Source organism: Argopecten irradians, chromosome 14 (genome assembly GCF_041381155.1).
Source record: "Argopecten irradians isolate NY chromosome 14, Ai_NY, whole genome shotgun sequence".
Taxonomy (NCBI): Eukaryota; Metazoa; Mollusca; class Bivalvia; order Pectinida; family Pectinidae; genus Argopecten; species Argopecten irradians.
In genome coordinates, this window is record NC_091147.1 from 22,171,782 (window position 1) to 22,315,960 (window position 144,179).

Consider the following 144,179-nt stretch of genomic DNA (forward strand, 5'->3'; position numbering starts at 1 on the left):
AGGAAATTAAGGATGTTTCAGTCTGGACGCAAGAATTTTGTCATTTTCATTATGTATCTATATTTGGATCATGTTGACATATGAAAAATGTGTTAGATATTGTACTTTTATTGTGTGTAGGTTTGTTTTAAACAAGAACATAAAGATATGAGACATATCGTGGCTATTTTGACAATAAGTGTTTTTTACACTTTGTATAAAGTAAAATATTCAACATTTTTACTTCATCGAATTCTTCATTGCGATGACATTGTTAGCAATATCAAGTGTGAAATCATAACTCCTTGATATTTGATTTTTACATTTACGTGTGGTTTAAGTATTTTGAGCTTTTAACATACACGCTTCAAAATAACAATTATTAATGAAAAGGTACGCAAAAACGTTTTACTATTGTAGTTTAAGTTCTTGGAATAAATTGGACAAATTTCCATAGTCGGGTGCCGGCAGGGCTTGCCCCTCATCAACATAATTCATCATTTCATACATGTATTATAACATACAGTTGTTGGCTGGGGTTGAGGGCAACAGATGATTTGTTGAACCCGAAGACAAACTGTTGCCCGAAGCCGAAGGCCGAGTACAACAGTTTGTGTGAGTATCCAACAAATCATCTGTTGCCCGAAAACTCAGTCGATAACTGTTTTGAATGTGGAATTTTGGTCTCTGACGGCATATATGTTTGTAGTTAACATTGTGACGTCACTCCGGTCCAACAGCACATTTTAACAGTCGATTTTAACATTTCTTTGGACCGCTCGACGGAACAGTTCATTTATTGCTATTTTTGTCAATAGATTATACATATAAACTATTTTTAGGGGTATAGCAACATTCATTATTGCATTAACCATTACATTCATTATTGCATTAATAATTATATTCATTATTACCTTTATCATTACATTTATTATTATATATATCAACACATTCAATATTTCATTAATTATTATATTCATTATTACATTAATCATTTCATTCTTCTAGATCATTTCTAAATTCAAATTCAATTATCATTTAGTATCTAATAAAACCTTCATATTTTTTCCATCAGTTCTGTATTACTAAATATTGATAATTGAATTCATCATTCATTAAAATTACTATTCATTATTAAACATTCATCAGTTCATCATTGATGACATTGATCATTAATTTCATCATTTCCGAATGCAAAGATAAGTCATCCTTTAGTATCTCATTAAAAAATTCCATCATTTGTACATTGATATAACCTCTAATGCTTAAAGAAGCCATAATAAGAATTGCCACTCACCGCTATGGAGATACATACATGTGAAGATGAAATAATCCACCTGCTTCGACTGATATTTTTCTCTATGCAGATTAATAAGTTTTATTTTTTATGCTTTATTTTTTATCTATTTTTTTAAACAATAATGGTGACTTTAAAATGTAAATATACGTAATGTTGTGATATTTTTGACATGCATTGGTGTGTAAAGCGCACCATTATAAATATGCTTAATTATGACGTCATATGTAGTATTGACGTCATGATTTATATATGACGTCGCATGATTGTCTCGGTACACGGAAACGTCACATCCGAGCTGGTGTAACGTTGAAAATGGACACCCGTTGAAAATTGACCTCGGGTCATTTTTCAACGTTGAAAAATGACCCCGAAAACCGTTGAAAACTGAACTTTAAGCGCACTTTTTACACCGACCCGTTGAAATATATGAACTCGTTTTTAAACAACAACACAACATGACACCACAACACCATGAAACCCCACAGCATCACACAGCACATCAACACACCAACAACACAACAACACTACACAACACAACACCACACAACAACACATCACACAACACAACACCACACAACAACATATCACACAACACGACAAAACAAAAAGAAATAACACATCACACAACATAACATCACACAACACAACAACGCATCGCAATAAACACAACATCACACAACACACAACACAAGACAACATTACACAACAACACGACACAACATCAAAACAAAACATCACACAACACAACCATACCACAACACACAACCACGCAACAACAATACAACAACATCCAACAACAACACTCAACAACACTACACAAACCAACATCACACAACACAACATAAAACAACACAACATCACACAACACATCATCACACCACACAACATAACACAAGAACACATCACACAAACACGCAACAACAACACAACACCACCTAACAACAACAACACAACACCACAACAACACAACATAACAACAAAACATCACACAACAACACATAACACAGCACACAACACAACCACAAAACACAACCATGCAAAAACAATACAACACCACCAAAACAACACAACACAATCATACACAACAACACAACACACGACAACATCACACAACAAAACATCACACAACAACACAGCATCACACAATAATACAACAACACCACACAACAAACAACACACAACACAAAAACACACAACCATAAAACAACACAACACAACCATACGCAGAACACAACACAACTAAATCCATACGCAGATATATAATACATATATTCTTGTATTGCAGGGAATAAATATATATTAACAATTACTGAACACCTGACAAACGTAAAATCGTCGAAAATATAATCATAAAAAGTCATTAAGAAACAAATTAATAATATCACATAATTATAAATTCGTAGAACACCACATAGTACAAACTTTTCAAAAGACCATCCGTTGACAGTTTGCCAAGGTCATTTTTCAACGGTCATTTTTCAACAGACCTGCGTTGAGAATTGACCCTAGACACTGTCAATTTTCAACGGCATGTTCAATTTTCAACGGCATTCGGGGTCCGTTTTCAACGTTGAAAACTGACCCGAGGTCAATTTTCAACGGAGGTCCATTTTCAACGTTACACCGGCTTTCTACTGTTTTATATAAAAACGAAATTTGACCAAAAATACTTGTATTATTAATATTAGAAGTTACATGCTAAATATTTAGATACATTTTGTATGTCACTCGTCTAAGGCTCGTGGCATATCAAATTATTCAACTCGTTTAATGAATTCCACATCACATAGTCACTCATGTAAGATCCTCTATTTAAGAAACTCGTCGAAATGTTTGCTCGGTAAAAAAAAAGTTAAAAATCCTAGATTCATTTCATAAAATGTCAAATGAACACTCATGTAAGATCCTACATCGATTTTTTATGATCCCCTTTAATTTCAGATAGAGACGGGGGATTGTTACCATGGTAAATGTTTGGAGAATGAAGTTTGCGTCCAAATGAAGAATGGAAGAGGTGTATGTGTCTTACAAGGTTTGTGGTAGTTCCATGGTCATCTAAAAACAGCACAAACATCCAACTAGGACATGTCGTAGAGCAGTTATGTTAAACTGAATAGAACCTTTGTGCCACGATATTTACGATATTGCAAAAAGCAAAGGTACTTTTATTGCGTTCCGAAATATACCGAAAGATTTATCAACGGCCGGTCCGGCTGTCAAATGTCAAAAAATATCGACAGCCAAAGTGAACCAATCTCCGGGTAAATGGAATGTAGGTCACACTTAATATCTAAACTATTGCAACGTATGTAGCCTAATTTGTTACGGGGTTTATTTCTAATATTAATACAATATTTAATTTCTCATGTTGCTGACCTTTAATTGTAACTGAAAATGTGTACGAAATATGAAAAAACTATGAAATTCAGTATCTCATTTTTTAGAGATTTTAAACTTGTATCCTTCGTTGTATTTGTTTTTAATCCTGCTTTTTTGACAAACGAGAATTTAAATTGCACAGCATTTCACCAAGATAATTTGAAATGTGATATTTTGATATATTTTCTCATATCTTTTGTGTTGAATTTCATCGCATGAAACTATGTATTTTCAAAATGAAATGTTTTTATCAAAGAATTGTAACAAGTTATTCTAATCTACCAATTAGGGATATTATTTTATAACGTTTTGTATTGCAGATTCATGTCCAACACCAGAGTGGGTACCATTTAACCACCCACAAATGTTACCTGTTTCCGAATAAAACAATGTCTGCGGATGAGAACCTGGTAATCAATAGACAAACACATTTACATCACCATGAAATATTTAATGTAAATCATCATTTTATCGCGGCGGCGTACTCCACTTCGTGATTTCTGTTTAAAATTAGGTCCGCGGAGATAAGTTAAGGATAAGAGATCGAAACAGTAAAACAGCCGAATAATTTTGACGAACATCTGGATAGACTAACAAATTACAATAATAATTAGTGTACCTTTTTTTCTATTTTCAGAACTTTTGTACAATGATCCGGATCGATGACGAGGCAGTCTATGATTTTCTCCTCGAACAAATGAGCAAAAGAGGTACTTGTATGCTTTATACATTCTGAACTAGTAAAACGTAGCATAAATCATTAAAAAAACCACTTTCAGTTTCATTTTTCATTTACATCTATATCATCTTACGTTTTGTTTTGTTTTGAAACATATCTCCTCAACATCAACAAATTCCATTTTAACGCTACGTTTTAAAATAAAGAAAAACAATGTATGTTGACTTCTAATTTTTAAACACTAAGTCTACTGTAAAATTTATTTGCAGCGTGAACATCTCTTATTTTGCTTAGAATAAAATTCTGCAAATAAATCCATGTAAGATCAACGACGTTAACGATAGTATCTCCTGAGAATCGAAAATGATTGAAAGCTGAATATAGCGTAAATAGCCACAATCATGTGAAAGTATCATGATTACCAAAGGGCAACTAACTCTGTTACATTAACACTTAGCAAAATATGACATTGCACTGTTGTTTTACATTCCTTATGAAAAGTGAAACAAACATATTGCCCATTCACCAGTATTGACAACTACATGTATATCAACTGATTCAGTTGAATTCCAAATCGTATAGATACAGTGTATACGATTTTCAAGTACAATATGTATACTATATATATATATATCCATACTCGAGCCAGTGTCACATAAGTTTAGCAAATGCAAAAAAATAAACAGCAAAGGGTTATTAAAAATATTTTTCAGACAAAATAATGAAGCTAATGCGATAAATATGCTACTGTTAGAGCGATTTAAATAGTTGAAGACAAACGTTGCTTTACTGCACTGGCGCAGTCCTGGGTTCGGAATACAAGATGTCAAACCACAATGTGTAATGGTGGACCACGAGAGATTTTGAACAGTTCACACACTGTGAACACAGTGGGCATTGCTGGCCATATCAAAGTGATGCCAACTACTCTACATTCATTATAACTTATTTTTGTTCTATATGCATGTACATTTCAATGTACTCATAGACTGAATTTATAGCCGAGTTTAAATTTACCACAGGGTATGATGGACTGTTAATCGGTGCAAACTGCCGGGCCGAGGCAGATGTTTGGGTCTGGGGAAACGGAGATGTTGTGACAAATGCTATGTGGAGACCTGGTGAACCAAATATGCGTTCAGAGAGGTGTGCTAGTATAGTGCCCTTGTGGAAAGATGTATTTTGCTCATCCTATTCTTCTTATCCAGGATGTGAAGTCCCATTTTTGGGGTGATCACGAAACAATGTTTTAGTGATGCAATGCAGTCTTTGCATATAACACAGTTTCCTCCCGTGCAAGTAGCTAGGCACTGTATCCATAATGACGTCATATTTTATAGTAAAACTCTCGGGTTTTTTTTCACTGCGTTCAGCAAGTGTATATAACAGTAATATGCCAATAAAGAATATTTCTTAATGATGCTCCACCGCTGACGAATAATATTTTTCTCTATCAAAATCAGGAACAGACGAATAAATGATTTTCTTCAGTCACAAAATTACTTACTTCACACTTTTACCATCACTGAAAAGTTTGAGCTTCCTATTTTACTTCAAGACAAAAAAACCATAAAAATAACTAATTATAGATGTCTATCTCGAAACAAAACATGTAACTATGCCCTATATGGATTTAAGTATTAATTGTGCATGTAACAAAAGCAAAAAAAATGTATATGTATTTTGTGTTAATTATACAAATGTAAACACGATTACGCATCAGTTATTGTTCAAATGATGGGTATTGTTTATACTCTGTCGGCGGTGGAGAATTGTTAACAATTTGTATTGTTAACAGAAAGATCAGATGCCCTACAGGACCTATATGTAAATATTTCATGAATTCCAACAACCGACAAACACAAAGGATAATGTGGTTTTGTGAAATTACAATTTAAATGCTTCTACTGTCCTGACGCTGGAATTTTAAATACAACCCCTATTGAACAATCGGACTTCTTCATGTCTCCCTTGACATTACATAACGTTTGGCCTTGCGTTGGAAGGTTCGCGCCTATGATGAAGGAATTTAATCTGTCATACATGTTGTAACACAACACAACATATGCATTAAAAGTGGCGGTTTTTGCTATTGCTAAACTTCCAGCATGAAGAGAGTTAGACAAATGGTTTTGCAAGTATTACATAGAATGATCGGTATGGGCGTGCTGTATGGCGTATTTGACAATATTTGGTAGTACTTGATCTTATTAATAACACTAAAAAGGACAAGTGTTTCCACCATTACACGGAGACACAGCATACCACTATCACCCGAACCACTAGCGATATCTACGCACAGCACATCGCAAAGGACCACTATACAATAATAGAGTCATGTCGACAGCCATTTTCCCTCCGTTATTCAAGCGATGAAAAGTGCAATCGGAATGGTTGGCTTTATTTACGTCTCCAATAAGATTGCATTTCACATAGAATATTTTCAATCAGATCGTGTCCAGCTAAAGAAATCTCATTAATGTTAACGTGTCGTGTATGTGTGTGGAAAAAAGTAGACTAGTTCACTTTGACGTCTTCGTTTCATAAAAATGTAATCTTTTACAATAAAGAACGTCGCTATATTGACGGGTCGTCAGCTGTCAATCAAAACCGCTGTCAATTACATGATTTAGCAATTTATAGGGCATATTGAATCAACTAACCGTCAATTTGGCATTCGAAGCATGCTTTATTGTATAATCACCAATTACTGATTTGGTATTTCAATGTTTTGTATAATCAACCAACCAACCGCTTGGTCATTATTTATGATTTGTTCATTAAACAATCATTAAACATTGACTTCGTATTCAACATTTTGTTGTATAATCAACCAACCGTGAATTTATATGTTTAATGTTTTGTTGTATATTCAGCAAATCATTGATTATGTATTTTGCTGTATAATCAACCAACCGTTAAATTACATGTTTAATACTTTGATGTAATATTCATCCAACCATCAATTATGTATTTTGTTGTATAATCAACCAACCGTTAAATCAAGTGTTTAATGTTTAGTTGTAAAATCAAGTAACCGTTAAATCACGTGTTTAACATTTTGCTGTATAATCAACCGACCGTGAATTTCCATGTTTAATATTTTGTTGTATAATCAACCAACCATTAATTATGGATTTTGTTGCATGATCAAGTAACCGATAAATCACATGCCTAATGTTTTGTAGTACATTGTATAATCAACCAACCGTACGCGTTACTTATATGTTTTGTTGTATTATCAACCAACAGTTAAATCAAATGCTTAATGTTTTGTTGCATAATGAATCAACCGTTAATTATGTGTTTTGTTGTGCAATCAACCAACCGTAGTTTTCATACTCACGTATCAAAAAGATCTTTTAATATTTAATTCACCACCAAAAATTACCAATATTTTGAGGATGACAATACTTAAAATGCATACATTAAGTTTTAATTTTACAAGTACAAATACGAGCTGAAAATGATTTTGGCATTACTGTCATGAAAACAGAATATTTGTATCCAAAATGCAGTGAAATAAGTACATACGATCAGACTATGAAGTCAAGTTGTGGTCTACAATTTCATTTCACATCTCTACAGTATTATTAGTATTGTAAAGTGATATCTGCAGTTTTTCTGCTGTGTTGTTTTCATCTATACGCACATAAGGCATAAAAATAAGATTTTTACAGTGAATAATTTCTTCGCTGTAACTAATGTTTATCACACCGGATAGTTTTCAAAAGATTACTGAAGAAAAATATAACATGTCCAAATTTTCGTCCAGTTTCGGCACATATAACTCCGGAAGGATAAAAATTACGTTGATCGGAATCACGAGAGCGTTTGACCGTTTGGTAATATAATGAGATTACTTTAAAGCATCATATCTACGGTGATTTGTTTACTCATCATTCCCATATTCCCATTGACTATGGCCCCGAACGCTGTATTCATTTTGTCAGTATCTAGATCTGAGTGTTGAAGATTGTGGTGTTTCTTATATTTCCAAGTACGTGCAAAAAGGGCTGCAATCTTATAATAAATCAACCATATGAAACACAAATTTAAAAGTAGATACACTACAGGGTGCTCCTACAAAGAGGGAATTTCCAAAGAACAAGAACAATGGCCACCAAAAATCTTACTTATCGGTATGTAGGCCTTAATGTTGAAGATTGCGGTTTTCTTATATTTTGAGGTATGTGTTGCCTTAGAAGTGTTTCGTACTTCGTGCCCTTTGACCTTGTGATTAACCAACCATTACTTATATATTTAATATTTCGTTGTATAATCATCCATCAATTTATTAAATGTTCAATATTGTGTGGTATAGTCAACCAACCAATAATTATATGTTATTGCTTTGTTGTAATATGACTGAAAGTAAGGTCGTAAAGGGCGTAGTCAAATGTTTAGTAGCCTTTAGTATGCAACGTGAAAAAGTGATTTTTGGATACAATGCAGGCGATTTTTTTATTCATATATTCACTCTCAATCCTTTAACCCAGCACCATTTGAGAAGAAAGAAAGTGCATTTCTGTGACAGATATTCCGTTTTAGTGTATTACTTGAACATCATCCAAGAAAGAAAGTGCATTTCTGTGACAGATATTCCGTTTTAGTGTATTACTTGAACATCATCCAATAATATATTTTGTAACAAAAGGTTTAAAAAATGAAAAAAATGCTTACACTTGAAATGAATTTACACCAACATGCAATCGATGGCAACGCCAATTGTTTAATCAAGAGGAATGTTATAAATAAATCAAAATAAATGAAATTAAACTTTACTTTATATCTCCTCCAAGTCACTTCAAAGATTGAAAATTAGAGCGGTATAATTGAGCTTCTGCTGGGATAAGATTCGAATCACAAGAGCGTTTGAATCGCTTGGTAATATAATGGCTAATGCAAAACATCATATCCATCGTGAAGGAATCCAATATGGCCCCCTAAACTTTATTTTTCACGATCAATGTGTAGGCCTTAGTATAGAAGATGGGGTCTTCTCACATTTTAAAGCATGTGTTACCTTCAAAGTGCACGAAAGGCTGCGCCCATGTAATCAACAAACCATTGTATATGTTTAACCGTTGTTTAATCACCCGTTCATTTATTTTATATTCAATATCAAGCAACCACCAATTATGTGTTTAATACTTTGTTGTAATATGACCGAAGGCAAGGCGTTAAAGGATGTTTTTTTCTGATATTTTGAGGTATGTGTAACCTTAGAAGTGTTTCGTACATCGTTTGGGCACGAAAGGCTGCGCTCTTGTAACGAAACAACCTTCAAATACGTGTTTAATGCTTTGTTGTATGATCATCTAACCATTAATTATATGTTTCAGGAGAATTTTGTTTTAACTCACTTTTGGAGGTTTATTGTACAGTAGGACAAGTCGTGTTCTAAGGCTTGAGTAGTGATTTTTTGTCGTTATCCGCATTTTCCTAAAACATTGTAGATTTGTGACATGTGCGTGAAAATATCCCAAAATCGAGCAGGTTTTGAGACACTTTCTAAGTCGTCTTAGTGTCATATAAAAGTGTAATAACTTTAAATAAAGACCGCCGCTATTTTGACGGATCACCAGCTGTCAACTACATGATGTAGCTATTTATAGGACATATTGAATCAACCATCCGTTTTTGGTATTCGCAGCATGGTCTATTGTATAATCAACTCACCAATTACTTCTTTGGTATTTCATATTTTGTATAATCAACCAACCAACCGCTTGGTCATTATTCATGATTTGATCAAAAAACAATCATTAAACATTGACTTCGTATCCAACATTTTGTTGTATAATCAACCAATCGTGAATTCATATGTTTAATACTTTGTTGTATATTCAGCCAACCATCAATTATGTATTTTGTTGTATAATCAACCAACCGTTAAATGACGTGTTTAATGTTTAGTCGTACAATCAACCAACCATGTTTAATATTTTGTTGTATAATCAACAAACCATTAATTATGGATTTTGTTGCGTAATCAACAAACCGTTAAATCACGTGTTTAATATTTTGTTGCATGATCAAGCAACCGATAAATCACATGCTTAATGTTTTGTTTTACATTATATAATCAACCAACCGTTACTGATATGTTTTGTTGTATTGTCAACCAACCGTTAAATCACATGCTTAATGTTTTGTTGCATAATGAACCATCCGTTAATTATGTGTTTTGTTGTGTAATCAACCAACCGTAGTTTTCATACTCACGTATCAAAAAGATCTTTTAATATTTAATTCACCACCAAAATTTACCAATATTTTGAGGATGACAATACTTAAAATGCATAAGTTTTAATTTTACAAGTACAAATACGAGCTGAAAATGATTTTTGGCAGTACTGTCATGAAAACAGAATTTTTGTATCCAAAATGCAGTGAAATAAGTACATACGATCAGACTATGAAGTCAAGTTGTGATTTACAATTTCATTTCACATTTCTACAGTATTATTAGTATTGTAATGTGATTTCTGCAGTGTTTTCTGTTGTGTTTTTTATTTATACGCACATAAGGCATAAAAAATAATTATTTCTGTACCCTAACTAACCTCTAGAAGGCATCATACACGTTTTTGTCCAATTGAGTGATTTTCACAATTTATTTCATCACACCTGATGGTTTTCAATACATCACTGAAGAAAAAATAACATTTTCGTCCAGTTTCGGCACATACAAATGTATAACTATAAATCACGAGTTTAATATTTCGTTGCATATGACTAGCAAGATCAATAAATAAGTAAGTCAAGTTAAAGAACTCAAATTACTATGTCTCTTCCACATCACTCCAACGATTGCAAATTAGAGCGATAACATTGAGCGCCGGCAGGATAAAGATTACGTACATCGGAATCTCAAGAGTGTTTGACCATTTGGTAATATAATGAGATTACTTTCAAGCATCAGATCCATTGTGATTTTGTACTCATCATTCTCATATGAATACAATATGGGCTCCGAACCCTTTATTTGTCAGTATGTATATCTGAATATTGTAGACTGTTTTTTTATATTATCATGTAAGTATTACTTTTGAAGTGTTTCACACTTAATGCCCTTCGGGCACGAAGGGCTTCAACCTTATAATCAACCATATGAATCAAAAAATGGCCACCGAAAACTTTATTTCTCGGTATGTAGGCCTTAATGTTGAATATTGTGGGGTGGTTTTTTTCTTATATATTGAGGTATGTGTTACCTTAGAAGTGTTTTGTACTTAGTGTCCTTCGACCTTGTAATGAACCAACATTTAATTAATTTAATATTTAATATTTTAACATTTAATATTTCGTTGTATAATCATCCATCCATTTTTATATGTTCAATATCGTGTGGTATACTGACTGGCGACCAATTATCGTGATGTACCCATTATCGTGATTTTGAATGGCGCGATATGCAAAATGCGATTTTTCTAAATTCCTTTTATTTGTATGTGTGTATAGAAAGATGATATACCAAAATAATCAACAATATTTTCAAGGCTTAGAAGAAAATTCGAATATTTAGATTGAAAACGGCGAATTTCAGTAAATCTTACCTCACAAGAATGACATAATTCAGGGGTGAAACATAATATCGGCTTTATTCTAAGATAAATAGTACCTATTCGCATATAGTCTGCTTCCTATGATGTCAGACAACAGCGTTCCAAAAGTGAAAGTCGGAAGGGAAATAATTGAATCTTAGTAACTTCACACAAAAGAACGCTGGTTGGAGTCTGGCTTTTGACCAGACGACAAAATACAAGGTAGACCACTATGTTGATTTTGTTTATTTTAATGTTTAAAGAATCAATAATCACCGAAAATCATTTAAATATCTTTATTATTTATTCATAATGCTAAGCTTTCATGAAGACAATCTAAAATTATTCGTTATTTTTACCAGAAATAGATCGTGAAATAGCGGGCGTCATTTCCCCGTAATGTCATAATCGACCATAATCTAACAATATGACTGGTGGCTAACAAGACACGTTTTCTCTCTTTTGCATGAACATTTTCACATCAAATATTTTTTTAGAAATTTTCAATATTTTTTTTTAAGTCACAATGATGTGTACAGTAACTTGACGTGATCACGATATGCTACGGCCTTTTTCAAACGACTGTTTTTATTATAAAATTGATTAAAAATCAACGGATCCGTTCATAAAACTGAACTGTTGTGAGGTATAGATTATTTAGATATATAGAAATCTTACATTAAATACGTTTAGAAAAAAAATATGAGACAAATCTTCACGATAATGGGTCACTAGCCACTAGGTTTTTTTTTATTCATGGATTCACACTGTATCTTTCGTCCGAGCATCATGTGGGAAGAACGAATTTGTATTTCTGTAACAGATATTCCGTTTTTAGTTTTTTACTGAAACACCACCCAAGAATATATTTTTGTAACAAAAGGTTGAAGTTGCAAAAACAAAAAATGCTGACACTTGAAATGAATTTAAAACAATCTCTAATCGATGTTTTATCAAGAGGAGTGTAATAAATAAATCAAAGCAAATCAGATTAAATTATTACTACATGTCTTTTCCAAGTAACTTGGACTTTTGGAAATTAGAGCGAAATCATCTAGCTTCTGCTGGGTAAAGATTCGAATCACAAGAGTGTTTGAACCGCTTGGTAATATAATGAGCTATATGCAGAGAATCATATCCATCCAAAACTTTACTGGTCATGATCACTGTGTACTTGAAGAAGGGGGATTTTCTATATGTGTCCCATATAATCAGCCAACCACTTTTGTATGTTTAATATTTCGTTGTATAATCACCCATTCATTTATTATATATTCAATATTAATATATAGTGTTAGTGTTTTTTCGGACTGAAGAAGGCCCTATAGTGGCTGAATATATATTCCATAGAAATGATTTTGATTTTACTTTGAATTTATTTTGGCCTTTTATTTCGGATTATTAATATACTAGCTTTATACCGTTTTTCCTCATTATGATTCAATATTAAGCAACCAACAATTATGTGTTTAATACTTTGTTGTACAGTCAACCACTTTTATATGTTTAATATTTCGTTGTATAATCAACCATTCATTTATTATATATTCAATATTAAGCAACCAACAATTATGTGTTTAATACTTTGTTGTAATATGACCGACGGCATTAAAGGGCGCAGTCCGATAAATCGGTTAGTCAAGTAAACGAACTCAAATTACTCTGTCTCTTCCAAATCAATCACTTGAACGTTTTTAATTTAAAGCGATAAAGTTGAGCTTTGGCGGAATAAAGATTATGTTCATCGAAATCACATATAATGGAATTATTTCAAAGCATCATATATCCATGGTGATTTTTTACCCATCATTCCCAAATGAATCCAAAATGGCCACCGAAAACTTTACTTGTAAACATGTACACCTGAATGTTGAAGATTGTTTTCTTCTTATTTTTTGAGATATGTGTTTCCTTAGAAGATCTTCGTACATGTACTTTGTTCGGGCACGAAGGACTGCGCCCACGTAATGAAACAACCCTGAATTATGTGTTTAATGTTTTGATGTATACTCATCCAGCCATTAATTATATATTTAAAAGTTTACAACCTTTCCAAAACGGCATTTAAAAAATGGTTATACAAAACGTGATCGACAGTTCTGTAGAATCACAAAAGTTATTAATTTACATTTTAATTATCACAAAAAAAATATTTTGATATTTTTTCTCACAAAAAAACAAGCATTTAAAGTGTACACGGAATGGTTTGGTATATAAGGCTAAATAAATGTGTCATTGTATAAAATTTAGAATGGAGAAAGTACGAGTTTCATAGCGAATACGGTATTAGAGATAATGCGACTTTTCTCTAGAACACACCTGAAGCCCCAAGCCATTGACCCCGATTCGGGACCCCTGACCTGTGACGTCACGAGGACAACGGGACCTACTCTATTCGCATAAGATAGAGTGGCGATTTTCTGTGTCTGCCATCTAATATAAACAATCTGTTTGTAAATATCGATTTTTACAGACACAAGTACCTGTGTACATGTCCGATACCTATTTAATATTATCCTCAATCACAGATATGAGTTTGGAATACGCTTGAAAATAGGGATTTATACCATGCTTATATTGATGTACCTGTTGTAGATAAATGAACATTTCTGCGCGATTTCTGCACAATATTATACAACATAATGTGTATAATAATCCACGTACGTTGTAAATCTACGGTATTTGGAACCACATATACATGAATATTATGTAAAGGATTCTTGACTATGTTATCCAAAACCCGACTCGGGTCGTTGTACTGGTCAAACCCGCTTTACAAATTTCTGACTTTTTTCATATAACCTACCCATACAAATTAAGTTATGATTCTAAAAAGATTTTTTTGCATATATGTAAATGCATCTACTAATTGCGGTTATATCTGAAATCGATCCATTTTTTTTTTTGACGAAATACATTCAGCTTTCATATAATACAATATATCCGACGACTTGTTGATATTTCGCTCAAGTACATTTATTAGTGTCTTTAATTGAAAAAAATAAATCATGCACGTGTCAGACGAAAAAAAAGACTGAAGATGTCAATGTCTAATCCAAGTTGTAGATATCAAGTACAGAACAAAATCAGAACTGTACTTCCGAATATTTGCTTCTTTAGTAGAGCCTATCCTATTGTATGGGTCAGAGGTATGGGGATTCGAAAATTTGAAAATAATTGAACAGATTCATCTTAAGTTTTGCAAAAGAATCCTGAAAGTGAGGTCTACTACTCCAAATTTTATGATTTATGGTGAGCTAGGTCGTGTGCCATTAGAAATAAATGTTAAATTAAGATTAGTAGGTTTTTGGAATAGATTGCTTAGTAATGATAACAAACTAAGTAGCATTTTATTACAATTGGCCTTACATTTGCAAAATGGTGCTAATTTTTCTTTTAAATGGATAAAATGTAAAAAAGTATTTTTAACGAAACTGGATTTTCTTTTATATTCGATAATAAAATACTGATGCCTGATAATTTCTACAAAGATGTTTTGAAACAACGTCTGATTGATCAGTTTTATACAAAGATGGTTTTCCGACTGTGCTAACTCATCTCGTGGACAATTATATTCTGTATTTAAAACAGAATTTTGTATGGAAAAATATTTATTACATTTGTCAGAACATGCCAGAATACAAATAACAAAACTGCGTACTTCGAATATTAAATTTCCTATAGAAACGGGTAGATGGTATAATATCCCAAAAGTGAATCGTTTATGTAATTTATGCGCCGAAAGCATTGGTGATGAATTTCATTATTTGTTTATATGCAACAATATTACTTTATCGACTCTAAGAAATAAATATATACCTCGCTATTATTACACAAACCCAAATATGGATAAGTTTACAGGTTTTTTATCAATATGCAACCAACAAGTTCTGACAGGTTTATCTATTTTCCTAACCAAAATGTCCCCTCTTTTGTAATTAATTCCTGTGCGGTTGTTTATCTGTTTGTTCTGATTGAAATATTAAGTTATTTATATGTACACATTTATACATATAATATGGATTTACACGGTGCGTGTGCGAGCGCGTGACTAAATTGTATTACTACATGCTCATATACATGTGTGAGAATATTCGGTTTTTGATCGTATGAATTGTGTGTGTGTGGCAGGTTATATATGTACACACGTAAATGTATGAGGATAATATGGTTGAACGTATACATTGTATGTATGTGTGTGGCTGGTGTTATTATACACATATGTATGTATATATAACTGTTAATTACCAAATTTATCTGTCCATTCTGTCAATTATATTTGTATGCCTCCTCATGTTACACATATATTATGTGTCTGAGTGTTAAAAATAAAATCTTGAAAAATCTTGAAAAAAAAATCTTGAATAGCCAATGTCGTGCTGCGTTTATCTCTTTATAGGCTATAGGAGATTTCAGAAAAGATGGCGTGACGTCACAGAAAGTTTACATCCGGGTCCTCAAAGGTACAAACACAGTATGGCGACTAATAAAAACAATAACAGATACGTACATCCCTGCTACACAATCGATACGTTGACAAAAGTATACACTTTCATACTTGCAAATTCTGATTTTAGAATGTTTTCTGATTGTTTCAGAGGTTGACAGACATTTATATTTTTATATCTACAATTGTTTATTGCTAAATATATCTGTAGATTTAGTGTTGAAGCCAGCTTGCGAAGCGGTGCCGGGCCGTCACAAGTACCCGTTTTTTGTTCACACGTAGAAATCCATGTAGTGAAAAAAGTTATGAATGGATAACTGATTTCAATGTATTTTGTTTCTGTTTATACATGAAAAAGCTGTTCACAATACTATTTAATATAAATATAACGAATGTGAACCACCTGGCCAGACCACGGCCGCTCGTGCATGGCTTCGCTGGTAGATCACCTCGGGCCACAGCCCATAGTTGGGAAATTAATAATATTAATACGTAATTACCAACACATATCTCAATAAGTACTTGTAAAATATATATATTTCGTTATTTTCCATGTATATCTTGTTTTAAAGGAATGGTATAAGCCACTGTGTTACACGTAAATGCAGATCTACATGTACAGTATGGCTGCCGATATCTCGAAAAAATAAAATGGTGAAATCGTTCAATTTCATGCTGTAGAGAGTTTTTTTTTTTAATTTTTGGTCACTTTTATTCCATGGGCTGCTATGTGAAGTCCCACATTGAAGTGATGTTACTTTTAAATAATTTGAATACATGTTAGATAGACTACAATATAGCTAGATCGTAGTACTGTAAATGCCGACCAGGACACATTGCGCACGGCTTCGAGAATCCTAAATTACTCGGAAGTTTTGTTTTAAAATATTATAAAAAGTAACTATAAACTGACTCATTTGTATGTCATTAACTAAATTCCAAAATTTCTGACGAAAAAGTTATCCAAAATACGTAATTTTGTGACTCTGAAAAATGACGAAATTCGGGATCTCGGCAGTACTGTACGTAATGGCTGCCGTGCGCTTGGGGTAAATTTTAGTTTGGTCATAATCACACATCGAAAGGTGTTTACCAAGTAAGACTTAGACAACAGTAATCGCTTATTAAAATGTCAGTATGATATTTCGGGAAACTTGGAATTAAATTTATAATTTCAAGCTGATATTTTTAATATTCTGTCAATGTTTATACGTAGGTCTAATGGCGACCTTGTTTTTTTCTCGTGGCGGTCGAAAATGGAGTATAAACAGAGTAAAATATATGAATGCCAGATGTTTATATTTATATAATATTGTTAAATATTATTATTTACACTTTTAAAAATTAAAATAACGCAATGGTTCTCGGATTGCCGTACTATTTATTACAATAAAATGTAAACAAACATCTCAAGCGGCTGTGTTCCCACATGTTTATGTGTACAGATATACGGAGTTGTACCTTTGAGCGCCCGGATGTACCTTTGTGTGACGTCATCGCCATCTTTTCTGAAATCTCCTATAACCAGATTACGTAAGAAAGGTGTTTAGTGACCTGTCACGCTTCGTTGATTAGCTCACGTCAGGTGTCAAAAGCAAGATACAGGTAAGTTACAAGTTATAACAAGTGTATAAATCTCTAGATGTATACATAATTGTATATTTCAGAATGACCAATGTACACATTTGTCTCGTATATATATTTCTAGTTATATGTATATGTATTCTTATAACAGAAACTACCAAATTATTTACAAATGGCATGTCGAGAAAGAACAATGCAAATATGATGCACAATGTCAGAATTTTTATATTTCTGGTAGTTGCTAGATTTTGGATATCCAATTCTTTGTTAATTTTGGTCAATATCGATCATTATATAATACTAATAATGATAATCTACGTGACCAATAAATGTACTGTTGAATATTGTTAAAATAACACATGTTCTCATACATAAACTTGTACATGTAGCTATAAAGGAAGATAGACTCGTTACAGCTATAAATGAATTATGTATTTTAAATTCAATTTCTCAAGTGGTTTATTTTTTTTAATTTACTCCCCCTCCCAATTTATGTCTATGATATTTACGTGTATTGAACTATGAAATACAGTTAACACCTTTTCTTTTCGTTACGCTGATTCTTGAAATCCATAGGCCAAGTGATTTTATATTCATACAGAAACATATTCAAATGGATAATTATATGACCATCATTTTTCGAATTCGTCTCTTTTTATATGACATTATGAAAATTGAATATTTCCCAGGTTTGATAATTTAGTAAGCTGTTAAAACAGAGATAAGATCTCTACTTAAAAGTTTTTACACAAGGTACACCTTGCAACATAAATAACTTATAATTTCCGCTAATCTACTTATGTATTACGCATGATTTCAGTTGCAATATTTCCTATTTTATATATAATTAAATCTTCACCATAACTGTATACTGTATATATATCTGTAAAATTCTCGTAACCCCATTTTAGGAATACATATGTCCACCTTTGTGCTATAACCCCACTACCAAACACCTCACTGCCGTTGTCCTCGTGACGTCACATCCGGTTCCCCAAATCGGCGTGAGCGGCCGATTCCCTGATTAGTAGTTGATATACAGGTAAAAATCGAGCACTTCGAAGGGCGGTATCTCGGTACTGAAGCGGCTGATTTTGATGCGGTTTTCAACATTCTTGTCAGGAGATCAAACAGAATAACATATCTAAATATAATTTTTCAATCCGTGTACACTTTAATACACGATATCCATCTTAAGGCAGCCAAGACTGGGGCTTTGGGGTTAGCCGTCAAAATTATAAACAAATCTCTCCACACTGGAGAGCTCTTATTCACCACACCAGTTACGTACATCACATTCAACCCCTATTAGACATTAATCACAGAAACAAAAACGCCATTAGATAATAATGTTATTTTTTTTCAAAGATTTTTTTTTCGGAAAGGTAGTGGACCTTTAGCATTGTGTTGTTTAACCAACACACCGATCATTTCTTTTGTATCTAGTGCAATTTTAATAACCATTAAATGTTGTGTTGTATTTAATGTTTTGGTTTGTTTTATTTTCTAACATACAAACTGAAGCACAGAAGGTGGGAAATGAAAAGATACTTCAGGAAATACAATGTAGTATTAAATCGAATTTCTTTGACAATGCGGAGGTGTTCCGTAGTTTTGTACGAATAATGTCAGCATTTCAATGCATGAAAAATAAAAAGGGTGGCGGCGTCATCATAACGTTTCTCTTTTATGATGTCTTGTGGCGCTTAATTTATAGGCCGCACCTTTACTCACAGAAAATACAAGTTAAAAGTGTTAAATAACCTTAAAATAACTTTTAATAAATATTCGGCCATCCAAAGATGAGGATGTGCCATTTTCCGCCAATCCCTTGTTGTGTCATTTTCTCTGAGTAAACAGAGCTTGCTGTCATTTAATTATGTAGAGATGTGAGGGTTGAACACGCAGAGAAGTGAAAAAATAAAAAGTCTAGCAATAGTCAACTTTTTTCACAAGCGCAGATACTGGATTTAAATTTCCCGGCTTTATTTATCACAATGCGTTTTCATTGGCTAATCGACATCACATGATCGATGACCCCTTTTTCCGAGTGTAAACCCCATAGGGGCCAGATCAAATTTATAGCTGACCGCCATCTTTAATTCCTCCAGCTGTTCCAGAAAACTTCTACACATAGATCACAGAAAACATTTTCAACCCTCCCACCTCAACCCATATACTGTAATTTCATGCAACTGATTTCCTTAGATGTGGATTATGCAAACTGTTGATATTTAATTTTGTTTGCCATATAATGTAAACTTTTGATGTCTATATATATAAACTTTGGATGTCTATATGTGTGTGTTTTAATATTGATAAGATGCTAATTTACACTATTTTCATGTGTATATTGATGTACGTTCGTCATATGGACATCTTATTTGTATGCTTGTTAGCTTGTTCATAGGTGGGCGCTTAATTTATAGGCCGCACCTTTACTCACAGAAAATACAAGTTAAAAGTGTTAAATAACCTTAAAATAACTTTTAATAAATATTCGGCCATCCAAAGATGAGGATGTGCCATTTTCCGCCAATCCCTTGTTGTGTCATTTTCTCTGAGTAAACAGAGCTTGCTGTCATTTAATTATGTAGAGATGTGAGGGTTGAACACGCAGAGAAGTGAAAAAATATCCATTATTAGTATGAAGTTTTCCTTACATGTTTGCAGAGCGACAACTCTGGAATGACAGCTTCCAGTATTTTAAAAAAATGTTTTGAATATTTAGATTCATAATTATGAATATTCTGGAAACATTGTGTTTTCTCATATTTATCTGTTTGCAACTCTAAAATGAAATCAACGGGAGACTGTCAAAAGTGCCTTTACGTTTCTGGAACAAAATATTGAATTGATTAATAACATTTATAAAGTAAGTATAAATGTACGATTCTCTGCATAAATCAATGTTAACTAATAAGATTCATTTCGCTGTTTTGTCGTCTGGCGCAGTACTAGTGATAGTCAACTACGTATACTGAGCGATATCTTAGACGACATCGGGAAACATATGACGACAAGCATATTTCTTTGATTGCATAGTGTTGCTTAATAAATACAGAAAGGAAATACTAGTAGCTAAATTAAAAACCACAATTCAATCACAGTATTTCACAAAAATATAAAGAGTTTACAACATCAAATGTAAATGGTAGTTTAATCAAATTGTCATTTTTGTAGTGAACGAATGAAAGAATATTGCTCATAAATCCTCATAGAAATTACGATTGTCCACATGACATTCTTAAAGCCCCAGCCAATCAGTATTATATCCACACACTACAGTTTGTAAATCCATGTAAATTTTATAGTTCGGATTAGTCCTTGTTGGAGTATAGATATGTTAGTTTTCTAACTTCAAGAGTACTTGAGAAAATATTTAATTCTAAGAAACAAAACCAACTAAGTACGGAAAAAAAACGTGTTAACAGTATCAAGGTCAAGTCAGTACATTACTTTCATTTGTACATGAGAGTTATTTCTCTTACCACATATCTAAAACTATATATAGTGTCAATGAGCATTTAGATTTTTTAGGAGTGATACAAAATGTTATTTTTCTGACTTAGCTTTTTCAGCTATGCGCATTGTTTTTTTTACATGTATTTTTAGTTTAATATCTGTACTACCGGGATAAATTTGTTTTAACTCACTTTTGGAGGTTTATTGTACGGTAGGACAAGTTATGTTCTAAGGCTTGAGTAGTGATTTTTGGTAATTTTCCGGATTTTCCTATAACATAAGTCGGTTTGTGATACAGTACAGGCCAGGTGGACGGGCCTCTTTCCACTCTATCCAGTACGTCGCTGAAAAATCCCGAAAACGAGCAGGTTTTGGGACACTTTCTAAATCGACTGCGGCTTCAGCATAAATAGTTATTTTTAATCGAACATTTTTTTTGCAAAATTTTAAAAATATGTACTATATAATTTCCATTTTTCGTTGGTATAACAAATAATGGATGTTTACAGTATAAATGTGGCCTGAGGCCAATGTACGTTTAGTTCCTCTCGATAAAATCGAAAGTACGTGTAACTATATAGTTCCCATCTCCATTTGTGTGTCCGTCCGTCCGCCGTCTGTTTCCCTTAAAATGTCAGCGCTATAATGTCTTCATTTCTTTGTTGCTTATTACCAAACTTCACATATTTATAGATTATCAACATATTTCATTTCTGATTCAGAAATGAAATATGTTGATAATCTATAAATATACAGTAGCTATGAAAAATTTAGAAATCGGAAGAAAAAAATGAAGACGATGTTTTGCAGAAATCGGAATATTTGGATATTAAAGCGGTAGGCGGAATATCAGTCTCAAAAGCGGTAGACCTCCGCCAGAATCGGTAGAGTTAACATGTCTGAATCATTTCAACAAATTTTATTGACAAAGCTGTTTCAAGTCAAATGGATTAAATAACAGACAAAGCCTATATAAATTCTCTCCAATGGTTGCAAAAGTGATAGTTTAAACTTACATCAATTATAGATGTTATATTTAAGTTTTGAAATGAAAATTTTACAACAATGAAAGGGAGATAACTGTTTTGCATACTCCATTCACACATCACACATAATATAAATACAGTTATTATTTTATTACAAGAACATGTTATAGTTTGTTTTGCTTAATATCTCAATATTTCGATCTTTTATAATATCAAAAATAAATTCTTTCTACCATATGTTGAAACGTTTCACGGTATTGTGATAAAAGTATCTCAATCAAAAATATTTATTCGGTTAGCAACACGCAACACAATGTTTGTAATGATCAATAATCGGTGTGTATATACGTCAATACTTTAATAAAGGATTTCTTAAATTGTTACGTAAAATTTCATTTTACAGTCACAAACTTTGTTATTCACAGTGTATCAAAGATACAGACTACAGGAAAATATTATCTTATTAAAGCTTATTCGTTGCTGAACTTCTCGACAAAAAATCCGAAACTTTTATTTCTGTGTGGATTTTGTTTCATAATTACACGAAGATACCTGCTATTAGAGCATAAATTAGAGTATTTGAAACATCGAATTTCACTCTTTTAGTTATTTACATTCGAGCCAAAGTTATTGTACGATTAACTTCACTCAAAAGTAATTATAGAAAATCGTTGATCGACTTTTTGTATGACCGTCGATGTAAGTGATAGCACATCAGTTATAGTACAGCTATAAGCCACGTACTATTATGACGTCACATGGTTTAGAGCTAGAAAATATGCATAATCGGGCGGTCAGAATTTTGGACCCCGATATCGACGGCTTACAGGTTATTCCGGTCGCGCGCGGCACGGAGAGGTTTCTACACGTGCTAATAAAGGCATTTCCAGCATAAACTGAAATTATCCTTGAATTAGTAAATCCTCTATTGATGCGGAATTAAACACATTCACGGAATTTCTGTATATATCCAAGTTCATCATGTAACACTTATCTACAGCATTAACTCCAATTTCCGTTTTCTGAAACTTTGTTGTTTTTGCACACCGCTTTTTATTTTAAATTTCCAAATCATCTACACTGTAGTTTTACACTTATTTTGGTGGCGTTTCAACAATATTTCAGAATTTCGCCTAAATCCCATTGGCTTGTTGAATGAAATTGCGCATGGTATAAATAAATCCAAAATTATCCCTAGAGAAGTCGAAATTTTAAATCCTCTGAATTCAATGAAAGTTCTGGGGGCAACGACTGTTTTGAACTGGCCTGAAAATCACTGTTATATGCGATCATTTAAACAAGACGCTTTCAAACAAACGCCTAAATTGCAAGTCTAGTTTCATATGTCATTTCATTACCACATCAGAAATTGGAAAGAAATGTCCTTTTAGCAATAAAAGTCACTAAAGTCACCTTATTATATTGCTTAAATTGAGAAAGTAATATCCTTCCATCACTGTTGGCAGACATGGTGAAAATGAATTTACAGATAGTTGTCCAACCCAAAAGTATGCTTCATGCATTCTGTTCATGAATGCTATTCATCACATATAACACAGGCAAAGGAATTCTATGTTGCTATTGTCTATATCGGATTTGTCTTGGTTGAATGCACATTTGAAGAGTTGTTTTTCCAAGTTTTTCAAGTTTCAAGTTTCTTTATTAGTTCTCTTTGACAAATACATGTACATTGTATAGAGAAACATAATACATAAATATCAATTACAAAAATTTGACAAGTAGAAAATATGTACATATAAGGAAGGACAAATCATAAATTCTTTTGGAAAATAACCTTGATAAATTTACATAAATTTCTTAATGTTTTAATATTAACAGAATTCATAAGTAGTGCGAATTTTAGAATATTTGGTTGCGTATAGTAGTACTTGTTAATATAGAACCTTCTTTCCAGCGTAAAAAATGGACATTTTAGTAAATAATGAAATTCATCACCAATATCGTTTGTATCACAAAAAGGACAAATTCTGTTTTGATATTCTATATTATTCCACCTACCAGTTTCAACAATAAATTTATGGTTTCTTGTTCTTAATTTACACATTAATAATCTTTCGTTATCATTCAATAATTCAAGATATTTTTCAAAATTACACTCTTTTTTATATATTCTATAGCATACTGACATTGAAGAATGAAAAACGTCATGATTCCATTTCTGTAAAAATTGGTCATATAATATTTGTTTCACTTGCACTTTTATCCATTGTGGATTCAAGTTATTTTGATGCAAGTTCCATATATTTTTTGTATAAAAATTATATATACCACACTCATTTAAAATGTTTTGTATAAAAATTAAGTATGGAACTGCTCTGTTTTCGTTTGTAAATACATGGTATAGCATATGATTCAGTATAACATGCATTTTACTTTCTTTAGATATCATCATAGTCGACCAGTATTTAAAGATGCTCCACCGCAGACAAATGGTATTTTTGCACTATCAAAAACAGGAGCAGACGATTTAGTATTTTTCTTCAGTTACAAAAATTACTTACTTTACACCATTACCACCATTGAAAAGCTTGCGCTTCTAATTTTATTTCAAGTTAAAAATATGAAAAATAATTAATTGCATCCCGAAAAAATTCTGTGGCACTATATCCTATATGGAATGAATTACTTATTGCGCATGCGTCAAAGGCAAAATAAAAAATATATCATTTTCTGTGTCCGCATCATTTTCTGTGTTAATTAGACATACATATACACGATTGAACATCAATTATTGTTTAAATAATTAATAACATTTATGCTCTGTTGGCGGTGGAGCATCTTTAATCATCTTTATTTTTATATCAATTATAAGTGGTCTTGTACCCAATTCTCCATAAACCATGTAGTTTGGTGTACTTTTCCTCAAACCAAGAAGTAGTTTACAAAATTTTAAATAAAATTGTTCAATAGATTGCATATTTGAAAAACCCCATATCTCACAACCATATAACATATGATGCTTTTTTAATATTCTGATTAATAGCGTCTTTAAACGAGACTGTTCTTGAAAAAACAGTACCTAAATACGTGAAATTATTCACACATTTAATACCATCATTTTCGAATTTAAAGACATATCTATTTACAAATCTTCCTTTAGAAAATACCATACACTTTGTTTTGTCACTATTTACTCTTAATTTCCATCGATTACAAAATTCACTAAAAATATCAAGCTGGTTTTGTAAATCAGTTGGGTTATCAGAGAACAAAATTGTGTCATCTGCGTATAACAAAATAAAAAGCTTTATATATATATATATAAGAAGTTCCGTTTCAAACTTATTGCTGAGACATTCAATTCCTTTAATATTGTTTGAGGATAAAAAGTTTTCTACGTCATTGAGATATTGACTAAAGAGAAAAGGCGATAGATTTTCACCTTGTCTCAAACCAATATCACAAGGAAAAAAATCAAATTTTGAACATTTATGTTAATTTTAGACTTAATTCCATGATACATATTATATATAATATTGTACATTTTACCATTTACATTATTAATTAATAACTTATTCCACAAACCTGTTCTCCAAACTTTATCAAAGGCTTTCTCGAAGTCAATAAATACACAGTAGAGTTTTTTTCTTTAAAGGGACAATTCACTCAGGCTAATTCTTTTACATAACCAACAAGCGAAATATGGCATAAATGTATTGTTCTACATTTCTTATGAAACATATAACATAAAATATTGACAAATTCCACGTCATTGTTTAGTATTTTAATCTATACCGTTGTAATTATAAATCGTTGATCAATACGATTCAGCAGGTAAAATATGTTCGCTGTATCTATACCCGAGCCAACGTCACGCACGTTTAACAAATGAACTGCATAACCACTGAGGAGGTGATAAAATGATTTTTTTAGACGAACCAATTCACCTAATAAGGTAAACACACTATTGTCAGAGCGATTTGAGCAGTTCTAGACAAAAGTAGCATTACTCTACGAGCAAGGGACAGGGTTCGGCATACAAGAAGTTCGACCACAATGTGTAATGGCGGACAGCGAGCGAGTTTGAACACTCCACACGCATTTCACCACCATGGGCTTTTCTGGCATATTACAGTAAAACCAACTGATCTAATTTCCATAATAACTGGGTTTTTTCCCGATATATGTACAAATTTTAATGTTCTTTTAGCCTGAATTGTCCCTTTAACATCTTTGTAAGGGAGATTAATGAGTAAAAAACAAAATTGTTATCTAGTGTTGAATAGTTCTTACGGAACCCAGCTTGGTTTTCAGATATGATATTGTATTTTTCGGAGTACTTTTGGAGTCTTTCATTTGATATACATGTGAACAGTTTTCCAAGACAACTAACTATCGTAATGGGTCTATAGTTTTTTTTGGATTATCAACTGAACCTTTATTTTTATAAATTGGTATTATAGTACCCTCTAACCGCTTTTTCGGCATCTTTCCGCTATTAAAAATGAAATTAAACAGTTTAACATAGAGATTTATCATTTTTGGAGCAGAGTGCTTGACATACTCATTTGTTATTTTATCATCCGCGCATGTTTTATTAGATTTAAGGAGCTAAATGGCTCTTTCAACTTCCTCCCTTTTTATGACATTGTTTATTTCTTGGTTATGCTGAAAAGGAGGTAATTCCAACAAACTCTGTTCATTTCCATCATCATTATTTGTAGCAGCATTACAGTCTTTAAAATAATTAAAAATATTTTCAAGTGAAATATGTGTTTTGAATTTTTGCTTAATACATTTATTTAGTTTCCAATAATCCTTAGGATTACTACTTTTCATGTTTTTTAACTTAGACCTCATGTTGCGTCTTTATGAATATATACATTTATTCATAGTTTTTCTGTATGTTTTTTCAGAGGTTTTATATTTTTTTTTTTAGAAAATAGTCATTCCTATGTCGTCTATATTGGTTTTTATGACGACGATAGTTCTTTTTAGCCATTCTACACTCTCTGTTGAACCAGGGTTTAGAGTTTTCTTTATGATCACAATTGTTATTATAATTTATTTTCTTTGTACCCAGTATAGATTTTGCAGCATTTAAAAGTACATTATTACATTCCATTACTAAACTATTTACATCTAAATTATAACCATCTTCATCTCCATCAATACTATGTATAATCTCATCAATATGCATGTTATCAATACTATCTAAGAACTCTTTAGCTTTCAGATTATCCCAATTATTAATGCACTTAGACTCATTCGGGATATCAACATTTATCTAGTTATCAGTCTGTTCAGTACCGTGGATAGTAATTAAGAGCAAGTGGACAATGAACATCCGAATATAGAGAGCAAAAATCTAATACTTCAAAATCATCAAGGTATTCAAATAGACCTGACGAGTATATAACATAGTCAACAACACTGGAGTTTTTGCATGTAAATTTTCCAATATCTTTATCCTTGCCAACTCTCCCGTTACATATAAACAGATCATTAAATTTACATAATTCAATTAGAAGATTTCCAAAATTATTTTTGCGGTCATCTTTGCTACTTCGATATTTAGTAACATTATTCCTGTCAAAAATATTGTTAATATTTGCTTGAAGGATTTCATTTGCCAAGTCATCCCTTTCGTCTATTTCACTATTATCAATGAAGTCTAGACAATTAGCTGTTCTAGAGTTAAAGTCTCCAACAAGACACGTGTATATTCATTTTCAATTTCTGAGTATGGGTCTCCAACACAATAATTTGAGCCCTCTGGTGGGATATAAACAACACCAATAATGATCAACCCATTTTCGTAACCACACGCAGCTTCATCAACTGACATATTTACTGTCACTGGTTACGGGATTTATCATATTTTCAAACTCTTTTTTATATGCTAATACTATGCCCCCTGATTTAATTTTCTTATATTTAAAGCGATTTTTCATAATGTTACAAAAACCAGGTATATCAAGAAAATCTACATCATCGGTTTTCGTTTAAGTAAAGCATAAAACATCAAACTTATGAACAAATTCCACAAATTCAGGATATTGAATCCTTCTCAAAATTCCACTTACATTTAAGACCAAAATTTTAATATTTTTACAATTTACAACTGTATTGAGTTCGTGGATATCACTTCTAAGACCTTGAACATTAGGGGTAGTTCGTAATCGTGTTTGCCCTCTCGCGCGTCCCTAGCGTCGTTCGTCTCCGGTTTTATCGCTACCAGTGCGCCTGCGCTTGGTTTGAGGCGGCCTTGATAGTTGGGGAGCCAAAGCCCCTTTTTTTCAGATTTATGGACACCAAAAGCTGGCAAAGGTTGGTGTTGTTTTTTGGTTACAATGGACCTTCCCAGATAATTTTAGGTTGGCCAACCTTCTGGGAAATCCACACAGATTTTTTTATGGGGTCATTTATAGCAGCGCCCATATAAAAATTTGGCGATTTCCCAATGATGGGGTAGGGGAAGGGGAACTCCAATAAGTTGGACAATAAGAGAGATAATGGTTTGGTTTAGGTATTATTCTAACATGAATATATAATAGAACATTTTAGATAAAAAGAATGTTCATGTACACTTTTTGCTGAAGGTCACATGAAGGTCAAAGTCAAATTTTCAATTCGAAAAAGAGGAAAATTCTTAATTTGTCTTCATTTGTATTTCTCAGAAACTTTGATATTCTTTTTTGATCCTCCAAATTGTTATTTTTAGTTACTATGAAAACAATTCCTTACATGTTGGATCAAGCTACCATTTCTAGAATCTTACTTTTAAAAAAACTAGGGGTCATATTCGACGAAACCAATAAAATTGCATTGTTAGCAGTTAATGGGGTAGGGGTACAAATACATATTCTTTTGTTTTTTTATTGAATGATTCATCACCTAAAGTTGTATAATATCATAACATGTATATATCATCTGATGTTTTTTAATAACATAAAAAGCAATAGGGCAATTAATTCAAGGTTAAATGGAGGTCAAATTTTCCTCAAAAAGGTATTATTTCTCAACGTTTTGTGTATTTTCATATAATGTATAAAACTTTTTTATATATATATATATATATGTTATTAGTTGACATTTACCTGTTATTTATACATCCATTAAGGTATTTTAATCTTTTTTTAAACCAAAATCATAGACTATATGCAGCCTTAAGTATTCCAAGTATGAAAAGATGGAAGCTGATGATTTAGTAACAAACATAAAATCTAGACTTTCTAATATTTGTTCTTTATAACCTCACAACAGTCACATCAGTAGAATTTATGTTTTATTGATTGAATGGAAATCTTAGAGATCGCAGTTATGCACAAAAAAGTTCAAAAAAAATCAAATTGGTAAGTATTGACCACCGGAACAAAGCAACAGGGTAGAAATTTCACCCGGCACTGACTGTCAACAAGTTACATGAAAAGCATGGATAGGTAAGTAATTACATAGGAAAAATGTAAGAAAATGACCATACCATACTTAAGATTTACCCATGCATAGGTTATGTTTTTATGACTATAAAAAAATATCCTAATTTAATATATCGGAAGTTTGCAATGTCATGCAATATAGGCCATTGCCAAGTACAAAAATGTAAAGGTCATTGGGATTGAACTTCTAATCATCAGATACAAATAGTTGAATTCATATTGTCTGTACTCTATTATGTATTTGGAAAAACCACTACAACTTCCTTATTAACATGGACATCAATATTACGAATAATTTTTAAATTTTCCCTCCTAGAAACTATTTGTGATAGTCCGGTGAACAGGGTATTTGATACCCACAAAATGATGTTCCGTTTTTTTCTTCTCGATTTCTTTGTTTCTTTTAAAGATGCTTACCCGCTGAAAAAGTCTAAACGATACTCACTATTTTAACAATAATTGGTGTTTAATCATGTAGATATATTTCTAATTAACACAAAAACAATTAAAAGATCTCTTTATTTTGCTTTTGATGCATTCGCAACCAGTACATCATTCTATGACACAGGCCTAGTGCCACGGAATTTTTTCGGGATGCAAATAATTATTTTCAATACAAATATTTTTTTATAATGAAGTAAAATGAAAATCTCAAACTTTTCAATGGTAGTAATGGTGTAAAGTAACTTTTGTAACCGAAGAAAAATACTAATTCGTCTGTTCCTGTTTTTGATAGAGAAAATTTACCATTCGATAGTGGTGGAGCATCTTTAAATTGAATTATTCGTAGTAATCAGTAAATAGCAAGAGTAATTTCTTAAAAAGTGTTTAATACTGTGAGTAAAGTCAACTTTGTCCAACTAATCAATTGTTTTGTTTTGTAGAAATTCCACGCCAAAATGCAAACAGAAGAGGTCTGCAGACTTTGAGCTGAAAAATGAAAATAACAGTGCTAAAAACAAACGACGAAAATCTGACACAGACTTCACTAAATGCATAATATGCCAGCTAAATCATGGAAAGCTGTATAACGTCACCGAAGCAGCATTGCCAAATTTTCAGGTAGCGTCAAAGGCCCGTCAAGATGATGTATGGGAGAGATTATCGGACAAAATTATGTCAACTACATTCCTCAAAGATAGACAGCCATTGTGGCATCCATATTGCAGAAACACATATCTACTCAAAAAATCATATGAGCTGGTCCAACAGAAGAGACTTTTGAATTCCATAGAAAATGAAATCGAAATACCTTTATCTCCCAGTACACCGATCCGAAGATCAACATCAGATTCATATAACAGTAAAACACAATGCATTGTGTGCTGTAAAGTATATGATAAAGACGGCCAATAGAGTAAATCCATGATAGAAACTACCAATCGTCAACATTCATTCATAAAAAAAGCCCAAGAACTCAATGACAACGACATGCTTTTAAGGATCCAGGGGTATGACAGCAATCCTATTGACATGGTAGCAAACGACATTTGCTATCATAGGTCATGTATGAAGAAATATGGCTAGGCGTCCCTCTATTTCAGAATCATTAACTGATGGACACAACAGTTTTCAAACACTAGTAAAGCAAATTGATGATGCACTTGAAAATAAATCTGGTTTCTATTTAACCACCTTAAGGGACATGTATCGGAATTTGTTGAAGGAAAATGGCGTTGAAAATTCAGATACATATAGATCATCAATTTTGAAGAAAAAACTTGAACTTCACTACGGTGATAAAGTGGTTTTCTTTTCTCAGTTAGGGCGTAAATCAGACTTCATGTGTTCGGCAGATGTATCTGTACGCGATGTTCTAGCCAAATTGAAATCTGTTCATCAAAATGACGAGGACATTTTTGAAATGGAAGAAAAAACAGTGTTAACTGCGGCACAAATTTTGCGGGAACGCGCAAAGGCATGTAAATCTGAACTGTCACAAACACTAGATGACATATTAGACATCTCTACAGAGGCAGCAAGAAAAATTGTTCCACAAACAATTATGAACTTTTCATGTCAACTGCTGTCTGACACACAACTGAAACTAAATGGTGCTGAAGTGGACTGCAGTATTGTTACCCAGGATAAAGCTCTAATTCTCTCACAGCAACTTCTCTACAGTACCTGTGGACTGAAAACGCCATTGAGTGTGGGGTTAGCTTTTGACATTTACAATACCACTCGCAGCAAAACTCAAATTACATTAATGAACAGGCTTAATCAAAGTGTAGGCTATGATACATTCCATCGACAGTTGACATCTGTATACAATAATGTCATGACAAAGGTACAGGAGAAGGGGTATTACATTCCACCAAACATGCAATACGGTGTATTCACACAATTCGCCTTCGACAACATTGATTGGCAGGAAAAAAACACAGGATGGTTCGACTTTCCATGCGACTAGTGCTATCATGATACAGCCTCCTGTTGGGCAAGGCCAACCATTCACAACAGCTGAGGTGGTAGGTGCTACATCATCTGGAAGCAATAATGAGGCTACTGATATACCTGTTCAGTCACCTGATAAGGGGGAAATCTTGTCAAGGGATAGGACAATTTCAGAAGTTCCATCAGTAGATGTTTCAAGATGTCGCCTTACCCCTTCGGCAAGAAAGGTTTCACGGTCATTGAGTGTGATTCCAACAGTAGCTTCAGTGACTAGCGATATGAAAAGCAGCAAAAGAGCCGAACAACTTCTTCTTGTATGGGAATTAGCACGGATGACGCCAACACGACTGTTAGATGCTGATCCCGAAGAAATGAGCGCTATTCCTGGATTCAATTCATTTTGTGCGAACTTATCGAAAAGTGTTAACGCAAATCTAATCGGCTACCTTCCGCTCATTCCCTACTCGCCCACGGACCCTGGCATCGTGAAGACAACGATGGAGGAAATTGTCAAGCTTTCGAAAGCGATCGGCATGAGTCATGCCACTCATGCGATTATCACCTGTGATCAAGCAACCTACGAGATCGCATATGCAATCAGAAACCAATTCCAGAACCAGTTTCACTCCGTTATTCTACAGCTCGGTGGATTTCATCTTTGTCACAATTACATGAAGTCAATTACCAAAGTTCTCAGAGGAAGTGGGGCAGAAGATATCCTTGTGGCAGCCAATATTGTCCTTCCTGGAACAGCAAACAAAATCTTCAGTGACAAGTGTGATTACTATCAAACGTTGAGGGTCCTTGTGCTACTCTTTGAAGTGATGGTGTCCCTGAAATGGGATGCCTTCGAAGACTGGTGTTCACGGGAGGTCAAAGATACAGACTGTTTACAGGACATAAACAATATCCTTGGAAAGGTGAATGATATGGGTTGTAACTCTACATCTAGCAATGAGGAAGATATAGCGAAACTTCTCCAAGATATAGAACCAGCCCTGAACTCTGTCCATCTGCTGTTAGAAGAATTCAGAGCTTCAAAATCAGAATTCCCAGGGCGTGTTCTCGTTTTCGCGCTCTTTACTCACGGGTTCAATCTCTTACAAGTGCCACCTTCTTCCCAGCCTTTCGCGCCTTCTTTGCTTCTGGATATAGATCTTTACGCATCTCCTCTATTTCGTTCGGAAACTGCTCATTCACCCAAAACGATGTACCTGCAAGCTTTCTCGTTGACATTTTCACTTCGGTTAGATCCTTGAAGAAAACAAATTTGACAATTATACATTTGTAGGTCTCGGGGTTGGCCCTGTGCTTCTGTCTCTTTTTCCTATCATGTGGACATTAGCCATTTGAATGTCGTCCGCGTCTTCCATTTCTAGTTCATCTCTAATAAAAGTTTTTACAACCTTCTCCGAGTCCTCGCCGTGTCCGTTCGCGTCCCAAGGGCTTTCTACTATTCCTGAGAAAATCAGGTTGTATTTCATGCTACGGCACTGAACTTCTATGGCTTTCTCTTTCATTTCTTCAGGCCTTTCCCGGAGATCGTCTAATTCTTCTGCATTGACCATTTCCGCTTGTTCGATGTTATTTTCCCATAGTGACCTTCATTTTACTTACGTTACGGCCTATGTAGAACGAATATACGTACCCGGCCTACTATACCCTTCGGCCGGGTACGAATTGGTCCCTATGTGTCGTAGTGGAGCACTGCCTCCGAAAATCACTCGGGCCCAGTTTTCTATACTTTTTTGTAGGTTTCCAATCATTTTAAGCGTATACGTGCATTTACATATTATTTTTGTCTAAAACAAACATAACTACCATTCTTAATATATACCGTACCGCTCACAAGACGTCAAATTCACAACTTGTGGACTTGACGTATAAATTCCCTTCAGAAAGACCTTCATATTATTATGTAAAAAAAGAATGATCGATCAGAATTTGATATTTTATATAGTTCAGTTTTATTCCCTAGTAGGTAAGTGATTTAAAATAAGTACGATAAAATGCAAAGAAACGTTTTATAATGGTTTTTTTAATCATTACTTTGCTCCATTAGCATTAATAGGCATCAATTGTAGCTCTAAAGACGACACCATTTTTTGTCTAAAAGTCTTTTGAGCTACAATATTGCAGCTACGGCCTATGGTGTCGTTCGCCGCCTAAACTCTGTCCATTTTGTTACTGTTGCCCTGAAGATCTGACTCAATTTCACGAACAGTTCTTTTAATTAATTGTAGTTCTTGTTCTGTGTTGTCCATTCTACTAGTCAAATTGCTAAGTTTTTTTTTATTTATTTTGTCCAATGTGCTTGTATTTTTCTCAATTATCGTCAGCCTTTTGATAACTTCACCCATCATATCTATCATTCGTTGTGTTTGTGTTTCGGGATTATCATCGTTATATCATCCCTACATTCGGATAGAATTTCTGATGTTGACTTTTTCCCGGCCATATTTACTGGAGGTACTGCTCTATATATGTGCGTGAACAGGTGAGTATATAGGTGAGTGCTATGTGCTCGTCAAACACAGATAAGTCCACTATGGCTATAAATAAATAGCACGGGTCCTATACTGTAACTAGTGAACGTATCAATTCTTAATTTAGAAATAAAGGTGTACTTTATTAACACAAAGACTTGCTATGTTTTAAGTTAGAGATAAGCCGAAAACTGTACAATATGTGGGAGAGAGAACAGATCTCGGCTTTGACGGGCCTCGATACAGTTCTCTCTCCCACATATTGTACAGTTTTCGACTTATCTCCATAACATATTTTCATGCTTTCTAAAATCATATCAGTCATTATTAGTCATATCAAACCATGATATGATGTTTAAATTTTGTATTGAATACACAAGTCAAGAGAAAATGTCTGTAAACCGGGGATCCCTCTAGATCTGCCGTTGACAAAGAAGGAGATTCCAATTTCTGGATACATTGTATATGTTTCTGATTCAAATGTAAACGAGTGGGTCGGTGTGGTTTCTTTTTCTTCTAGACTCATAGGTTTGAGTGCATTTATATATGTGTTTTTTTTATATATATCTAGATAAAAACAGGCCGTGTATATTATTATGGGAGGTTGTGTCTTGCCAGCTCGGCCCAGCTGGGTGACCGGGAATTGTCCATGCAAGGCTCCTGAGCTAGATATGTTGGTAATGAGTTCCACTTGATGATGGCGCGAGGGGAGAATGAATATTTGCAAGGATTTATAAGTTTTTTTATACGTCCTTGATATTTGTAAAGGTTTTTGTTAGAAGGTATCTTATTTCATCTGTGATCGCCCCTTGTTCTCCTGTCGCCTGATGTTATATGTTTGTACATGTACATAGTACAAGTGTTTAGAGCTGTAAAAATTTCCACATCGGGGACCCGGGTTCGAATCCTGGTCGGGGCACTCGACAGGAATGTGTATTTCCCTGTTCTTCTATATCAGTAATGCTAATATACGCTGTACATGTCTAAACTGTTTCAAGTTACAAACCGTTTTCTTTTGTCTTGATCTTGTCGCAATCCGATCGATAAACAGAAATTTATGAACAGGATATGACATGGTAATATAGAATAGTATGCAAATTACATTCAAAATTTAGGATTGACACAGGAACAAAGTATAACTTTGTTTGATATATATTAGTCATTTCCACTTTGCCTCTCACATCTCGAACAGGTGCGCGCTGCACGAGAACATAACGAGATTTGGAATCCATCTTGGAAGTTTGTGGTTGTAATGTCAGTGTTTTAACGTATTTACTGATGGCATCTTATTAGGACTTGGATCCAGACAATAACTTGGGGTGTAAGTATATTTATTCTAGACGATATTTACTTCCGAGAATCATCGATAAATCTATATTCGCTGTCAAACGAGCTGTTGAGGTTGAGAATACATGTCTGTGAATTAGACAGATCATATTCACCGGTACGTTTTTGATCATCAAAATAAACAAAACGATGCTTGTTTATTTAGGTGGACATGTGTCGTCGTGGGATTGTTTTATATTTTCTCTTCGGCTTGTTAATATTATTTAGTAATATTGTGTTCGCGCAATCATGTGTGACTAATTGTACATACAGTATATAAGAACAATAAATGATTCGTGCATCTTTTGTTCATGTGGTGACATCATTGGTGCACTTGTCTCTGTCTCGAAAAAAAAGCTAAAAATGACAAGTTAGACAAACATCGATCACTAGTGAACCAAACTGGTTATTGTAAAAAAAAAGATTGAAGACTCTGTAAAAGGCCTATTAGTCATATTTATACAAATCCAATCACTAACTTTATACTATATATACATGATCTTTATCGTTATCATTGTAAATGAATGTTGATATAGGCATATATATATATATATATATATATGTATAATTTACTGCCTTGGCTTGTCAGAATCAATTAACTGTTTGGTCCATTTATATATATATATATATAGGGTTCCCCTATACCATATTACCCATAATTAAGTTAAATTAACGCCTCACCTTATAAGCGCCCTTCGATCCCCTACTCGGGAAATGGAGTTAAAGTTGTATAAATGCCCCTACATCCTGTGGATTTGATGATGTTTGCCAACATGTGATCATTGTGATGCCTCTAACATAAGCATTGTATTCTATTAGCTTGCAAGTGTTTTACATGTGATTCGTGACATAATAATGTGTCTCAAAGGTTAAAGGCCCACTACATTTCTGGAGCAAAATTTAAAGGTTTCTTAAAACATTAATAACAAAAGAAAATATATATCGATGGCTTAAGATGAGGTTACAACACCAAACATATGCAAGATTTCCTGACTAATGTACGATAACAGTGGAGATTCATTTCGCTGTTTTGTCGTCTGGCGCAGTGATAGTCAACTACCGAGCGGCCTTTAGGACGACGGCGGGAAACATAAAACGACCCGCGTTATGAAAATTAACATTTTATTTATTCTAATTAAACAGTTCTGAAGGTGATGATAAGTGTGCTAGTAAACGTATAGTTTATAAATCCTCCGACTCTACAAAATTATTGATCTCGTTTTACATTCCTATTTCAAAAAGTAAAAGCCGTTTCGGAAAGGCAGTGGCCCTTTAAAAAGCATAATTTGCATGTTTACTATAACAGATTAATGTGTCATGATCGAGTACAGAAAGATTTCAAATATTGCTGACAGTTTTTCGTCCACAAGTAACAAACGCCCCCTATGTTACAATTTTTAAGCGCTCTGGGTACTAATTATGATAATTGTGGTTTGGACAATTGTATTCGAGGCTTGTACTAATTAATCATGGGAACTATGGAAAAAAGATTATAAGGTTTGGATATTGATACCTGATACCAATACAGGATCGTTACTTGTTAGCTCGCCTATTCAAAGAATAGGGGGAGCTAATGTTGTCACCCCGGCGTCGGCGTCAGCGTCCCATTTCACGTTGAAAGTTTTTGAGCAAGTTTCTGTTTTGTCTATTGTTTAAGCTTAAGTCATCATAAATGTTTATGATTTTATTTTCCTAATGTGTATGGATGCTGAACGTGATAATACAACCAATTTGGGGCCCTTTAGGGGGTTTTTGAGTCTGTTAATTTGTCATATTTCTATGTTTAAATAGTAAATACTTGAAAATCAACTTCTTCTGAATAGGCGAGCTTTGCTGTTCTCCAACAGCTCTTGTTCTAAAATATACTGGTATATATCTGCTTTAAAAAGTATGACTCAATACTCTTATCGGTATTTGAAAAAGATATATAAACGCATGGTTTAGTCAGGAAATTCAACATGTAAAAGAGACTAAATGAAATTTGTAAGAACATGATATTTAAGTCTTGGGATTCTGTTTTAAAATGAAAAGTCTGCACAATAACATGTGCATGAACAATGTTATATCAAATGAAATCTGTATGTACTCATGTTAGACAAACAGTAGATTTCTTCAAAAGTATCAGTATCGGTATCGTTAAAACATCAGTATCGTTTTGTTGATACTGGTATAGTAAAATCAGAAGAATCGTGCATGTGCCGCTCATCGAGTAACCCAGTTTCATGTCTGTGCTTCATGAAGCATGCATATACCATGCATTTCAGAAGAGTTTTAAACAACACAATATGTACAATAATACTTAGTTTTACTTGCATGCATAATTAATTATATACAGATCAACACAAGTAACACAAACGGATTTAGAGTTGGCATTATGTATTATTGATGAATCAGTTTTAAAAGATTTTAACATTGATGATCGGATGTAATCGTTATCTGTTATTAGTCAGTGTCGACCATTACCAACCAATTTTCTGTTATTAATCGTTTAGTCTATTGTTACATAATATTTTTTAGATATGTTAGTTAGGTCTTTTTTTTTTTAACAAAATATATTAATCTTGACAATTTATTAATATTATCATTCATAAAGTATCAACTTTGGATGGAATTGGAGCAATGTAAACCTTCATACTCTTGCACAAGTTTATTGATAAATTTCTTGCTTTCAGTTGCTTATCATTTTGTATGTATATATATATAGTGTCTAACTGCATGATGAGTCCTGAATACATTACACTATTATATATATATCTATAGCATCAGCGTATCTAACACTACTATAATGTAACTTTAAAAGTATGAAACATACTCAATCAGAAAAATACTATTAACAGATAAATTTTCTGATAAAAACAAAATGTATATAGCTAAATAAGAGTAACAATGGCATATAGTTGTAAACTCCAGTATATCTCTAATTATATTAAAATAAATTAATTATACGAAAATGAAAAATATATAGACCATCAATCGGTTTTTCCGTTTTTGAAAATGATATTAAATGTTGATGTCATAATCAATCATTGGAAATCAATTACATTTACGGTTAGATATTGATTATGGTTCACATAATACAGAACTAGCACAGGGACTTGACAAACGCAATACAATAGTAAACTTGGGTTACATATATATATTTAAAAAATGTTCTATTCTATTCAGCCAGATAAATGACAGTTGCTGATCTTCGAAATTTAACATTTAAGCTATATCTTGCTCAATTTATGGGGGTGCTAGAGGAGTCCTGCAGGACCCATACTTTTCTTGTGGGATTCAATTATTAATTATCATTATAATGATGGAACTTAGTAAACAAATACTATATAAATTAATGCATAATATATACTCACCCAAATTTAAGTTGGGCAAGACAAGTCTATATACCATGCTGTAATACTTGATTATATAGATGTTTTATGAAGATATGAATACAGCCAATTTAGATGCAACATGCATGTGTATGCCAGAGATTTACAAAGATAGGGGGATTTCCATCTATGTAATGTTTCTACTAAAAAAAATAATGTACTCAAACTTAATACCCAAATCCCATCATCTTCTTTAAAAACCCTGAATTTCTCCCATAATATAATGCAAGAGAATTATTTGTAAATATAAGGAGTAGTGTATGTAGGTGTGGATATGAGATTTGGCAGTCTATAGTATATTTAGACACAGGGAGCTGGCAGATCACTGATAACACATCAATACTCTGAGTCATGCCTTCAGCTTAGGCCAGTCCTGCATGACCTTCAACACTAGCTGCTCTCTCTTGTTGTGTCTGCAGCAGACAGTAGCTAGGCCATCAGTCAGAAAACTTGTCTGCAGATCTTTCTGGATTCAATTTGCATTCCTCCAACTTTCTTACAAGCAGGCTAAATGTGCATGCATATATATAGGATATATACAAGTGTAGCTCTATCCATTTTCGTATGCACCATATGCATATGTATGATATAAGAGTGATGGTAACCTTAATTTAACTATAGTTGTCTAAATTACTGAATTAAAATTAAGGTTGAGGGTCATAGCATAGTCATATATATTTCATTTACCTATTATAAGGTTTTATTACCACATACAATGTACCCGGGTATATTATATATATAATGTTTTGTATTTCTTTTATTAATAATATTATTAATATTTGTATGAATTTAACATCTTGTGATTTTGAATTATTGAATTAGTGCTACAGAATATATAAACTCTCAATTATTTGCCATTAAATTTGTATTTCCTTAGGCTATAAATTTACTAAGATCAGAATTAAATACACTGCAATTTTTCCCATCAAGTAGCGATATAGCTAAAAGATACCTTTGTGGTAGGCAGAGTTATCTCCTCATGGCATCAAGTATATATTAATGGTTGATGATATTTAGATGTAGGTATTTGTCATTATTTGTTTTTGAGGCTAAATGTCTTGTGCACATCCACCCCCATCGACCCAGATCGACCCCCATCCCCACCCTTCAGCTGGCTCTGCAAAAAAGTTATGGAATGGGGTCAATGGATTAAGGTCTAGCTAGCTAGCTGGTTGTCCATTTGTCTGCATGTTAGTCTTTAAGTGTCTGTCCTTCGGTCTGTAGACACTCCTTAACTACTGAAACTTGGTGGTAATAATCTTGATACAGTGAAGATGTGTGTAATTTATATTGGAACTGCGTTTGAGGGTATACGTATCTTGTATGACAGTTTTAGTTTGTGATTAGGCCCCTCAGTAATGTTGTAAGAGAGTTTTCATGGTTTAAGTTGATCTTAGATAATGAAATATTACATGAAATACCAGCCTTGTAACATTAGTTTACTTTTCTTCTATTACATTTAGACTTGTAACATAACTTTTCTTCTTTTATGCATACAATTGATAAACATACTATATATTAATTTCACCACTCTTATTCAACTCATGGAGTGTTGCTATTGTAAAGTAATAAAAGCCTTAGATCTAAAGATAACAACTCTTAATTCAGAGTTTTAGGTTTGCGTGTGCGGGTTTTCAACAAGACAAATTAATAGTTTTATGTATATACAAACTTATTCTTTTACAGAAAAGTAGTGTTTGAGGCACAATGTCTGACTCGTTTGACGAGATGGAGAAGCCCCCTGCCCCACCGGTCAGACACACAAGTACAAGGTGAGTATAGTAAATAGAAAAAAGTATCTAAGACACATACTGGTTTATGATAATCTATCACCTGTATATAAATATACTAAAACATTCTCGATATATAGCACATAGAAAGTTAACTGATGCAATGCTTGAACAATATTGAGGTTTAATAAATTGCAGAGTACAGAGCTAAATTTAGATAGATCAGTTATGTATATAGAACACAGGAGACTTCCAGTTTGTATATATATATGTGGACAAACTTTTTTATCAGAATTCATAAAGACCATCTAGAACTGACACAGAAGCATTAATATAAGCTAAACGAGCATTTAAATTCTTTGTTAGTTAAAAATCTTTACTTTTACTTTTGGATGTTTTTTTTACACACAATCTATATCTATATATACATATGTATACATATAATATGTATGGATATATAAAACCTATAATCACAGCAGGACTTGTATGTGCTTGACCAGCAGGACTTGTACATATGTGCGTGAATTTATCAAGAGTATTCATGAAGTTACTCAAATATGTATTGAAAGTAATCCAAGTCACAAGCACACATACATATATATATATGTAACAGTCTGCATCTGTTTGTGGTGGTAGCAAGGTACATATCACTAATACAATATATCTTACTACCAGATGTCAAGTGGCATAGGGTAGGAGAGAGGGGGGCATTTTATTTCATCACATCATAAACCTGTGCCAGATGTTTCTGTTATCAAATGGGTGATGAAAATACCAAATTACAGGGTGATTTCATGTACAACACACACTGTGTACTTCCTACTGCACTACGTACCAGCTCTAGAACCAGGGGAGATAAGAACACAGATTCTGTGGTATAGATGACTGACTTTTATATCTATTCCACTTTCCTACATCTATGTTCAGCTATTTATATATGGACCTAACGTTTTGTGATAACATCAAATCGAATAAAAAAAAAAAGAAAGACTTTTCTAAATTTAATAGAAGATATGTTCGGGTCATTTTCTTTTAATAACATTGGGTAACACTTGTGATAGTTTCCTTTGTGTTGTAATTATATATATGGCAGCAGAAAGAGGAAAACAGAATGTACATAACATGTTTTAAAATCTTATTCCATCATGTCTGAATTAAGGAGCAAACACTTTATAGCTGTAGCAGTTTATCAAGGCTGTAGCTGAGTTAGAGTTGCTGTTGATTATAAGACTATAAGTACATTGTTTTTGCACAATTCGAATGTAATGACTACACATATATGTGAAGTGTCTTCATTTTTGATTATTATATACAATTGCACTTATTGGGTTGAATACGGTAACTAATTAAATTTAGATTGAACAATTATCATACATGGATATTGTTTATTATATACATGTATTGGTCTAGATCTATTTGATGAAGGTTATACATGTATATAAACTTCTGCAGTAACAAACAAAAAGCTATGAGTTTATCATGTGTAAAAGTTAGGTGAACAGCTATTTATGTTGCACTGCTTTTCAGACAGGGTTCGTTGGGGAGTGTCTTATCTTTCATCATTTAAAACATTTGTGGAATTCAATGCCCCACTGCTCCTCTGTAGCAGGTCAACAGTAGTACTATATACACAGACTTATGTTATATTACGTCTGTGAAAATGTACCGGAATCAAAACAAGGCTGTGTGATGTCAATAGAAATGTTTTAATCACATGTGTGTATACACTTAAAGATTTTGTACCACACCAGTTTGTTCTGTCTATGCTTGTATTAACTATGATGTTTTATGATCATTACCATAAATGATATTTTAGATAATTAGTAGAAAATTTTGTGATATTTTTTTCTTTCTCTCTTTATAAGACTATAATTTGTATGTATAAGGCCAGTTTTGTCCATAGAGAAGGTACAGTAGTAAAACCCATATGAAGAATACAGCATGGAAATACAGTTAGTCATATGGTTATAATCCTCAAGTTTGTATATCATTTCACTTAATCATAAAACTAATAATGGTTGGTGATACTGTGTATATATAAAGCCTGTACACATGTGTACGTACGTGTGTGGGTAATAAATGTGCAGGTACATGTGTGGGTATTAAATGTGTAGGTACATGTGTGGGTATATTAATTATGTGTATGTACATGTGTGGGTATTAAATGTGAACGTACATGTGTGGGTATTAAATGTGAACGTACATGTGTGGGTATTACATGTGTACGTACATGTGTGGGTATTACAGGTGTACGTACATGTGTTGGTATTACATGTGTACGTACAATAAAAAAATGTACATGTGTGGGTATTACATGTGTAGGTACATGTGTGGGTACATATTAAATGTATGTAAGTACATGATACATAGAATGAATTGCTGTGTGTTCAATGTACAATAATTTTGGTCCCATTTCCTGAAGTATCAGTATGTGTACCATGTTACAGTATTATATATATACACATGTAATATAAGGTTACTGCATTATGATTTGACTCAGTATATCTAGAGCTAAAAATAGAGAGCAGAGGTCAGCTTCATTTAGGTGCATGTGTAAAAAAAAGCCATTATTTCAGGTTCATAAATCAATACATGTATTGTGATATAACAAGCTTTGTAGTACATAAATGAACCACATTGATATTTTTGTCCAATGAAAACAATATTGACACAGTAAATACTGTATATAAATACACTGCAATTCATGTTTTAGGCTAAATGATTGCATCAAATTTTAGAAAGTTCCTTACTGATTTCTCTCTTTTCATCCCAAAGCAGCCTTCAGACTACTTGTTGCTATATGTAACTTAATTAATAAGAGTCTTTGGTGGTCTATAGCTGTATCAAATTTCTCTTGTTGAAGTTCTTCAATTATTTTTGTTATTTCTATTTCAGAGATGCTCATAACATGGAACACAAACCGCTTCCCAAAGAGCCCGACAGTAAGGAGGAGAGAAAAAAAGTCAAAACACCAAAGAGTAAGCAAGAGAGAATCTATTCCGTCTACTCTATGCATAATATATTTTAAGAGTTATCTGCTCTTGCATGTAGGTATTGGTTGTGATGTACATATGTTTGTGATCACAACATAATTGTTTTCAGAGAAAACAATGGGAGTTTTGCCACAAATTAAAGATGTCACAATCAAGTGAATCAATACCTACCCACAGTGAAATATAACTTGTCAATACCTACAATACCCACAAGGGAGATAACTCTGTAATGTGCAAAGACAGAATAGATCTGTATTCTTCCACAACTATTGAAAGGTCTGTTTGTTTGATTTTGTGATTAAAACCTTACATGTTTGTGTTATGTTTCTCCCATACTTAAAATAAAAAAAGATGATGGCATGGAGTTTTACTTGTTTAGAAATATATTCATTATTGCCATCATCCAAGGAAGGTCATTATGTGACAAAATAATTTCATTAACATTTATTATGAGCCACATGTGATAATGACATCATGTTTTTGTCTACACATGCTATCTTTGGTAGTGTCCTTCTATAATCCAGTTGATTTATCAATGTAAAATAAATGAAGTTTATTATTAATCCAGTTGACAATTATTAACAGATGCATGCATTTGTCTTAGAAATTGAGAATAAATGGGAGAAATGCATGCAGCAAATTAAAGCAATTCCAAACATTCAATAGATCTAGATAGTAGTTCAGCCATTAATGAAATACTTTGTAGAGGTTTTGAATAAGCATTTGAAAAGTAAAATGCTACTAGCGCATACTATATTTAATTTTATAATGTCCCTGTGCATTATATATCTATATACTTAGTATTTGTAAGACATATTTACCTTTTATCAAACGGCCAGGGTTGTGTCTGTACTTTGTCACACATCTTGTCGAATGGCTGCACAGGAAGTCAAACTTTGTGAACGTTAATTGTACACCTACTATAGAAATACTTGTGTGTGATTCATGTGACTTCCTGTCGAGGGATTATGGGTAGTAGGGTTGAAGGGGATGAGGAAAGAGTGATACAAAACTTAATCGGAGAAAAGGATGATGGACAGATTTTGTCACTGTCGCATCGGTGGAAGGCTCGTTCCTGAAACATGTTGAACATAAGTCTCAGTGTTTTGAGCTTTAAGTTTGGATATGGCAGAAACTATTCATTGGAGGAGAGGATCACATTGATTTGAGGAAACCTGTCTGTGTATAATTCTATATTGTATGAAAGATAGATATCATATCTACAAATCTGTTCTCAGGATTAAATTGTACATAGTTCTCGGATTGCTGTTTGAGGATTTGTGACATACTTTGAAAAGTTGTTAGAAGAGTTTTCACCTGTCCCAAGTATTGAGACACTAGGTCAAACTGGAGTGTATCTAATAGCTTATGATATAAGTGACAGTATCACACCCTTCAACTCAACTCACTCAATTGGAATCCGCCTGATAATGTCGTCATGGAAGCGATCCAGTGGTGGCTCTGGTCAAGGGTCAAGGTCGAGTGGCTCAAGTCAAGGGTCAAGGTCGAGTGGCTCAGGTCAGGGGTCATGGCAGTCTGCCCTGAGCAGTACGTTACGTCGAATGAGTGGTGGACATAAGGGTTGGTACCATAGTTGGTTTTAACACTCGAGTAAATAGAAATTGACCTCTGAATCCATACATGAAAGATAATTAGTGTTTCAGCAAAACAAATTTATTTACCTAAATGTGTGTATTGTTTACAGGTAGCAAGGTAGCCAAACTGAAAGATATGGAGAAGCCAGTTATATCGCCCCCATCTAATTTTGAACATACAGTGCATGTGGGCTTTGATGCACACACAGGAGAGTTCACAGTAAGTAGTTTGTCTTTTTGTGGCTTACCAGTACTCCTTCTGAGGAGTAGAAATTCAATGTGACATTGTTGATTGGCATTGGAATTTTTCCCAGCTAAGAGATTAAATGTCGCTATGTCACATTTGGTTTAGTTGTGTCCTGCATTTATGTCTGGAGCAGTGACATATATACCATAAAAAAATTCATATTTCATACGCCAAATAACAACCTTGAAAATGTATTTACCTGTAAAGTGTCCATATGAATATATTGGGTTAAATTCGGTAAATATAAGCTATTGATATAAATAAGACATTTTTTTGCTTACAGGGGATGCCAGAGTCTTGGGCAAAACTGCTGTCAAATTCAAATATATCAATCACAGAGCAAAAGAAAAATCCACAGGCTGTGCTAGATGTCCTCAACTACTACGAAACCTCAACAAAGACAGAGGAGTCGCGCCACAAGTACATGACTAACGTCAAACCACCGAGTAAGTTAAAATCCTAATGTTAGAAGATTGTAGTTTCATTGTACAGATAATTTATGATGACCTAGCTACTTGCAGATTTCCAATATTCAGGATACAGAGGATCTTACATGAGTGGCTATGTAATATGAAATTTTTCAAACAAGTTCAATAATTTGATATGCCCCGAGCCACGATTGTGCACGAGTGGCATATCAAATTATTTAACGATTTTGATAAATTTTACATCACATAGTCATGAGTGTAAGATTCTTTTTATAACGTATCTTTTGTTAATAGAAATATAAATGATTAGTTTTGTTCTATGTAAAACAGCAGAAATCCGGCTCAGATATGACATCAAAACTACATGTGACATCATAATAGTGTTATTACACATGTGTCTTACAATATTTTTGACATGGTTGTATGACATAGCTAGACTGGCCTGCATTTATGTGATAAATAAAAATACAAAATATTTTTGTTCTCTTCTTAAGAGTACCAGTTTGAAATATCTTTTTTCATCACTTGTAAAATTTGAGTACAGAAGACCCATGCTAATCTGGACAATGATAGTCCAGAAAGCTCACAATCTTAACGTAATTATTAGGGATTTTATTATGATTAGCTCACTGGAATCAAGCAGTCCTAAAAGTTCTTGAGTGGATAGTTTGTACTTGTGATTTAAGAGTTCAGATTATCTACAGTGTACTGTTATTGCTACTGTCATATGTCACTTCATTGTAATCAGGGATTATCATTCTACATAATTTAACTGTACACACATGCATGTTAGACAAGTCATCTCCACCTGTCTCTCATGCCTTACAAAAATATGACTTTCAATATCCCGGAAATGACGCAAAAATTATAAAAAGAAAAAAAAATCATTACTCTTTCATATAATAGAGCTCCCCAATGAGGAAACAATACTATGACGGTTGATCCTAAGATTCTAACCTTGGCAGTCTTCAAATATTTGCCTGGGAAATAATATGTACCATTGTTTTGAAATAAGAAAAAATAGTTTGAAAAAAAGCCATATCAAATAGATGAAATAATGGCTTCTAATTCATATATGCCTCTCTTATGCCTTATATCCCCTGCCCTCCATAAAATATTATTTATATCCATTCTTTACTCATAGCAATTTCACAAACACATTCATCCCTGATCAAATTAACATTTACATCAAGGACAGAAAAAAATGAAAAGTCTTCCTTGCTTTTATATAATTACCCACTAGAGAAACAAAACAATCTGTTCATGTGTTGATTTCTTCTATAAAACAATGAGGTACCATCGATACAACACAACCATCTACCTCCTCAGTAATGTTCTGCATTTAGAAGAACATATTTGTTCTTTGTACGTGTATCTCACCGAAATATTACATCTAGAGGTGAGTCATAGCTAGTTTATAGCCGGACATTATGTAAACAATCTTGACACACAGTGTACAAGTGTATAATGTTATGTGGTTATGGTATGAAGATTACACATCAATAAAAAATCTGTTTACTTTCACCTATTAAAATTGTCCTAAATGATATAGGACATTTCATTCACTCTTAATTTCAAAATACAATGAAGTTGAATTTCAATATCCTGAAGTTGACAGGTTCACGATCATGATCAAATATGATGTTATCAAATGACCAAAGTGTTCCCAGTCAAAAGGCAGTGCAGTTTAGGGCTGATGACCCATGGAATATATCAAAATTAATAATGTACTTAAATAAAAATCAAAAACCATCTTAGAATTAAAAGTGTTTATGATAATAAGGTTCAATTATATAGATATTTTATAACATTTTTGTTATGATATTCTACAATTTTCATGTCACTTTTTCAGGTGCAGATTCTATGCATAATGCCCTGTCAGAGAAGCTCAACATTGTAGTGTCTATGGTAAAGAATTTAGTCTCCTCTTCCTTATACTGTAATTATCATGAGATATGGCTAAAGAAGTAATGTTAATATAGAGGTGTATTAACCGATGTAATTACATAATAAAAAAGCGAATTATATAAAAGTCTTATTGAATAATTCTTTCATTACTTTGATTTACCAATACATGTAATTAATATAGCTGTATAGTTACTTGAATATTATTTCCACCTTTCACAGAAAAATGATGGACAAATTTACAAGCAGTAACTTTACTGTAATAAAATTTTCTATGGAAATTGAATCAAAAAATAATAACTGTGTGTAAATGAAGACATGTGCACATATTACAATGGTACTTTTCATACATTTCTTATGGACAATTATTATTTTGATGAAACAATAGAAGAGTTTAATTAATTTTAAAGCAAAAAAAAAACAACCTCTGCTAAAAATCTTTTTATCTTTATCGATAAACTGAGCTTTGTTTGTTTCAGCAGCCTCCTTCCAAACCAGAGAATTCATCGCCACCCACGCCTGACGACGTCGAAGAAGAGGACAATGAGGCGCCCCCACCGCCGATCGCCACAAGACCGGACAAAACCAAATCTATAGTAAGTAGTACCTAGTATAAAAATCTGACAAGAAGCTGTTCAAATCGATTTTGCTCATCTGGTCAACCAGTTTATCCTGCATGATACTCATGCAATCTCCAGTTTGAGTAAGACTGCGGTACCCAGGTGGTTAAGATGTCCCGAAATATTTCCATAAAACTTCCACCTAAGGATAGCTAGTTCAAATCCTATGTGAGGCAGTTGCCAGGTACTGACTGCTAGTCCATGGTTATTGGCCTGGTTGTCCTCCACCTTCTTATTCTATAGCTGGCATGTCCTGACATGAACCTAGATATTAACAAGACGTTAAACTAATCAAACTAAAGCAAATTAAGTGAGGTGAAGAATAAAATGTGTAGCATTACAATGACAAGGGAAATCATCAATACAACATACATGCACCTGTAAACATAGCTAATGTATATGTTGATGACATCATTAAACCCTGGTTTATTATACTCAAGATACAAATATTATCCAGATTTTACTGTGTTTGTTCTGTGTTTCATTGTAACTACATTTCTTCACAGTACACCAAACCTATAGAGGCAGATGAGAAACCAAACGGTGCAATATCTACAAAGAATGAGAAGCCAAAGAAGAAGAAAATGTCCGACGAGGAGATCTTAGAAAAATTACGAACAATTGTAACTATAGGAGATCCAAATAGGAAATATACAAAGATGGAAAAAATAGGTCAAGGGTAAGTCTGTCTACCTTAAAATAGGTCAAGGCCAAGTGATAATAGGTTAAGGTCGAGTTTTAATAGGTCACGAGTAAGTTTGTGTTCCTTAAAAGAAGGCCAAGGGTAAGTTTGTTAACTCAAAATTCTGATTGATTTTACATTGACAATATTTACAGAAAATTACTATCTCTCTGATTTAAAAAAAACCAAAGAGAAGTGTGCATAGTGCTTGTTTAGAAGGCTACATTAATCAAACTTTTTGTATGCCTTTTTCAATTATTTAAAACACAAAAAAAAGTATATGTATAGTGTAGACTATTCTCAACATTAGAGAAAGGAAGGGTAAAATTGTATTCACAGCAATATGGGACAACAGCAATATGGGAAAATACAGGATAATTAGTAAGAACAGATAACTATTTAATAATTCTCTTTTTTTTTTCTTTTTAATAATTCAATAAATCTTGTTGCTCTTTTAAAACTATAAATGATCGGGTTTTTTTCACAGAGCTTCTGGAACAGTATATATAGCAGTGGAGGTGGCCACAGGCCGGGAAATCGCCATCAAAACCATGAATCTCTCCCAACAGCCCAAAAAAGAGCTTATTATCAATGAAATTCTAGTCATGAGGGAAAACCAAAACCCAAATATTGTAAATTATTTGGACAGCTACTTAGTAGGGGAGGAACTTTGGGTGAGTTTTGATGACTTTTATTTTTATAGCTTGTTCCTTGATATTACAGTGGGAACATTAGGGACCACCTCTGTATAAGACCACTACAGTAAAATCTGCCTTAGAGACCACCTCGACCACCTTCTTAATAAGACCACTTTCTCAAGGGACCAAGAAAAAATGTCTTTATAGCCAAATGGTCTTTAAACACGGGCAAATTATGTTAAAATTGACAATTTTAAAGACATTTTTTCTTGGTCCCTTGTACTGTCTTTATGGACAAGCTTGACTGGACTCCAATTTACTTTTTACTCACAAGCACTTTCGATTGTAAATGTGTTTTATGATACATCTATTAATGACAATTACATTTTTCAATACCCGCTATTTTGTAAAATATTCATACAATTATACAAATAATACAGTATTAGTAAGAACTTTTTAATTATAGATTAAGGGTGATTTGTTTTGACAGGTTGTTATGGAGTATTTAGCTGGTGGTTCCTTAACTGATGTCGTCACGGAAACCTGTATGGATGAGGGACAGATTGCTGCCGTGGCAAGGGAGGTGAGACTAACCTGTATAATACAGTCCGGTGAACATCTCATATCAGCAACACAAAGTAATAGATGGTTACAGTAAAATTGTATATTGATCAGAAACATAGCATCTTGACCTTAAAATGTATTTGTACCATAATATCACAGAAGTCAAGAGCATTACAATACAATAGAATAAATATTTGTTTACTGTATTACATCAAATATTTACTGATATTTTCTGCTGTGGTTTATAGATTTCAAACTATTTTTGTAGATAAAAATGTTCATGGTTGGTCTTTAAAACAATGATAACAATAATATACAAAATATAGTTTGTTGTATTTATATTGGTACTTCCATAGCAACCCCACAAAGAAAAGGAACATTTCTACACACAGAACGTTTCATGTGATGGAGTATAGTTAGTTATCAGAAAATGATATAAATAATGAAGTGGAAGTAATATGTTTTGTACTTATGTTGTCAGTGTCTGCAAGCCTTGGAATTCCTTCATGAAAACCATGTGATCCACAGAGACATAAAAAGTGATAACATTCTTCTAGGCATGGACGGAAGTGTGAAATTAAGTAAGTTATCTCCCCTTTGTGTACATCCTTCAAGGCATGGGCGGAAGTGTGAAATTAAGTAAGTTATCTCCCCTTTCTAGATCTGTTCAAAAAATTTACCTTCCATTTATTTATATGGGGATGCTTGTTCCTTTCTCCAAATACCTTAAAATGATCAAAGGCATTTTTTTGCCTTCCCCTCAATTCCCTCCCTTGGCTAAACTTTCTGCTGCTAATGAGGTAAGTTGAATGATCTGCTGGCATTGAATTTGGCTAAGAAAAGCAATACAATTCAAATCGTTTTCTGGTACTTTTGATTATTTGGTGAATTTAAAAAAACTTGCATGTTGACTTTTACATGAATCTGGAAACCTTTAACTTGTTAAACTCAATAAGAGTTATTTCCCTTTATATGGAATATGTCAATTTGTAGTTTGATTATCCCCCTTGTGTCTATAGTTAGTCATTTAAGTGCATTATTTTGCATAGAATTTTTCAAAAAGAAAATTCCAAAAGTAATCTATTTAAAATGAAGTGTGTTTGGGGGCATTTAGGAAAATAATCAAGCATTGATGTTACTATATTTATCCCCCGCTTTCTCCGAAAACGGGGGATATTAATTTAGGTTTGTCCATCTGTCTGTCTGCCTGCCTGCAGCTGTAACACTTCATTTCCGTGCAATAAGTGTAACAAATGTTAACTGATATTCTTCAAACTTGGTGACAAGTTTAAATGATCGCGACCGTCGATGGACCTTTTTTAGGGGAGTTATGGCCATTTGAATTACTAAAAACATCATTTTCTGCCATTTCTGTGCAATAAGTGTAACAAATGTAAAACCGATTTTCTTCAAACTTAGAAACAGGGTGAAACGCCTTAAGGACTCGGCCAAATTTGATCGGGACTTTCAATGGACCTTATTTAGCGGAGTTATGGCCCTTTCCTTAAATGAAAACAAGTCAGTTTTTGCCACTTCCGTACAATAACTGTAATGAATATTTACTCAATTTTCTTCAAACATGGTAACAAGGTTGAAATCCTTAAGTGCCTGGCCAGGTTCGATCAACTCTTTCAGCGGATGTTATTTATCAGAGTTAAGGCTCTTTAATTTACTACTAATGTCATTTTTCTGCAGTTTCTGTGTAATAACTAACAAATGTTAAAACTAATATTGTTAAAACTTGTGACAAAGTTAAATGCCTAACCTCAATAACGTTTACCTACAATATTTCCTGAAAGCAGGGGATTTTAAATTCCACAAATTGGCTTGTTTTAACTTCATAGGGGTCGGAAAGAAATTTTGTTTGCAAACTGTGTGAATTCGCGTAGTGGGATCTCATAAAAGTTTGCAAACAAAATTTATTTCATAACCTGATGAAGTTAAAAACTAGTTACAACAATGCTGAGGATCAATTTATCGGACTTCTTGATTACAAAAAATATGTTTAAATATACAATTTTATGGATTATTTTTTTTCTAAATCAATACGCAAAGTCGACGTCTCTATTGTGACGTCATGATTGCGTAAGATTTTCACGCCATTCACGGATTTTATCTCTATAGTATATGAAGCAAAAAGAATCTGCCAATCAGAGAGCTGGATTTAGTATGAAAATAAAGAAAAATTAATGATTTGGATGAAAAACTTTAAATTACCTCACGGTTTACAAGTACATGTATTACAACATTGTCTCATGTTTACTTTTGCAGCTGATTTTGGTTTCTGTGCCCAGCTGTCGGCTGAACAAAGTAACAGGATTACTATGGTGGGCACACCCTACTGGATGGCTCCAGAGGTGGTAACTAGGTAAGGTCACATGGATAGAGATTACAAAGAGCTGAATTATAGATGCATTATAAATCATGTAATATTTCAGGAATCTTTATGTTATAAGATACCAAGACAGTTTTTATTACAGGAAATTTAAATGGGCAGAAAACTACACTAGGCATAAAGATAGAATTTTAGGGTACTATTTAGTGTAAAAAGTAAGATTTAAAGGGTTTTAATCAATTTGCTATCATAAGATGCAATGGTAAAGACTATTTTCCAACACATTTCCTTAAAATGTGTGCAAAATTGGGGAAAAAAACTTTCACTTTTCAATGTGGCAAAATTGATTAAATATGGTAAGAATACTCTTTTACTTAAATATGATTACATGCAGAAATCTATACAATGTGTAGTTGTGCAACATTTGATTTGATATCATGGTATCTCCAAAGTTTGATAATGTATCTACAAATTACTAACTTGTTACATTTTTGCCTTTCCACAGAAAACAATATGGTCCTAAAGTTGACATATGGAGTTTGGGGATTATGGCAATAGAGATGATAGAAGGAGAGCCTCCCTATCTCAACGAGAATCCTCTAAGGGTAGGTAGCTGTAGAGCTATTCTGGAAATATATCTACCCAGCCATGGGGCTCAGTATATAACATACAGAATCCTCTAAGGGTAGGTAGCTATAGAGCTATTCTGGTAATATATCTACCCAGCCATGGGGCTCAGTATATAACATACAGAATCCTCTAAGGGTAGGTAGCTATAGAGCTATTCTGGTAATATATCTACCCAGCCATGGGGCTCAGTATATAACATACAGAATCCTGTAAGGTTAGGTAACTATAGAGCTATTCTGGTAATATATCTACCCAGCCATGGGGCTCAGTATATAACATACAGAATCCTCTAAAGGTAGGTAGCTATAGAGCTATTCTGGTAATATGGTAATATATCTACCCAGCCATGGGGCTCAGTATATAACATACAGAATCCTCTAAGGGTAGGTAGCTATAGAGCTATTCTGGTAATATATCTACCCAGCCATGGGGCTCAGTATATAACATACAGAATCCTCTAAGGGTAGGTAGCTATAGAGCTATTCTGGTAATATATCTACCCAGCCATGGGGCTCAGTATATAACATACAGAATCCTCTAAGGGTAGGTAGCTATAGAGCTATTCTGGTAATATGTCTACCCAGCCATGGGGCTCAGTATATAACATACAGAATCCTCTAAGGGTAGGTAGCTATAGAGCTATTCTGGTAATATGTCTACCCAGCCATGGGGCTCAGTATATAACATACAGAATCCTCTAAGGGGAGGTAGCTATAGAGCTATTCTGGTAATATGGTAATATATCTACCCAGCTATGGGGCTCAGTATATAACATACAGAATCCTCTAAGGGGAGGTAGCTATAGAGCTATTCTGGTAATATGGTAATATATCTACCCAGCTATGGGGCTCAGTATATAGCATACAGAATCCTGTAAGGGTAGGTAGCTAAAGGGCTATTCTGGGAATATGGTAATATATCTACCCAGCCATGGGGCTCAGTATATAACATACAGAATCCTCTAAGGGGAGGTAGCTATAGAGCTATTCTGGTAATATGGTAATATATCTACCCAGCCATGGGGCTCAGTATATAACATACAGAATCCTCTAAGGGGAGGTAGCTATAGAGCTATTCTGGTAATATGGTAATATATCTACCCAGCCATGGGGCTCAGTATATAACATACAGAATCCTCTAAGGGGAGGTAGCTATAGAGCTATTCTGGTAATATGGTAATATATCTACCCAGCCATGGGGCTCAGTATATAACATACAGAATCCTCTAAGGGGAGGTAGCTATAGAGCTATTCTGGTAATATGGTAATATATCTACCCAGCCATGGGGCTCAGTATATAACATACAGAATCCTCTAAGGGTAGGTAGCTATAGAGCTATTCTACTTCTATTACAGCTACTTCCAGTAATATATCTCAAAACCCAGCTTATTTTGGGGAACATATCATGATCTCTTATATTTCATGGCCAGAATCCTCTAAGGGGCGAGGAAGCTACAAAGCTAGTTGTAATGCGTATTTGCCAGAAACATACTCAATCCTGTTCCAGTCCTTATCAATTTTTTTTAAGTAAGGGCTGCATTTCTCAAGGTAGCTATAGAGCTATTCTTAGGTTGATATTATAACAGCTTCCTTGTTCAGACCAGTCATTGTTAAAAAATCTAATCAGCGTATTTTCTCAGAAAGTAAAATCTCTGCAACTAAACTAAGGAGCCTTGAAGAAAGGTATGTACGTGGTAGCAACATAAAAGTAGCTATTTCTTAAATTAAGATTGGACAAGTTAGGTAATCTTTATAAAGTAAGATAACCCAGCATAATGGATTAAAGCTCAGTAATAATAACATACAGAATCCTCTAATGGGAGGTAAGCTATTAGAGGCTATTCTGGTCAAATATGTGGTAATCCTAGCCATGAATCAGGCTGCCACGGCGGCTCAGAAAGGACACTAGCTAAGTAGTGTAATAACACTAGGTCAATTGTAAAATGTGTCCATTCTAAGGGAACAAGGTCAATGTAACGTAGAGTAATTCAGGAAGGGATCACTAAGTGTCCATGTAAGTAATGTTATTTCAGAAAGGCCACTAGGACAATGTAAATAGTGTAAATCAGAAGGGACACTAGGCCAATGTAAGTATTGAACATCAGAAAGGTCACTAGGGAGTCAATGTAAGTAAAGTGTCATCAGAAAGGGCACTAGGGCCAATGTAAGTAAGTGTAATTCAGAAGGGGGACACTAGGTCAATGTAGAGTAATGTAATTCAGAAAGGCCACTAGGTCAATGTAAGTAGGTATTGAAAGGACCTAGGTCAATGTAAGGACTCACCTAGGTCAATGTAAGTATTGTATACCTCAGAAAGGACAAATATCTACCCAGCTAGGGACAAGGCTGTAAGTAATGTACCCTCAGAAAGGACACTAGGTCAATGTAAGTATTAGAGTAACTGAGAAAAGGACATCTAGGTCAGTGTAAGTATAGTACCTCAGGAAAGGACACTAGGTCAATGTAAGTATTGTACCTCAGAAAGGACACTAGGTCAAATGTAAGTATTGTACCTCAGAAAGGACACCTAGGTCAATGTTAAGTAGTGTAACTCAGAAAGGACACTAGGTCAATGTAAGTAATGTAACTCAGAAAGGATACTACGGTCAATGTAAGGTAGTGTAACTCAGAAAAGGACACGGTAGGTCAATGTAAGTAGTGTAAATCAGAAAGGACACTAGGCCAATGTAAGTAGTGTAACTCAGAAAGGACACTAGGTCAATGTAAGTATTGTACCTCAGGAACTAGGACACTAGGTCAATTGTAAGTATTGTACCTCAGAAAGGAAACACTAGGGTCAATTAAGTAGTGTAAGGCCTCATGAATTTCAGATACTAGGACAAGGTCAATGTAATGTAACTCAGAACAGGAACAACTATGTCAAGTGTAAGTAGATGTAACTCAGAAAAGTTTGACACTAGGGTCAATGTAACGTATTGTAACTCAGAAAGGACACAGAGGAAAGGGTCAATGTAAGTAGTGTAAACAGAGAAAGGACACTAGGCCAATGTAAGTAGTGTAATTCAGAAAGGACACTAGGTCAATGTAAGTAATGTACATTCAGAAAACGAAAGGACACTAGGTCAATGTAAGTAGTGTAATTCAGAAAGGACACTAGGTCAATGTGGGACACAAGTAGTGTAATGTACCTCAGAAAAAGGACACTAGTCAATGTATATAGTGTAACTCAGAAAGGACAACACTAGGCAATGTAAGAATTTGTAAGTAGTGTCAATGTAAGTAGTGTAATTCAGAAAGGACATAAGGACATAAAGAAGGTCAATGTAAGTATGAAGTACCTCAGAAGTTCCAATGTAAGGACAGATAGGACACAGTCAATGTAAGTACAGTCAGAAAGGGCCACTAGTAATGTAGGACACTAGGTCAATGTAAGTAGTGTAACTATGAAAAGGACACTAGACCTCAGAAAGGATACTAGGTCGCAATAGTAAAGTAATGTAACTCAGAAAGGACACTAGGTCAATGTAAGTAGTGTAACTCAGAAAAGGACACTAGGCCAATGTAAGTAGTGTAACTCAGAAAGACACGTAGGTCAAACGTATTGTACCTAGTGACACTTGGTTCAATGTAAGTAGTGTAACTACTAGGTCTCAGAAAGGACACTAGGTCAATGTAAGTAGTGTAATTCAGAAAGGACACTAGGTCAATGTAAGTAGTGTACCTCAGAAGAAAGGACACTAGGCCAATGTAAGTAGTGTAATTTCAGACAGGTACACTAGGTCAATGTAAGTAAGTGTAACTCAGAAAGGACACTAGGCCAATGTAAGTAGTGTAACTCAGAAAGGACACTAGGTCAATGTAGAATTATGTAACTCAGAGAAAGGACAGGTCCCATAGGTCAATGTAAGTAGTGTAATTCAGAAAAGGACAGTTAGTGAAATTCATAAAGTGTCAAGCACAAAGGACACTAGGTCAATGTAAGTAATGTACCTCAGAAAGGACACTTGGTCAATGTACGTCTTAGTACCTCAGAAAGGACAATTTAGGTCAATGTAAGTAGTGTAACTCAGAAAGCAGAAAGGACACTAGGCCAATGTAAGTAAAGTACCTCAGAAAGGACACTAGGTCAATGTAAGTAGTGTAACTCAGAAAAGGACACTAGTCAATATAAGTATGTACCTCAGAAAGGAACACTAGGTTCAATGTAAGTAGTGTAACTCCAGAAAGGACACTAGGTCAATTGTACAGCTTGTGTAATGAGAAAGGACACTAGGTCAATGTAGTAGTGTAATCAGAAGGACACTCAGGAATGGTAAGTAGTGTAACTGAGAAAGGACACTAGGTCAATGTAAGTTAACGTGTAACTCAGAAAGGACACTAGGTCAATGTAAGTAGTGTAGACTCAGAAAAGGACACTAGGTCAATGTAAGTATATGTAACACAGAAAGATTGTCACACTAGGTCAATGTAAGTAGTGTAACTCAGAAAGAAAGGACCACTAGGTCAATGTAAGTGTTTGTAACTCAGAAAGGACACAAGGTCAATGTAAGCTAATGTAACTTTTAAGTATAACCAGAGAGGATGTCAGTACATAGCTCTAAAGATAATACTGATTCATCAAACAAAATTATTTTTGATTCTGTTTTCGAACATATCATCAACTCCCAAAAGGATACTAGATAATGTAATTTCTTCACACCCTAATGCCTGTCCCTTCTGCATTGCTCGGTAACTTAAGAATGTAACCAGGGGCAGTTGTAATGAAATATCTTGTCAGTTCTAAAACAAATCCTGTATTCATGGACACTAGGTCAATGTAAGTAGTGTAACTCAGGAAGGACACTAGGTCAATGTAAGTAGTGTAACTCAGAAAGGACACTAGGTCAATGTAAGTAGTGTAACTCAGAAAGGACACTAGGTCAATGTAAGTAGTGTAAGGAATATACCTCAGAAGGGTAGGTCAATGTAAGTAGTGTGTAACTCAGAAAGGACACTAGGTCAATGTAAGTAAGTGTTAGACATTACAAAACACATGTTAAGCCATTATCAATTTACTATAATCTTGTATTCAAATTTTACAGCATCCTTTTCTGCGTCTTGCAAAACCATTGGAAATCACTTCATGATTCATTGCATTAACTCAGGAAGGTCACTAGGTCAATATAAGTAGTGTAATTCAGAAAGGACACTAGGTCAATGTAAGTAGTGTAATTCAGAAAGGACACTAGGTCAATGTAAGTAATGTAACTAAGAAAGGACACTAGGCCAATGTAAGTAATGTAATTCAGAAAGGATACTAGGTCAATGTAAGTAGTGTAATTCAGAAAGGACACTAGGTCAATGTAAGTAATGTACCTCAGAAAGGACACTAGGTCAATGTAAGTAGTGTACCTCAGAAAGGACACTAGGTCAATGTAAGTAGGACTCAGAAAGGACACTAGGTCAATGTAAGTAGTGTAACTCAGAAAGGACACTAGGTCAATGTAAGTAATGTACCTCAGAAAGGACGCTAGGTCAATGTAAGTGATGGACCTCAGAAAGGATACTAGGCCAATGTAAGTAGTGTAACTGAGAAAGGACACTAGGTCAAATGTAAGTAATGTACCTCAGAAAGGACACTAGGTCAGTGTAAGTAATGTACCTCAGAAAGGACACTAGGCCAATGTATTGTAGTGTAACTCAGAAAGGACACTAGGCCAATGTATGTTGTACAGTGTAGTTCAAAAAGGATATAGGTCAATGTCAATGTATGTACAATGTAATTCAGAAAGGATATTAGGCCAATATTGTATTTTAGTGTGAATTGTCGAAAAATTGTGAAAATTAATCACGGGAAATAGTTTGAATTAAAAATCATAAAATTAAATTACCTTGAATTTTTTTTAGGACATAATAGCACCTGCAAAATAAGTTTGGTTTTAATACATTATATACACTGATAGATTCAGAACTTTTTAATATGCCTATATCTTGATCTTCAGTTCCTGGGAAATAGAGAAGAATTATCATGTAATTTTAAAATCGAGATATTTTATTCCCAACAGATAGCTGCTGACCAATGGTTTCTGACAGCAATTCTGTGATGATATAGAGTTCTCTATGGAGGATAAAGAACAATGATTGACCACCCATGTAGTTAGCTTCATCTATTGGTCATCACGTTGTCGTAGAGTGTGTAACCGAGGCCGGTCTTCCAAACGTTCTACTCATCAATGTACATGCCCTGGATCAGCATCCTCAGTTGTCAGTGGACAATACCTACATGCTGGTTGTCTAGGGACAGCAACTGAATGTGTTCCATTGTGTTTTAAAGACTTTATGGAAGATTGTGCACTTTCATCATGGAGATCGTTATTTCATTGAACTTTTGAAATTACCTATGTACAGAGAACCAATTCATTATTGCATTTTCAGAACATGGTAGATTCATTATGGATCAGATCCACATAGAAAATACTAACATTGATTATAACTGCCAATTAACTTGGACTGCTGAAATGAATTGTGAGGAAAGCTAAAATTCATTGAACCATCAAGGACTTCTTCAGTGAATTATGAATTTGATGGAAAGTCTCTTTCATTGCAATGTTAACACTCAAAAAGAAACTATCCATTAAATTTCAAACCTAGGGAAAGACTGTTTCTTTGAAGCACAAATCCTCTGGAACTAGGAATTCTTCATTGAATTATGATGCAGCAAATGGTGTTTATTGAAGTGACAACCATTTGAAGAAGATTGATTATGTGATCTGTGAGATCTCACCCAATGACCATTTGCAATTGGTACAGGGTTGAGTCTGTAGAGTATACAAGTAAGCATTTGGTTGTCCAGTATCTTTGCAGATGTAGTATGGTCCAAAAAGAGATGCCCAATTCATGAAAGTATAAAACATATTTCAACCGATTTATGTTTTGATTTAGTTCTATCGTCATTGGTGTGGAAACATTGTCTGCTTCTGTTCGTATAGCCTCTTAATATATCTGTCGCTGAATGGAAGCATTTTGTTTTTATTTTATAAATAAATGATGAATAGTGCTTTAACATACATGGTGTCAAAGGTTAAATTGAATAATTGCAAGTAGTTATATCACCCATCCCTGTTGACACATTTAGACTCTTCTAATTCAAGGTCTAGAACAGTTCATTTTGAAATTTCAAGGGTGAATTAATTAAAATATAACAATTATCTGCTGAGCAGAGTAATATTGTTAAATGTTTCTTATACACTATGTATATTGCTGTACCACAATATTCATTATATATATGTAATTAGTAGATTGTATTCAGTTCTCTACAATGCAATGCATAATAATTCAGAAAGAAAATGAATGTATATGATATTGTACTATGAGTTATAATGTGAAGTTAGGTGATTTAATATTGTATTACTAGTATGACGAAATCCTTGATATGCAATTGTGTAAGTTACAAGTTGTTACTATGGTAACCTAAAACTGCACTTCCGCCTAGAAAATCTCTTTTACTGAATATGTAAGATTTAAATAAGATAATAACTATAAGGACACCAGGTGTTTCATATATCAGATATTTATTATCATATTTGAAATAGAAATAAAAATGTTTCTAATACAGTCCCAACCTGCTATAAAATTAAGGACGGTTTTATATAAAGGTCAACCCCTGTTGGTGCAATTTACTATATAATTGACCTGTATAAAGGACACATGTAAAGGATATTTTTGCTGTGTCTCTTTTTTTGTCTTTTATAAACAGGTTTGAATTATTAGATACAATTCGGATGTAACAATATTTCAAATACACTTGAATTTAATGAAAACTTCTTTCAGTAGCATTGCATTTAGTTCATATTTATCTCATTTTATCAAAAATGCTGATGTATTTATAATCACAGGATCTATGATAAAACTTCATGTTATGAGAAGATATTTCAAAATGAAAGATCATCATATGAATAATATTTCTTAAAAAATGTTTCAGTTCTTTAAAGTGCATTTCCAAATATTTCTGCAAAAAATATAGAGAAAATCATGGTGGAATGCTGTGACTGGTACATTGTTTCCAATAGCAGATCTGATTGTAGCAGCTTAACCAGAATTCATCAGCTAAAATATGTTTGTGCCTTTGTTTTGCTATCTTTAGTATTTTACATGAAATGGTCCATCTCTTACAAGTTTGCTCAACATATGATTTCCAATTGATAGTAGAACCTCTGCTATTGCCTGTGAACATTTTTATTTCTATTATATGCATTAGAATCAAAATAATTAACAATCAATGTTAGTACCATTGTGTTATGGTGACGAGAACTAGCGATCTGATTGTATATCAGGACTAGATATACGTTTGATCTACATATACTTACAAGCATGCAATCTGTGCTAAACAAATAATTATTCAAACTTTCATTATAGAATCTGACTGTTACTTAGTGATATAAAATGACCAATGATGTAACATTCAGAGTTTCCTAACATATTTTGACTTAACAATCTATTAAGGGAAGCTTAAGAAAATGTCAGTCCATTTGCATTGAAGAATGAAAATCTGTACTTTAATGGATTATTTCAGGGAGCAAGGTTCCATATATACATAAGTCCTGATAGACAATGTAGATAGATGTATTTAAAAACAATTATGAAAGTTAACATTTAGTATATACCTGTAACCATGGTATGTGGCTGATCTACTAGGTACTGAACTACTGATCAAGGGCCTTGAATTGTTGGTAGGTAAACTGAACCACTCTAGGATGGTGATGTTGTGTTCTTGTAATATTTACAGAAATACAGGCCAGTCAAGGTCATATTTGGGTCAAAAAAATAAAAGTTCTTGTATCGGTATTATTTCCCAGTTACAAATTAGTGCTGCTACCCAAAACGTTTATGGTATATAAATCTGGTTTGTTATAACTAGTGTTTTTAACCCAAAAGGTTTACCCATCAGTTTTTTTCTGACAAGCTCGTTTATTTGATGTGCCCTCACATTATACAAATTAAGATGTTTTAATTAGTAATGAGCATGCATGATTTATTTTCAACTTTTTTGGAAATATATTGCTGTGCATGAATGTTAAGGACTGAAATGATATAAATGCAACCAGGAAACACATTTTTTTTTTACAAATTTCTCTAATTACAGTCATGTGATAGCATATAATGTACATATTAATTTGATAAATAATACAAGTCATGAAATATAATGCGTACATGTACATCTGGATTTTTTTAAAATCATGTTTTCACATAAACACTGTCACGTTCCTGATGCTTCCAAAGGCTTAAAAGATGATCCATGAATCTAAATCCTGCGAATATGTTCCAAACAAAATCGCAAGATTTACACCCGTAAAATTTAAAGACCATACAATAGACAACCCAGCTATGTGTTCTAACGTGTTCCTCGTTTGAATCGTGAGTGTTGTGAATAGTTATTGGTGCTTTATATACTTGCTGTTTCTGAACAAATTGTCATTCAACTTTTCAAGATTTATGCTTCAGGTTCCATTAATTTCGTTTTTTCGATGAAATTCCAGATTATGGTCACTTCCATTAGTACTAAGTATTGATATGCCTGAACCATTTCTAAAGCTTGCTTGAACTTTCAGGTCATAAGTTATTCAAGTAATTGTTTTGGTAATTTTTGCATGATCTCTCCATTTCAATCTCAAAATCAATTAACCATGTCACTTATCAAAACATTTAAGCTTGCATTTGACTATGGAATTCGAAGTATAAAATTGATTTGGCTTTGATGCAATGAAATGCAAGTGTTCATAATAACAATGTTTTATTGATAAATTTTTTAACTTTATTAATTTTGTAAGTGTCTCTTTAAATTAATGAAAAGGTATTCAAATGAGAGATCCACCATGTAAAGAAGCTGAGGAATTCTTTCATTTAGATTTCTGTTTAATACCCGTCATACCAGGGTCGGCCTTTATCGGATAAAATTTGAATATATAGACAATCGCTTCTTCCAATAAAGTATGATCCTTTCATTATGATTAAGAAGCATATTATCTACATTGCAATAGACCTTTATTGAATTAATTTGTCTTTTCCGCTGCAGTATACTTATCATACAGTACAAATTATCTCGGTGAGTTTTAAATATTGTTGTTTGTACTGTATTTGCTTTCTAACATATAAATGTCCTTGCTTCAGTCAGCCAGTCCTAATGTTTCTTCATCTCCATATAAGGGTTAGTGTATCTTGACAGAATGAACTCGCCAGCCTGTAGTCTTATCATTCATACTCAACTGTCACTCCAAATCGTCCTGATCGGCACACTGATCATTGATTAGTATAATTCTGTCATGACCATATTCATCATTTAAGAATCTGTTTTATCATATCTTATATTATGCATCTTACATCTTTGTTTGATGATATGACCTATGTTAGATTGAGAGTAAGGCATCAGTCATTTTGCTTCATATGTACTAGTCATTTTGTAGCCAAATATTGGACTCTATATATAGAGTTGATTTACCGTAGCTGTACAATTGTAGCTTATGTTTTTATAAAGTCGATGTACTTATAAACGACATATGGTTCATAGGTGATATGGACGATAAAAAGGAATAAAAAATGATAATTTACTTCATATTTTACTTTTGTTGTTCTTTACAGGTGGTCACAATCATGATTTATTTTTGGTTGCACAAACTCATTTAGGATTTTCACTTTTCTTGCCCTGTATCGATTTTTCTCTTATCACAGAATCTTCATTTTCTTAAAGGTATTCAGTTAAAGTTATCCACGTTGCATTTTTGAACTAATAAAAAACAGTAAGTCGTTATGTGAGCATTTCAGATTTTGACAAATTTACAAACAAAGGAGTTGTTGATTTCTCAGAAATTTACAGTGATCTTTCTCAAACTCCATATTGAAGCTTACATGTATGCTTACAGAAAGCTTACGTGTGCAGCAATATTGCTGCAATATAACAGCTATATTGCAGCTCACTGATCTGTGTGTAGCAAGTTACTGCAGCAATCGTGCAGGTTAATCCGGCTAGCCGCACCTTTCTGGTATTAAAGATGTAGCAATATATCTTGGTTAAACTATATGGCTGCAATATTGCAGTTTTTCTTTCAAAGCCATTGTGCAAGAATAGTGACGCAAATTATACTAAAATCATCCTCCTGAGATACCATAAGGGATGTTGCAATATTTGCGGATACATTGCTGCAGTTTAAGAAAGAATTATGGCTACTAACTTCCGTTGGATTTATAAGGTATCATTCAAGTTACAAGTAGATGTAGTGAGACAGCTATATATAGTATCATTGGTCACAAATAATCGTGTATACCGGAACACAAATTTGTCATTTGATAATGTCCCACATACTCGTGTATACCGGAACACAAATCTGTCATTTAATAGTGTCAAGGTAATTCATGATTAATAAAAGCCAATTTTATCTTCAAATAAATCCAATAGGTCATTGCATAGTAATTCCATACTTGTAACAAGAATCGAAATGGCATTACATTAATACTTTTCCACTTTCTCGTTATAAGTATAGACCAGGATGAGTGACGGCTATTGTGCTACAACTATGTACGGCTTTGGTTCGGAAAATGTGTGCTACTCTGATAATTTGAGTACGAAATTTACTGTATGTATTGTAGCAATATAGCTGCAACTTGGTACAGCTTTGATGAGGCAAGTGTATGTGGCTATGGTGCGGCAAAATCATTTGTATATATTGCAGTATTGCTGCTATAAATAGCTATAGATTTCGTATGCAAATGAGTTTGCTGCACTACAGTAAATGAGATCATATCTTATCTAGGTCAACTGGAAAAATCTAAAGTTGCCAATCTTCTGTCTATACTATGTTCGTTGATCACTAGGTACCATGTGAGCGATATCGATTTGGATCATTGGATCCTTGTCTATAATGTATTTATATATTTACTTTAGTATATTTGGTACTAGACCGATGTGACATTAATAGCTGCAGGATACGCACTTCACTTCTATCACCACTAGCAATTAAGTTGTAACTGGCTAAACTATCTTCCATCGAATGGAATTGAAGGCTAGCAATGTTTTTTTTATTGATTCCATATTTTTTGAAAAATGTTACTTGCCGATTTAAGTCCACATGTACTTGCCATTTTCATGCACCTGTTCATTATCTTCTCAAAACCCCTTTATCTGACCATAACTGTTGGAATGAATGCACTATATTGACAAATGCACAATTAATTGCCATCAGAAGATATGGATGGCTGCATGTAGCCAAGACATGGTTCGCTTGCTAGCCATGCATATGCGAGTTAAATAAGAACACATACAAGTGAAAAGTGAACAGAATGATTTACACACTTTAATAAAAAACAGAATACTTTGATATTATAATAACATAGTGTATTTCCTAAATTATGTTACACTTTTAAAATGTTTGAACTTTTAACGAACAAATCAATGAGGAATACAAATGCATGAAATATAAAGTTTTCATTCATGAAAATAAAAGGGTTGTTATGGTGTTGCTAAAACATTGTGACATCAATAAAAAACATCAATTTTCAAATATTTCAGTAAGAAATGTTTTTAAACAGTCTTCTGGCCGATAGACAATTCAGTCCCTATTTCTGGATTATATTAATAGTCACTAATACATCTTTTATGATGAAGTTGCTTAAACATAGAAAATACTTAAATGTGTTTAATGATGTATTAGCCACACATATAAATATAACATTTTCTAATATGTTAGTGTCTAAAATGGCAATTCTTTCTATTATACACACAGAATCTTGACACCGAACAGGCACACCAATTCACATAGAGGTATCTAACTGTGTCGAGTCATAGTAACGCTTTACTTCGGTGTTTGAGTTAGTATTTAGCGATATATCTCCCTCGTTGTAGTTTTCATATTCTGTATTAATTTGCCCTGAAAGGTTGGGTACACTTCTGCTCTGATTGGAAACACTTTGACGTCTTTTATGTACGATGTGGATTCCAAGACCTACACATGTTGCAGTGATCAGAAGAACGGAAAGAGCAACAATTATTCCGATGTAGATATAATGTGGGGTTTCTACTTCCTTTTGTACAGAATGTTGGCCTATTGTAACATTTTGTACCACTGGCTGAGTTCTTGTTCGATCCAGAACCAAGCATTTTGTGATATTACTAATCCAGGTTTTATCAGACAGTGTTACACACACAATATCCCCTACTTCATCAGCATAGTCCAAAAGTGTTGAGTTATCGCCTTTTACTGATGAAAATTTGGCTACTCTCCGACATTCCCTAAAAACGTCAACATCCGCATTGGATTGCGGTGTGGTGTGCACCGGAGCTAACGAAAGGTCCCATGTGATGTTTTGATCTTCGCTTTTCACTACTAATCCTGTCCCACAAGCTTGAATGTTCTCTTTTGAAGAATATACGCTTGTATTTGTAACACAAAGTGGGTCAACGAGACAAGTAGTCATGTTGCCCTCGAGCGCAGACGGATACTTACACTGGATTTGGTCTGTAGTGATTGTGTAGTTCCTCAACCACGCAACAGAACAGGAACAGAGCAAAGGGTTGCCATGGAAATGGAACACAGACAAAGACGGCCACAAGGACGAACTGCCATCTGGGATAGTCAAGATGTTGTTTCCAACAAGATTTAATGTTTGCAATCGCGATAGACTTTTTATACTGTCAGGGAATGTTGTTAGACGATTAAAACTCAAATCTAGTTCTTTTAAATTAGGAAGTCCAATAAAAGCGCTTCGCGAAATAGTTGAGATTTTGTTACTACCCATGTTATTGTAAAGGAGGGTAGATGAGTTTGCAATTGGTTGTGGTATCTCGGTGAAACGGTTATGACTGACATTTAATATTTCAACTTTGTCAATCACACACGTTTCATTTCTTGGTAGGGCTAGGAAGAAATTCTTGGAAAAATCAAGATAAAGAATTATTTCCCCGAGGCAGTTACTATCTGAGAGAATAGCACAACTGGGGAATTCTGACATACGGTTCTGGGTTACGTTTACCACTACCAACGCCTGCTCTGTAAAATCAGTTACTGGGCAATTATATAGATGTGAAATCTCGGTTATTCTATTTCTGCTAAAATCAAAGACAAATTTTACTGATGGCTTACCATAATACCATAAGACGCCCTTGTTTAAGGAACCATGCAAATTCAATACATCTGTTAGCAATTCTATTTCATTGTCGAATGAAAGAAGAGAAAATGTGAATGTCAATAAATATAGATATTTTCGATTATCATCTACCATTATTCGTAATGGCGTGACATGTTTTAACGCATTATTGCTAATGTCGACAAAACTATGCATATGGCTCTCGTAAAAACAATGCATATAGTGATTGGAATAACATTCTTCGAAAAGAGATAATTCAATGGGAGGCAGTCGATGTAGATTATTAAAGGACATATTCAAATACAACAGATTTCGGCGATTGCTTAAAAGAGTCTGGACACTTGAAAAGTTCAGGTTGTTCTCAGCCAAGTCTAGATTTATCAGTTTCGTCATTTCGTACCAAATGAAAAATTCATCCACAAAATTGATGTTGTTTCCCTTCAGAGACAAAAAAAAATGCGCTTGATAACTACTACTAAAATTAAATGAACATTTAGGTAAGGTCAATATTTTATTCCTGTCCAGATTTAAATATGCATTTAAATTACCTGAAAAGGTTGGCAGATGACACAGGAATTCAGAAGGAACACAATTGTCTGCCAGATCCAAAGTGTCTCTGATATCAAAGAGTTCATTGTCTGGGATGGAAGATTGATAACACATAAAGGTCGTGTTTCTCAAGATGTTATTATACGAAAAGAATGTTTTTTTTTGTAAAATTTAAGTTGATCAATTCCATTACACTTTCTGTAGAAAACGGATTATGAGATCCGTTAAAAAAAATACAGTCTGGTATGATTTGAGGTACTTTTTCGAACAAATTGAAAGAGATGTCAATTAACTTAAAAAAGCTATACCTACTAGGAAAGAGGAATATTGACTGTAATTTATTGTGATGAACAGAAAACGTACAGTGCGAGCAAGGATCCATGGTCAGATATACACTGGTCAGAAGATTAAATGACAAATCAAGATAAAAGTTATGCCATAAATGAGTTCCTAAAGCAAGTAAAAGTTCATTAACCTTTGTTATCCGATTATGCTGAAAATACAGGCCCTGAAATGACTGTTGGTAACTGAATACTGTCTCTATCTCAGTAACCATGTTGTATGATATATCAAATGTGTGAAGGCTTGCTATACTGGATATTACATTATCATCGATGCGGTCTATTTGGTTGTGCGACAAGTTGAGATTTTGTACGCGTTGTAAATTCTCTAAAGCCAACCAAATAGTACTGGTCAGTTGGTTCTGTGATAGGTCGATGACCAGAAGATGTCTACCTGATGTTATAAATGACCTCGGATGGATATAAACAAGTTTATTTTCACTGGCGTCAAGAATTTGCAACGTTGAAAACTGTTGGAGTTCATTCTTGTTGATACTACTTAGATTATTACCGGTAATATTGAAAGTTTTCAGCAGATTCTCGTTGTGGACATCTGTGGACACGGCATGGTTTACTACACTTATTTGGTTGTACGATACATCCAAAGTTTCTAAGAAATTTGGTAAACTGTGTTCGGGAATACAGTTGATAAAGTTTTTACTTAAAGTCAGTTCCTTCAGGCGGTACAGAGTATTGACTGAGCATGCAGGGAAATGAGTCAGCATGTTGTCATCCAGGTTAAGAATCGTCAATTCCTCCCTGATGTTGGTAAATACATCACAGGACAGATGTTGCAGTCCTATGTTCTGCAGTTGTAACCGTTCCATGAAAGGTATTCCAGATAACAAGCTTTTGTGCAAATGTCTCATCACCCACTTGCCATAGAATGCCAGTGATTTAAAAGTCTGGTTGTACTCTGGAAAACTAGGCATGGTATTGGTTTGGTCCTGGTAACATGCGAGCATATCACCTAAGTGAATGTATGTACCATAGGATGTGAGGTTTGTGTATGGCTCAATCACGCATGTCGTCTCTACTGCTGGCATTGTCCATATACAGAGAATCACAGTGAAAAGAATTGTATATTCCATGTTTATAATATCCAACACACAATCAAGACAGCGCGATCATATGTTAAACTATTGCTACATGGTTCAGTGTGGTATTTTGTTCCAATTAAAGATCACAGTAGTGAAATGCTCCATCCATAACGTTGTTTTGTGAAATCAAAAGACCCTGAAACAGCACAATTAAAACACATCAGATAAATAATAAAGGACCAATTTGATATATGACAACACATATTTCTTTGTTATTAACGTCTTATTAACAGCCTGGGTCATGTAAGGACGGCCTCCTGTATGCTGTTTGTTGCGGGTATGAAGTATACAAGAAGACATGACACAAATATACCCATATTTCACTTTTTGAATTACACATTATGTGGTGAAATGATAGGGGCAATCTAATCGTTGTGTCATGAAATCGTCCAACAGGTGATTCAACCAGTATGATTACTTTCCTTTATATATGTTTTATACAGATATTATATAAAGATCACAGTGTAAAGCAGATTTATAAATATATAATCAAAATAAATATTGTTCATACTTACTCTTTAAAACGTCAATTATCATAGATCCGTAGTATAATTTTCAGTATGTCTGTATCCTCTGTTTAAAGTTACTTGGTATAATGCTGTTAAAGCCGGCAAGATATTGAGTGATTTTTATCTATATAGCAACCTGACGTCAGTGTATTGTTTAACTATAATAATGTGCACTGGAATGCAAGCCAGAAATATCACTGTCTTAATGACTTCATTGTCGTGTAAACAATACCTGCCTGTTTATGAAGACCATGGATTTGCCATACACCATGATATTACCGATGGTTATCTGTCCATAATTAAGTAATATTTAAGGAAACCACAGGCGGGTACCTACATTGTCAAACGAATAATTAGTATCGACATATTTTGGCATTTGCATAAAGTGAGTCATCTTTGGTCAAAGTCACAGGGTTCATATATATATAATTTCTTAAGAAATTTAACTTATTATAACATCTTCAATTAATTCATTATCACGCCGGAATGAAGGACTGCTAATAAAGTTCAAAGGGCGACATTGACCTTCAGTTCAATTCACAAGGATTTACTTTATTCAAAGTAATTTAAAGTCACACGGATTGACTTTGTTCAAGGTTAGGAACATCTTACCAACATGATATTTTGATACACGACTTCTTCCTAAGATCGTAGAGGTGTGGTTATAATATATCACACAATAAGTATGATAGTTGTAAACACAGGTCAAGAGTTAATGTTCCAGTTAAAGGACAATTAAAACTGGAAATTCAGTCTGTTTAATATGGACACATTTACTGACAGCAGAAAGGAACATTATATTGTTTCTTCCAATGTACACCATTCTGTTACCATCGGATCAAGTACTCATTTCTCTGCCTGTTATGTATGTGTATTTTGGGAGACTGTGGTAAACATTTCCAGTAAATCTGTGAGAGCAGGAATATATCTTCAGGTCAATTGGACCTGACCTAAAAAATTCTTGTTCTGTTTTTCAACCGTAGTGAATGTATGTACCATTGTGTGCAATGTGTGTGTATGGCTCAATCACGCATGTCGTCTCTACTGCTGGCATTGTCCATATACAGAGAATCACAGTGAAAAGATTTGTATATTCCATGTTTATGATATCCAACACACAATGAAATTCTCCATCTATAACGTTGTTATGTTAAATCAAAAGACAACACAATTAAAACACATCAGATAGATAAAAAAGGGTAAATATATATTATAGGAGAACACATATTTCTTTGTTTGATTAAGTAACATCCTATTAACAGCCTGGGTCATGTAAGGACGGCCTCGTGTATGCGGTGTGTTACGGGTATGAAGTATACAAGAAGACACAACACAAGTATAACCATATTTCACTTTTAGAATAACACAAATTACAAAATTCTTGTTCTGTTTTTCAACACAGAATTTGTATCAGAATTCCAATGTCCTTATTGCATATTGGAACTAATCGAAAAACAGGAAAACATTAAATCTATCATATGGGCATTTCAGATTTTGACAAAAAAGTTGGTAATCTCTTTGTCTCAGTAATTTCCAGTGATCATTCTCACACTCCATAATTACGCATACGCGTATAATTCTCTATATCCCTAATTGGGATGAAGGACTACTGTTGCTTGTTTGTTCACGAAAGGGAACTTGACCATTATTTAAATTTATCTAGGTCAACTAGAAAAATCTTAACTTGACAAACTTCTGCCTATGGTATGTTTGATGATCACCAGGTGGCAGGTGAGCGATATCAATTCGGATCAAATACTTGGTATATTTGATACTAGACTGATGTGGCATTAATAGCTGCAGGGTGCGAACTGTACTTCTGTCACCACTAGCAATTATGTTGTGATTGGCTAAAATATCTTCCAACGAATGGAATTGTAGGCAAGCAATGTTTGGGTTTTTTTTATTTCATATTTTTTGATAGATAGTACTTGCCTTAAAAAGTTCACATATACAGGGTGTCCCAAAAACATGTCCCAACTTTGACAGGTAATAACTTTTGCAATACTAAACTTTTTATGAAAAATCAAAATGATTTGGAAAGCAGGAGAAACCAAATTTAACTTAATTGGGTAGAAATGTAAATGTAACATCATTTCGTGTTGTGACGTCATAATAGAAATGATGACATCATCGATGATGTCACATTTTGGTGACTTTCTAGCACCATGAAGATTCAGGCTGAAGATATTGAACTCTACAATGCGGTTGTAAAACCCCCTACTTTTAATTAGTAAATGAAATGTTATGAAAATGTCATCCAGGTATGCAGTCCATCTCCAGGAGGTAGATTTATAGAATTGTGAGGTGGTGAGGAATTTCAGTGACAGAATTCATCATGTTGCGCCCATTTGTTAAATGAAAGTTATTGATTTTCTAAAAAAAAATCAATATAAGTATTAACAAAAAGATATTTGTCCGGGTTGTTATATATCGTTGTACAGAGCAGAATACTACCTTCTCAATGGTATATGGATCAAATTCCTCCGTCGGTCAAATCAGTTTTTATAAAGCGTCAAACTAAGAACATGTTTTTTGGGACACCCTGTACTTACCATTTGTATGCACCTGTTCATTATCTTCTCAAAACCCCTTTAGCTGGTCATGTTTTTCCTGACTGTAGCAATAAATGGCACTATATTGACAAATGCACAATTAATTGCCATCAGAAGAAAACGACATGGTTCGCTTGCTTGGCATGCATGTGTGAGTAAATAATAACAGATTCCAGTGAATACTGAATACAATGAACAGTTCACGATTTACACACTTTAATTAAAAAAACCCATAATATTTAGATATTATCAATAATACAGTGTATCTCCTAAATCATGTTACACTTCTTAATTATAAAATGTATGAATATTTAACGAACACAGCCATTAGGAATGCAAAGACATGAAATATTAAGTTTTCTTTTATGAAAAAGAGAGGGTTTTGTGGTGATGCTAAAACGCCAAGGAATTTTCAATAACAATTATCTGGATTATATTAATATCCACTATTAAATTACATCTTTCAAGTTGAAGTTGCTTAAACATAGAAAATACTTGTTTTAAATGATGCTTTAGCCACACATATATAGATAAGATTTTCAGATATATTGGTATCTTGAATAGAACTTCTATCTAAGCTTGTCACTAATCATACACACCCAGTCAAATAGAGGTATCTAACTGTGTAGACTCATAGTAACGCTTTACTTCAGTGTTAGAGTAAGTAGTTAGCGATATATCTCCCTCGTTGTAGTTTTCATATTCTGTATTAATTTGCCCTGAAAGGTTGGGTACACTTCTGCTCTGATTGGAAACACTTTGACGTCTTTTATGTACGATGTGGATTCCAAGACCTACACATGTTGCAGTGATCAGAAGAACGGAAAGAGCAACAATTATTCCGATGTAGATATAATGTGGAGTTTCTACTTCCTCTTGTACAGAAGATTGACCTGTTGTAACATTTTGCACCACTGGACGAGTTCTTGTTCGATCTACAACCAAGCATCTTGTGATGTTACTAATCCAGGTTTTATCAGACAATGTTACACACACAACATCCCCTACTTCATCAGCATAGTCCAAAAGTGTTGAGTTACCGCCTTTTACTGATGAAAATTTGGCTACTTTCCGACAGTCCCTAAAAACGTCAACCTCCGCATTGGATTGCGGTGTGGTGTGCACCGGAGCTAACGAAAGGTCCCATGTGATGCTTTGATCTTCGCTTTTCACTACTAATCCTGTCCCACAAGCTTGAATGTTCTCTTTTGAAGAATATACGCTTGTATTTGTAACACAAAGTGGGTCAACGAGACAAGTAGTCATGTTGCCCTCGAGCGCAGACGGATACTTACACTGGATTTGGTCTGTAGTGATTGTGTAGTTCCTCAACCACGCAACAGAGCAGGAACAGAGCAAAGGGTTGCCATGGAAATGGAACACAGACAAAGACGGCCACAAGGACGAACTGCCATCTGGGATAGTCAAGATGTTGTTTCCAACAAGATTTAATGTTTGCAATCGCGATAGACTTTTTATACTGTCAGGGAATGTTGTTAGACGATTAAAACTCAAATCTAGTTCTTTTAAATTAGGAAGTCCAATAAAAGCGCTTCGCGAAATAGTTGAGATTTTGTTACTACCCATGTTAAGGTAACGGAGGGTAGACGAGTTTGCAATTGGTTGTGGTATCTCGGTGAAAAGATTATGACTGACATTTAACATTTCAACTTTGTCAATCACACACGTTTCATTTCTTGGTAGGGCTAGGAAGAAATTCTTGGAAAAATCAAGATAAAGAATTATTTCCCCGAGGCAGTTACTATCTGAGAGAATAGCACAACTGGGGAATTCTGACATACGGTTCTGGGTTACGTTTACCACTACCAACGCCTGCCCTGTAAAATCAGGTACTGAGCAATTATATAGATGTGAAATCTCGGTTATTCTATTTCTGCTAAAATCAAAGACAAATTTTACTGACGGCTTATTATAATACCATAGGCCGTCCTGGTGTAAGGAACCATGCAAATTCAATACATCTGTGAGCAATTCTATTTCATTGTCGAATGAAAGAAGAGAAAATGTGAATGCCAATAAATGTAGATAATATTGATTATCAGCTACTATTATTCGTAATGGCGTGACATGTTTTAACGCATTATTGCTAATGTCGACAAAACTATTCATATGGTTCCCGTAAAAACAATGCATATAGTGATTGGAATAACATTCTTCGAAAAGAGATAATTCAATGGGAGGCAGTCGATGTAGATTATTAAAGGACATATTCAAATACAACAGATTTCGGCGATTGCTTAAAAGAGTCTGGACACTTGAAAAGTTCAGGTTGTTCTCAGCCAAGTCTAGATTTATCAGTTGCGTCATTTCGTCCCAAATGAAAAAATCATCCAGAAAATTGATGTCGTTTCCCTTCAAAGACAATGTCCACAATGACATATTAAATGAACATTTAGGTAAGGCCACTAATTTATTCCTGTCGAGATTTACATATATATTGTAATAGGTTTGCAGGTGACACAGGAATTCAAGGGGAACACAATTGTCTGCCAGATCCAAAGTGCCTTCGACAGCAAAGAGAGCATTTACTGGGATGGAAGATTGATAACACATAAAGGTCGTGTTTCTTAAGATAATATCATAAAATGAATGCGGATTATAAAGAGACACATCAAATGAATCCCGTTTATAAAGAGACATGAGCAATGCCATTACACTTTCTGTAGAAAACGGATTATGGGATCCGTTTAAAACTCTAAAGGATGGTAAGAATTGAGGTACTTTTTCTAACACATTGAAAGATATGTCAATTAACCGAAAATAGCTATTCCTACTAGGACGGAGGATCATTGTATGTAGTTTATTGTGATGAATAGAAAACGTACATACGTGACAATGACTCATGATGATATATACATTGGTCAGTAGATTAAATGACAAATCAAGATGAAAGCCATGCATAAATTGTGTTCCTGCAGCAAGTAAAAGTTCAGTAACCTTTGTTATCCGATTATGCTGAAAATACAGGCCCTGAAATGTCTGATGGTAACTGAATACTGTTTCTATCTCAGTAACCATGTTGTATGATATATCAAATGTGTTAAGGCTTTCTATACTGGATATTACATTATCATCGATGCGGTCTATTTGGTTGTGTGACAAGTTGAGATTTTGTACGCGTTGTAAGTTCTCTAAAGCCAACCAAATAGTAGTGGTCAGTTGGTTCTGTGATAGGTCGATTACCAGAAGGTGTTCACCTGATGTTATAAATGACCTCGGATGGATATAAACAAGCCTATTTTCACTGGCGTCAAGAATTTGCAACGTTGAAAACTGTTGGAGTTCATTCTTGTTGATACTACTTAGATTATTGCCGCTTATATTGAAAGTTTTCAGCAGATTCTCGTTGTGGATATCTGTGGACACGGCATGGTTTACTACACTTATTTGGTTGTACGATACATCCAAAGTTTCTAAGAAATTTGGTAAACTGTGTTCGGGAATACAGTTGATAAAGTTTTTACTTAAAGTCAGTTCCTTCAGACGGTACAGAGTATTGACTGAGCATGCAGGGAAATGAGTCAGCATGTTGTCATCGAGGTTAAGAATCGTCAATTCGTCTCTGATGTTGGTAAATACATCACAGGACAGATGTTGCAGTCCTATGTTTTGCAGTTGTAACCGTTCCATGAAAGGTATTCCAGATAACAAGCTTTTGTGCAAATGTCTCATCACCCACTTGCCATAGAATGCCAGTGATTTAAAAGTCTGGTTGTACTCTGGAAAACTAGGCATGGTATTGGTTTGGTCCTGGTAACATGCAAGCATATCACCTAAGTGAATGTATGTGCCATTGTATGTGATGTGTGTGTATGGCTCAATCACGCATGTCGTCTCTACTGATGGCATTGTCCATGCACAGAGAATCACAGTGAAAAGAATTGTGTATTCCATGTTTACAATCAGGACAGCGCGATCATATGTTAAACTATTGCTACATGGTTCAGTGTGGTATTTTGTTCCAATTAAAGATCACAGTAGTGAAATGCTCCATCCATAACGTTGTTTTGTGAAATCAAAAGACCCTGAAACAGCACAATTAAAACACATCAGATAAATAATAAAGGATCCATATGATATATGAGAACTCATATTATTTTGCTATCAACGTCCTATTAACAGCCTGGGTCTTGTAAGGACGGCCTCCTGTATGTGGTGTGTTGCGGGAATGAAGTATACAAGAAGACACGACACAAGTATACCCATATTTCACTTTTTGAATTACACGTTATGTGGTGAAATGATAGGGGCAATCTGATCGTTGTGTCATGAAATCGTCCAACAGGTGATTCAACCAGTATGATTACTTTCCTTTATATATGTTTTATACAGATATTATATAAAGATCACAGTGTAAAGCAGATTTATAAATATTTCTACCACAATGTGTCGATTTATTCAACTCTCAGGCCATTGGTTATATGTACACACCGTTGATTATATATATTGATATTCCACTAGTGGAATATAACCTTCCGGCGTTTTGATTGGTGGAGAAATTGACCTTTGACCGGTACTACTTTTTCTACCCCACGTGATCAATGTTTACGTCGTCTGCTTTCAACGTCAACATCATGGCTGCGATGGACGAAGATTTGGTCAATATTGGCGACAGAGTGAAGCTATGTGACGGGGAAAGGGGAGTAATCAAGTCTATTTCAAAGGCAGACACTAATTATGGTTTCGACCGATTTGAAATTCAGTTTGATTCAGGCAAAATAGCAACTGAAGCCCGGTATCGGTTCGACGTCATACCGTCATGCCCAGGTCGCGACGTTACAATATCACAAACTAACGTTAGATCTGTCACGATATCGGAAACCATTCAGAGTACATTAACACCCCCAGTTGATAAGCCCCATGATCCATATTTGTCAGACAAAGATTCATTAGAAGATTTTGATGTTGACAGATTCATTGCTTCAGAGGTCAACAAAAACACTAAGAAAAAAACTGATTTAGATATGAAAAAAGTACGAGATTTTTTTCAGTGTGTTCTCAAGGAAAACAGGCCATTAGAATCGATTCCGCCAGTTCAGCTGAACAAGTTACTTTGTATCTTTTTTATGAATGTTAGAAACAATCATGGAAAGGAATATGAACCTGCTACCATTAGAAACATGGCATGTAGCATTGATCGGTATTTGAAATCGAAAGATTACGGCAAACAACTAACAACAAGTGTAGAGTTTTCTAAGGTAATGGAGGTTATCAAATCTAAGCAAAAAAAGCTAAAACGAGAGGGAAAGGGAAATTTAGAAAAGAGGGCTGATGCTGTTTCAGACAAAGACATAGATAAATTGTATGACGTAGGTCAACTTGGTTCACACAACCCTGACAGTTTGTTAAGAACAGTTTGGTTTCTAAATACTGTGCATTTTGGCATGCGAGGTGTTACTGAACACAGGGATATGTGTTGGGGGGATATTAAGCTATGTAAAGATTCAGAGAATAATGAGTACATTGAATTTCGTGAACGGCAAACTAAAACAAGGCCTGGATCAAATCCTAAGAATGTAAGGGCCGTCCCCCGCGCGCCTCGGCTACCCCTAAAACCCCATCACGCCGCCCTGTCGCCACTTATAAGGTCTACCAATCTCGCCGTCCGCCAACATACTGCCATGATGATGCACCCTATTATATCGCCACTAATACAAACATGGACAAATCTAGCAGGTGGTTTAAGTGCCAGCCTGTCGGCGTAAATAAACTGGGAAGATTCATGACTACAATGGCAGAAAATGCAGGTAATATTTTATGAATTCATCCTAAACTTCCATTATAATAAACAGCTGCTGTCAACAAAGTAACAAAAACTAAGCCCCGCCCCTTTCAGATTGTACACAGGCTATACAATGTATTACAGTGTGTACTGAAACAGTACACGATGTCATGTTGCATTTCAAAATTTCACACAACAGGTCAAGGTCGATTGTCCTGGTTATTTGCACTTTAATACTAAATGATTACTGAATTATGACCCGTGATACAGGATTTTTCAATATTTGCAATAAAAATGTTTTAGGCTTGACGAGCAAAACAGGGGGAAATGGAAAGCGCCTCACGAACCATAGCGCAAGAAAGTATCTTGTACAGAAGTTGAATGATAACGGGTTGCCTCCCAATCAGATTATGCAGGTATTAATAAATATTCTTGTACGTTAAAAATAATAACAAAATGTATGTTTTTAATGCAGACTTACCTTTATTTAAGAAAATACATCCCATCACAAATATTTCGGTACAGTAGGGCTACTGTAACTTTTTTACGAATCACTTGCATATTTTTGCATTTTTTTTATCCTTTCAGATTTCCGGACACAAGAACATCCAGAGTATTAACAACTATTCGACAATAAACTCAAACCAACATAGGGACGATCTCAAGAACATTGTCGAACCTGACGTCATGTATTGTTTAACTATAATAATGTGCACTGGAATGCAAGCCAAAAATATCACTGTATTAATGACTTCATTGTCGTGTAAACAATACCTGCCTGTTTATGAAGACCATGTATTTGCCATACACGATGATATTACCGATGGTTATCTGTCCATAATTAAATAATATTTAAGGAAACCACAGGCGGGTACCTACATTGTCAAACGAATAATTAGTATCGACATATTTTGGCATTTGCATAAAGTGAGTCATCTCGGGGCAAAGTCACAGGGTTCATATATATATAATTTCTTAAGAAATTTAACTTATTATAACATCTTCAATTAATTCATTATCACGCCGGAATGAAGGACTGCTAATAAAGTTCAAAGGGCGACATTAACCTTCAGTTCAATTCACAAGGATTTACTTTATTCAAAGTAATTTAAAGTCACACGGATTGACTTTGTTCAAGGTTAGGAACATTTTACCAACATGATATTTTGATACACGACTTCTTCCTAAGATCGTAGAGGTGTGGTTATAATATATCACACAATAAGTATGATAGTTGTAAACACAGGTCAAGAGTTAATGTTCCAGTTAAAGGACAATTAAAACTGGAAATTCAGTCTGTTTAATATGGACACATTTACTGACAGCAGAAAGGAACATTATATTGTTTCTTCCAATGTACACCATTCTGTTACCATCGGATCAAGTACTCATTTCTCTGCCTGTTATGTATGTGTATTTTGTGAGACTGTGGTAAACATTTCCAGTAAATCTATGTGAGAGCAGGAAAATATCTTCAGGTCAATTTGACCTGACCTGAAAAAATTCTTGTTCTGTTTTTCAACCGTAGTGAATGTATGTACCATTGTATGCGATGTGTGTGTATGGCTCAATCACGCATGTCGTCTCTACTGCTGGCATTGTCCATGCACAGAGAATCACAGTGAAAATAATTATATATTCCATGTTTATGATATCCAACACACAATCAGGACAGCGCGATCATATGTTAAACTGTTGTTACTTGGTTCAGTGTCGAATTGTGTTCCAATTCAAGATCACAGTAATGAAATTCTCCATCTATAACGTTGTTATGTTAAATCTAAAGACAGCACAATTAAAAAACATCAGATACATATTAAAGGGTAAATATAATATTATAGGAGAACACATATTTCTTTGTTTGATTAAGTAACATCCTATTAACAGCCTGGGTCATGTAAGGACGGCCTCGTGTATGCGGTGTGTTGCGGGTATGAAGTATATAAGAAGACACAACACAAGTATACCCATATTTCACTTTTAGAATAACACAAATTACAAAATTCTTGTTCTGTTTTTCAACACAATAAATTGTATCAGAATTCCAATGTCCTTATTGCATATTGGAACTAATCGAAAAACAGAAAAACATTAAATCTCTCATATGGGCATTTCAGATTTTGACAAAAAAGTTGGTAATCTCTTTGTCTCAGTAATTTCCAGTGATCATTCTCACACTCCATAATTACGCATACGCGTATAATTCTCTATATCCCTAGTTGGGATGAAGGACTACTGTTGCTTGTTTGTTCACGAAAGGGAACTTGACCATTATTTAAATTTATCTAGGTCAACTAGAAAAATCTTAACTTGACAAACTTCTGCCTATGGTATGTTTGATGATCACCAGGTAGCAGGTGAGCGATATCAATTCGGATCATATACTTGGTATATTTGATACTAGACTGATGTGGCATTAATAGCTGCAGGGTGCGAACTGTACTTCTGTCACCACTAGCAATTATGTTGGGATTGGCTAAAATATCTTCCAACGAATGGAATGGTAGGCTAGCAATGTTTTTTTTTTCATTTCATATTTTTTTGATAGATAGTACTTGCCTTAAAAAGTCCACATATACAGGGTGTCCCAAAAACATGTCCCAACTTTGACAGGTAATAACTTTTGCAATACTAAACTTTTTATGAAAATTCAAAATGATTTGGAAAGCAGGAGAAACCAAATTTAACTTAATTGGGTAGAAATGTAAATAAAACATCATTTTGTGTTATGACGTCATAATAGAAATGATGACATCATCGATGATGTCACATTTTGGTGACTTTCTAGCACCATGAAGATTCAGGCTGAAGATATTGAACTCTACAATGCGGTTCCCCTACTTTTAATTAGTAAATGAAATGTTATGAAAATGTCACCCAGGTATGCAGTCCATCTCCAGGAAGTAGATTTACAGAATTGTGAGGTGGTGAGGAATTTCAGGGACAGAATTCATCATGTTGCGCCCATTTGTTAAATGAAAGTTATTGATTTTCTAAAATAAAATCAATATAAGTATTAACAAAAAGATATTTGTCCGGGTTGTTATATATCGTTGTACAGAGCAGAATACTACCTTCTCAATAGTATATAGATCAAATTCCTCCGTCTGTCAAATCTGTTTTTATAAAGCGTCAAACTCGGAACATGTTTTTTGGGACACCCTGTACTTGCCATTTGTATGCACCTGTTCATTATCTTCTCAAAACCCCTTTAGCTGGTCATGTTTTTCCTGACTGTAGCAATGAATGGCACTATATTGACAAATGCACAATTAATTGCCATCAGAAGAAAACGACATGGTTCGCTTGCTTGACATGCATGTGTGAGTAAATAATAACACATTCCAGTGAATACTGAATACAATGAACAGTTCACGATTTACACACTTTAATTAAAAAAACATAATATTTATATATTATCAATAATACAGTGTATCTCCTAAATCATGTAACACTTCTTAATTATAAAATGTATGAATAATTAACGAACACAGCAATTAGGAATGCAAAGACATGAAATATTAAGTTTTCTTTTATGAAAAAGAGAGGGTTTTGTGGTGATGCTAAAACGCCAACGAATTATCAATAACAATTATCTGGATTATATTAATATCCACTATTAAATTACAACTTTCAAGTTGAAGTTGCTTAAACATAGAAAATACTTGTTTTAAATGATGCTTTAGCCACACATATATAGATAAGATTTTCAGATATATTGGTATCTTGAATAGAACTTCTATCTAATCTTGTCACCAAACATACACACCCAGTCACATAGAGGTATCTAATTGTGTAGACTCATAGTAACGCTTTACTTCGGTGTTAGAGTAAGTAGTTAGCGATATATCTCCCTCGTTGTAGTTTTCATATTCTGTATTAATTTGCCCTGAAAGGTTGGGTACACTTCTGCTCTGATTGGAAACACTTTGACGTCTTTTATGTACGATGTGGATTCCAAGACCTACACATGTTGCAGTGATTAGAAGAACGGAAAGAGCAACAATTATGCCGATGTAGATATAATGTGGGGTTTCTACTTCCTTTTGTACAGAATGTTGGCCTATTGTAACATTTTGTACCACTGGCCGAGTTCTTGTTCGATCCAGAACCAAGCATCTTGTGATGTTACTAATCCAGGTTTTATCAGACAATGTTACACACACAACATCCCCTACTTCATCAGCATAGTCCAAAAGTGTTGAGTTATCGCCTTTTACTGATGAAAATTTAGCTACTTTCCGACAGTCCCTGAAAACGTCAACCTCCGCATTGGATTGCGGTGTGGTGTGCACCGGAGCTAACGAAAGGTCCCATGTGATGCTTTGATCTTCGCTTTTCACTACTAATCCTGTCCCACAAGCTTGAATATTCTCCTTTGAAGAATATACGCTTGTATTTGTAACACAAAGTGGGTCAACGAGACAAGTAGTCATGTTGCCCTCGAGCGCAGACGGATACTTACACTGGATTTGGTCTGTAGTGATTGTGTAGTTCCTCAACCACGCAACAGAGCAGGAACAGAGCAAAGGGTTGCCATGGAAATGGAACACAGACAAAGACGGCCACAAGGACGAACTGCCATCTGGGATAGTCAAGATGTTGTTTCCAACAAGATTTAATGTTTGCAATCGCGAAAGACTTTTTATACTGTCAGGGAATGTTGTTAGACTATTAAAACTCAAATCTAGTTCTTTTAAATTAGGAAGTCCAATAAAAGCGCTTCGCGAAATAGTGGAGATTTTGTTACTACCCATGTTAAGGTAACGGAGGGTAGACAAGTTTGCAATTGGTTGTGGTATCTCGGTGAAACGGTTATGACTGACATTTAACATTTCAACTTTGTCAATCACACACGTTTCATTTCTTGGTAGGGCTAGGAATAAATTCTTGGAAAAATCAAGATAAAGAATTATTTCCCCGAGGCAGTTACTATCTGAGAGAATAGCACAACTGGGGAATTCTGACATACGGTTCTGGGTTACGTTTACCACTACCAACGCCTGCTCTGTAAAATAAGGTACTGAGCAATTATATAGATGTGAAATCTCGGTTATTCTATTTCTGCTAAAATCAAAGACAAATTTTACTGGCGGCATATTATAATACCATAAGCCGTCCTGGTTTAAGGAACCATGCAAATCCAATACATCTGTTAGCAATTCTATTTCATTGTCTGATGAAAGAAGAGAAAATGTGAATGTCAATAACTGTAGAGTATATCGATTATCAGCTACTATTATTCGTAATGGCGTGACATGTTTTAACGCATTATTGCAAATGTCGACAAAACTATTCATATGGTTATGTTGAAACCATTGAATATGGAAAACGTAAAAAGTTTTGAAAAGAGATAATTCAATGGGAGGCAGTCGATGTAGATTATTAAAGGATATATTCAAATACAATATTTTTGTTTGTTTGTTTGTTAGAGTTTTACGGCCCATCGACAACTAAGGTCATTTAGGGCCAAACTACAAGTCATGCATTAATATCAGGATAAAAGTTCAGGGTAAGAAAAATCAAGTAAGGACTAAAACACAGATTGTAAACGTTAATTTGATAAAAAAAGGTTTGCATGGGATAAAATAAATTTGGCTAAAACACATGAGAAAACTCATGCACAATGTTGATGAAACGATGAAATGTTGAGTTGATACGATGTATGATGAGAAAACGTTCATATTTTGCTTAAAATACCGATCTCTTTGAGATAATTAAAAATACGATTATGTCTCACGGCATGAAACAAAGTGTACATGTCGGAGACATCGTAGTATTTATCTCGTATGTGTTTAAAATCAATACAATGCAATAAAATATGCTCCACTGTGAGAGGAGAATCACATGCATGGCATGTTGGAGGATCCTCCCCTCTCAATAGATAGGAATGTGTAAAATATGTGTGTCCAGTTCGGAGCCGAGAGAGAACAACTTCCTCTCTGCGGTCTCTCCGACTGGACAGTTTAGGATTAAGTGTAGGTTGAATTTTAAACAGTTTATTGTTTGTTTCGGTAGACCACCTTTGTTGCCAATGGTGTTTGATGGCTGACTGAATTGAAGGTTTGATGTCGGTGTATGGTAGTTTCAAATCTGTTTGTGCTAGGCGAAGAGCAGTCTTAGCTGCTTTATCAGCCTGTTCATTCCCCTTTATACCCACATGACTGGGAATCCAGAGATAAGTAATTTGAGTTTTAGAAGATAATCGAAATGTTCGGATTAAAAGATTTTGGATTAGAGTATTTCTAGGACTTCTTGATTTCAAAGCCTGAAGAACCGAAAGAGAGTCTGAACAGATGATTGCCTTTTCAATGCGGTGTTCTTCGATATGGTCAAGCGCCAGACCGATAGCACATGCTTCCGCATAGAAAATGGAGGCAATATCCGGGAGTCGGATAGAGGAGCAGTGATTAGATGTATAGCACGCTGCCGCAACTTTATCACCATCTTTTGATCCGTCAGTGTAGATCTGAACATGGTCAGGGAAAGCCCTAATGCACTCCCGAAAGGAGGATTTGTGTTCTTCGGGTAATGCACTGGATTTTGCCCTCTCATGTAGAGATAAATTGATATCAGGTGTTTGAATGAGCCATGGTGGTACATCCGATATGGTGTACTCGTCAATGGTGTCGAAAGTTATATTAAGTTCCAGCAAAAATTTTGAAATTCTGATGCCAAATGTTGGTATGAGCTTTTGATTTTGTGTAAATATTTCTTGATGTTGTGAATTGAATACAAGGTTAAATGCAGTATTATTGGGGTTGAATTTCAGTTGAGCAGCATACTGTAATGATAATTTCTTTCGTCGATCGTCTAGAGATGGCTCATTAGCTTCCACATGGAGACTCTTCACAGGTGTTGTTCGAAAAGCTCCAAGTGCGAGACGCAGTCCCTGATTCTGTATAGGGTCAAGCATCTGTAGATAGGAGCTGCGAGCCGATCCATAGACAATAGATCCGTAGTCAAGTTTTGATCTAATAAGTGCCCGATAGATACGTAGAAGCATTTCACGGTCTGCACCCCAATCAGAATGGGAAAGAACTCGTAGAATGTTCAGCGCCTTCGAGCACTTATCCTTCAGATGTTTGATATGTGGAACAAAGGACAGTTTCGAATCAAATATTAGTCCAAGAAATTTAGTTTGTTCAACTACTGGAATTTTAATTCCATTGAGTGTGAGGTCAGGATCATTGTGTGGTTTTCGTTTTTGACAGAAGTGCATACAGACAGTTTTTGATCTTGAAAATCTAAAGCCATTTTCGTCAGCCCAATTTTGTAATTTGCCTAAACATTGTTGTAGTTGCCGTTCTATAGTGTGCATGTTTTTTTTATCTGTAACAGATCAAGAAATCATCCACAAATAGAGACCCTTCCGTAGATTGGCCAAGACATTTGGTTATGCTGTTAATTTTTAGTCCAAAAAGTGTGACGGACAAGATACCACCCTGAGGGACGCCCATCTCCTGTGTTTCTGTTTCTGAATAAGTTGAACCCGTTCGAACTTTGAAATGCCTGTCAGATATAAAATTTGATATAAACTTAGGCAAATTACCACGTATAGAGATATCATGGAGATCGTTCATGATTCCATATTGCCAAGTTGTGTCGTATGCCTTTTCAAGGTCAAAGAATACGGCCACAAGATGTTCTTTCTTGGCAAATGCTTCTCGTATAAATGTTTCTAGTCTAACTAAGTGGTCTACCGTTCCCCTGCGGTTTCTAAAGCCGCTTTGCAAAGGACTTTAAAATATTGTTTGATTCCAGGAACCAAACTAATCTGGTATTTATCATACGTTCTAGAGTTTTACAAATACAACTCGTCAATGGAATAGGACGATAGTTATTGGCATCGGTAGCATCTTTCCCGGGCTTCGGAAGGGGTATAATAGTAGATTCCTTCCAAGACTCGGGAATTTTGCCAGAAGAGTAAACTTGATTAAATATAGTTAAAAGACATTTTAGTGAAGAGTCTGGTAATTGTTTTAAAAACATATATGGAATTTCGTCTGGTCCAGCTGCCGAGTCCTTTGATTTCTCAAGGGACTCGAGCAATTCTGGTAACTCGAAAGGCCTATTGTAACTTTCACTATTGGAGGATTTAAAATTAAGTCGTCTCTTTTCCTTTTCCTTTTTAAATTTTTGAAATCTTTTGGAATGATTTTTGATGGATGAATTTTTAGCAAAATTTTTGGCAAAGGCATCAGCTATTTCGGATTTTGAAGAAAATATTTTATTGTTGTTAATGAGGTGGGAGGATGGTGTTGCTTTTCTTTTCCCACTGATTTTACCAATCATTTCCCAAACTTTCTTCGAAGATGTATTGGAATTAATTTTTGAGACGTACTCTTTCCAAGTACTTTTCTTGTCGGATTTGATAGACCTTCGAGCTTTTGCTCTCCAAATTTTAAAATTGTTATAGTTTGAGACGGTTGGCGAAGCCAAGTACCGCCTCAGAGCGGAATTTCTACCAAATCTATTGATAAATGAATCATTTGAGAGACGAAACTTTGTAGGTTTTGGCACGGATTTTGGTATGGTTTTTGTAGCGATAGAAGTGAGCGCTTCTGTGAAAATTTTAATGGGGTCATCGAGGTTCAAAAATTTATCCTCAATGAGCTCCTCTGCGCACAAATTTTTAAATTGAACCCAGTCCGCCTTATGTAGATTCCAACGAGGAATAGGCTCCTCAAGTTTTGGTGACCCTATGTTTTTAAGTATAATTGGAAAGTGATCGCTCCCACAGAGATCATCGTTGACCATCCAATCATAATCCAGAAGAATTGATGGATGGCACAACGATAGATCAATGTGGGTAAGCGAGCCAGAGGCAGGGTGTAAATATGTTGGGGCATTGGTGTTATAAAGACATAAGCTGTTTTTATTAATAAAATCTTCGATACGTCTACCTCTATCGTCAGTGCCTGGGGAGCCCCAGAGGCTATTATGACCGTTAAAGTCACCCATGATAATATATATGGCACTGGTAGTTGTGATACGATGTTACTCAGTTCATCACAACTAAATGGAGTATTTGGAGGTAAATATATAGAACAGACTGTTATTTTTCGGTGAAGAGTTGCGCTTACAGCAACAGCTTGTAAGGTGGTATTTAGCTGAATGTGTCTGTGAGGAACGTTTTTATGCACCGCCACCGCCACACCACCTGATGGGCGGCCACCTGTTGTTGGAGTTTTGGTGTATAGTGTAAATTGTCGGAGATTGATGGTGTCTTTCAGCATTATTTCTTGAAGGCAGAATATGGATGGGTTTTTTTGTTTGTATAAGATGTTTTAATTCTTCTATGTTCGCTTTAAATCCGCGTATGTTCCATTGTATGATAGTGTTTGTCTCTATGTTGATCCTTGAGGATACTTTGTCGGACCGACAGGACTGCTCGAAGCAGGTTGTTTGGTGGCGATAAATGTATTGTCACCAAACTCGCTGTCGTCCGATAGAACATCATAGATGTTCCGTCCAAGGATAGGGTCATCTGATCCCTTACTGGGTTTGTTGTTTAGTGCAGGGAGCCTCGCCAGCTTTACCTTGGTGGTTTTTGTCTGGCGTTGCTCCTGCGGTGGTGTATTTGCTGGACGCTTTGCTTTATCAGGGAGTTTTTTAACGTCAATAGACGGTGAAGATGTAGCACGTCTATGACGAGCGGCGGTAACTTTTTTTCTGATGTTCGGTGTTTGAATTTGGTGTTGTGTAAGTCCTGGAGACGCCGGTGGGATTGGCGTTTTAGCTCCAGGTGGCCCAGCAGGTGGTTTTTGTTGTGGTTTAGATGGACCCGACTTGAACCTGTTCGGGTCCCCAATGATTACTTTACAGGCCTTAGCATCAGCCATATCTGGGACATCATTGTCCCAGTTAGGCTTGTCAACCAAGGCCTGGACCGACGCATGTTTGACGGTGACACTGTCAACAGGCGTTTTTGCGCAGGTGATCTGAGCATAGGTTGCCACATTCAGGTCTGATCGCTCGACTATCCTCCTAGCCTCGGGGAAAGAGACACCTTGGGTATATTTGACCCGTAATATCTCCCTCTCCCGAGTCCAGGCAGGACAGGTGCGAGCAGACGCAGCATGGTCACCCCCGCAATTGACGCAGTGACGGTTGACAATGTCACATTCGTCTTTTTCGTCGTGACCTTCACGGCCACAGTACTGACATACCATTTTCCGTCTACAATTGCTCTCAGGATGGCCGTACCTCTGGCAGTTACGGCACCTCAATGGATTAGGGATGTAGACAGTGACATTGTAACGTTGGTATCCAACAGTTACGCTCTGTGGTAATGTTGGTGTAGCGAATGTTAAGATAAAAGTGTGTGTTGGGACCAAGCTCCCACTTTTTCAAATACAATAGATTTCGGCGATTGCTTAAAAGAGTCTGTACACTTGAAAAGTTCAGGTTGTTCTCAGCCACGTCTAATTTTATCAGTTTCGACATTTTGTCTCAAATGAAAAATTCATCCACAAAATTGATGTTGTTTCCCTTCAGAGACAAAAAAAATGCGCTTGATAACTACTACTAAAATTAAATGAACATTTAGGTAAGGTCAATATTTTATTCCTGTCCAGATTTAAATATGCATTTAAATTACCTGAAAAGATTTGCAGATGACACAGGAATTCAGAAGGAACACAATTGTCTGCCAGATCCAAAGTGTCTCTGATATCAAAGAGTTCATTGTCTGGGATGGAAGATTGATAACACATAAAGGTCGTGTTTCTCAAGATGTTATTATACGAAAAGAATGGTGGTTTTGTAAAATTTAAGTTGATCAATTCCATTACACTTTCTGTAGAAAACGGATTATGAGATCCGTTAAAAAAAATACAGTTTGGTATGATTTGAGGTACTTTTTCGAACAAATTGAAAGATATGTCAATTAACCAAAAATAGCTATTCCTACTAGGAAGAAGGAGCATTGTACGTAGTTTATTGTGATGAATAGAAAATGTACATCGGACGCAAAGATCCATAGTGAGATATATACACTGGTCAGTAGATTATAAATGACAAATCAAGATGAAAGCCATGCATCAATAGTGTTCCTGCAGAAAGTATACGTTCATTAACCTTTGTTATCCGATTATGCTGAAAATACAGGCCCTGAAATGTCTGATGGTAACTGAATACTGTTTTTATCTCAGCAACCATGTTGTATGATATATCAAATGTGTTAAGGCTCTCTATACTGGATATTACATTATCATCGATGCGGTCTATTTGGTTGTGTGACAAGTTGAGATTTTGTACGCGTTGTAAATTCTCTAAAGCCAACCAAATAGTACTGGTCAGTTGGTTCTGTGATAGGTCGATGACCAGAAGGTGTTCACCTGGTGTTATAAATGACCTCGGATGGATATAAACAAGCCTATTTTCACTGGCGTCAAGAATTTGCAACGTTGAAAACTGTTGGAGTTCATTCTTGTTGATACTACTTAGATTATTGCCGCTTATATTGAAAGTTTTCAGCAGATTCTCGTTGTGGATGTATGTGGACATGGCATGGTATTACTACACTTATTTGGTTGTACGAGACATCCAAAATTTCTAAGAAATTTGGTAAAGTGTGCTCGGGAATACAGTTGATAAAGTTTTTACTTAAAGTCAGTTCCTTCAGGCGGTACAGAGTATTGACTGAGCATGCAGGGAAATGAGTCAGCATGTTGTCATCGAGGTTAAGAATCGTCAATTCGTCTCTGATGTTGGTAAATACATCACAGGACAGATGTTGCAGTCCTATGTTCTGCAGTTGTAACCGTTCCATGAAAGGTATTCCAGATAACAAGCTTTTGTGCAAATGTCTCATCACCCACTTGCCATAGAATGCCAGTAATTTAATAGTCTGGTTGTACTCTGGAAAACTAGGCATGATATTGGTTTGGTCCTGGTAACATGCGAGCATATCACCTAAGTGAATATATGTACCATAGGATGTGATGCGTGTGTATGGCTCAATCACGCATGTCGTCTCTACTGCTGGCATTGCCCATATACAGAGAATCACAGTGAAAAGAATTGTATATTCCATGTTCACAATCAGGACAGCGCGATCATATGTTAAACTGTTGCTACATGGTTCAGTGTGGTATTTTGTTTCAATTAAAGGTCACAGTAGTGAACTGCTCCATCCATAACGCTGTTTTGTGAAATCGAAAGACCCTGTAACAGCACAATTAAAACACATCAGATAAATAATAAAGGATCCATATGATATATGAGAAGTCATATTATTTTGCTATCAACGTCCTATTAACAGCATAAGGACGGCCTCCCTGTATGCGGTATGTTGCGGGTATGAAGTATACAAGAAGACACGACACAAGTATACCTATATTTCACTTTTTGAATTACACATTATGTGGTGAAATGATAGGGGCAATCTAATCGTTGTGTCATGAAATCGTCAAAAAGGTGAATCAACCAATATGATTACATGTACTTTCCTTTATATATGATTTTTATATAGATTATATTATATAAAGATCACAGTGTAAAGCAGATTTATAAATATATAATCAAACAAATATTGTTCATACTTACTCTTTAAAACGTCAATTATCATAGATCCGTAGTATAATTTTCAGTATGTCTGTATCCTCTGTTTAAAGTTACTTGGTATTATGCTGTTAAAGCCGGCAAGATATTGAGTGATTTTTATCTATATAGCAACCTGACGTCAGTGTATTAATTAACTATAATAATGTACACTGGAATGCAAGCCTGAATTATCACTGTTAATGACCTCATTGTCGTGAAAACAATACCTGCCTGTTTATGAAGACCATGGATTTGTCATAAACCATGATATTACCGATGGTTATCTGTCCATAATTAAGTCGGCAGTGTTTAAGGAAACCAACAGCGGGTACATACTTTGTCAAACGAATAATTAAGTATCGACATATTTTGGCATTTGCGTCAAAGTCACAGGGTTTATATATATATAATTTCTTATGAAATTTAACTTCTAAATATAAAATCTTCAATTTGTTCATTTATCAGGCGGGAATGGAAGGCTGGCAATTAAGTTCAAAGTGCGAGATTGAACTTCAATTAAGTTCACACGGATTGACTTTAGCCAAGGTTATTTAAAGTCCCAACGATTGATTTTCCTCAAGGTTACAAACACCTTATTAATATGGCATATCTAAACATGACTTCTTCCTAAGATCATAGAGGTGTGGTAATAATATATCAAATTCGGCCGGTTTAATATGGACACATTTACTGACAGCAGAAAGGGACATTGTTTCTTCAGATGGACACTAAAGCATCCCTGTCACCGTCGGATCAAGTACTCCTTTATCTGCCTGTTATGAAGGCGTATTTCGGGAGACTGCGGTAAACATTTCCAGTAAATCTATTCGAGAGTAGGAAATATATCTTGAGGTCAATTTGGCCTGAATAATTCTCGTCCTGTCTCTCAATACAGAATTTGTATCAGAATTCCAATGTCCGTATTGCATATTGGAACTAGTCGAAAAACAGGAAAACAGTCTACTCACATGCCAATTTTATACTTTTATCAAAAGTGCAACGTCTTATTTCAATAGTTCTCTAAGTTTCGCCGATGGCAGCTGTCATCATGAAAAAGTACCTAAAATAGATACCCATTTTCAATTACTTCCTGTTTAAGTCTTATTTTATTTTAGTTGTCTTGGCTGCTCACATGCCAAGATTTATGTTTTTATATAAAAATAGCTTGTTTAATTTCTTCTCTACTTAGATCTGCCAGCGAAAATTGCGACACGAAAGTAGATACCGTTATTCTAGACTGGCTACCAGTCTCTAGAATATTGAAAAAATAAGCAAAATGTGGCTTATTTTTTTTTTGTCTCTACTATATGTCTGATTTCAAACTAAGGAGATATAATCTAGTATAGAACTCTGCCGAGAAAGTCTTATCAACAACTAAGGGTATAATGGTAGTCAACCATTTTTGAAAAAACTGGTGAGAAAAAGGAGAAAAATATACAGCGATAAAATTGAACTGTAACATATGTCAATAAAACTATTAGTTACTGTTTCGTTGTGCATTATTTACAATAGGATGTTGTACTCTCTGCTAAATGGTGTTCCAATCTGTCACTTTGTGTACTTAAAGAGTGCATCAAAGCCGTCATCAATAAATCATTCTGGATATCTCACCACGCGGATAGAAATCAGTCATCACTCTGTGCAGTCATACCATCAATACCTCCATATAGAACGCGCGAAATATACGGTATACAGTTCATAAATCCAACACAAAAGATGCGAGAATTGGAAGATTGTTATGAGGTTTATGCTTTTTAGACAAGTTCAATATAGTATGACGATCATGGATAAAATGCAGGATTTCTTTGTTTGTTTGATAAATCAATGTCCCATTAACAGCCAGGGTCATGTAACCATGTATGCGTGTGTAACGTGTTTGTAGTGAGAGGTATGTATTTTTGAAGACTGCGGTATGTTCGTGTTGTGTCTTCTTGTATAGTGGAACTGTTGCCCTTTTTAGAATGCTATATCATTGAAGCATGCAACACCAAGAAAAAAAAATGACGACATTTATTGGTAACAATACCATCTGATGCCTTTGTAACTACAACTATTGTATTAATTGTGTCCTTAGCTGAATAGGATAGATCATTATATAGATAACGAATCAATTTTTTTTCTTTATGTTTCCATGGTTTTCAGGAAATATAGCGCCCGTGCATATCAACAGATGGTCTACAACACGTGAAGTTTGATATTAACTGCTTAGTGCTCAACATATAGTTAGCGGGGCGACTGGATTGCCTATGAATTATTGTCAGTAAAATGTGACAAGGTGGGGTGTGCTATATGGTATCTTTGCTATGGTATGCCTAAGGGAAGAAAGCTAAAAAGTACCAGAGCCCAGTATTTCAATAAGACATAACACGAATATACCGCAGTAACCTAGATCATACAGACATTCATACATATAATACGTTGCATACATGGGAGGCGTCCTTAAATGATACTGGCTGTTAAGATGACGTTAAGGCTAATCAAGTAACACGGCAAGATTTACGGACTACAGACAGACATACAAATGGAATGCAAGCCTGAATTATCACTGTCTTAATGACTTCATTGTCGTGTAAACAATACCTGCCTGTTTATGAAGACAATGTATTTGCCATACACCATGATATTACCGATGGTTATCTGTCCATAATTAAGTCAGCAGTATTTAAGGAAACCAACAGCGGGTATTTACTTTGTCAAACGAATAATTAAGTATCGACATATTTTGGCATTTGCATTAAGTGAGTCATCTCTGGTCAAAGTAACAGGGTTTATATATATAAAATTTCTTATGAAATTTAACTTATATATAAATATATAAATATAAAATTTTCAATTATTTCATTTATCAGGTGGGAATGAAGGGCTGGCAATTAAGTTCAAAGGGCGAAATTGAACTTCATTTAAGTTCACACGGATTGACTTAAGCCAAGGTTATTTAAAGTCACACTGATTGACTCGTCCCCACATAACCGGGTTTATCATTTATATTCAATCAATTTTGTTCAGTGTTAATGAACCCGGTCATCCAAATATAGCTAAGTAGCTTATTCAGGAGTCAGAGGTCATCTACAAATACAAAGAAAGTGAGATTAAAATACATCACTAAAATATAAAGGCATACTGCTTAGAAAGTCTTCTAAAATACATCATTAAGCACACTTTGAAAGTAAGACTGAACATATGAAGAAATTATCGTATTAATCTCTTGTCGTAGGCAATACTTGAAGAAATAATGATATACCAGACTGCACCTTATAATATATGATAGAAGCAAAATATTAAATTTGGCATGTAAGTACTAAGGACTATTAGAAATGTATTCAGACTTGGAGCCATTGAATGAATGGCTGTCTTCCATTCCTATTCCACCCTGTTATGTGGGGACGATTTGGACAATTATTTTATTCAGCATTCTTCTAGACCATTGTACATTGTCAGTGCGTACTAGTATTTTATTGATGTGTTATACCTCCCAGGCTGTACCCGGGCAGGCTATGTTCTACTGGAGGGCGGACCTCTGTGTGTGAAGAAATACAATGACCTATTAACCTGGGACGAGGCGCAGGGCCAATGTGAGGACGCGTATGGCCGGCTCCTTGTCATTGACGACGTTTACAAATATGAGATTCTTAACCAATACTTAGCAGGTATGGTTTTGAACGAAAGCTAAAAAGCTAAAATATCAACAGTAAAACCCACATCATTGCGCTCAGCCGCTTTCATATTTGCACTACACACAAAGAAAAATATTGTAGTTAACCCACTTTCTGAAATGTGCTTCGAATCTGTGAGACAAAGACTTCATTATTGTAAGTACTAACCTAGCGTTGGTAGTTTCCATCCGGTTTTAACCCATCAAACCTAGCACTTATATGAATATTACTGGTTTATATAACATTGAACAAAACTACCAATAAGTCTTGCCCGACCCCATTTCCGTCAAGAAATACCACTTGGCATTTAAACTTTTACCGTACGTAATGAATTTGAGGCAATGACAAAAGTATATATTTATCCGTTGACCTTTTTCAGCAATGTGTATTTTGTAGGTAAGTGAAAGTATCCGTAATCTGTTTACAGAGCATTTTCCAAATGACCAGGTGTGGCTCGGAATCAATGATAAGATGATAGAAGGGACATGCATATGGGAGTGGTTTGATGGAAACCTCCTTAACTACGCCTACTGGATGTATCATCAGCTAAACGACAATAGCAGCAGCTATTTACCAGAGTGGTCCTCTGCTGACCTATACACACGATGGCGGTCTCCTGGACGACCATTGTTTGTTAAAAAAGGCTTACATGTGTGAAAGAGCTGATCTTTTTTACCATTCACATCATAATACGCTTGTGAAAGAGCTGAAAATGTTTGATTTACACAGTAAATTACATGCATGACAGAGCTGACAATGTTCAACATACACATCATAATACATGTGTGAGAGAGCCGATGTTGTTTAACAAACAAGTTATCATACGTGTGCGAGAGAGCTGGCAATATTAAAATACAAAACATAATACATGTGTGAGAAAGCTGACATTGTTTAACATACACAGTATAATATAGCATGTGTGAGAGAGCTGATATTGTTTGACATAGATAGCATATTAAATGTGTGAGAGAGCTGACATTGTTTATCGTAGATAGCATATTAAATGTTTGAGAGAGCTGACATTGTTTATCGTAGATATCATATTAAATGTGTGAGAGAGCTGACATTGTTTATCGTAGATAGCATATTAAATGTGTGAGAGAGCTGACATTGTTTATCGTAGATAGCATATTAAATGTGTGAGAGAGCTGACATTGTTTATCATAGATAGCATATTAAATGTGTGAGAGAGCTGACATTGTTTATCATAGATAGCATATTAAATGTGTGAGAGAGCTGATATTGTTTATCGTAGATAGCATATTAAATGTGTGAGAGAGCTGACATTGTTTATCGTAGATAGCATATTAAATGTGTGAGAGAGCTGACATTGTTTATCATAGATAGCATATTAAATGTGTGAGAGAGCTGACATTGTTTATCGTAGATAGCATATTAAATGTGTGAGAGAGCTGACATTGTTTATCATAGATAGCATATTAAATGTGTGAGAGAGCTGACATTGTTTATCGTAGATATCATATTAAATGTGTTAGAGAGCTGACATTGTTTATCGTAGATAGCATATTAAATGTGTTAGAGAGCTGACATTGTTTATCATAGATAGCATATTAAATGTGTGAGAGAGCTGACATTGTTTATCGTAGATAGCATATTAAATGTGTGAGAGAGCTGACATTGTTTATCATAGACAGCATATTAAATGTGTTAGAGAGCTGATCTTTTTAACATACACAGTATGATGAAGATATAAGAGCAGAATTCTAACAATTTACATGCAAGAAAGCGCAAGTCATGGAGGAATTGATCATCTATCAATACAATGATTGTAAAAGTTAATTTCTTGCATTTATTTTCAACATAAGAATACCTTATACAGTATTTTATTTAAGGATCTTCTCTGGTGAGGGTACAGTCTCGTTGAAGTCTCGTTTCAACATTAATCAAACAGCTTTTATGATTTTCAAAACAAAAAATAATTGCCTCTATATGTGAAGCAAATTGCTTAATAGAAAATATGTCAAAAATTAGATTTCTATTGTTTGGAGAATTTTTCATACACAAATTTTAAGAAATGACCAGTTTTGCGGAAATTCGAAAAAGTGCATTTCTTACAATTTGTAGATAGGTTAAATTTCACTTTTTTTTTACTTCAAAATTTTCACTTAAAGTTCTACGTGCCGTAATTTTCATACTCACGAAACATTTCCAACATTTTCAGAATTACAATACTTACACTGCATTGTATTTTATTTTAATTTTACAATACAGATAAGAGCTGAAACTATTTTCAATTCTAATACTTTTCTATTTTTATTTTGTCGGTATTTTGTTGTTAGAAATGCGGCTATTGAAATAAATTATTAATTAAGCCATCGAAGTACTCTGGCGAAACCAGGACTGTCGAACAACATTAGTCTTGGTGGTCGTCTGACATTTGAAAGAGGAATATTTTCTCTGCTTTAAAAACTTTAACAATCAAAATTCAAGATGGTGGCCTGTCGGTAATCTTGTAGATCGATCTGTCTCAAAATGCAATATGCAAAACTGGGCCCAAGGGGAACCTATATAATTGAGAACGATTCCTTCAGTTCTTTGTGAGAAATGGTAATAATCTTTTTAAAATTAAAAATCCGAGATGGTTGCCTGCCAGCCATCTCGTTGACCGATCAGTCCGAAAATGCAATATGCACAAGGGCCCTACAGAAACCTACATATGAAATTTGAGAACGGTCCCTTTAGTACTTTTTGAGAAAAAGCGGTAACAAACTTTAATTATCAAAATCCAAGATGGCGGCCTCCTGGTTGGCCGCTTGGTCCCAAAATGCAATATGCACTACAAGGGCCCTATGGGAACCTACATGTAAAATTTGAGAAAGACCCTTCAGCACTTTCTGAGAAATAGTGTTAACAAGAATTGTTAACGGACGGAAGGGCGGACCACGTACCACGGACGAAAAGCGATTTAATTATATAAATAGTACACCATCTGATGGGCTAAAAATGCAAGCCAGTTTCGCCTAAATTAGCGCTGTTTGTGATATTTCCATTTTTCAATGACTGCCGTTTTAATGGTTTTTTTTTTTTTTTATTATTATTGTCTACTCACATGCCAATTTTATGCTTTTATCAAAAGTGCAACGTGTTATTTCATTAGTTCTCTAAGTTTCGCCGATGGCAGCTGTCATCATGAAAAAGTACCGAAAATAGATACCCCTTTTCAATGACTTCCTGTTTAAGTCTTATTTCATTTTAGTTGTCTTGGCTGCTCACATGCCAAGATTTATGTTTTTATATAAGAATAGCTTGATTAATTTCATCTCTACTTAGATCTGCCAACGAAAATGGCGACACGAAAGTAGATACCGTTTTTCTAGACTTGCTACCAGTCTCTAGAATATTGAAAAAATAAGCAAAATGTGGCTTGATTTTCTTGTCTTTACTATATGTCTGATTTCAAACTAAGGAGATATAATCTAGTATAGAACTCTCCCGAGAAAGTCTTATCAACAACTAAGGGTCTGGTGGCAGTCAACCATTTTTGAAAAACTGGAGAAAAATATACAGCGATAAAATTGAATTGTAACAAATGTCAATAAAACTATTACTTACTGATTCTTTGCGCATTATTTACAATCGCATGTTGTACTGTGCTAGATAGTGTGCCAATCGGTTACTTTGTGTACTTAAAGAGTGCATCAAAGCCGTCATCAATAAATCCTTCTGGATATCTCACCACGATGAAAGAAATCGGTCATCACTCTGTGCAGTCATACCATCAATACCTCCATATAGAACGCGCGAAATATACGGTATACAGTTCATAAATCCAACACAAAAGATGCGAGAATTGGAAGATTGTTATAAGGTGTATGGTTTTTTAGACATGTTGAATAAAGTATGACGATTATGGATAAAATGTGGGATTAGTTTGTTTGATAAATAAACGTCCCATTAACAGCCAGGGTCATGTAAGGACGGCCTCCCATGTATGCGTGTGCTGCATGTGTGTAGTGAGAGGTGTGTATTTTGGGAGACTGCGGTATAGTCATGTTGTGTCTTCTTGTATTGTGGAACTGTTGCCCTTTTTGGAGGTCTATATCTCACTGAAGCATACGACACCAAACAAAAACAAAATGTCGACATTTATTGGTAACAATGCCATCTGATGACTTTGTAACTACAACTATTGTATTAATTGTGTCCTTAGCTGAATAGGATAGATCATTATATGGATAACGAATCAAATTTTTTTCTTTATGTTTCCATGGTTTTCAGGAAATATAGCGCCCGTGCATATCAACAGATGGTCTACAACACGTGAAGTTTGATATTAACTGCTTAGTGCTCAACATATAGTTAGCGGGGCGACTGGATTGCCTATGAATTATTGTCAGTAAAATGTGACAAGGTGGGGTGTGCTATATGGTATCTTTGCTATGGTATGCCTAAGGGAAGAAAGCTAAAAAGTACCAGAGCCCAGTATTTCAATATGACATAACACGAATATACCGCAGTAACCTAGATCATACAGACATTCATACATATAATACGTTGCATACATGGGAGGCGTCCTTAAATGATACTGGCTGTTAAGATGACGTTAAGGCTAATCAAGAGCTGACATTGTTTATCGTAGATAGCATATTAGATGTGTTAAAGAGCTGATATTGTTTAACATAGATAGCATATTAAATGTGTGAGAGAGCTGACATTGTTTATCATAGATAGCATATTAAATGTGTTAGAGAGCTGACATTGTTTATCATAGATAGCATATTAAATGTGTGAGAGAGCTGACATTGTTTATCGTAGATAGCATATTAAATGTGTTAGAGAGCTGACATTGTTTATCATAGATAGCATATTAAATGTGTGAGAGAGCTGACATTGTTTATCATAGATAGCATATTAAATGTGTGAGAGAGCTGACATTGTTTATCATAGATAGCATATTAAATGTGTGAGAGAGCTGACATTGTTTATCGTAGATAGCATATTAAATGTGTGAGAGAGCTGACATTGTTTATCATAGATAGCATATTAAATGTGTGAGAAAGCTGATGTTGTTTATCATAGACAGTATAATACATGTGGGAGAGAGCTGACATTGTTTATCATAGATAGCATATTAAATGTGTGAGAGAGCTGACATTGTTTATCGTAGATAGCATATTAAATGTGTTAGAGAGCTGACATTGTTTATCATAGATAGCATTTTAAATGTGTTAGAGAGCTGACATAGTTTATCGTAGATAGCATATTAAATGTGTTAGAGAGCTGACATTGTTTATCATAGATAGCATATTAAATGTGTTAGAGAGCTGACATTGTTTATCGTAGATAGCATATTAGATGTGTTAAAGAGCTGACATTGTTTATCATAGATAGCATATTAAATGTGTGAGAGAGCTGACATTGTTTATCGTAGATAGCATATTAAATGTGTGAGAGAGCTGACATTGTTTATCGTAGATAGCATATTAAATGTGTGAGAGAGCTGACATTGTTTATCATAGATAGCATATTAAATGTGCGAGAAAGCTGATGTTGTTTATCATAGACAGTATAATACATGTGGGAGAGAGCTGACATTGTTTATCGTAGATATCATATTAAATGTGTGAGAGAGCTGACATTGTTTATCATAGATAACATATTAAATGTGTGAGAGAGCTGACATTGTTTATCGTAGATAGCATATTAAATGTGTTAGAGAGCTGACATTGTTTATCGTAGATATCATATTAAATGTGTGAGAGAGCTGACATTGTTTATCGTAGATAGCAAATTAAATGTGTGAGAGAGCTGACATTGTTTATCATAGATAGCATATTTAATGTGTGAGAGAGCTGACATTGTTTATCAAGATAGCATATTAAATGTGTTAGAGAGCTGACATTGTTTATCATAGATAGCATATTAAATGTGAGAGAGGGCTGACATTGTGTATCATAGATAGCATATTAAATGTGTGAGAGAGCTGACATAGTTTATCGTAGATATCATATTAAATGTGTGAGAGAGCTGACATTGTTTATCGTAGATATCATATTAAATGTGTTAGAGAGCTGACATAGTTTATCGTAGATAGCATATTAAATGTGTTAGAGAGCTGACATTGTTTATCATAGATAGCATATTAAATGTGTGAGAGAGCTGACATTGTTTATCATAGATAGCATATTAAATGTTTGAGAGAACTGACATTGTTTATCATAGATAACATATTAAATGTGAGAGAGAGCTGACATTGTTTATCGTAGATAGCATATTAAATTTGTGAGAGAGCTGACATTGTTTATCAAGATAGCATATTAAATGTGTGAGAGAGCTGACATTGTTTATCATAGATAGCATATTAAATGTATGAGAGAGCTGACATTGTTTATCGTAGATAGCATATTAAATGTGTGAGAGAGCTGACATTGTTTATCGTAGATAGCATATTAAATGTATGAGAGCTGACATTGTTTATCGTAGATAGCATATTAAATGTGTTAGAGAGCTGACATAGTTTATCGTAGATAGCATATTAAATGTGTGAGAGAGCTGACATTGTTTATCATAGATAACATATTAAATGTGTTAGAGAGCTGACATAGTTTATCGTAGATAGCATATTAAATGTGTTAGAGAGCTGACATTGTTTATCATAGATAGCATTTTAAATGTGTTAGAGAGCTGACATAGTTTATCGTAGATAGCATATTAAATGTGTTAGAGAGCGGACATTGTTTATCATAGATAGCATATTAAATGTGTTAGAGAGCTGACATTGTTTATCATAGACAGTATAATACATGTGGGAGAGAGCTGACATTGTTTATCATAGATAGCATTTTAAATGTGTTAGAGAGCTGACATAGTTTATCGTAGATAGCATATTAAATGTGTTAGAGAGCTGAAATTGTTTATCATAGATAGCATATTAAATGTGTTAGAGAGCTGACATTGTTTATCGTAGATAGCATATTAGATGTGTTAAAGAGCTGACATTGTTTATCATAGATAGCATATTAAATGTGTGAGAGAGCTGACATTGTTTATCATAGATAACATATTAAATGTGTTAGAGAGCTGACATTGTTTATCATAGATAGCATATTAAATGTGTGAGAGAGCTGACATTGTTTATCGTAGATAGCATATTAAATGTGTGAGAGAGCTGACATTGTTTATCGTAGATAGCATATTAAATGTGTGAGAGAGCTGACATTGTTTATCATAGATAGCATATTAAATGTGTTAGAGAGCTGACATTGTTTATCATAGATAGCATATTAAATGTGTTAGAGAGCTGACATTGTTTATCGTAGATAGCATATTAAATGTGTTAGAGATCTGACATTGTTTATCATAGATAGCATATTAGATAGGTTAAAGAGCTGACATTGTTTATCATAGATAGCATACTAAATGTGTTAGAGAGCTGACATTGTTTATCGTAGATAGCATATTAAATGTGTGAGAGAGCTGATGTTGTTTATCATAGATAGCATATTAAATGTGTGAGAGAGCTGACATTGTTTATCGTAGATATCATATTAAATGTGTGAGAGAGCTGACATTGTTTATCGTAGATATCATATTAAATGTGTGAGAGAGCTGACATTGTTTATCATAGATAGCATATTAAATGTGTGAGAGAGCTGACATTGTTTATCGTAGATAGCATATTAAATGTGTGAGAGAGCTGACATTGTTTATCGTAGATAGCATATTAAATGTGTGAGAGAGCTGACATTGTTTATCATAGATAGCATATTAAATGTGAGAGAGAGCTGACATTGTTTATCGTAGATATCATATTAAATGTGTGAGAGAGCTGACATTGTTTATCATAGATAGCATTTTAAATGTGTGAGAAAGCTGACATTGTTTATCGTAGATAGCATATTAGATGTGTTAAAGAGCTGACATTGTTTATCAAGATAGCATATTAAATGTGTGAGAAAGCTGATGTTGTTTATCATAGACAGTATAATACATGTGGGAGAGAGCTGACATTGTTTATCATAGATAGCATATTAAATGTGTGAGAGAGCTGGCATTGTTTATCATAGATAGCATATTAAATGTGTGAGAGAGCTGACATTGTTTATCATAGATAGCATATTAAATGTGTGAGAGAGCTGACATTGTTTATCATAGATAGCATATTAAATGTGTGAGAGAGCTGACATTGTTTATCATAGATAGCATATTAAATGTGTGAGAGAGCTGACATTGTTTATCATAGATAGCATATTAAATGTGTGAGAGAGCTGACATTGTTTATCATAGATAGCATATTAAATGTGTGAGAGAGCTGACATTGTTTATCGTAGATAGCATATTAAATGTGTGAGAGAGCTGACATTGTTTATCATAGATAGCATATTAAATGTGAGAGAGAGCTGACATTGTTTATCGTAGATATCATATTAAATGTGTGAGAGAGCTGACATTGTTTATCATAGATAGCATTTTAAATGTGTGAGAAAGCTGACATTGTTTATCGTAGATAGCATATTAGATGTGTTAAAGAGCTGACATTGTTTATCAAGATAGCATATTAAATGTGTGAGAAAGCTGATGTTGTTTATCATAGACAGTATAATACATGTGGGAGAGAGCTGACATTGTTTATCATAGATAGCATATTAAATGTGTGAGAGAGCTGGCATTGTTTTATCATAGATAGCATATTAAATGTGTGAGAGAGCTGACATTGTTTATCATAGATAGCATATTAAATGTGTGAGAGAGCTGACATTGTTTATCATAGATAGCATATTAAATGTGTGAGAGAGCTGACATTGTTTATCATAGATAGCATATTAAATGTGTTAGAGAGCTGACATTGTTTTATCATAGATAGCATATTAAATGTGTGAGAGAGCTGACATTGTTTATCATAGATAGCATATTAAATGTGTGAGAGAGCTGACATTGTTTATCGTAAATAGCATATTAAATGTGTGAGAGAGCTGACATTGTTTATCATAGATAGCATATTAAATGTGTGAGAGAGCTGACATTGTTTATCGTAGATAGCATATTTAAATGTGAGAGAGGGCTGACATTGTGTATCATAGATAGCATATTAAATGTGTGAGAGAGCTGACATTGTTTATCGTAGATAGCATATTAACTGTGTTAGAGAGCTGACATTGTTTATCGTAGATAGCATATTAAATGTGTGAGAGAGCTGACATTGTTTATCGTAGATAGCATATTAAATGTGTTAGAGAGCTGACATTGTTTACCATAGATAGCATATTAAATGTGTTAGAACGAAAAAAAAAACGAATCAAAATATTTCTTTATGTTTCCATGGTTTTCAGGAAATATAGCGCCCGTGCATATCAACAAATGGTCTACAACACGTGAAGTTTGATATTAACTGCTTAGTGCTCAACATATGGTTAGCGAGGCGACTGGATTGCCTATGAATTATTGTCAGTAAAATGTGACAAGGTGGTGTGTGCTATATGGTATCTTTGCTATGGTATGTTTAAGGGAAGAAAGCTAAAAAGTACCAGAGCCCAGTATTTCAATATGACATAACACGTAAATACCACAGCAACCTAGACCATACAGACATTCATACATATAATACGTTGCATACATGGGAGGCGTCCTTAAATGATCCTGGCTGTTAAGATGACGTTAAGGCTAATCAACAAACAGGGAAAGATTTACGGACTACAGACAGACATACGAATGATTTCATTAAAAAAGCACTGTTAGTATCTACAGTACAAGGCTTATTTTGGTACGAGACTTAAAAAAGCCGAAATGACCCAGGCTTTGTCGGTCCTCTCGGCTTTGCGTGTCGAGCAAGAAAATAAACCATGTATTGTAAGATACTAACCGTGTGTTCTGCTTATCCTGCAACATTTATGACATTAACATCGAAAGCAAATTGTCAGTCATTCATTTGGTTTCGTTCGAAGCGAAACGTTTCTTTGTGGCGAAGGAAAGATTAATTCACTTAACCGGATGAGAGTACTCTTTTTTCACTACCATGGGAAATATATAAGCGCAATCGCAAATAGTACCAGTAATTTTATTCAGTGTGTAATATCACTGAAACAATATGAAAATACTCAAAAAACGATAGTTACCAATCAAAGAATTACTCTACAATACATACCTTTGCAATGAACCAAGAAAAAGATCACACAGCCATACGAGATTTTCTATATTGTAAAAATGACGTTGTTCCAGTGAATGTGACGTCACTTTCTCAGCGGAACTGAATGTCGTTTCATTCACGGGAAGGTTCAAGTTCTGGGTCAAGTTAGAAAAAGTTCCGTCAGATATGGAACAAATTCACGTGATCTTATTGATGGAAAAAGCATTTCATATTGACAGATAAAAGTTTATTCGACAATAATTATCCGTCAGTGTGTGTGGAAGTTGCTAGATAAAGTATACTCTACATGTACTTGTTGTCGGGGGTATCGTTATTCGGAGTATCAAAATACATGTTACAATATATTACAATCTTAGTTAACTCATGTGCTCTTTAGGTGCGCGAGCACAAGTTATCGCCCTTATGACAGCCATTCCGCGACAAATAAAACAGGAAATAGATCTAATGTATTATGTCTGTAATACCCGTGCAGAAATAGCACACAGGTGAATAGGTGGATTACGGACACCTTTATGAAATTGATTTATTAAGATGAGAACCAGGTTCGCAAAAGCAACAAATCGATACCACGACTGCAAATGTTAATGTCATCCTACAGTATTACGAAATACTGGTTTTGATTGTTAGAAATTCCGTGTAAAACGGTATTAACTTTTTAACATATTGCATGTGTTAATCAGAAAACATTTTAACTACAGTTATGGCATGGCAGCAATTACCTACATGTATTGCAAGATGTTTACAAGGAATTTGATATTTATTTTACAGATACGTGTTCTATCTTATGCTTGATAGATTGATATTGCTTACAAACTTTTCCCCGTAGTATCATGCTATATAAATAAATATTCGGGATAAAATCGATATGAACATTATAGATTACCCATTACTGTTTTGCGATAGAAACGAAAATTTGTTAGAATATAAATACGACATAAAGAACACAAATGGAAAAAAAATATCAATACCTGATTAAAATGCAGATCCTCATCATCACTGCGTTTGAAAAGATGCTAAGGACAGAGTGGTTATAAGGATATATACAAATGCTAAATACTGAAAACCAACTTTCGTGGCCACAAAATTTCACAAATTCAATCTTGAAACAAGTTAGAGGAAACGGACTTTCGCTGAGTGGAAACTCCCATCGATATCTATGGTACCATTTACTCTGATCGTGAAAAAGGTAAATAACACGTGAAAGAATGGTTTTCAGTACAAATCATATACAATAATTTACAATTACTGACGATAAAATGATTTATTGGATATTAATAAATGAAAATACAAGTACATTGAATATAAATCATGTAAAACACATCTATAACGAACATGCTTACAACCAATCCTATGATTATAACATAGTACATGTGTAAGTTTAATTCCCCAACCACATTACTATAATATATCTCATTATATCTTATGTATGTATAACGAAGTAATTTCATTGGCACCCAGAGAATCGTTATAGTCTTTTTTACTAAATACGGCTTATATTTTAAAACACCGACCATGTATTCTCTATAAAATAACCTACTAACATATTATTTGTTCCAAGGAAATTTGCTGTGTAAATTTTCGTCCCTAATTATGGTCCTATTCATGTTGCTAATTTTGTTGAATATGTTCTCATTATGCATAATATATTAGGTATATAACATATTCAGTACAGTTTGCATACGACTGGTTCGCCCGTTGTCAGTATAATGTGACCGGGTGGGGTGTGTTGCTTGGTGTCTTCGGCGGCATGCTTCAGTGATATAGCACTATAAAAAGGGCAACAGTTCCACTATACAAGAAGACACAACATGAACATACCGCAGTCTCCCAGTACACTCACCTCGCACAACATACACGCAACACACCGCACACATGGGAGGCCGTCCTTACATGACCATAGCTGTTAATAGGACGTTAATAAATCAAACAAACAAACAAACAAAGCATTAAGAATAAGACCAAAATGCGAGTCGCAAATTTACTCAGCATTTTAATTTGATACGATAATTTACATTTAAAAAAAAATATAATGTGTTTACTGTTAACCAGCGTATCTTCGCGGTAATATGATATCACGGTTTCATGCCTAATGACTCATGCGTTACGATTTATTCTCGCGTTTTAGACTCATACGGTTTTACTGTACCAAACATTTAAGATTTAATGGATCTTATTAGTTTAACGTCCGTATAACAGCCAAGGTCATGTAAGGATGTGCTAGGTTTGTTGGTTGAGGAAAGCCGGAGTACCCTGAGAAAAACCACCGAGCAGCGGTCAGTACCTGGCAACGAATCCACTTTGGATTCGAACTCGCGACCCAGAGGTGGAGGGCTTGTGATATTATGTTGAGACATCTTAACCACTCGGCCACCGCGGCCCCTCCAGATTTTAAAATGCGCGAATGCAAATTATATCATGGTATTTTGAGCAATGCCACGGATCGTAATAACAGTTCAGCCTCGTCTATATCTAACTCGTAATAATTTCCATATCAACAAAATATTGAAAACCAAGCTCGGTCCAATTAGGAATAGCACAGTTTTCGTCTTCTAAATGCAGCAATGGTAAATACTAGTCGTGTTATACACGTAGCTCCCGGCTAGAAATAACCTCGTTTTAGCACGCTCGTTGGACCTCACAATATTTCTATTCTATGCGTTATGTAACACGTCGGTAAATAACTACACTTCATTCAGTGATCTGAAATAATGTTTTTGTAATATACGTCTTTACTCTATAGATGTCTTTCGAAGATTAAACTCGTTAGGATTTATCCGGTATCAGGTATATCTCGATTTATACGATTAATTTTTCCTGATCTGGTGTATTCATCTTAGAAAAAATATTTATATCAAAAATATAAATGTAACGGTGTCTTATGGCGAAGATGGAATGTCAGACAGACAGGCAGGTATTCTTTATTTTCTCTTTACAAAGATTTACACATTTGTTTGTATATCAAAATCAATCCCGTAGCATGCTGTTATAAATGCCAGTTATATAAGATAAGAAATTATAACGGTTTGAGAAATGCAATGGTGTCTTATGGTCATTTGTTTGTTTGTTTGATCCAATAAACGTCCTATTAACATCCAGGGTCATGTAAGATCGGCCTCCTATGTATGCGATGTGTTGCGTCTATGAAGTGCGGATACTCAAGTAGTATGAAGCGAGAAGTTACTAGCAATATGTAGGCATATAATGTAGATAAAACATATCTAATAAAATATAATAAGGAGGTCAACCCGTGCTACCAGAGTGTTGCTGTTGTGTCATATCGGATATGCATTTGCATACATGTCAATTTCTAAGCCTCTAGGATCTTGCCAAAACACTGCAGCGGTCGTAATCTATTTTACAGTTATATGTGGCGTAACTGAGCGAAAGTTTTGACATCTTATTTCTGTATTAATCTATTGAAAACCATCAGATTGAATGAATTAAGCCATGAAAATCAATGCCTTCTAAACGTTATTTACAACACAGAAATTATGTACTATAAAATATTTTTTTGTCTATTGTGTATTGAGACGGAAACATTCCAGTAGAAATCACTTTAAAATTACTAATAACACTGAAAAATGTGAAGTAATTTGTAGACCACAATTTGGCTTCATGATCTGACCGTATGTACTCATTTCACTACATTATAGTTGTTAACTTAATGATTTTTGGCAGTACTGCTGAAAATCATTTTCAGCTCTTATTTGTAATAGTAAAATTAAACAAATGCTGCCCCTATTGCATGATCGTAAAAGGCGACTAAATTTAGGATCTTATCTTTTCTCTTCTTCCTAACTGACTTTATCTTTCCTAATGCCTCCCTTGGCACCGCCTCACTTTTGGCCTTGAGTTGAGCGTTCGACCCTGTGAGGAAGGCTCTGGGTTCTGTCCCCTGGCCGAGACACACCAAAGTCTATAAAAGTGGTAGTTTCTGCTCCTGCTTAGCGCTCAGCATACAGGGGGTGGGACGACTGGTTCGCCCGTTGTCAGTATAATGTGGCTGGGTGGAGTGTGTTGCTTGGTGTCTTCGGCGGCATGCTTCAGTGATATAGCACTATAAAAAGGGCAAAAGTTCCACTATACAAGAAGATTCAACATGAATATACCGCAGTCTCCCAAAACACGCACCTCGCACAACATACACGCAACACACCGCATACATGGGAGGCCGTCCCTACATGACCATAGCTGTTAATAGGACGTTAATAAATTAAACAAAAACAAACAAATGCAAATTATAGTACAGTAATTCTCAAAATGTTGTTAATTTTTGGTGGTAAATAACATGTTAAAAGCGGATCTTGATTCGTGAGTATGAAAAATACGGCACATATAACTTTAACAGCGGTAGAAGTTTAAGAATGATAATTTTTTTCAAGTAAAAGATACCTTAAACATGTTAATAACACACACATTGAATTGATTCTCGTTAATGAAAATGATTATAACATTTGATTTATTCATGGGGAGTTTTATAGATTTGTATTTGAGTTTTTTTATTCTTATATTTCAATATGACATTCTAAAATAATGTAATAAAACCTTTCAGATCAAATAACATCGAGGTCAAAGAATTTAGATTATGTAAATACAACGTTACTAGGATATACATAGAAGAATGGTTGCATATGTTAGCCCTGAAGAATGAACACAGGTTAAATAAGCAATCATATAATATTTCAGCTGCCTTCCTTTTAGTATTTGATGACTAAATGGCACAGCAATATCAAATGAATCCTTATGCCTGAGGCTTTCCTTCCCAGATAACACTAAGCAATTTCCTTAATTCCTTAACCTTTTCTCGTGATACCAGTAAGAATAATCACCCTTTGTTACAAAAGACTCGGAAATCCTTATTGATCTGTAGCCACTACAATGTATCTGTCTTTTCTTCTGGTGAAACCGCGATGGAATCTTATCCATCAATATTTGTAATTTAGTCAACAGTCGTACGGCTTCACACATAAGTCAGTTGTATATAGTATTATAACTAGATTGTGTACGGTTAGAGACTTGAAACCCTGTTGCCAGAATCTTTCTCATAATGGCTTTACTTCATTTAGCGGGGTATCACAGGCTTTGACCAGGTATGACCATACGACCTCTTGGAAATGACCGCATACGTTTGGTTTTGATTTATTATATCTACATCCTATTAACAGCCAGGGTCGCCGAGACATCGTGGTGACAACGATACAGGATTGTATCAATGTTCATTTTCTAAGGCTTTACTTTCCGGTTGTGGTTACTCACTAGACATTTTGAAAACTTGAGATACCAGAAAGTTGGATAAATATACTACAATACTCTGGGTGTGCTAAATGAACGGATTATATAAACGAGAATCACAATAACTTTTGTCTTTCAATTTTACTTCTTTCAAAGCTGGAAAATGCTCAACCATTAACCGAATAAAACTGAAATCCATAGGACCATTCGGCACTCGAGCATATGCACTTATATAGATAAACGCAAACACACATGGACAAATTCGACACTCAAATTTGTAACATTGATCTTTTTAGGTATTAGATCACCTAGCTAGAAGGTTCGGTAAGCTTTAATTATGTCATGGCGGGGCGTCCGTCATCTTTTCACAAAAAGCCCTTTTTGTCATAAATGGCTGATTGGATTTTGACCTTTGACATACAACTTTAAAAGACGGGACATTTTTCATAGGTGTCGATCAAAGTATGGTATTAAAATATCAATTGATACACATAGTGATGCTAATACAGAAAAAAAATTGAATGAATGAGTGGGGATGCAACATGGAATTTGTGTCTTTTTCTTCAAATTGTAAAGGTATTGCAATTTTTTTTCTTCAAAACTTCTATCTTTAGTGATATACAGAACAGAATTGATGCTTTTGGAAATAATTCTATAGTTATCGCTGGCGACTGAAACGTAGCGCTTGACAATAAAGTAGATATTTTTAATTATCGTAATAAAATCAATACCAAACCTAATATCAAAATTCATAACATGATACAGAATTTTAAGTGTAGATCTAGTTGATGTTTGGAGGGAATTTAATCAAGATGATAAAGATATATATATATTGGTCCGAATGGGAAGAAAAGTAGGTTAGAATATTTTATGGTATCATTTGATCAAGAGAACAATATTTCTACTGCAAGGATGGATTTCGCTTACAAACCTGTCCACTAGCCTATTTCTATTGAACTTAAATTTATCAAAAACAAACTCGCATTACCGTGTTCACCAGGTTATATAATTATTATTGCAAATGACAATAATTCCTTTTATAAGTTAGTCGAATCAAGCTTCTTTTCAAATTTGTTCAAGATATTTCCAAAGTTTCATTAAGCTCGGATCATATTTACTCAAGTTATCATGTTCACAAGATTCAATAATTATAACTGCAAAGGGCAATAACTCCGTCAGTAATGATCTAATCACTTTTTTCCGATTTTGAACTTGTCCGAGACCTTTCCAATTTTAGTCTTAATACAAAGTTATATGAAGCTAGTTTAATATTTACTCAAGTAATCAATTCACAAGGTTCAATAATTATTTTTCAAAGGGCAATAACTCCGTACGTTACGATCGAATCAGGTCGATATTCGATCTTTTCCAAGATATATCCAATGTCAATCTACATACAAAGTTTCATTAAGCTCGGTTCATATTTACTGAAGTTATCGCGTTCACAAGGTCCAATAATAATTATTAGTGCAAAGGGCAATAAGTCGGTAAATTACTGTCGAATCAAACTGATTTTCGATCCGTTCGAGATCGTTCCAATTTTAGTTTACAAACAAAGTTTCATAAAGCTCGGTTTATATTTACTCAAGTTATCGCGTTCACAAGCAAATGTTAACAGACGACGGACAAAAGACTATCACCATGACCAATAGTCAAGTGATCCAAAACGTGGGAGAGGGACATGGAAATTAAGTAATAGTCTTCTCGGGGATCCAGAATTGTTTGTTTGTTTGTTTGATTAATTAACGTCCTATTAACAGCTATGGTCATGTAAGGACAGCCTCCCATGTATGCGGTGTGTTGCGTGTTTTGGGAGACTGCAGTATATTCATGTTGTGTCTTCTTGTATAGTGGAACTGTTGCCCTTTTTATAGTGCTATATCACTGAAGCATGCCGCCGAAGACACCAAGCAACACACCCCACCCGGTCACATTATACTGACAACGGGCGAACCAGTCGTCCCACTCCCTGTTTGCTGAGCGCTAAGCAGGAGCAGAAACTACCACTTTTAAAGATTTTGGTGTGTCTCGGCCAGGGGACAGAACCCAGAGCCTTCCTCACAAGGGCGAACGCTCAAATGTAAACATAGTTAAACAAGAATTATACAGGGCAAACACCATGGTAAAGCTTGTAAGACTTAGTAGAACTTACGTAACAACAAAGACATTCAATTTGGGTTGAAAATGGCCGTTTATTATATTAAACGACGGTTGTAACAAAATATAGTATTTGCTTTATTTTTATCTAAAAAGTCTTAGATGGGGGTCAAACCCGCTACAATATTTTCTGTATATAATTCTAGTGTAAAGCTTAGAAAGTGATACAGAAAACCTCCCCCATCCTAAGCCATGCAGTTTCATAAACGTAGATAACACAGGGATAGGAAACAAAGTAAAAAAAACCATTTAAATGAACCAGCTACTATTAAATGAGAACTAAAGATAAAGTTAAACCATACGATTTTCATATCGTATATGTCTGAGGGTATAAATGCTATCAAGAATTTATAAAGATAAAAATGTCTATCAAAACCATTTTAGTAAAAACACAAAAGACAATACTAATAAAACTGTTGAAACTGCCAACGAAATGGCCATGAATTAATGTGGCATAAACATATAATGTACAAAAGTATGAGATTCTGAGTAAATGCCCAGCCTCATTTCTGGTTTACACAAGCCATATCCATGGACATATATAGATAAATATCCAAATCTGAATTGCCTTGACGAATGAGGTTCTAGGAAGTCATTATGGTTTGGAAACACAAACATCATATACAAAGTTAAACAATACTGTTAACATACCGCCGAAATATCCTTCTCGACCCAATGACCAGAAGGAAAAACACTGTTAAGTGATAATTGTACAATCTTTTCAAAGATACAAACAGTCCTCATATATTACGTAAAATAATACTGTTACCATAACGTCAATTAGTCTTTTCGACCCAAATGTCCGAAGTAAATTGCATAAACCGGTCCATGAATATACAAAGTGTTTTATACCACCCATCAAAAACAAATAAAACTTCTCGACCCTAAGCCAAGAAACTCAACAAGATCCTAACTAAATTGTGAAGTATAAATATAAACACACAAATCTCACTGGTCACAAAAACAATGTAACTAAGCTTCCTGGCCCAATGCCCAGAAGCATAGTCAAAGTTTCACTCAAACATTATAAAAGTTGACATTCTGATGTAACGTTGTGGAATGTAATGTTTTGATGTAAAGAGTGCCACCTGCCCATTGGTTGTATTTTCTCATCAGACAAACCTGAAGTAGCTGCATAGCTTGCCGCAGCTATTCTTAAACTATGACTAGAATAAGGAAGATGAGACAACCCGGCTCATGCTAGAGAACTCTGTAAACAGTTGCTAAAAACAAATAGGTAACCGGGACATTGTTCGAAACACAAAATAGAGCCAGCGTCATGACCTCGTAATTGTAAAAAATTCATGAAGGGCAACGACTGGGCAAGTGGCAGTCGTATTCGGTTTGCTTTGTAACAACGAGGTAATAGGCCAAATGTTATAATGCCCCTTAAATGATCGAAATGTGATTTCAAGAGCAGAAGGACAGCCATTGGGTGCATATGGCTTCATTACAGAGAATCCCTCTCATCCATCGTGATACTTTGATGAGGGGGGATCATCCATGCACTTGATATTGTCTGCTGGCGGCCCTAAAAAAAAAAAATCTAAAATATGCACCATACCCGAAACTTGATACTTATTTTCCATTACCCAATGTATTACTGAACTAAAAGCTTCAAACATGTGACATGATATAGAACAAGCCATAGGTAACACTCTATCATAATAAATTTGCCCTCAATCATGAATCCTAAAAGCTCATAGTCATTAGGATGAATAGGGATAAGTCGGGTCAATATCAGATTTAACCATCAACGCCCCACTACCAAAGCGCTTGATGAGAGACATCGCATCATCAATAAGACCCAGTAGCATCTTCTTGATCAATACCATAACTGATTGATGATATCCAAGAGGGTGTGACAAATGGTGGATGACCCTGTATTCGTTGGGTTCCTTTTTTGGTACCAAGCCTAATGGAGAGATCTGAAGGTTTGGAAAGGGAGGTGATTTGAATGGGTCTTGAACGCGACCAAGGGAAAGTTCACCTTCAATTTTTTGTTTCAATACTGCGATGTTATCTAACGCAGATTTCAAATTTTTAGAATGCCTATATTCGCGAGGGCTATGATATTTTAATGAAAACCCTTCAGTCAAACCTACCTGCAGAAATTGAAATTCATTGTGAGAGTAACCTGTTGAAGCATCTAAAAATGTTGAAACATTAATGGGAGTAGGAAGGTTACTGTTTATTTGAGGGTTTGTTTTGTGACCTAGTATTGGGGTTGGAATGCGACTGCCCATTTCTACCGGACTGTCCGGTACTAACCTTGGAGGTGTCAGAGCCGCTGGAGGAGGGGACCTTGCATTGTTTGAATGGATATCCTCCTCCATAATTGGAGCAGACATGTGGAAATTTGCATTGCATCGTGGGCCTCTCCTACAATTTCCAGATTTGTTGAAAGCCCAACAAGTGCCCTTTGGGAAATTGTAGCTGAACTGAGGGTGAACGTATGGCCTGTTTCAACCCAATGGCTGTCGCCTCCAAATAAAATTCAGAGTGCATAACCCCCCCAAGACATGTTGGGAAACAGCTGGTATCATCTCCTAAAATTAGTATGATAGAACAACGCAACCGTGAGATCCGACCTCCTGTTTAAAGTTTGAACAATATCCGCATATTTCATTCATAAGGTCATGGTGCGCGGATGGTTTTGTACATATATTGCCACAAAAATATGAAAAGCGGACAACCATTGCTCAATTGATGTAATGGCGAAAGATTTTTGTTTGGGCACAATGGCCAATTCAGAGCCTTTTAACTGTAGTTTGAACTGGTCATTTTCTGTTGTTTTATTTAGTAATGAACCAAACCCAACGAATTAATAATTTTTGATTTCACTTTTTGATCTATCTGGAAATCAAGAGGTCGGGACACACTATCACATACATAATTTCGACCCTCACCGGTGACATTTGATACCGCTGTCACCAATGGGATTTACATGCTGAAGTGGCCAGCCATGGGTACTGGCAATTGTCCACACACATTTGGTGGTTCATTGTGCACTGCTGCTGTTTGTCCAGTCATCCTCTGTGTAGATGGTACATGTCCTTGCACAGATGGATTTGGAATTGGATCCGTTGTCAATCCAATTAGAGCTGCTGCCGGAAGTGGGCACACGTATGTGCGTTGTACCAATATTGTAAGTTACATGCACTTGGTAAGAACATTAGAATTTCGTTTGCGGGAAAGCTCAGAGGCATTCCACTCCGGGGAATATTCGTAGGGACATCCGATGGCCCCCTTTGGCCCGTGCTGGAGACTGTTTGACTGATAACAATTTTGGTTGTTGTTTTGTTGACTGCTTTCAGCACTTGTACTACCCACAGCCCTCTCGGTTGTACTTGTAACTAGGGCAGGATCTCTTGGTGAATTGCCTATCACGGTGTGTTCTATGGCCGCTCGTCGCCTTGTCCGGCGGAGTGGACCAGGAACTTGGTCTAAAAATAAAGAAAGTACAAAGTATCTGGGATACCAACAGAGGAAGAGATCGACAGTTTAAAGAAGTTAACATTATAGCTAACTGTCAAAAATATTTTACGGCGGACATATACAAATATATTATCAGAACTCCAGTTGTAATAGGAAATTTGGTATGAAAACACAAACATATATTACCTAACTCATTGTTAGAGACTTGTTAGAGAAGTTATAGATTTTGCAAGCGTGGCATTTAACATATGATAAACAGTGCTCCAGTTAATTTTTTGGACAGTGGGTAATTGTACTCGCTCATTTGGAAAGGATGGGTAAAAGTCTATTTTCGAAAACACCAGACGGGTATTTGTTTTTAAATATCAAAATAAAGTATAACAACAAGCTTTTAAGTCTTTTTTATATCTCCATTTATTAACATCAATACGGAGGCATAAAAACAAATACTAAAGTCTTAGTAATGTATACACGATATGGCCAGTTTGAATGAAGTTCTCCATTTACTAGTAGTGATAGTAGATATGCTCAACCAAAGAAGACAAGATTCATGTGAAGATTGTCATACTTTTTATGACAATCTTGCCTTCTTTGGTTGTGCTTTCTTTGTATACCAAAGACGTTTTGCCTCGGCTGGCTCATACTCAGTGAAACAGGGACCCAGCATAATGATTTTCATAATATTGTTCACGCTCTCGGACTTCATTGAGCACCTATAGCTGGACTTTAATCTGTTCTGTAGACTGAAGGTACGTTCACACTCGACTGATGTCACACAGATAGTGAGAGCAATATTTGCCAATATCTCAAAATTTGGCATCACGGCTTGGTGAACTGTCACTATCCGTTTGCAAAGCTGACTTTTGCTAAAGTTCTTATAGCTCCCTTTTATCATTCCCTTGAGCAGTGGCCACTTAGCCTGTAATTTGTCTTTATCTAATAAGGCTTCAACATTTGTCTCTGTCACTCTACCATCCTCTATTATTTTAACAACTTTTCCTGATCCATAGAACTTTTCAAGCTTTTCGACAGCAGTATCAGCAAATTTTTCATCAAAATACATCGGCTCGAGAACCATGCCCAGTTCACTCAGAATCTCACTTGTGTTTTGTTCAGGTCTTCCCTCAACATTTGAAATCATATTTTCAATGTATTTCTTTTTCAATGACTTGAAGTTCTTCTTCAGAAATTATGACATCGTGTTCAATTCAACTCCTTTCAGTGATGCATTTTCAGAGTCACTCTCATTCTCACCTTCTAACTGTCTCAGCATATCTTTTCATTGTCACCCTCCTCTGTACAAATATTCCTAAGTGCTGACACAGTTGCTTCAAACATTGCTTTGAAGGCACTGAAGATCAAGGATTCTTTCTGTGGCTGCTTGCTGAGGATGTTGAACTGTATGTGAACATCTAGCACTATGGAAGTTAAAAGTGCAGTCTTGCAGTCTTTGAGGTTTTTGTATAGGGATTCTGCAGTAGGATTCTTTGATTCCTCAGCAATAGATGAGAGTGTTGTAACAACTGATGGGTAGCAGCGATAAACAGCAGACACAGCATCTGCCAAGGAAAGCCAACGAACAGTATGTGGTTCTTTTATTTTCAGCTTTGGGTCATGAAGTACATCTTGAATCTGTTCAAGTTTTGCAGTTCTTACTGCTGATGAGTTGAAGAACCAGAATAGCGAGTTGAATCGTGCTCTAAATGTTGTAAGATCCTTGCTTTGCTTTATCGAATCACCCACCGCCAAAGAAATTCGGTGAGCAATACAATGAGAGTGAATCATGAATGGGCTGTACTTTGTTACAAATTGCACACCAAACACCAGTGTTTTTGCCAAACATAACTGCAGCACCATCACTACCAAGAGCTACAATTTTGGAAGGGTCCAAGCTTAATTCAGTCAAGTAGGAGTGCACTGTGTTGTATACGCTTTTCCATCATTGACTTTTATGTTACCCAGTAACTCAGTGACAGGTTTCCCTTCTTCAACGTAGCGGACACAAATTGACAGCTTCTTTTCGACACCTGTAATACAAAATTGATAACATCAGGCTCATTGTATTATTTTTATGAAATAAAATTGATATCTATCTCACACGTATGTGATGAAAAACAGAAGCTCATTCACACACATTCTTTTTAATATGCTGTTGTAAATTGTTTTTATTCAGTAAAGACACAGGAAAGTTCAAAAACATGACATTAATATTCTATACACTTCAGAATAAAACGTGAATTTCTTCTTCTCAAATAGTTAACTTATCGTGTATTTTATAAATGATTGAACAGATCTTTCAATACTTAACCCTGCTGATACAGTTTAGATTTAGTAAAAATTATATTAGATATTTATAAAAAAAATAAATATAAATATAATATTAAATTACGATGCAACAAAAAAAATCAGAAAAACTAAAAATCTGCTTTGCCTTCAGCTATAATTCTTACCTAAATCCTGACTTTCGTCCAACAGTATTGAAAACAATTTGGAATCCACATTTTCGCTAGTTGTTTATCTTGGATCATCTCTGCAATTTTTTTTGAACACCAGTTACAATGTCCCAACTTAAGTTTTGATAATCAATCTGTAATCAATTCACTCTTCGTAAAGTGAGCATATAATTGACTTTATCCGAAGGTAATTCCTCTTTTGAGGTAAAATATACAGTTCTAAATACAATTGTGACTGTATTGTTCTTCTCGGAATGTTCTTTAGTCAACTCGTCCGAAGTTAGTTTTCGTTTTTTACTGCAGTGTTTCTCCGTTGCAGACACGTGGTCTGAACTCGTTTCATGTCTTGTGATTGAACTTTTCTGAACATTTGGACAACCTGTGGTGAACGAGTTTTTGAATTTCCCGTCAATACACCACTCACAATACAGCGTAAGAGATAGAGTGTTAGATTTCAATACCTTTGAAGTACGGTCACTTTCTTTAACACGTAACCATGGTTGTAGTCTTTGCCATTCCTCAATTTTATCATCTTTGACATTAAGGTGTTTCCGCGTTTGCTTTGTCACTTCATCTAAAATCTCTCCGATTGTTGCCTCGGCTATTTCAAAAGCCAATGATTTCGATTTTTTGACAAAACCGAAAGATAACAGAGACATGTTGAATTTTTTGCCGTTTGATGCATATGCTCTGTGTACAAGACGCTTGTATGAATAGACTCTATGTGAAACAAACGCGCGATTGACGCAAACTAATTAATTCGGAATTTCTCGGATGTAAAACATTACAATGTAGAGCTACATCCAAGGCGTTCCGATTCAATCGTAACTAAACTCCAATTTCATTTCCGGATCATGTACGCGCTCGTAACAATATGATGCGTAATACAAAGTATTGTATTAATAAGTGCGAATTCATTTATTTTTGGGGGGTAATTGACGAATTTCAATGCGTATTTTACGCGTGTACGCAGCTTAACTGGAGCACTGGATAAAGCAAAAACAAGACCATAAGCATGTGAACACACATGGCGTGACCACACAAGGAAGTTATGAATTATCATCAGGAATTTCACACATAACTCACGTGTGATGAAAAGTAACGGTACATATGAACTCACATGTACATAAATAGTTCACAATAACCCGATGACCACAAAACAGTCATGAGTACATATGAATTCACATGTACAATCGTAACCGTAAAATGATGTTCACAAAACACGAAGTACATATGAACTCACATGTACGATAATACACCATACTATGATGACATCGAAACACAAAGTATATATTAACTCACATACACTGTCTTTAGCTGTCATAAGCTTCTCTTACAACCTAGCCGACAACACAAGTGAAGTCCAATGCATTTTATCTAAATGCAAAAGACCTTTAAACACACATTAACAATGAGTATAACAGATAATAAACGAAGAATTGATAAGGCTCCGTAAACCAACTAACTAATCGATTTTCAATAAGTGGAAACATGCGTACCAACAACACAGGTTTCAACATAACTATTCTATCAAACGGTAGAACTATATGTGTGAACCCGCGACAGCGATACACAAACACCAAACAAAACAATCACACCGCTGAGGCAATCTATATAATTGAAAATTCGATTATATAACTATAGCGATAGACAATGTCAGCATATCACAACATGGCCGAACGAATGAAAATGTATAGAAACATGCTACGCTTGTAAATCAACATAGCCCGGTTTGACAGGGCGGAAATACTACCGGAACCGTAATCAGCACTTTTTTGTATGGGCATCAACAAGTAATGACGTCATCGCTATCCCATAACAAGAGGCCCAGAGGGCCTGTATCGCTCACCTGGTTTGTAATGCCAAGTAATGTTCTGAATACAGGTTCATTGTTTCTTTTCTGAAGGAGATTTAATATTAACCTCTAAATCCCCTATTGGGCCCCACCCCTCCTGCCCCCAGGGGGTCAGAGCCAAAATTTATACAAGTTCTGTTCCCCTTCCCCCAAGGATGTTTATGGCCAAATTTGGTCACAATCTAAGCAAAACTCTAGGACAAGTAGCGATTTATAGGATTTACCTCTATTTCCCCCTATTGGGCCCCACCCGTCCTGCCCCCAGGGGGCCAGAGCCAAAATTTATACAAGTTCTGTTCCCCTTCCACAAAGGATGTTTGTGACCAAATTTGGTTACATTACATGCAGAACTCTATGACTAGTAGCAATTTAAAGAATTTACCTCTATTTCCCCTATTGGACCCCACCTCTTCTGCCCCCCCGGGTGTCAGAGCCAAAATTTATACAAGTTCTGTTCTCCTACCCCCAAGGATGTTTGTGGCCAATTTTGGTTACATTCCATACAGAACTCTAGGACAATTAAGTAGCGATTTATAGGATTTACATCTATTTCCCCTTTTGGGCCCCGCCCCTTCTGCCCCTGAGGGGGTCAGAGCCAAAATTTATACTTGTTCTGTTCCCCTTCCCCCAAGAATGTTTTTGGCCAAATTTGGTTACAATCCATGCAAACTCTAGGACAAGTAGTGATTTATAGGATTTCATTCTATTATCCCTATTGGGCCCCGCCCCCGGGGGGTCAGAGCCAAAATTTATACAAATTCTGTTCCCCTTCCCCCAAGGATGTTTGTGGCCAAATTTGGTTACAATCCATGTAGAACTCTATGACTAGTAGCAATTTAAAGGATTTACCTCTATTTCCCTTTTTGGGCCCCGCCCCCCCCTGCCCCTGGGGGACCAGAGCCAAAATTTATACAAATTCTGTTCCCCTTCCCCCAAGGATGTTTGTGGCCAAATTCGGTTACAATCCATTCAGAACTCTATGACTAGTAGCGATTTAAAGGATTTACCTCTATATCCCCTATTGGACCCCACCCCTCCTGCCCCTGGGGGGTCAGAGCCAAACTTTATACAAGTTCTGTTCCCCTTCCTCCAAGGATGTTTGTGGCCAAATTTGGTTACAATCCATGCAAAACTCTATGACTAGTAGCGATTTAAAGGATTTACCTCTATTTCCTCTATTGGGCCCGCCACTCCTGTCCCTGGGGGGTCAGAGCCAAACTTTATACAAGTTCTGTTTCCATTCCTCCAAGGATGTTTGTGGCCAAATTTGGTTACAATCCATGCAAAACTCTATGACTAGTAGCGATTTAAAGGATTTACCTCTATTTCCTCTATTGGGCCCCGCCACTCCTGCCCCCGGGGAACCAGAGCCAAAATTTATACAAGTTCTGTTCCCCTTCCCCCAAGGATGTTTCTGGCCAAATTTGGTTACATTCCATTCAGAACTCTATGACTAGTAGCGATTTAAATGATTTACCTCTATTTCCCCTATTGGGCACCGCCCCTCCTGCCCCCGGGGGACCAGAGCCAAAATTTATACAAATTCAGTTCCCCTTCCCCCAAGGATGTTTGTGGCCAAATTTGGTTCCAATCCATGCAGAACTCTATGACTAGTAGCGATTTAACGGATTTACCTCTATTTCCCCTATTGGGCCCCGCCCCTCCTGCCCCCGGGGGCCCAGAGCCAAAATTTATACAAGTTCTGTTCCCCTTCCCCCAAGGATGTTTCTGGCCAAATTTGGTTACATTCCATTCAGAACTCTATGACTAGTAGCGATTTATATGATTTACCTCTATTTCCCCTATTGGGCCCCGCCCCTCCTGCCCCCGGGGGACCAGAGCCAAAATTTATACAAGTTCTGTTCCCCTTCCCCCAAGAATGTTTTTGGCCAAATTTGGTTGCAATCCATGCAAAACTCTAGGACAAGTAGCGATTTATAGGATTTACCTCTATTTCCCCTATTGAGCCCCGCCCCACCTGCCCCCGGGGGGTCAGAGCCAAAATTTATACAAGTTCTGTTCCCCCTCCCCCAAGGATATTTGTGGCCAAATTTGGTTACAATCCATGCAGAACTCTATGACTAGTAGCGATTTAAAGGAAATGTTGACGGACAGACGGACGGACGACGGACGCCGCGGCATGACATAAGCTCACCGGCCCTTCGGGCCAGGTGAGCTAATAATGTGGAAATCGGACAACTCCGACCAGCCTCGAAAACTAATGAATATTCATAGCCTTACCTTATAGAGTTATGTAAATGTAGTTACTTGGAGGCGGCAGCCAATTGTAAGCCTGGTAATGTTGCACCTCGCAAGGAGTAATAGTACTTGCGCAGCCCTACATGAATCCAGCGAACACCATCCCTACACAAAGCATCGTAGACGCCATCTTTGAGGCCCATGCGTCTCTAGTAAAAGCAACTAGGTGTAGTCGAACACTGTTGTTTTGAAACTCCATGTATATACTCCATGTATATAGACAAATACCCTGTCCTCGTCTTATATAACAATTGTATGAAACATACTTTGAGCAGCCATTGTCCAATCGACATTAAAACGGTCACCAACGTGTCCCTCACATTATCGAAATCCACAGAATCTAAATCATTTCCACCGATCTGCACGGCTTAACGTCTAAAATGATATAAGATATCCTTCTTGGATACAAATCCTTAAATTTTCCTCCCCCTTTACGAACACACCTAATCCAATATAATTCAGGGTCAGAACCTAGATTCGTCAATGACCCGTATAACGAAGTGTCCAAACGCTTAACAAAGCTGTGACCAAGAACTAAAACTGACGACATGTCAACGAACTATCAAATAACTTAAAACTGCCAATTCAATTTAAATAACTGATGTAAATGACCGTACGAACCTAGTTCATCCATGATTGTCGTCCTCAGCTTCTGCTTGAATTAAGCTGCGTAATTAGTATTTATAGTGGTCTAAATATAAGCGTTAATTAATGCGCCACGAGATTTAGACTGGCCGCATCACCTATCCTTAACAGCCTCTTTGTATATCGATACAAAAAATGAAACATAGTCTGTGTGCATTAATTACATTAAAACAAGTTTTAATTGGCATTTATGTGACTTATTTTCATACCGTATTTCACCACAAATAAACATCTCCGGCAAATAAGACCCACACCTATTTTGACACATTTCCAGACTTAAGGAGGATATCTGAAAATAAAACCCCAACTATTTTTTCAATTATATGTATACTGGAGGATAGATTTGAGCACTGGAGGATGGGGGTAATAAAAATGTCACCGATTCTGTTTGTTTTATAGACAAAGACAAATCACTTATTAAACAAAAGTTTGTGTTTGATATTTCTGTCATTTAGTTCACGGGTTAATTCACGTGTGATTCTAATTATTATGAATTAGGAATTTGGACAGTGTTCATATTTAACTGAAAGTTATTTTCGACCAAATACGCCAATATATGTTTCCATGTACACTGTTTTCACTTCAAACCAGCATGGTTAACATTATTTAGTGTTCTTATGGCTTGTAATTTTTGACATGATATTCGTCATTGATGCACATTATTTTTGCAGTCGTGGACTCCATTACCTAAAACATCTACTTAAAGCATTAACAGTTTCAAATATGTTTATTTGTGAACGTAACATACCTGTAGTTCACGATCAGTTGGAGAAACTATGCTTTATATTTCGGCCGAAGTGTTTTGTTTACGAAGTCAGCATAATACGATTAGCCGCAGAGTTTCGTATTTTACTCTAGATACAATAATACTTGCTAGTATGTTTAAAAGAAGTTAATACCTGCATGAACCTCTGAAATATAATCAAACTATTGCTGTATCAATAGCAATACTTATCGAATTCCCTAACACGACCCGTTGCGGAAATGTGAAAGCATGGCTTCAATCGATGCCATTGTCTGAGCCACATACCGACCGGAAAACACGCTAATAATACAGAAAAATGCATCACAGAAATCCCATTTCTATTTGTGAACTGCAAAAATATCAAGTATATATAATAATATGAACAGGTTGGTGACATGGCTATCGTTTGTTTATCTGGCGAACTGTCAATACCGGAAGTAAGCATACACGCACGCATCAACCGGAGATAGGTCCAACACGCACCTATCTTGGCTCAGCCATTAGCGACTTTAAATGTAATTATTGAAGTCATTCTACAATATATAGAGTGGACGAAAACGACCATTTAGAAGCCGCAGAATTCGAGATTAGTGACAAATTGGGGGAAAACTGTTAGCTATTCGTCATTGAAGAAACGGGAACGACAAACACAGGAGAAGGAGTTAGACGATTAATTACATAAATTATATAATAAAAACCAATCTGAACATAATACACAATTATTGAACGATATTTATGAGGAAGAGGGTAAATTGAAATTATTAAGGGAGAAGAAAAGGCCTGGTCACAAGGGAAAAAGTACGATGGAGGGTCGAAGGTGAAAAATGTACAAAATATTTCTGTATTCTTGAAAAACCACAGTACAACGAAAAAATCATTCCAAAACATATAAAAGAAGTTTTAGCCGTCACCCCTTTTGGCCCCGCCCCTTAGCCCCCAGGTGTCGTGGAAAATTTGTTAATAAGATTCAAAGACCATCTCATCAGGATAATTCTGATATTTGACTAATTTCCTATTACAAATGACAAACTAATATTCATTGTGTTTTTCCTTTATATACTATAGTAAATCTGACCCCCATCCCTAGGGGAAACCTGCAATCTGATTAAAATACAGATCCTTATAACCACTCCGTTCAATATAGGATCTGACACTATCCCATATGGGGTCATGTTCGTCACCTTCTACTACGTGTAACTCCATATCAAACACATTTTCTAGACATGTTCTGGTATGATATATTTTCACCCAGGGCGAGTATTTTTGGGCGAGATGACTAAGTGCACGAAAATAATTCGGACAGCTTTTTCAAACTAGTTCGTCCCCAGTCAAGATTCTGGCAGTGCCAATTTGATTGGCCATTTCCAAAGGTCATCCTAATGGGATGTTGTCAGATCCTCATATCAAACGTAGTGATAATAAGGATCTGTATTTTAATCAGATTGGGAAACCTGAGACCCCAGGGTCATAAAATTCACACTTTTTGTAGAGGGCTTTGAGAACTTTCTTCTAACAATGAAGAGTTTGTGATTCTACCACATCTGTGAGTGGAGTAGAATAGTTTTGAAATTTTAGTCAATTTTATCCTTTTGATCCCTCCCAAAGCCATCATCTAAAGATGGGGATAAAATAACTCGCAATTTAGATGGTTGTGCAAGTTTTCATTGAAAATACTTCTTCGGTCAAAAATGTAAATTGTTTACGGACACACAAAGCACGACGACGGACAAAAGGCGTTTTGAATAGGTCACTTGAGACTTCATCTCATGTGACCTAAACATCCAATTAATGAAGGCATTTTCTATGTTAACGACCTAATGAATGAAGATGGGAATATTTTGTCTTTGAACAGTCTTGTTTATAAATACCATGCAAATATCAATTTGTGGAATTTGTCAATATTTCTTGTTAAATGTTTCACAAGGAATGCAGAACGATACATTATGCCATATTTTACTTCGTGGTTATATAACAGAATTAGCCTCACATAATTGTCCTTTTAAGACTTCGGTGCAATTTTGTTTATGAGGAGAGTTAACCTCCGCCTAAGCTAAGAGTTTGTTGATTGGTTTACTCATTCACGACCTATTAAAGTCCCATTATGTTTTCGTAATATATTTGATTGAAAAAAAATCGTCAAATGAAAGAGTTGATATCCTTATGGCGATATTTCTTAATAAAAAATGTCGTAGTTCATCAGGATTCTAGCAGTGATAGGGGATTCCGTTGTTACGCTCTGTTGGTGCCACAGTCTACACGTAGGTAAACATCACATATGAGAATCGCTTTGTATAACCTTTAACCCAAGGTATGTTTGTCAACTAATAGATATTGACAGACGACTCTAATGCAAAAACTCGATCCAGTTTTTGTTGCAAATATTGAGGAAGTGGAAGAAGTAGTTATGGTTTTCTTTCAAACAAATTTGACCATATAAGTTTTTCAGACGGAAGAATGACTTCTCTGATGCCTGCCAAAGATATAATGATTTGGAATGCAGTAAATGTTTAATTTCGATGAGGCCTGATGCTCCAGTATTCGAGACTACAATTTCATCTGTACTGCCCGCCAAATACTTTGCATGGATGAATAGTACACTTCTCTAAATGGTGACATTTTCTTGCTGTTCTGTTTTTTCAGCTTACCCTTAAATAGTTGTGTCTTCTTGAAAGATGCAATTCCGGGTGTGGCGGTTCCCGCGGAAAGTTGAATAAATTAGAGTTTTAATACGCTTTTTGACAGGGAGGGTTGAATTTCTTTTAACAATATTGCCGAAATTGGAAGCTGTAATTCGTTTTTGTCTTTCTGAATGCAAAAGACCTGACTGAGATTGCTGAATAGTAGACTGGGAAATTTGCTGATTAATAGACGAAATATTGTTGTGATTTTCCAAAAAAGGTGACTTAATATGATAAAGGTCTTCTGATGAGACATCTTTAGTAATGTCTAAAGCTTCAGGCCCATAAGCTGTTCTGGCTTTCCTGGTAGTATTCACTTTCATTGTAGTCAACTTTTTTTCATCTCAACTCTTTACTTTAAGGTTTATTTCTGTAGTTGTTAGTATTTTGTAGATTCTGCTCCCGACGTGTATATAACTTCCGAAAGAAATGCCCAAGCTCTGATCGCATCGCATGACCACTGAGGCCCCAAATTCATTCGAAGCACTCCTTCAAAACTGCGTGCATACCAGGATCCACGGTTACAAAAATTATGCACTTTGCCTATATCAAGTTTGGCCCTCAATGACATCCAGCACTCACCAAAGTTTGTTGTACTGTTGTTGAGCAATCTGTCAGCTTTGTCGGAAATCTGTACAAGGCAAGAACTAACGTCTTTAATTATGTGCTGTTCAACATTGGTGCACGATATTGTTGTGCCAAATCTTGAGTCATCCTTATGTGAAAGTGAACACCCCACAGTCCAGAAATCTATCTGTTGATCCAGCACTGCCATAGTACCTTCACTGTCTGGTAATGTTGTGTCCAAGTTAGGACTCGCATCTTGATTCAAAGAAGACTGTAGATGAGCTTGACAAAAATCAATTAGAGTGGTGTCCAAAACCATGATGAACAGAATTCAGAATGTCACTTTTCAACTTTTGAACGGCATCTGACCTGTTTGTGTTATGATGTGAAAATTCCTTAGAGCGAATCCTGATCGCACATAGGGGTTGCCACTCACCAACTTCTCAAGTTTGCTGCGATAGCACTTGCACGCATGGTTAGCACATTCCTCTTTTGTGACATACCTTCCCCAAACAGGAACCTCCTCTTTAATTCTAGCAAAAACGGAAGAATCTTCATCACTAATCAGTCGCTTGTACCGTACGCCATGTGTGGTTCCTGCCTCTTTGAATCCCTCTATGATGATGTCGCTCTCCATAGACTGGCTATCCTGCTCCCAAATTCTTGAAAAATGTTTGGTGTCTGTTGTTGCCGGAATTGCAATTTTTGTTTCTGACTCCTATGTTAAGGAGTTTTTGAGTTTCTCTCCCGATTATAATGGCTACCCCACCATCTGTAATATACAAGTGCTTTTTGGTCCTTTTGGACCACCCCCATCTGTTATTACTGTTATAGCTGGTACTTCTTGATGGAAGTCGTTACGGTTGATGGCAAGCTTTCTTTCCTATAGGCCAGCCATCAGCATTTCTTTCTCAAGTATTGAAAGTCACCATTCACTTATTTAAGTTTCAATGCTGGTGAATGAAGGCTGGGACATTCCGGGGGCATTATGTGTTCCCATAAACTCATTAAGGTGGGCTGGCCCATTCTCTGACCATACTACCCCAAACTGCGCGCACATTAATGTCATAACGTTTGGACCCTGGAATCTTATTTTGAATTTGTTCATGCAGCTCTGACATTACGCCATCAAAACACTTGTAATAAACCATTTTTATCAACTACATTTTCCAGTCTTATGGATGGCTTTCCTTCATTGCTAATTTATATTGCACGTGGACATGTGCAAACATGTGTTGTTCGTTCTAAAACATGCTGTTGTAGACAGTCAAGATTCACTATTGGGTAAACTTTAGGTGATGTGTTCGACACTTTGCGTAATTTAATCTTTAAGTGGTATTGGCTACTGGGAAATACAGCATACAATGTTTTTTCTTGTACATTTTGAAGTGAATTTCCACACACCTTTGTAGCTTTTGAAAAGTCAATTTCAAAGTAGACTTAGTGCATTTCTTAACACCACATTTTGTCTACCTCGATTCTGGCGTTTTCGATTTCGGTGCGTACCAAAATCTTTTACAAAAACACGACCTGTTTCTTCTTGGTGCCCATATTCCACAGAATAACGTGCTTACGTTAATGGCTACTCCATGCAATGGCAATTCGAAACATACAAATTTCACCTGTTACAAAAAAGTTTTCTTTTTAACACAAAAACAACCATGTCATATGTTAAAAAAAAAAAAAAAAAAAAAACATTGTAAAATGTGGAACTTATATTTACCCGAGTACCGCGTAGTGTCACGGAATTGACAGATCAACTTCAACCATCTCTGATGGCAACATATTAATGATCGTCACCTTTTAGACTTAATCATGTTAACAGATGCTAAATATACAAATGGACAGAATTCTTACCGAAACTTAATGTATGATCTCTATAAAAACACAAACTTTCTTCGGTGTTTACTCCAATGTGGGCATTTCACACCAAACCGGAAGTCCTATACCTGAAAGATATAGTAGTTTCGTACTTATATCCAACGTGTTTCTCAACGTTTTGATACTATTCACTATGCATTTTTGGTAATATCTAAGAAATATAATGTTTTAACATGCCAAAACCTTTTTTATTACACATTATCTTCAATATTTTGTGAATACGTATCGGCGTATTGATACACACTCTCCTTTCGGTTTTGACGTATAGTGATGTACTAAAGGAATATCCTAATTTCTACATATAAACGGTACTTGTCACGATCGCGTACTTCGATTTGCAGAAAGAGACAAATGTATGTTGCTTGAAACAAACCAATATGGCGGCGCTCATAAACATTCTGAGACCAGTTATCCATTACAAGTTAACATCATAAAATAAGTATACATGGTCGTTCAATAGTAGCTTGTCCTTCCTGAACATTTAATTGACATCATGTGATGAATTATAGCATAAGGTTGTGTATTGTTAGTTATGACGATTTATTTTTTTTACAAAATTAGGTGTTTTTTATATAAATATAATAAAAAGTAATATAGATATTACTAAATAAAATTACTGCTAACTACATGTTGTTCAACTCTTTTAAACAATGCTGGTTGGCATTGACAAAAATAACATTTTTTTCTTTATTCGTGTGTAATTTAGGGTTGGTACGTGCTGAAATTTTAGAAAAATAAGCTTTCATACATTGCACACTTATCTAACATCAACATAGCCTTAAGCAAACCCTTAAGCGAAAAACCAGTTTTGCACGAGGCCATACAATGCACTCTACACATGTCGCTCTTGTTCAAAGTCGTCATAATTGAGTATAAAGTTCCACTGAAGTATTGTGTCAATCTGATTAAAATACAGATCCTTATAACCACTCCGTTCAATATAGGATCTGACAATATCCCATATGCAATATGATTAAAATACAGATCCTTATTATCACTACGTTTGATATGAGGATCTGACATCATCTCATTAGGGGTCACGTCAGGATGACCTTTGGAAATGGCCAATCAAATTGGAACTGCCAGAATCTTGACTGGGGACGAACTAGTTTGAAAAAGCTGTCCGAATTATGTTCGTGCACGTAGTCATCTCGCTCAAAGTGCATAACAATGCTAAATGTATATGCTTACTGGGACGAAATAGTGTTATCAATTGACGTAGAAATGTGTAGAAAATGTATTTGATCTGGAGTACATGGAGCAACGGACAATACGTGCATTGTAACGGACAATACGGTCAATAACAACTTCAATCAAACAAATGAGCTATGCGGTAAATAATAGAACTGATCTGGTGCGCGGTAAAAGGTCATCCGAACGTGACACCATATGGGATATTGTCAGATCCTATATTGAATGGAGTGGTTATAAGGATCTGTATTTTAATCAGATTGTCCCATATGGGGTCACGTTCGGATGACCTTTTACCACGTGTACTCCAGATCAGTTCTATTAATTACCGCATAGCTCATTTGTTTGATTGAAGTTGTTATTGAACGTATTGTCCGTTACAATGCACGAGCACTGGTTAGTATTTGAATATTAACCTTTTTCGAGCACGTGCGCGAGTTAGTATTTTGGTTATCAACCTGCATCCGCGCATAGCTGTAGGGTATGGAACATGGGTAAGACCACAGGGGTTTGTAACATCGAAAGGCTGCACGCATATGGGGACTGGATCACAGGGGCACATAAACTTTATCTCATACATGCATGCATGTCCATAAAATTGACAGTTAAATAAGGATAGTAAACGATACACAGATTCAAAAAATTTTTAGCGTCTTATTATAATAAATATATATGAAATGAGAGACGTAAGGTGCGATAACAGAGTTATCGTTCCTTCGGAACGAATTTTAACACAACTTTTACCTACCAACACGCTTATAACCGCAAGTTGAGTAATAAGGAAACTGACAGATACTTTTAAACAGTATTTTACAGTTAAGTAAATCCTGGCGTGATATATCGACTGATATAGATGTTGACTGTACGAAAATTCATTTGAGTAAGATATTTTGGGTCAAACACGCAAAATCGACATTTTCATCGCTAGTTTCTGTTTAATTCGTCTTAGCGAACAAACGCTCATAGTTGACAAACTGAGATTCTAAACATTATTAGTAAAAGTAAATCTGAACAAAACGGTATTTTTGGTTTTTGGAAATATTATACAGAACGACCACAAGACAGTCTTGGAAATTGGTGGTATTTCACAGCTTCCCAGTAAATTTTCACGACAGACGAGATTTCGGGACTTGTGGGCCGCCTTCCTTCAAAGCTTTTCTGATCGATTATATCGACGAGTCGACCATTCACAAATGGGCCGTATTTATGAAAAATATATGTATTTTATTATATATTTACTTGAATTTATAAAAAGTTATATATATTTTGCAATGATATCCAAATATTTTTTGGGATTTGCGTGCATTGTGAAAATGGTTGCTGTTTGGGGCGTTCAACCGCACAAAGGAATGCAATACGGCAGCGCCACCTGGTAGAAGGAATGCGCATGGTAACGTTGTGTCACTTGTGCATCCGGTTGGAACCGGTTTAGATTGATGTTGATAGCCGCTTCACTTTTCAAGTTACAATCGGCAATATCAGGTAAGTAAGCCTAGTTATGTATTAAAGTTGTTATACCTTTCAATGTCGGCGGGTGTTAGTATTATTCGCTATCTAATATTTGAGGTTGCTGTTGTTTATTATGATTGTTTTTCGTATGCCTAACTTTACTGCAGTACCAAGTCTGATCATATGACAGCGACTGAATCTGATCATGTGACAGCGACTGAATCAAGCGTTAACAGTTAGGCTAAACAACTCGTAAACTGACAGTCTATTGTACAGACTCTGAGACAGATGCCGTTTAATATGTTATCATAATATATTGCTTAATTGTATGATTAAATTGCTACCCTACAGTAGCGTAATTAAACCATACCCGTTATACCCCAGATAACACATGTTTTGTCAGCTGCAGTCTAAAAATAGCACAGATCATAGTTCTACCATGATGAGATCAGTGACACGTCCATGCGACAATGTCTGGCAAAGGATAGCCGTAAATTAAATATAAGTGACAACTAAAGAAGACAAACCTGAAAAAATCTGGTAGCTTGACAATTGATATGATCAACATTAATAAAATAGTCATTATTAGATATGCACTGCAGTTTTACATGTCAGATATATACCTAGGCTAACGTACACAAATTTAACCCAGATTGCTACAGTGTGATTAACTGCATACATACAGTCGAAACTTCATAAAATGTGTATATATGATTGAGCTGTTCTGCCAGGTGAAGAGAACTTTATGCGTGAATGATAAATTGGAAAAATATAAAAAAAAATTCTGTATGTATTGGGAGGCTGTGGTATATTGGTAGTGCGTCCCCTTGTAATTGTATGTTGTAGGAGGACTGAACCTACGTCACCAATACTCAGGTTCTATTTGGTGTTCCGTGTCTTCTCAGACATAGTCCAGGTGCCAACCAGAAAACCCAAAAATATAGTTCGCATAAAATGTTTTTGCTGATTATGTTGCAGTAGGATGTGCTTAATCAGAATCCGAATGATGCCACCTTGGCATCTTTGGGGAATTGAAAATATTCAAGATGGCCGCCATAAACGTTCTCAAAAACGGTAATATATAGTCAAATAAATTACAGATTAACTGTAACGTAATTGAAAAATATACGTTTTCGTTCTTAATTTTGCAAGATAGATACCTATTCTTTGAAAGAAAATGAAATCCGATAAAACTAATTTTCAGAATAATTAATTTTACGTCATTATTTTGTCGAAAAATAAACATTTATTACTTGTATAGCGCAACGTTAAACAGAATATCATATTTTAGGACGATCATTCGAGAGAAAATATTTACTACTTCGAACAAACTGTTAACAAATGTCCTGCAGGTAGAACATCAAAAGTGTGCCTTGTGCATGATCGTAAAAGGCGACTAAATTTAGGATATGTATCTTTTCTATTCTATCTTCGGCTAAGGCGAGCGCTCAACTGCGCAAAAGTGACGTGATATCAAAAGAGACGTAAGGAAGAACAAAAACAGTTAGGAAGATGAGAAAAGGAAATATCCTAAATTTAGTCGTATTTTAATATATCATGCAATAGAGGGCAGACGGTACAATTATAACGCCATACCTACATGTGCAGGCCAAAAAACATCAGGTGCGGCGACCCGGCCTTGAGTTGAGCGTTCGCCCCTGTGAGGAAGGCTCTGGGTTCTGTCCCCTGGCCGAGACACACCAAAGTCTATAAAAGTGGTAGTTTCTGCTCCTGCCTAGCGCTCAGCAAAAAAAGGAGTGGGACGACTGGTTCGCCCGTTGTCAGTATAATGTGACCGGGTGGGGTGTGTTGCTTGGTGTCTTCGGCGGCATGCTCCAGTGATATAGCACTATGAAAAGGGCAACAGTTCCACTATACAAGAAGACACAACATGAATATACCGCAGTCTCCCGAAACACGCACCTCGCACAACATACACGCAACACACCGCATACATGGGAGGCCGTCCTTACATGACCATAGCTGTTAATAGGACGTTAATTAATCAAACAAACAAACAAACAAACAGCAACCAAAATTTACGAACAGTATATAAATATACAAATGTTAGCATATACATGTAGAAAGCATACACGCATCATATTAATATTCTTTGCTCTATAAAATCACTATAAGGTATTATATTTTTAAATAATTAGTTAAGTTCTTCTTTCGCAGACAGCTAGAAATACAAATATCAATTTCAATGCTAAAAGGGAATATATCTATTGTCATATGACACATGTTTATATTTAAGCAATATCAAATACTTTCATACAATAGGCTTTATTACTGTTGCAAATTGTTATTTAAAAACTGACAAGTGACTTAATAGTCACTTAATATACTTATGCAGCTCGTTATAATATGATTTAAAGGCCAATTCAAATGCGTTTATGAATTTACTATACTTTCAGAAAAAAAGAAAATCTGATATAATCATTTTACCGACATTTTATAAAACCAAAACCTTTGTTTAAAACACTAGTTTATACAGTTTTGGTTGTGACAAAACTTTTTAATAAACCTGAATAACAGAAATAAGCACATCTACCTTGTCTTATAACCCAACCCTAAACAACCGGGCATGGGTTAGCAAATAAACAGTTATTTAGAATAATGTTGATTAAGAATAAAATGATACCACATCCATTTACATGCAATAATATGAGGACTTATGTATTGACCTAATATTGATAAATATTTGTTTTCCCCTCTTCGTGATCCTGGCTGTTAATAGGGCGTTAAACTATATACCCCTCCTCAATATGGTAAATGTAATCAAATTGCATGGGCTACCAAAAAGTCCCCACCCCGTCACATTATGCTAACAACGGACAAACCAGTCCTTTCACTCCTTTTATCAAAAAGAGGTTCAACTCCATTTATTAAATCAAACAATTTTTACAAAGATTTTAAAAATATCTTTGAGTAATGCAGTCAAACATTCTACAGAAAGATTTTTCTTGTTCATTATATTGTCATTTTGGACTCCCATATCAAATCAACTAAAATTTGTTTTCTGAGGTTGATACTCAACATTCAAGCTATGTAATATCACAAATAAATTACGTAAAAACAAAATAAAATATAAATATTATAAACCAATATCTGTTTATAGTTTCATTAAGATAAATGTGGAAGAACAACAAATTCAATACGGTCTTCGAAAAATATCAAAATTAAAATATAATAAATATAACCTTTTTATCTGGTTACTTTTTTTGGAAATTAAAGTATCATCAGTAAACATTCCCCTTTCACAGTTACTATATCATATGGTATTTCAACTGATAACGTTGAATGATATATTGTACATTAAAATGGGTTAATAAATGGTTTCGTCAAAGCACTGAATCAGATGTTTTATGGACATTCTGAAAGTTCAATGTTTTATCAACAACATCGCCTCATAACAACTATGTGCATCTCAATTATATACAAACTGATTAAGAAACAAAGGTATCCATTCTATAAATTACCTCGCTTTGTCCAGTTTCTCTGTATGTAGGGCATAATAATTGTGTCTACTGCCCCTTCATTATCGTTTAAGGCGACTAAATTTTGATATCTTTTCTTTTTCTTCCTAACATCTCTGCCTAACTTTTGTCATAGTTGAACTCTCGCCCATTTGGGGATTACGTCTCCTGGCCGAGCCTCCCATTAGTCTTAAAAATGGCAGTGTCTGGCCAGCAGAAAGGGAATGGGAACAACTGTTAGCCCGTTGCCCTATTTAATGTGACCGGGTGGGTTGTGATATTTGGTTACTTTGATGGCATGCTTCAGTAGTGCTATAGAGGGGCAAAAGTAGACACAACACTAATCATATACCGCAGCCTCCCAAGATATTCGGAGCCCACGCAACACATCGTATAATGAATTAAGCTGTTAATAGTACTTTATAAAAGCCTAATCAATCAACAATCAAAGTTTGTCCAGTAAACGATTCAGCTTAATTTCTCTATCAATATATATCTTGGTAGACCTTTTGTCTGTTTCTGAACTGTTTCTTATTACATATTGAAACATATAAAACATTGTTATTATATGTACACTATGTTTATATTTAAATAAAAAAGGGAGTTATTCTTAATTATATCAATAAATTCAATTTCAATAATTTCAGTTTATGTTGATAAGGATATATTGCATAATAAATTAGTTAGTTTGTTTATGGTTTTTATATATTAAAATAACGCCCTATTAACAGGTAGGGTCGTGCTAAGACGGCATTCCATGTATGCATTTTGTTGCGTTGTGAAGCTCGGATGTGTGGTATATTCGTGTTATGTCTTCTTGTATAGTGTAACTCTTGTCCTTTTTATAATATCACTGAATCATGCCGCCGAAGATACCAATAAAAACAACCCACCCAGTCACACTATATTGACAAGTCGTTCCACTCCCGTTATGCTGAGCACTAAGCAGCAGCAGAAACTATCACTTTTATAGACTTTTGTGTCTCAGCCAAGGACAAGGAAAACCCAGAACCTTTCTCACAGGGAGTGCTCAGCCGAAAGCCATAAGTGAGGTTGTGTCAAGGGAGATTTTAGGAGTCAGACGTCAGTTAGGAAGAAGAGAAAAGATAAAATCCTAAATTTAGTCGCCTTTTACGACCACGAAATAGGTGCAGTAGTTACAATTCTAACGCCCGACCTGCAGGACAATTAAACTAGGTACGACTGGACATGTCATCTTACCAATAATTACAATAAAATTAGTGATGTAAATAAAATTACATGGAGCTTATAACTATATTTCAAAATGACTGCTGAATGGGTAATTCCATTTTGGGTAGAATCAAATCTGTAAATACTATAAGTGTTGGTTGCCTGATTACGTATTCCTATTCAAAGAAATTGTAATTTTAAGAACGGTCTACCCTACATATGTTGCTTTGTGGGATGCCTTTGGTTCGGGTGGCTGTGATATGATCAAGAGTGTCTTTTGTAATGGTGGAAACCTTTAGTGCTTTCTCACTGAAACATGTTGCCAAATCCACTGGGGAGTACATCCCAGTCGGTCATATATTCTGACATCGGCTATGGTCATCTCACTCTCTTTCTGTTGAATGCTAAGCGCAATGTACATTTGTATTCTGTAAAAAAAGTATTGATTGTAGCGCAAGTCACTCAAATAAGTACGTTGACAGTAAAGTGGCGTGTCTTATGCAAGTAACAGTTCGCAAAGCCTTTCTAAACGGTCAACCCAGGCGGCCAAAACTAAAGTGAGGTGTGTCAAGGAAGACGTTAGGAAGAAAAGAAAATATCAAACCCCAAAGGTCGCCTTCTATAATCATACAATGGGCAAAAAAGGTATAATTAAAACAGTATAAACACCGAAACCAGCGAAATCTAAAATATTGTCTTAATGAAAATTACAAAATACCAATCGACATGTAATAACTAATAAAACGGAGCAATTTTTTCATTCAGTAACCGATTTGAAAATTATATTAATTAACTTATTAATTAAACATTAATTATAAGAGGTAACTTTATTATATTAAGAATTATGTTCAATGACGATGTGATGAATATTTACACAAAAGATTATCGAATTGCATAAAGAATTGATGATTTTATAGCAAGAATTTCAAGTTAGGATGAAAATATATCAGTGTTGCAGTTTGTCAACCATCTTGTCCGCCATCTTGAATATTTCAAATTCCCCAATGATGCCACGGTGGCATCATCCAGTTTCTGATGTAGGACATGTTAAAGAACATTTCTGTGCAAAAACATTTTATGCGAACTATTTTTTTAGGTTAGGTGGAAAATCACCATTTGGCACCTGGACTAACAGGAAAGCTCCCACAGACTGACGAAATAGAAGGACACACGTTCCTTTATAGTTTCCCGATCCAATGAAAGGACAGTTTAGAAACAAGCATTAGAAGCAAAGGATAGGAAAACAAGAGGCCCATGGGCTTTAACGGTCACCTGAGTTAGAATATATAATGAAACAAATAATGAAACAAATTAAAGACATATAAACACTATATGCTGGGCCTTGAAGTTGGTCAGTGATTTATAAATTTGACTTTTTAAACTATGAAGAGTATTTGCTTCCATCAAACCTGTGAACTTAGAGGTATTTTTTGAAATTTTAATCAATTTGACCCTGTTTGGTCCTGCCCCTCTGGTCCCCCAGGGGGTCATCGAGGACGGATATGGATGTTAAAATGCTATATCTTAGGCTAATAATTCTAATCAAGTTTGACTAATTTCCTACGAAAATTGGGCAAGTAATGTTCACAAATATGTTTTTCCTATATAAACTAAAGTAAACTTGACCCCTCCCCAGGGGGTAACGTGAGACCCCAAGGTCATATAATTCACAATTTTTATAAAACACCTGAAGACCTTTCCATCTATAATTATTTGATTCTACTATATCCAGAATTTTAGAAGATTTTTGAAGTTTTAGCCTATTTGACCCTTTTTTGGCCCCGCCCCTCTGCCCCCAGGGGGTCGGCCAGGACCAATGTGGATATGATATTAAAATGCTATCTCAGGCTAATAATTCTAACCAAGTTTGACTCATATCCTATGAAAATTGAGCAAAAAATACTCATTAATGTGTTTTTCCTATATAAACTATAGTAAACTTGACCCCCTCCCCAAGGGGAAACAGGAGACCCCAGGGTCATATAATTTACAATTTTTATGAACAAACTTTAAGACCTTTTCGTCTATAAAGTGTATTTGATTATACCATTTCCAGAATTTTAAGAGAATATTATTGAAGTTAGCCTATTTGACCTTTTTTGGCCCCGCCCCTCTGCCCCCAGGGGATCGGCCTGGACCAATATGGATATGATATTAAAATGCTATCTCAGGCTAATAATTCTAACTAAGTTTGACTCGTTTCCAATGAAAATTGAGCAAAAAATGCTCATAAATGTGTTTTCCCTATATAAACGATGGTAAACTTCACCCCCTCTCCAGGGGGAAACGTGAGACCCCAGGGTCATATAATTCACAATTTTTGTAAAGGACCTTAAGACCTTTCTATTTATAAAAAGTATTTGATTCTACCATTTCCAGAATTTCAGAAGAAGATTTTTGAAGTTTTAGCCTATTTGACCTTTTTTTAGCCCCGCCCCTCTGCCCCCACGGGGTCAGTCATAGAAAACATTGTTAATAGGATTAAATGGCCATCTCATACTGATAATTCTGACAACATTTGACTCATTTCCTATTACAAATGACCAAATAATGCGCAAAAATGTGTTTTCTCAATATAAAGTATAGTAAACTTAACCCCCTCCCCAGGGGGAAACTAGAGACCCCAGGGTCATATAATTCACAAATTTTGTAAAGGACCTTAAAACCTTTCTATCTATGAAGAGTATTTGATTCTACCACATCTGTGAGTAGAGAAGAAGATTTTTGAATTTTTTCTCAATTTAACCCCCTTTGGCCCCTCCCACAGCCCCCTGGGGGGTGGGGACCATATAATTCATAATTTTGATTGGCCTTATGCCTTAGAAGGTTTGTGCCAAATTTCATTAAAATTTCTTGAGCCGTTTTGGAGAAGAAGTCGAAAATGTAAATTGTTTACGGACATACGACGCACGACAGACGACGCACGACGACGGACGAAAGGCGATTATAATAGGTCACTTGAGACTTTGTCTCAGGTGACCTAAAAAACCCAAACAAAACATAACACACCGCTTACATTGGAGGCCGTCGATACACTGTACATGATCCTGGCTGTTAATAGAATGTAAATTAATCAAACGAATCCGCTTTTATAGTGTAACACTTGCCCTTTTTATAGTGCTATATCACTAAAGAGTGCTGCCGGAGACACCAAGAAATGCACACCACCTGGTCACATTATACTGAGAACGGGCGAACCAGTTGCCATACTTCCAGAAACTACCACTTTTATAGACTTTGGTGTCTCGGCCAGAGGACAGAACCAAAAGGCTTCCTCATATCGGCGAGCCTAAACAAAACGACAAATGTGAGGTGGTGTAAACGGAGACATAATGAAGAAAAAAAGTAAGTGAGACAGAAAGAAAAGATAATATCCTAAATAGTCGTCTTCTACGATCATGTGATTGGGTCAGCATTTACAATTCCAAAGCCCTACTTGCATGGCTGCCATCGGAGACAACAAGCAACACAACCTACCCAATCACATTATAGTGACCTATTTAGAATCGATTTGATTGTGTGTGTGCTAGAATTGCAGGTAAAAAGTGTCCCTGCAGTCTCCCATAACATGCACCACACACTTCATACACACAACACAACACATACATGGGAGTTCCGCGGTGGCCGAGTGGTTAAGATGTCCTGACATATTACCACAAGCCCTCCACCTCTGGGATGCGGGTTCGAATCCTATGTGGGGCAGTTGCCAGGTACTGACCGCTGGCCGGTGGTTTTTCTCCGGGTACTCCGGCTTTCCTCCACCAACAAACCTGGCACGTCCTTACATGACCCTGGCTGTTAATAGGACGTAAAACTAAACAAACCAAACCTTACATGAAAGTGGCTGTTAATAGGACTTTAGTTAATCAAACAAAAATTAAATAATCATGGGTACTCAAATGACGTTAATTTAATCAAACAAACAAAACAAGATTTGATTGTTTGTGTCTAAGCCTTTGTTTACATCACCTACAGGTGTTTCATTTTATGTTCACGGTCAATCAGGTACTGATATTCAGTTTAGCATATGTTCATTTAAACTGACAATGCCAAAGTTCACGACAGAAAAAAAACATATTTATACGGCTGTGTTTCTGCGAGAATGTTTTTCCTCCTTAACAAATACAAATCCTTGCGCTCTCATGAACTGTAAACTATCTATTCTCTACAAATTCATTGTTTCTGTATTTTCGACTACGAATAATTTGATCATTTACATAATTCATCAAGTTAATCACACCTGACGCTGTTGCCATAGTGACAAAACGTGCTCCGACTGTTATCCAGCCCACTCGTGAAAAACGTAAAATTATAAAAGATAAAGATTAACAGCTCCGCATTGGTTTTATTGCGGAAATGACATTTTTGGTTAAATTGAATAAACGCATTTTATGAGAATGGAGAGGGAAATTTTCAAACGAACTGATCACGCAATCAGACAATTTTACTGCAGTCACCGGAGAATAAAAAAGTGCCAATATATGAAAAGATTCCAGAGAGAAATACGAAAATCCTATGTTGTTTACAAATTTTGATGCTGTAGCTAACAGGTGCCCCGAGTTTAAACTATATTCTGTTACTAAGATAATTCGATTTATTTCCCCATATGTAGTGACGTTATATGGCTTGTTATATCGGACTATGTATACAAATATTTGACGTTTACGTATCTTAATATTTCTTTAGGACTTTCTCGATTTTCCCTTAATAACATTGCTGACGAAGCATATACTTGATATGAAGAGTATTTTAGTCTACCACATCTGCAAGTGAAAAAGACAATTTTACATTTTTTGGCCTCTATAATCTTATTTTTGGCTGCTGATCTAAAGACTTAGAAGGTTTATGCAAAATGTCATCGACTTTGCTTATTATAAGCAGTTTTGGATTAGAAATCGAAAATGTAAATTATTTACGAACACACGACGGACGACGCACGGTGCACGACGATGGACAAAAGGTGATTAGACTAGGCCACTTGAGACTACGTTCCCGGTTATCTAAAAAGTCAAAGAGAAAGATAAGATCCAAACTTTAGTCACCTTGTACAACATATAATGGTCAGCGTTGTTAAAATGTCCCGACTTACTACCACAAGCCCTCCAAACGAATTCGAATCCCAAGTTGCAAGGTGCTGATCACTGGTCGATGGTTTTCCTCCGTCGTTCCAACACCACATCATAAAACCCGGCCCTGCGGATATAGTATGGCGTAAATTTAATTAAATGTGCCTGTGGAAATTTTGATAAATGATAAAAAGATAAGATGTGGTCCAGGAGATGTTTATCTTTCGATCTCCCTTGCGATAGATGTGTTGATGTTTGTGAATCGGTTTTGATCTACTGGGAGGTGCTACCGCAGTAAATCCATTCCTTCAATATTTGTGGGTTTTTTTCATTAGATAATAATCATGGTGAACCACGTGCGTGTAATCCCCTAATAACTTTATATAATCTCTTCTCATTTGACGTAAGAACTCTCCATAAATTCCGCAAATTTGGAAAAAAACCTAACAATGGAAACGAAATGTCAAAGACATTATATCAAACTACATAGCATTATACAACACCATTGATACTTCATTTAATTCACGTATCACTTTTTTCTTTGTCACAAGCCTTGCTTTCTCTCCGTTTTATGTTACTGTATGCATATTACGTTTGATATTGATCCATGTTACCATATTTTGTGTCAGAATTCACATTCCTGTGCACACACATTATTTATTGCTTTTGAGTTCGTTTTAAAAATCAATTATCTCGAACGTTAAGCATATTTATAGTATCGTGAAATCGTCTTAATTACTGAGCTGCTGTGCTGGACGGCTTTGTTGTGCACGTGTGTTGTAAATTTTATTGTATCCTTAATTACTATTAGTTAGGTTTGACTTATTATATTTATATCCTATTGGCATCCGGTGTCATTAAAAGATGGTCTCCCGTGTATTCAGAGTCTTGCGTGTGTGAATTACGAGTTTTAGGAGATTGATATATTCGTGTTGTCTTCATGTTTTGATTTAAACAGTTTATGTCGTAATTATATATACAATGGAATTAGCCACAAGTTTTCCAGCTTTTGTGAAGCCCTCTCCCTACAGAATTATAATTAATTGTTTAACAAAGAACACAAAATTGCAAAAATTAACATATTTCCATATTAGGAGAGAGATGGAGAGGGGGGAGTGTCTTCATATATAGTAGGATCCTTGTCCTTTCGATAGTGCTATATCACTAAAGTCACCAATCAACACACTTTTCCCAGTCAAAATGTTATCACACATCATCGATACTACATCGATATGGCTGTCATTATATTCTTGACCTACCTTGGACTATATCAAAGCACAACTGAAGACTTTGCTTGCGACAATAGATGGAATAGGTAGTATGGCCTTTCAATGTACGCCTAAACACGCACCTCGCACTTCACACACGCTACACACTGCAAACATGGGAGGCCGTACATGACCCTTGCTGTTAATAGGACGTTAAAATAATCAAACAAACAAACAATCAGATGGAGTTTGGCGTGGCTGTAAAAAGAGCATGAATATAACGCAGTCTCCCAAAATACGCACCACACACTTCGATCATGCACGCTACACACCCGCATGCATGGCAGGCCGATTTTACATGATCATGAATGTTTATAGGACATGGTCATTTAGCTAATGTATACATATAGATGTGTGAAAATCATTTGAACTACTTTTTATAGTGCTATCGTATCACTGAAACAGGTCGCCAAAGACATTGAGCAACACACCCCACCCAGACACAACACGAATATACCGAAGTCCCCCAAAACAAGTATCACGAACTTTATACACGCAACACACCTCATACATGGGTGACCATCCTTGCATGACCCTGGTTGGACGTTTGGACGTTAATATAATCAAACAAATATTTGAACACTTCTACTGTAAAGTTTACTTTGCTTTCTATTCTAAAATCAATTTTTAGCACAGCTCGGAATGATCAACGAAGGGCGGATATTGAATACGATTTGGAACAGATATTTTTTTTCAATAAGATATGTCTTCAATACTGAATTGCACATTTAAAACAGCAGAATTATGCTAGAATACCGTCAATGCAATGTCTGTGTAAACCTTTCAAAGGGCTAACGGATATGCCAATCTCTTCCACGTGTTTGTGGGATATCTGGGTCATATTCGCATCGCATATTCTCATGACATGAGCATATAATTGGAAAGATATTACATGGCTTTATGGAAATAGTCTCGCACAGAAATAATTCAATAGTTGATTGATGTGTACGAGACGGTAAAACCATTGCTGTTATAAATCGCCTGCAACCTTTTTGACTCTTGACATAAATCTATTACGACTATGTCACTCAAAAAGATGCCGATGTAATGGCTATTTTCGTTCTGATACAAGCTGTGATTTTATGTTATACGGGGCAATATGTGAGTTCATTAGAATATCTGCTGTATTTACGCAGTTAACGTGTTCGATGAAACCTCATCAAATGCATTATTTCCGATTTGTAAATATATATGTATGCAGTGTGCTAGTTCGGTGTATTCGGCGGCATGCTTCAGTGATACAGCACTTTAAAAGGGTTTGAAAGCTGGGTTTATTAGATAAACGTCCAAGATGATCTGCTATATGTTCAATATGTTGCGGTAATTGGAGGTTTGTATCTATTAGGAGGTGGCCCTACAGGTAGGGCGGTAGAATTGTTCCTGCTGCCCCTATTGCATGATCGTAAGAGTCGACTAAATTTAGGATCTTATTTTTTTTGTCTTCCTAAATTACTTTAATTTTCCTAACGTCTTCCTTGATACCACCTCCCTTTTGGCCTTTAGTTGAGCGCTCGCCCCTGTGAGGAAGGTTCTGGGTTCTGTCCCCTGGCCGAGACACAACAAAGTCAATAAAAGTGGTAGTTTCTACTCCTGCTTAGCGCTCAGCATAAAGGGGTTGGACGACTGGTTCGCATGTTGTCAGTATAATGTGACCGGGTGGGGCGTGTAGCTTGGCGTCTTCGGCGGCATGCTTCTGTGATATAGCACTTTAAAAAGGGCAACAGTTCCACTT

General features: G+C 35.2%; 6 protein-coding genes across 8 annotated transcripts; 2 read left to right on the plus strand and 4 right to left on the minus strand.

Moving 5' to 3' along the window:
* The first annotated feature begins 35,834 nt into the window (after positions 1-35,834).
* LOC138307100 (serine/threonine-protein kinase PAK 1-like) lies at positions 35,835-58,803 on the plus strand. The gene is made up of 14 exons (XM_069247731.1): positions 35,835-35,973; positions 41,036-41,121; positions 43,975-44,057; positions 45,778-45,887; positions 46,198-46,360; positions 48,195-48,250; positions 48,727-48,843; positions 49,374-49,546; positions 50,037-50,223; positions 50,678-50,770; positions 51,233-51,332; positions 53,023-53,119; positions 53,592-53,691; positions 58,759-58,803. The coding sequence occupies exons 2-14, from the start codon at positions 41,057-41,059 to the stop codon at positions 58,801-58,803; spliced, it is 1,389 nt and encodes a 462-aa protein (XP_069103832.1). The 5' UTR covers positions 35,835-35,973; positions 41,036-41,056.
* Positions 58,804-65,866: 7,063 nt separating this feature from the next.
* Positions 65,867-70,431, minus strand: LOC138307514 (leucine-rich repeat and death domain-containing protein 1-like). The gene is made up of 2 exons (XM_069248303.1): positions 70,295-70,431; positions 65,867-69,915 (listed from the first exon to the last, which is right to left on the minus strand). The coding sequence occupies exon 2, from the start codon at positions 68,450-68,452 to the stop codon at positions 66,458-66,460; it is 1,995 nt and encodes a 664-aa protein (XP_069104404.1). The 5' UTR covers positions 68,453-69,915; positions 70,295-70,431; the 3' UTR covers positions 65,867-66,457.
* LOC138307101 (leucine-rich repeats and immunoglobulin-like domains protein sma-10) lies at positions 68,528-69,725 on the minus strand. The gene is made up of 2 exons (XM_069247732.1): positions 68,943-69,725; positions 68,528-68,536 (listed from the first exon to the last, which is right to left on the minus strand). The coding sequence occupies exons 1-2, from the start codon at positions 69,723-69,725 to the stop codon at positions 68,528-68,530; spliced, it is 792 nt and encodes a 263-aa protein (XP_069103833.1).
* Positions 70,432-73,134: 2,703 nt separating the features above from the next.
* LOC138307510 (uncharacterized) lies at positions 73,135-91,261 on the minus strand. 2 transcript variants are annotated; one of them, XM_069248297.1, is made up of 2 exons: positions 91,139-91,261; positions 73,135-76,889 (listed from the first exon to the last, which is right to left on the minus strand). In XM_069248297.1, the coding sequence occupies exon 2, from the start codon at positions 76,756-76,758 to the stop codon at positions 73,447-73,449; it is 3,312 nt and encodes a 1,103-aa protein (XP_069104398.1). In that variant the 5' UTR covers positions 76,759-76,889; positions 91,139-91,261; the 3' UTR covers positions 73,135-73,446. The 2 variants fall into 2 exon arrangements, 1 of the variants encoding a protein (XP_069104398.1); XR_011205997.1 differs by lacking the exon at positions 73,135-76,889 and adding an exon at positions 88,944-90,757.
* LOC138307518 (transcriptional regulator QRICH1-like) lies at positions 77,232-79,240 on the plus strand. 2 transcript variants are annotated; one of them, XM_069248309.1, is made up of 3 exons: positions 77,232-78,611; positions 78,890-79,002; positions 79,175-79,240. In XM_069248309.1, exon 1 carries the CDS (start codon positions 77,406-77,408, stop codon positions 78,567-78,569), a length of 1,164 nt encoding a protein of 387 aa, XP_069104410.1. In that variant the 5' UTR covers positions 77,232-77,405; the 3' UTR covers positions 78,570-78,611; positions 78,890-79,002; positions 79,175-79,240. The 2 variants fall into 2 exon arrangements, with proteins under 2 accessions (XP_069104410.1, XP_069104409.1); XM_069248308.1 differs by having other exon boundaries at positions 77,232-79,002.
* LOC138307515 (slit homolog 3 protein-like) lies at positions 81,966-83,995 on the minus strand. Its single transcript, XM_069248304.1, has one exon. It carries the CDS (start codon positions 83,884-83,886, stop codon positions 82,360-82,362), a length of 1,527 nt encoding a protein of 508 aa, XP_069104405.1. The 5' UTR covers positions 83,887-83,995; the 3' UTR covers positions 81,966-82,359.
* Positions 91,262-144,179: the final 52,918 nt, after the last annotated feature.

Coding starts and splice junctions, on each gene's coding strand:
- LOC138307514 (XM_069248303.1), bottom strand. CDS start 68,452: ATGTGTTATCAATCTTCCATCCCAGACAATGAACTCTTTGATATCAGA.
- LOC138307101 (XM_069247732.1), bottom strand. CDS start 69,725: ATGCCAGCAGTAGAGACGACATGCGTGATTGAGCCATACACAAACCTC.
- LOC138307518 (XM_069248308.1), top strand. CDS start 77,406: ATGTTTACGTCGTCTGCTTTCAACGTCAACATCATGGCTGCGATGGAC.
- LOC138307100 (XM_069247731.1), top strand. CDS start 41,057: ATGTCTGACTCGTTTGACGAGATGGAGAAGCCCCCTGCCCCACCGGTC. Junction 46,361..48,194: donor GACTAACGTCAAACCACCGA/GTAAGTTAAAAT, acceptor TCACTTTTTCAG/GTGCAGATTCTATGCATAAT. Junction 53,120..53,591: donor GCTCCAGAGGTGGTAACTAG/GTAAGGTCACAT, acceptor GCCTTTCCACAG/AAAACAATATGGTCCTAAAG.
- LOC138307510 (XM_069248297.1), bottom strand. CDS start 76,758: ATGGAATACACAATTCTTTTCACTGTGATTCTCTGTGCATGGACAATG.
- LOC138307515 (XM_069248304.1), bottom strand. CDS start 83,886: ATGAATAGTTTTGTCGACATTTGCAATAATGCGTTAAAACATGTCACG.